The sequence below is a fragment of the Eriocheir sinensis genome, unplaced genomic scaffold (assembly GCF_024679095.1).
Source record: "Eriocheir sinensis breed Jianghai 21 unplaced genomic scaffold, ASM2467909v1 Scaffold348, whole genome shotgun sequence".
NCBI lineage: Eukaryota > Metazoa > Arthropoda > Malacostraca > Decapoda > Varunidae > Eriocheir > Eriocheir sinensis.
The window spans coordinates 264,247-408,425 of record NW_026111663.1 but is presented as its reverse complement, the minus strand read 5'-3'; the positions used below and the strand labels follow the sequence as shown (position 1 = coordinate 408,425).

Below are 144,179 nucleotides of genomic sequence, written 5' to 3'. Positions count from 1 at the left end.
GATCCTGTAGAAGGAAATTTTGAGGATGCTATTGATCCCAAACCATACTTGGGCTATGATTTTGAAAAAGAAGTAGAAGCTCTACAAGAGAAAGGCTTTTCAAAGCAGGATGAAATGGCTCTAAGAGGAAGATGTACCAAGTTCCTGACTATATTAGTGCATCAAATCAGACAGAGGCTTCCCAGTAACATCAACACTCTTGAAAAGATCTCTCTCCTATCAATAAGCAATGCATTACATGCAGTTAAAGAGCCATTGACTCCATTGCTTGAATTATTGCAGACACCCGCACAGCAGATTAGTGTTATTGAAGGCCAGTGGCAGAATATCACCCTAATCAAGTGGAATGAAAGAAAGAATACAGTTAATTTTTGGAGTGAAGTTAGCAGGTACAGAGATGCTTCTGACTGTAATCCTCTAAAGGAGCTCGCAGAATTTGCATTATCAGTCCTTGTTCTCCCACATGCAAATGCCGATGTAGAGAGAGTCTTCAGCCAAATGAACATCGTCAAGACTAAGCTGAGAAATAGAATGGAAACTAAAATGGCAAATGCCATTCTGGGGATAAGAGCTGGCCTTAGGAGGAATGACAAGTGCTGTTATAATTATGAGCTACCACCGGATGTTTTAAGAAAAATTGGAACAATGGAAGCCTACAGGGTAAAAGAAACAGAAGGTCCAGCAGCACATCCCATGGCAGTGGCTAGCACCTCTCAAGAAAATGAAGAAGTCGAAGACTCAGCACACCACTTGTTTTTTTGAGGGTAAGTACAAAAAAAAATATTGCATGTACTGACATTATAAAACTTTCATGTAGGGTAATAACAAAATGATAAATTACCCATCTTTGCTCAAAGTGCACCGGTTACAAATACTTTTACATTATTAGTGCTAATCAAAATGATATATATATATATATATATATATATATATATATATATATATATATATATATATATATATATATATATATATATATATACATACATATATATACTCGTAACACTGAAATACTTCTGGCGGGTTTCTGCCAAAATCTAGCGGGATTTTGCATCCGACTAGCGGGAAAAAATAATATGAGTTGGCAACACTGTCCATGTTACGCTCGCTTAGTTTCTGCTTTGTGGCTGGTCTGCGAACTCGGCAATCCCTGCTGTGAAGCCTGTTGCGTATGGTTTGCGTTCTGCACTGCAGACCCGGTCACGGCGAATGTCGACAGCAGGTGTGAATGGGTCATCATCGATGGCGTTATTTATGGCCTAGATATAAAACCACAAACACACAATTCTTATGGTATGGTATTTGGTGAACAGTAACACGGGATATCATTGTATTACAACATATATTACCGTATCCAGTTATAGTCCACCTGTTATTATCCACATTATCTAATATTACAGACTGTAGTATTATACTACAGACTGTAATATTCTATTACAGACTGTATTATATCACCAAAAACAAACAATTAACCTGGTCTTCGGCTGCGGTGGTGCAACGTGGGCGCCTGACTCGCGGCATGTCGTCTGTAGCACCTGTGTCTGCGTGCCGCCGAATCCACCGTGCTGCTGTGTTCCGGTGAATATGAAGCTGACGGGCAATATCATGCAGTAATGGTGACACCCCTAGCATGGAGGGCTACGACAGCCCCTCGTGTCGCCTGTGATGTTTCCATGTTGATTGGCATGACCATGATACGAAGATAACCACGTAAACTTCCTGTCAGTTTTTGAAATGTTTCTGGATCTAAGTTATGAAACACCGAAACACAGGTTTTTGAGGCTACTGACAGCAATCTCTACTCTGTTCCCTCCTACTATCTCTATCCTAATTTTCAATCCAAAGCTGGATGTTGCGCCTACGTGCGCAACGACATCACTTGCTCTCGTGCCCACGACCTTGACTCTTCTGAATTTTCCACCATCTGGCTAAGACTTCATTGTCATTCTATTACTAAATACATCTGTGATGTTTATCTCTCACCTAACTCTACTAACTATGTAAAACTCTTTAACTATTTGAACTCTAGTGGAACGCATCTTGACCCACTCTCCCGTCGCTGAAATCTCCATCTTGGGAGATTTCAATGTTCACCACCAGCTTTGGCTTTCATCCTCTTTCACTGACCAGCCTGGTGAACAAGCCTACAACTTTGCTCTCCTCAACGACCTAGAGCAGTTGGTTCAGCACCCTATTCGTATTCCCTACCGTCTTGGAGACAGGCCCAACATTCTAGACCTCTTCCTTACCTCTAATCCTTCTGCTTACTCTGTCAAACTGTTCTCTCCGTTGGGCTCCTCCGATCATAACCTTATTTCTGTATCCTGTCCTATCGCTCCTGTACATCCTCTGGACCCACCGAGGAGGCGATGCTTCTGGCATTTTGCTTCAGCTCGGTGGGACGACCTGAGGATGTACTTTTCCGATTTCCCGTGGAATGATTACTGCTTCCAGGAGAGAGACCCCTCTGTATGTGCTCTGCATCACAGAGGTGATTATCTCTGAAATGGAGGCATACATTCCACGTACTGTCTCTACTCCTCATGCTAAAAAGCCTTGGTTTAATCATGCTTGTTCTCGTGCTATTAAAGATAGAGAGGCAGCTCACAAAAGGTTCCAGAACCTTCGAACTCCCACTAACTTTGATCTATACATTTCAGCCCGGAATCGTGCCAAATCTATTCTCCGACTTACAAAAACTTCTTTCATAAATAGAAAATGTCAACACCTTGCTTCTTCTAATTCTTCCCGTGACTTCTGGCATCTAGCCAAAAATATCTCCTCCAATTTCACTTCTTCCTCTTTCCCTCCTCTCCTTAACCCTGACGGCAGCACTGCCGTCTCATCTGTCTCTAAGGCTGAACTCTTCGCTCAAACTTTCTGTAAGAACTCCACTTTGGACGATTCTGGGCATATTCCTCCTACTCATCCCCCCTCTGACTCCTTTATGCCTGTTATTAAGATTCTTCCTAATGATGTTTTCTATGCCCTCTCTGGCCTCAACTCTCAGAAGGCTTATGGACCTGATGGATTGCCTCCTATTGTCCTTAAAAACTGTACTTCTGTGCTGACACCCTGCCTGGTCAAACTCTTTCGTCTCTGCCTATCAACATCTATCTTTCCTTCCTGCTGGAAGTATGCCTTTGTACAGCCTGTGCCCAAGAAGGGTGACCGCTCCAGTCCCTCAAACTACCGCCCAATAGCTTTACTTTCATGTCTGTATAAAGCTTTTCAATCAATCCTTAACCGGAAGATTCAAAAGCACCTTTCCACTTCTAATCTTCTATCTGATCGCCAGTATGGATTCCGTAAGGGGCGTTCTACTGGCGATCTTCTTGCTCTCTTAACTGACTCTTGGTCATCCTCTCTTAGCAGTTTCGGTGAAACTTTCTCTGTTGCGCTAGACATATCGAAAGCGTTCGATAGAGTCTGGCACCAGTCTTTGCTTTCTAAACTGCCACCTTTCGGATTCTATCCCTCTCTCTGTTCCTTTATCTCCAGTTTCCTTTCTGGCCGTTCTATCTCTGCGGTGGTAGACGGTCACTGCTCTTCCCCTAAACCTATCAACAGTGGCGTTCCACAGGGCTCTGTCCTATCACCCACTCTCTTCCTGTTATTCATCAATGATCTTCTTTCCATAACAAACTGTCCTGTCCACTCATACGCCGACGACTCCACTCTGCATTAGTCAACTTCTTTCAATCGAAGACCATCAAAACAGGAAGTACACGACTCCAGATTAGAGGCTGCAGAACGCTTAACATCAGACCTTGCTATCATTTCCGATTGGGGCAGAAGGAACCTGGTGTCCTTCAATGCCTCAAAAACTCAATTTCTCCACCTATCAACTCGACACAATCTTCCAAACACCTATCCCCTATTCTTCGACAACACTCTGCTGTCACCTTCTTCAACACTAAACATCCTCGGTCGATCCTTAACTCAAAATCTCAACTGGAAACTTCATATCTCCTCTCTCGCTAAATCAGCTTCCTCGAGGTTGGGCGTTCTGTATCGTCTCCGCCAGTTCTTCTTCCCCGCGCAGTTGCTATCCATATACAGGGGCCTTGTCCGCCCTCGTATGGAGTATGTATCTCACGTGTGGGGGGCTCCACCCACACAGCTCTTCTGGACAGAGTGGAGGCTAAGGCTCTTCGTCTCATCAGCTCTCATCCTCCTACTGACAGTCTTCTACCTCTTAAATTCCGCCGCGATGTTGCCTCTCTTTCTATCTTCTATCGATATTTCCACGCTGACTGCTCTTCTGAACTTGCTAACTGCATGCCTCCCCCCCTCCCACGGCCCCGCTGCACACTACTTTCTACTCATGCTCATCCCTATACTGTCCAAACCCCTTATGCAAGAGTTAACCAACATCTTCACTCTTTCATCCCTCATACTGGTAAACTCTGGAACAATCTTCCTTCATCTGTATTTCCTCCTGCCTACGACTTGAACTCTTTCAAGAGGAGGGTATCAGGACACCTCTCCTCCCGAATTTGACCTTGCTTTTGGCCACCTCTTCTGGTTCTTTTATGGGAGCAGCGATTAGCGGGCTTTTTTATTATTGTTTTTTTTTCTGTGCCCTTGAGCTGCCTCCTTTGTTGTAAAAAAAAAAAAAAAAAAAAAAAAATCGCTGTGTGGTTCGAATCTTACGAACAAGCCACGGTCAGGCATGCCAACCCTCCCACAATATCAGCGGATGCTCGAATGTTTGCTGTAGGCATCGCACCCCCTGTGCACCGATACTTTTTTTGACGTCTGTACATATAGGTTAACTATGTGCTTAGGTAAGAAAAATAAAATACTGTCCTTATTTCCACAGAGTAACATCTTCAACTATCATAGAATGGGTGTACATGTAAATCAACTTTGCCTGGTAAAATAAAAATAGTGGCCTTATTTCCACTGAGTATCATCCTCAACTGTCATAGAACAGTCCTGCCTCAGCCTTGGTTGGGTACGGACGCTCCGCTCCTCCTGCATATCTGCAGTGTTCAGAGACTTCAAGACTGCTTACTCGGCTAACGTCTGCTGGAGTCGGGGCCTGTACAAGCAAGCCCTTGTTGCTGTGCGTGTTTGGCTTCCCATCGAGGCGCCGCCTGCCTCGATGGAGTACTCTGGGTCGGGGGCTGGTTCTTCCCTGGAGGATGACCTGGTCATGTCTGACGACGATGACTCGCCTACGGTGAACCACTGGCCCGAGCTGCAGAAGCACGACTCCCCTCTGCCGTCGTCCGCTCGTCAACCTGGGAAACTTCCCGCCCCCAAACGGCCTGCTGCTGATGATTCACTCGACCCAGCCACTGGGCTGCCTGCGTCCAGCGGCCAAAACTCCCAAGAGTGCTTCCCCGGCGGGTGACGAGACTGTTTCTGTGGCTCCTCTGCCTCCTCTCGGTGCTGCTACCTCTGCCGCCTCCCGGCCTTCCGCTAACCTCCCAGCTTTTGTCCCCAGACACACCTACGTCAAGCTCTCCTTCACCGGGAACCCGTCTATCGACACGAAGCTGCGATGGCTGTCCGAAGTTAACAAGGCCTTCCAATTTCAGCGGGATATGGCCGAGGTCAAGATGGCTGCCGTCACCTCAAGGTTCGTCTACATCTCGAGGCAGCGAACGGACATCATCGAGCGAGCCAAGGCTGGTGAGTTTCTGTCTTTGCCACTCATTCCTCAGGACTCACCCGAGAGGCCTCGTAAATACCCGAGCTACATCCTCACCCGTGTTCCGGTTGACGTGGACCCGCGTCTTGCTGAAGGTTACCTTGGCGTGTACTCTGCCAGACGCTCCTTCCAGAATGGCTCACCCATTAACCGGATTGTAGTCGTGTGGAGCCTGCCTGACTCGCCTCCACCCACTATCGCCTTCGATTTCCTTCCATGCCTTCCTCCCTATGAGGTGCGTAAACTCCACAATGACCAGCCTTGGTGTTACAGGTGCTGGGGTGTTGGTCACATCTCCAGGTATTGCTCTGCCTCACCGAAGTGTGCCTGGTGTGCTGCCGATCACGACTCAAGGATGTGCCCTGTCAGGAGTGAGTATTCTCCCAGCTGCTTCCACTTCCTCCGAGCTCCTACCTCCTAAGGACGTGTCTCGCTGGAAGTGCCCACGCTGCCTTCAGCCGGGGGTTAACGTGTGGCACGGCTGTGCTCGACGCCTGGTCCCGTCTCGTGCCTCCTCGACAGCGGCACCACTTCCTCCGCCGCCGCCATCTAACCAGTCTGTTCTTCCCACTGACTCTGCCTCTCCACAGGACCTGGCACTTGGTAAGACCGTTGCTTCCTCCTGGCGCGATGCACTGCTCTTGAGGATCGTTTCGCCGCCCTTGACGCCAGGAGTGACGGATTGGTTACCGCCCATACAGCTACTGCCTCCCAGCTCTCGACCGTGGTTGAAGTGTAGTGCCCCCAAAACGAGCAAATAACGTCTAGACATTAATTTTCCTCTACAAACCTATCGAGAACGGTTCGCACCGTCGTCGAAGGATATAGAAATAAAACCTTCCTGCATAATTATTAGTTAGGGTAACTGGCGATCAGCGGCACGCCTCCCCTCTCACTCTATCCGTTGCTCTCTCTACCCCTCCTCCTTCACGAGGTAACCCCCCGCCTCCACCGCGCTGGGCGAGGTAGTCATCTGATACCCTTCGCCCTGCTCACAGGTAGGCGCTGTTCTCCCTGGATATAACTTCCCAGTTAAAATTACAGTGTTCAGATGATTTATGAGTGTTACAAGGGTAGTCATCTGATACCCTTCGCCCTGCTCACAGCTAACAGTGGGTGTCCACTGCACCTTCGCCGTCCCAGCGAATGGAGCAGCCAGCCCAGGAGCCATGAGACATCACCTCGCCGGCAGATAAGCCATCCCTCAATGCCTGTAACCACCTCCTCCTCAGTCATAATTATTGGGAAGCACCTTTTAATTTCTTTCCCCAACACACACACTAGTTAGGATGAGTGTCAAATCGTTGTGTTTGTGAGGGCTTTAGCGATCTTCCCCTCGTTCGTGGCCTCTGTGACGCATCAAGATACGTATGGAAAAGTGCTGATGTGAGTGTCGCTAGGCGAGTTTCGTGACTGGTAGGAGGAAGGGGAGTGTTGCCGTCGCCTATATATTTATAAATGTTTTTTCCCCCCTTTTTTTGTATGTATTGCGTTATCTTGTCATACTGGTAATAACAGAATAATGACAGGGTTGTGACTATAGAGGCCTCCGTCGCCCTTGGCCCTTTTACGACTCGCTGTCCCGTCGCCGTTACAGGATAGGTTGAGAGTTAAATAGTCTTCCTTCCCCCCCCCCCTACCCCCTCTTCAAGGGGTGGCAGATTATTTATAAATACCCAGCGTCCTAATAAACCGAGACCATATAATGTAACACTGCTTGTTTCCTCCCTTCCCTAAACCATACTCCACGTTAATCACTTGTAGGAGTCACCCTTACTCCCTCCTCCTTCGTGTCATACTTAACACACTACCAAAATTCTTTTTTTTTCTCTTTTCATTAACACAGACACGAGGAGAGAGTAGGGTTGTCAGAGTAATTTAACGTTCTCTTGATTGCCTTAGACTCCATTCCACACCGCGAATTGGTTTCGCGGTTTTTAGTTTTGTTTTCTTGCGAACCCCCACACACTCAGTGGTGCCTTAAATGAAGAGCAGGAGAGCCGAGGGCACCACAGAAGCTCAGCAGGCCGTCGTCTCCGCAGTCGCCACACTCACCGAGAAAATGGACACCGTCGTCTCTCGACTCGAGAAGCTATACGAGTCGCCTCCTGCTCCTGGCCCGTCTTCCTCACGTCGTTCGTCTGCCTCCGCTCACCGGTCTCCCCGCTTAAAGGCTCAATTTCGCTCTTGATTCTCTTGAGGTAATTTCATATAATGTTTGTGGCATACTACGCCATGCTTGCACAACTCAAGGCCTATGTTTTTCGGGATTATTTTGCTCCAGGAAGCATTTCCAGGTCGGCCGTTCCCCGCTGGGCAAGCTCCTCCTCTCACAGGCTACGTTCCATACGTCCATATGGTAAGGAATGGTCTCCTAATTTATGTCCATTGTTCCTTACCACACCGCCTGCTCCGCACCTCTACGGATCCTGACATGACCTTCCAAATCTTTGAAGTCACGCTTGAGGGTGGCGTCCTTCAGATCTGTAACGTGTACTCTGCCCTTGCTCGGCTCCATCTTGCAACTCTTCCACCTCCTACGGTGCGGGGTATGGTTTATCTCGGAGACTTCAACGCCAGGCATCCCGACTTAGGTGATCGTTCTGGCTCCACAAACTATCCTGGACTACGTCTCTTGTCTTACATCCGAAGGCATCATCTGACGCGCCGGGACACAGGGGGCGCCACTCACCCCCGGGGTGGTACGCTGGATCACGTCCTCACCTCTGGCTTGGTAACATCTCGGGTCCAGTGCTCCTCTGTGCCGGCTTTGTTCTCTGACCACGTTGCCCTTCGGTTTTGTTATACTCTGCCTTCTGTGCCTACCAATTCTGCCTCTCGCTTACGAATCAATGTGCCTCCTAAGTATTGCCCAACGTTTATCTCCTATATAACCCAAATGTTGTCTACTTTTAACGTTACCTCGCCTAGTCAGTTATATTCCGATCTTGTCTCTGTCACCCATGACTTTCACAGGCTGTATGTCTCACGACCACACCTCCAGCGTCGCCCTGCCGCTCACTCCTGGACACTAGATTCGCGCATTCAAGAGACGAGGGAAGAAGCTGAACGTGCTGGTCTCTTGTTACAAGAAAACCCCTCTCCCGAGCTGCTCCGTCTGTGGTAACCCTGCGGGTAACCCTAACCCTCCTCTTGGTAACTTTGGTAACCATCCGGGTAACCCAAACGACGACATACCACGCGGAGCAGTCCCTCGTCGCCAGCCCTCCTTTATCACCAACATTAGCGCCCCACTATTACAGCGACTCGGACGTTATATCCCCGAGGACGAAGTGAGTATGAAAACATTGTTGGACCATCAAGCCGCTAGCCCTACCCCTTCTCGCTAAGACAGTTAGCGGCCCATTAGTGCGGCCATGCGTTACAAACAGTAGCGATAAGAGAAGTCATTAATCATCAGCGCCACTCTACACCGCAGCAAGAAAGATGTAGTGTGTGACACCTCTCATAACATCATTAGTCATCAGCGACACCTGACTCCGAGGCGAGGAAAATGAGAACGGACAACGCAAATCTGACCTTTCCACCTACGGCGTCGGGCATACTAATTAGCCTCCAGCCTCGCGGAAGAAACGTCAGAGTGTCACAGCTATGTCACGCTATTAGAAGCCAATCACAAGGCTCCGAAGAACCTACGAAAGCTGAGCGTACAGTAGCAACAAATCACAAGGCCCCGTGGGAACTCACTGAAGCAGAAGAGCCACCCACGAGACGCGAAAAGTACCTGAGCCCCGCCTACGCCAGGACAAACGCCAAACCAAGGGCAAACAGTGATCTAGGCCACACCTCGTAGGTCCTACGATCACCCTTCGAGCTCCTCCCTCATCCTCGTCGAAGACTGCGTATAAAATAGGGAGCACAAGCCAGAGAACAGCAGAACACCTCCAGAGCAGCTACAGAACAAGAAGAGAACAAAGCTCCACTCACTCGCGACAAGCAGAAGCGTCAAGTTACAAGAAATCAAGAAAGAAGGACTCGAGCCAGAAGTCACGAAAGAAGAAGTCAAGAAACAAGAAGTCAAGAAACAAGAAGTCAAGAAACAAGAAGTCAAGAAACAAGAAGTCACGAAACAAGAAGTCACGAAACAAGAAGTCAAGAAACAAGAAGTCAAGAAGACTAGAAGTCAAGAAGACTAGAAGTCAAGAAGACAAGAAGTCAAGAAGACAAGAAGTCAAGAAGACAAGAAGTCAAGAAGACAAGAAGTCAAGAAGACAAGAAGTCAAGAAGACAAGAAGTCACGAAACAAGAAGTCACGAAACAAGAAGTCAAGAAGACAAGAAGTCACGAAACAAGAAGTCACGAAACAAGAAGTCACGAAACAAGAAGTCACGAAACAAGAAGTCACGAAACAAGAAGTCACGAAACAAGAAGTCACGAAACAAGAAGTCACGAAACAAGAAGTCACGAAACAAGAAGTCACGAAACAAGAAGTCACGAAACAAGAAGTCAAGAAACAAGAAGTCACGAAACAAGAAGTCACGAAACAAGAAGTCACGAAACAAGAAGTCACGAAACAAGAAGTCACGAAACAAGAAGTCACGAAACAAGAAGTCAAGAAACAAGAAGTCAAGAAACAAGAAGTCAAGAAACAAGAAGTCAAGAAACAAGAAGTCAAGAAACAAGAAGTCAAGAAACAAGAAGTCAAGAAACAAGAAGTCAAGAAACAAGAAGTCAAGAAACAAGAAGTCAAGAAACAAGAAGTCAAGAAACAAGAAGTCAAGAAACAAGAAGTCAAGAAACAAGAAGTCAAGAAACAAGAAGTCAAGAAACAAGAAGTCAAGAAACAAGAAGTCAAGAAACAAGAAGTCAAGAAACAAGAAGTCACGAAACAAGAAGTCACGAAACAAGAAGTCACGAAACAAGAAGTCACGAAACAAGAAGTCACGAAACAAGAAGTCACGAAACAAGAAGTCAAGAAACAAGAAGTCAAGAAACAAGAAGTCAAGAAACAAGAAGTCAAGAAACAAGAAGTCAAGAAACAAGAAGTCAAGAAACAAGAAGTCACGAAACAAGAAGTCACGAAACAAGAAGTCAAGAAACAAGAAGTCAAGAAACAAGAAGTCAAGAAACAAGAAGTCAAGAAGTCAAGAAGTCAAGAAGTCAAGAAGACAAGAAGTCAAGAAACAAGAAGTCACGAAACAAGAAGTCACGAAACAAGAAGTCACGAAACAAGAAGTCAAGAAACAAGAAGTCAAGAAGTCACGAAACAAGAAGTCACGAAACAAGAAGTCACGAAACAAGAAGTCAAGAAGTCAAGAAGACAAGAAGTCAAGAAACAAGAAGTCACGAAACAAGAAGTCACGAAACAAGAAGTCACGAAACAAGAAGTCAAGAAACAAGAAGTCAAGAAGTCAAGAAGTCAAGAAACAAGAAGTCACGAAACAAGAAGTCACGAAACAAGAAGTCACGAAACAAGAAGTCACGAAACAAGAAGTCACGAAACAAGAAGTCACGAAACAAGAAGTCAAGAAACAAGAAGTCAAGAAGTCAAGAAGTCAAGAAACAAGAAGTCACGAAACAAGAAGTCACGAAACAAGAAGTCACGAAACAAGAAGTCACGAAACAAGAAGTCACGAAACAAGAAGTCACGAAACAAGGAGTCACGAAACAAGAAGTCACGAAACAAGAAGTCACGAAACAAGAAGTCAAGAAGACAAGAAGTCAAGAAGACAAGAAGTCAAGAAGACAAGAAGTCAAGAAGACAAGAAGTCAAGAAGACAAGAAGTCAAGAAGACAAGAAGTCAAGAAGACAAGAAGGCAAGAAGACAAGAAGGCAAGAAGACAAGAAGGCAAGAAGACAAGAAGGCAAGAAGACAAGAAGGCAAGAAGACAAGAAGGCAAGAAGACAAGAAGGCAAGAAGACAAGAAGGCAAGAAGACAAGAAGGCAAGAAGACAAGAAGGCAAGAAGACAAGAAGGCAAGAAGACAAGAAGGCAAGAAGACAAGAAGGCAAGAAGACAAGAAGGCAAGAAGACAAGAAGGCAAGAAGACAAGAAGGCAAGAAGACAAGAAGGCAAGAAGACAAGAAGGCAAGAAGACAAGAAGGCAAGAAGACAAGAAGGCAAGAAGACAAGAAGGCAAGAAGGCAAGAAGGCAAGAAGGCAAGAAGGCAAGAAGGCAAGAAGACAAGAAGGCAAGAAGACAAGAAGGCAAGAAGACAAGAAGGCAAGAAGACAAGAAGGCAAGAAGACAAGAAGGCAAGAAGACAAGAAGGCAAGAAGACAAGAAGGCAAGAAGACAAGAAGGCAAGAAGACAAGAAGGCAAGAAGACAAGAAGGCAAGAAGACAAGAAGGCAAGAAGACAAGAAGGCAAGAAGACAAGAAGGCAAGAAGACAAGAAGGCAAGAAGACAAGAAGGCAAGAAGACAAGAAGGCAAGAAGACAAGAAGGCAAGAAGACAAGAAGTCAAGAAGACAAGAAGTCAAGAAGACAAGAAGACAAGAAGTCAAGAAGACAAGAAGTCAAGAAGACAAGAAGTCAAGAAGACAAGAAGTCAAGAAGACAAGAAGTCAAGAAGACAAGAAGTCAAGAAGACAAGAAGTCAAGAAGACAAGAAGTCAAGAAGACAAGAAGTCAAGAAGACAAGAAGACAAGAAGTCAAGAAGACAAGAAGTCAAGAAGACAAGAAGTCAAGAAGACAAGAAGTCAAGAAGTCAAGAAGACAAGAAGTCAAGAAGACAAGTAGTCAAGAAGACAAGAAGTCAAGAAGACGAAGTCAAGAAGACAAGAAGTCAAGAAGACAAGAAGTCAAGAAGACAAGAAGTCAAGAAGACAAGAAGTCAAGAAGACAAGAAGCCAAGAAGACAAGAAGCCAAGAAGACAAGAAGCCAAGAAGACAAGAAGCCAAGAAGACAAGAAGCCAAGAAGACAAGAAGCCAAGAAGACAAGAAGCCAAGAAGTCAAGAAGCCAAGAAGTCAAGAAGCCAAGAAGTCAAGAAGCCAAGAAGTCAAGAAGCCAAGAAGTCAAGAAGCCAAGAAGTCAAGAAGCCAAGAAGTCAAGAAGCCAAGAAGTCAAGAAGCCAAGAAGTCAAGAAGCCAAGAAGTCAAGAAGCCAAGAAGTCAAGAAGCCAAGAAGTCAAGAAGCCAAGAAGCCAAGAAGCCAAGAAGCCAAGAAGCCAAGAAGCCAAGAAGCCAAGAAGTCAAGAAGCCAAGAAGTCAAGAAGCCAAGAAGTCAAGAAGCCAAGAAGACAAGAAGCCAAGAAGACAAGAAGTCAAGAAGCCAAGAAGTCAAGAAGCCAAGAAGACAAGAAGCCAAGAAGACAAGAAGCCAAGAAGCCAAGAAGCCAAGAAGTCAAGAAGCCAAGAAGTCAAGAAGCCAAGAAGTCAAGAAGCCAAGAAGTCAAGAAGCCAAGAAGTCAAGAAGCCAAGAAGTCAAGAAGCCAAGAAGCCAAGAAGCCAAGAAGCCAAGAAGTCACGAAGCCAAGAAGTCACGAAGCCAAGAAGTCACGAAGCCAAGAAGTCACGAAGCCAAGAAGTCACGAAGCCAAGAAGTCACGAAGCCAAGAAGTCACGAAGCCAAGAAGTCACGAAGCCAAGAAGTCACGAAGCCAAGAAGTCACGAAGCCAAGAAGTCACGAAGCCAAGAAGTCACGAAGCCAAGAAGTCACGAAGCCAAGAAGTCACGAAGCCAAGAAGTCACGAAGCCAAGAAGTCACGAAGCCAAGAAGTCACGAAGCCAAGAAGTCACGAAGCCAAGAAGTCACGAAGCCAAGAAGTCACGAAGCCAAGAAGTCACGAAGCCAAGAAGTCACGAAGCCAAGAAGTCACGAAGCCAAGAAGTCACGAAGCCAAGAAGTCACGAAGCCAAGAAGTCACGAAGCCAAGAAGTCACGAAGCCAAGAAGTCACGAAGCCAAGAAGTCACGAAGCCAAGAAGTCACGAAGCCAAGAAGTCACGAAGCCAAGAAGTCACGAAGCCAAGAAGTCACGAAGCCAAGAAGTCACGAAGCCAAGAAGTCACGAAGCCAAGAAGTCACGAAGCCAAGAAGTCACGAAGCCAAGAAGTCACGAAGCCAAGAAGTCACGAAGCCAAGAAGTCACGAAGCCAAGAAGTCACGAAGCCAAGAAGTCACGAAGCAAGTCGAAGCCAAGAAGTCACGAAGCCAAGAAGTCACGAAGCCAAGAAGTCACGAAGCCAAAGTCACAAGCCAAGAAGTCAAGCCAAGAAGTCACGAAGCCAAGAAGTCACGAAGCCAAGAAGTCACGAAGCCAAGAAGTCACGAACCCAAGAAGTCACAAGAAGTCACGACGCCATGAAGTCACGAAGCCAAGAAGTCACGAAGCCAAGAAGTCACGAAGCCAAGAAGTCACGAAGCCAAGAAGTCACGAAGCCAAGAAGTCACGAAGCCAAGAAGTCACGAAGCCAAGAAGTCACGAAGCCAAGAAGTCACGAAGCCAAGAAGTCACGAAGCCAAGAAGTCACGAAGCCAAGAAGTCACGAAGCCAAGAAGTCACGAAGCCAAGAAGTCACGAAGCCAAGAAGTCACGAAGCCAAGAAGTCACGAAGCCAAGAAGTCACGAAGCCAAGAAGTCACGAAGCCAAGAAGTCACGAAGCCAAGAAGTCACGAAGCCAAGAAGTCACGAAGCCAAGAAGTCACGAAGCCAAGAAGTCCAGAAGCCAAGAACTCACGAAGCCAAGAAGTCACGAAGCCAAGAAGTCACGAAGCCAAGAAGTCACGAAGCCAAGAGGTCTGAAGCCAAGAGGTCACGAAGCCAAGAGGTCACGAAGCCAAGAGGTCACGAAGCCAAGAAGTCACGAAGCCAAGAAGTCACGAAGCCAAGAAGTCACGAAGCCAAGAAGTCACGAAGCCAAGAAGTCACGAAGCCAAGAAGTCACGAAGCCAAGAAGTCACGAAGCCAAGAAGTCACGAAGCCAAGAAGTCACGAAGCCAAGAAGTCACGAAGCCAAGAAGTCACGAAGCCAAGAAGTCACGAAGCCAAGAAGTCACGAAGCCAAGAAGTCACGAAGCCAAGAAGTCACGAAGCCAAGAAGTCACGAAGCCAAGAAGTCACGAAGCCAAGAAGTCACGAAGCCAAGAAGTCACGAAGCCAAGAAGTCACGAAGCCAAGAAGTCACGAAGCCAAGAAGTCACGAAGCCAAGTCACGAAGCCAAGAAGTCACGAAGCCAAGAAGTCACGAAGCCAAGAAGTCACGAAGCCAAGAAGTCACGAAGCCAAGAAGTCACGAAGCCAAGAAGTCACGAAGCCAAGAAGTCACGAAGCCAAGAAGTCACGAAGCCAAGAAGTCACGAAGCCAAGAAGTCACGAAGCCAAGAAGTCACGAAGCCAAGAAGTCACGAAGCCAAGAAGTCACGAAGCCAAGAAGTCACGAAGCCAAGAAGTCACGAAGCCAAGAAGTCACGAAGCCAAGAAGTCACGAAGCCAAGAAGTCACGAAGCAAAGAAGTCACGAAGCCAAGAAGTCACGAAGCCAAGAAGTCACGAAGCCAAGAAGTCACGAAGCCAAGAAGTCACGAAGCCAAGAAGTAACGAAGCATATAAGTCACGAAGCCAAGAAGTCACGAAGCCAAGAAGTCACGAAGCCAAGAAGTCACGAAGCCAAGAAGTCACGAAGCCAAGAAGTCACAGAAGCCAAGAAGTCACGAAGCCAAGAAGTCACGAAGCCAAGAAGTCACGAAGCCAAGAAGTCACGAAGCCAAGAAGTCACGAAGCCAAGAAGTCACGAAGCCAAGAAGTCACGAAGCCAAGAAGTCACGAAGCCAAGAAGTCACGAAGCCAAGAAGTCACGAAGCCAAGAAGTCACGAAGCCAAGAAGTCACGAAGCCAAGAAGTCACGAAGCCAAGAAGTCACGAAGACAAGAAGTCACGAAGACAAGAAGTCACGAAGACAAGAAGTCACGAAGACAAGAAGTCACGAAGACAAGAAGTCACGAAACAAGAAGTGATGAAAGAAGAACTCAAGAAACATGAAGTCACGAAAGAAGAACTCAAGAAACATGAAGTCACGAAAGAAGAACTCAAGAAACATGAAGTCACGAAAGAAGAACTCAAGAAACATGAAGTCACGAAAGAAGAACTCAAGAAACATGAAGTCACGAAAGAAGAACTCAAGAAACATGAAGTCACGAACTCAAGAAACATGAAGTCACGAAAGAAGAACTCAAGAAACATGAAGTCACGAAAGAAGAACTCAAGAAACATGAAGTCACGAAAGAAGAACTCAAGAAACATGAAGTCACGAAAGAAGAACTCAAGAAACATGAAGTCACGAAAGAAGAACTCAAGAAACATGAAGTCACGAAAGAAGAACTCAAGAAACGAAGAGACTAGAAGAAACGTGTCACGTTCAAGTTCTGCTCTTCACCCCTGATGCTGTCTTCTGTATTGTTCGTGAGTACAAGTGTGAGCTGTGTAGATTAAGGTCCAGTGCGGCATAGATTAAGAATTGTTAGGAACTTGTTAGGATTTATTATTGTATACTATTGTATGTTACAGGAACAATGAGTACTGTCTCCTGTTATACTGTCTCATATTATTGTGTTTGTGTTGTAACACCGTGAGTCACTATCGTGACAATACTCGCTCCGCTATACAAGGCGAAAGTAGTACCGTGCGTCTCTGAACGTTTTCACTTTATTATTTAAATAAATAAATTAGTTTATACATCTTTAAATATCCCAGAACTCACGTGCCTTGGCACACGTTACCTTGTAACCTCATGCGAACCCATATAACAAGGGTCGGATTACAACACGTCGCTACCAAGAGTCAAGGGACGCTCTTGTGGCACTACAAGAGTGTGTCAGTACAGAGTCCTGGCGGAAATTCACAGATAACGTCCATGAGCCAAGACCTGATTTTTGGGTTATTGGTACCACTTAAAGTGGCAAATTCTAGTGATGCATTTTGGAATGGTCTATATCTGTAGATGGTATTTTGCTATGATAGCAATCCCAAAGTAGTAGCTTTGTCATAGCAACCAGGCATTGAATATGATATCCCATCCGAAAATCTGAGACTACAAATGTATGGAATAAGAATACCAACACATTTACCCTATTGATATGTGATAACTTGTTATTACAGAATATCTGAGAGAATAAAGCACAGTAAACAGTTGTAAACAGTTTAGACCGTAGGTTAATGCATACTATAGCATAACAAAGTAGTCACCTAGCAAAATTATAATTTGGCCTAAAGCAGTACTACAATACAATACTAGTATTCGTCTGTGTCCGAATCATCTGATTCTGCTTCTTCACAAGCTTTGTCATCTTCATCTTCTTCCCTCTGGTTTGTGCAGGTCTTCAGTTTGCACATATATGTGCATTTCAGCTGGTTCACCAGGCACACACAGTCTGAAAGTTTACAGGCACGGACACATTTGCACGACAGCATCTGCAACACGGCCTCAGGAGCTGGTGATCCACGCATCCACTCAATGATTAGGTTGCCTTCTTCATCCGTCATCCACCCACAGCTCTTTGGGTCTGGAACAACAGGGTGCCTCTCAAGGCAGCGCCGCCATATTGCAGCCTGGTAGTTGGCACGAAGAACATGCAAGTGCAAACAATCCTTGCATGGGGGCAGCTGGCTGGATTCCACATTTCCCCGTTTTGCAAGGAAGAGGTGGTAGCGGAGATCATTTACATCGCAAATGGTAGTGGAGGTTGCATACATGCGGCACACAAACTCCTGCATCTTGTCGAATAAGTCTGTGGAAACATTCCATTCCTCACCAAGCTGACGGAAGGCCTGTCTGTAGGTTGTGCTCTCTCTCAAGAGCTTCAGTGCACCCAGTTTTCCGCGACCTGCAAACGAACTAACTGTGTCACAGCCTGTGAAGGCGTGCAATCCAACAAGAGCCAGACAGACATCTTCGCCCAAAGAGTTTGAAAGCTTGCAAACATCGATGTACTGGGTCCCGTTCTCTGTACCTGACTTGTGGTACAGTGGGCAGGCCAGCTTCTTGCTAAGGCAGATACTAAGGATCAGCACATCTGTGTCATCAGCTGTGATGACTATGGATCTGTATCCATCCTTTGCAGCATGCCAGGCATGAAGAAGCACTCGTGTATCAGCCTCTTCTTGTGTTGTCGTCAGAGTTTGGATTTCAGCCCACTGGTCCTTGGTGAATAGATAGCATGCCTCTCCACATGTCACATAGAGTGACTTGTCCTGTATCTTCTCCTATTGACAGGCTGCTTCCACTGGTTGATCAGGAATTCAATGAGGCTCATCTTGTTCTCTGGGGTTTTGAGGAATTTCTTCCACTGCAGTATGTTATGACCAGGTGCAATATTCTTCCATTGTGTGCCAGTGTTGGAACCTCTGTTGCATCTCTCAGCATTCTTGATCGACTCATCCCTGTAGATATCAAACACTACATCAATTCTGGCGCTGTCAGTGCCTTCATGCAGAGCTCGATACAGTGCAGAATCTGCTAGCTGTGCAAATGTCTTGCCATCCCCTTTGAGTTTGTGGACCAGACTCATGCCATCAATGATACATGCTGAAGGTGTAGGAATGTCTTCTGCTGGTGACACATTTTTTTCGAGCTCTCTTGCTAATGCAGCTTTGTTCGTCTTGCGTAGAGAACCATCACTGTTTGCTAGTGACCATGGCAGTGGTCCTAATGGGTGTGCCAGTACCTCTTTAATAGGTATCTCTCTGCTCTGAGCAATGGCAATCATATGCGCAAAGAGATTTCTATCTGCCTTCAGGATGATCTGTTGCCCCTGCACTTTGCCAACCTTCTTTCTGTTGATGTTGCTGAAGGTCTTCAGGTTCTGCTTTTTCATCTTGTCATAGAATCTCGCTTTGGGTGACTCTTTCTCCAAACGATCTTTCCTGAATGAAAGGTATGCTTCTTCTCCGACTTGGTGCGCTTTTAGCAAGTCACTGGCAACATCTGGTGGGGCCAGGATTCCAGTGGACAAGTTGACCAACTCGGTTTCATCATGGCTCAGTGGATTGACCCAGGTGTTCTCCATTAGTTCCTGAAGTGCACGGACATCTGCCTCGTCTTTCTTTATCCTGGGGAAGTGCATATCTGGATGACTGAAGTGCCGGGAACTGTTTCTGCCAATCATATCTCTGAGCTTCCTCAGGTATGAGCTTCTATACTCAAATGTCAGGTAGTACCTATTGACAGCTCCTGGTTTTAGGCTGAAGCGTTTTGTTCCACCAGGGGTCTGTGTGTCCTTGTTGATTGTTTCTTCAATTGTCTGGTCGACTGGGATTCTGGCAAAGGGGTTGCTACTTCCAAGTTGCACAGAAAATCCCTGGCCCTGCATGAACTGTTCATGCACATCTTGGTGGTCAATGGCTAGGTGGGACATTTGCGCATAATAATAGGGAAGGTAGCGTGCATAATTAAGCTTGTCGTATGCGAAGCACCAGGGAATAATCTCACGAATTGATTCAAGGTGCAGCTTCCAGTCACCCTCCCTAGATGCCCGAATCAACCCCAGCATCACCTCGACCATGTCTACATACGACATCCAGAAGGCTGAGAGGGCTCCATTCTCCTTTCTCAGGTAATCTACATACGACATCCAGAAGGCTGAGAGGGCTCCATTCTCCTTTCTCAGGTAATCCAGGTAGACTTCAAACAACTTGAAGATGTGCTTGCAGGACTGATTAGCCATCATCTCACGGACAGCAGCTTGAGAGACATCTTCGCAGAGTCTGTTCACAATTCTGAGAGTTTCCTCCACGTGGACCTGGTCGTCACTGTGGTTAGTTTCGATCCAAGGGAGGAAGCCTTTCCATGCTAGCCGCATGAATGCCTCATAAAGTAACTTGTGTAGTCTAACTGCACGGTTGTACTTCCGACCGTCCATCACTCCAGCAACAGAACCATCAGCAATAACGCCTGCCTCTACACAGAGGTCCCTCAGTCCGCCATCCTGGAATCTCTTCCCGATGGTTGCCAACAGAGTGCATATGGTGTGGAAGACTCCCAGCCTAAGAATGATGCTCTTGAACTTCTCTGGGTGCTTCCATACTACTTCAGCAGCTTTGGCAAACAGGGCTTGGTCGAATACACAGACTATTGTATTCAGCTTAAGTGACTGCATGATGTTGATGGACTGATTTAGCACTTCGTTCACGGTAGACATCTGGGTTGCAGGCGCATTGATTGTAGGTAGGTAGCCCACAGTGTCTTTGACAACAGTGACTTCATCACGGCTGAGGATGTTGAAGCCAGTCCAGCTGCAGATGTTCTGGACTTCTGACATAGACATGCGGGCCAGTAGCCAGACCAGGTTCTTCTTCTTTGCCAGCTGTACCTTGTCTCTGGTGTCCTCCTCTATGCCTTGGATCTCAGGTGGGCCTACACGCGCACCAGCATTGTAGGTTGGGAGCATCAGTGGTTCAGTATTGATGCTTCTCTTTTTTTCCTTTGGAAGACAAGGCTCTGGATTCATTGCCTCAGGGCTTTGGGATTTGGGTTGGACTGCAATCCCATTCACTCTGTGAGAGGTTCCTTTCCCGCTGACAGTTTCCTCTAGTCGATCGATATTATCCCAGGCCAATGTAGTGAAGACTCCGGCATGGATATCTCTGGGCAGTGCAGGCTGGCCATCTGAGAGAGAGAGCTTCTGGAGACACAAGGCTGTATCTATTTCCTCGACTTGAGAGTATGACAAGCTGTGACCAAGCCGATTAAGTATATGCACCAACTCCACGTTTCCAGTGAGTGATTTCACAACAAAGGGCAGAGTGATGTGCTTCGTTGGCTTCACCTTACCATTGGTAATGGCATATACCAGGTCCTGGGCAAACGAGCTGCAGAGTCGCTGGACTCTGTCAGATGGGTTTGAGCAGTCTGTTGTGCCTGTTAGCAGTGTGTGCAGGAACCTGGTCACTGAAGTAGGAATGGTCATATCTTCTGACATCTGAGGTGGCCATGTCTGTCTATAGTCTTGCCTCTTGACGTCGTCTCTCATCTGCCGTGCTGCCTTGTCGATAATGTCCTCACTCCTTTCTGATTCCATGACTTGCATCTTTGTCTGGAGTACTCGATATGCCTTAACAAGCTCCGGCATAGAAAGGTTGTTGGGATACACAAGTAGTTTTCCATAGTTATCTTGAGTAATTTGCAGGGCTTCTCCAAACTGTGCTTCCAGTTTGCGTCGGATGTGTTTCTTGGTCGAGGCTTTCACGGTTTCCACTCCAAGAACTACCATACCCTGGACTAGTCTGGCTGTGAGGTTGGCCATTGGCACCACGTCAGGGTTAACAAACAGTTCTTCTCTAATGTAGGAGAAAAGGTCATTGTATGACTGTTTCTCTGCAGTTTCATACTCGGCATCGGTATCAGATGTAGCAGAACTAGTACCTTCTCTACTGTCCTGGGCGGTGATGTTTGGATCCTTTGTGTACAGGCGGTAGCAAGACCGATGGTAATGTCCTTCTGCTGCTACCAAGTCTCTGCTGACGATGGCAAGCACCCTGTTGTCCAGTTTACTTACAGCAGCCTTCCGGACTTTCTCATCGGCACGCAGTTCAGTGCACTGGACCAGAGGCTCTCTAGTCCTATCACCTTTCGAGTACTTGCTGGCTTTCTCACAGAAGATGCACTCTGCCTCATAAACCCTTGACTGAGATGGTACTGGCCTGGGTGCCCTTTTTCTTTCCCGCGAGCCTTTGCTTTCTTCTGTACGACTTTCCTTGGAAATGATAGCCTCGAGGTCCCTTTTCATAGTGAAAATGCTTCTACATTTCCGATGGTAGGCAACAGCTGGTATGGCATCATCTTGCAACCCCTTTGCTAGGTCCAGGATCGGTGCATGCTGTCTTATTTTAGCCGCTCTCAGCAGGGTTTTCCAGGAGTTGATGTCCTTTGGTGATACTAGTTCTTCAGCTGAAGATGAACAATGGATTAGGCAATCAAGGCGTGCTCGCTTGGGTGCTGTGGCACTCATCCCTGCTTCTGGAACGGAGTCCATTTTCAGTTAGGCATCAGCATGCAGACCCTAAATGACAAAGAGAATAGTAAGTTAACTTTTATAATTAATATGTAACATTTTTTTATTAAATCATTATTATTTAATTATTATTGTTTTAATTAGCTATTAAATTAATATTAAAAACTGCCCATGGTCAATTTCTAATAGCATTTTAAACAGGAAAAGGGAGAATTCAGAAATACCAGCATCTGCCCAGGGGCGTCATGATAGTTATATCTCCAAAAATGAGATACCATGTATCATGACTAAGCTACTCATTTGGAAATGCTATCATGCCTTAATATACATATATAGGTCCTACAAACAAAATGGCACCATAAAGGTTTTGCCACCTTTGGTGGTACCAATATCGAGCTTGGCTCATGGACATTTATACCACATGGAGGCGCCGAGCGCCACTTAGATCAAAACGGTACCGGTACTAGCGGCAATGCGCAGTGCCGTGTGACCATTGCTTCCGGAACCCAAGTGATCGCGAGGCTTCGCGGTACCAGGTACCGGAACCTGGTACCGCGAAGAATCGATTCCTCGCGGTACCCGGTACCGGTACCTAGTACCGCGAAGCCTCATGATCACTTGGGTTCCGGGAAGCTTAATGATCACTCGGCACTGCGCATTGCCGCTAGTACCGGTACCGTTTGGATCTTAGTGACGCTCGGCGCTCGCCCGCCTCCATGTGATATGGGCCCTGTGTGTAGACGCTAAGTCATTGCCCCGCTGACCGTCTCCCCAAGTTCCCACCATTTTGTCCTGCTTTCCGTTTCCATCACAGCTCCCGTTTCCATTATTTTATTATTTGCTTTATTTATTGGAGTTACTGGATAATTCTTCATGTCCGATTCTTTTTCCTTTTTAGGTTGCTAATAAATAGTTATTGTTATTAGACTATGATCGAGTACATCCATAATAACAATACATGCTATTTTTTTATCGAAAAAATAAATATTCACTTCATTCAGAGAGAGAGAGAGAGAGAGAGAGAGAGAGAGAGAGAGATTTACATAGATTTACATAGAAAATCAGACCACACAGACCCCGTGGTCCAGACTAGGTGGTCTGTCCTTAAACCTAAGTGATTTTACATTAATCAGAAGACTCCTAAACGTTGCATTTCTACTCTAGTTGATATTAAGTTGAAGGAGAGAGATAGTTTTCTTTACAGGAAATTTATTTGGGAATTTCATCAGAAGTCATTAAGAAAAAAAAACTCCTTCGGGTACCGGTACCGGTACTAACGGTACTTGAGTTTTCGGTACCGGTACTGGTACTCAAATTAACGGTCTTGCCCATACCTACCTATCAGGCTAGTCGTTACTACAAATGTGCAAATGTGATATTTGTTTGTTATGGTTGTGTGGTGAATAATTGATTGATTGATTGATAGTTTATTGTTGCAAGTAAACAACAAAGGAGAAGGGAGGAAGTAGTTTGTGTATGTTTGGTGGTTCGCTCCCGCTCATGTGTTTCGTTCCCTCTGGATGGCTCGTTTCGGATTCGCTTAGCACGTCTCGGTTTATTTCCCTCAAAAGGTGACGTTAGGTAGCTGATTCAGAGCTCTAAGCTTTCGCTGTCTGTCTTTTCTCTTGACACCACCTCCAACCTCTTTCCTTCCGTGTGTCAGGGTAGAAATTGCTGTATGGGTGGGTGTGTTAGTGCCCCGTCTATTACTGTGTGGGTGTGGGTGTTAGAGGTCCATCTATTACTGTGTTGGTGAGTGTGTTAGTGGCCCATCTATTACTATGTTGGTGTGTGTGTTCGTGTCCATCTATTACTGTGTTAGTGGCCCATCTATTACTGTGGGTGGGTGTGTTATTGGCCCATCTATACTGTGTGGGTGTGGTGGGCCCTGTTTTTTTTGTTTTTTTGGTGGGGCATGGGTTTTTTTTTTGGTGGGCCCTGTTTTTTTTTTTTTGGTGAGCCCTGGTGGATTTTTCTGGTGGGACCTGTTTTTTTTTGTGGGACATGGTGTTTTTTTGTAGGGCCTGGTGTTTTTTTGTGGGGCCTGGTGTTTTTTGGTGGGACCTGGTGTTTTTTGGTGGGGCCTGGTGTTTTTTTGTGGGGCCTGGTGTTTTTTGGTGGGACCTGGTGTTTTTTTTGGTGGGGCCTTGTGTTTTTTGGTGGGACCTGGTGTTTTTTTTGGTGGGGCCTTGTGTTTTGTGGTGGGACCTGGTGTTTTTTTTAGTGGGGCCTGGTGTTTTTTTTGGTGGGGCTGGTGTTTTTTTTTTTTTGGTGGGGCCTGGTGTTTTTGTGGTGGGGCCTGGTGTTTTTTTTAGTGGGGCCTGGTGTTTTTTCTGGTGGGGCCTGGTGTTTTTTTTGGTGGGACCTGGTGTTTTTTGGTGGGACCTGGTGTTTTTTTGTGGGACCTGGTGTTTTTTTGTGGGACCTGGTGTTTTTTTTGGTGGGGCCTTTGTGTTTTTGTGGTGGGGCCTTGTGTTTTTTGGTGGGCCCTGGTGTGTTTTTTGGTGGGGCCTGGTGTTTTTGTGTGGGACCTGCGTGTTTTTTTGTGGGACCTGGTTTTTTGTTTTGGTGGGGACCTGGTGTGTTGATTTGGTGGGACCTGGTGTGTTGATTTGGTGGGGACCTGGTGTGTTGATTTGGTGGGACCTGGTGTGTTGATTTGGTGGGACCTGGTGTGTTGATTTGGTGGGACCTGGTGTGTTGATTTGGTGGGACCTGGTGTGTTGATTTGGTGGGGCCTGGTGTTTTTGGTGGGGCCTGGTGGGTTTTTTGTGGGGGCTGTTGTTTTTTTTTTTGGGGGCGCGTGGTGTTTTTTTGGTGGGGCCTGGTGTTTTTTTGGTGGGGCCTGGTGTTTTTTTTGGTGGGGCCTGATGTTTTTTTTTGGTGGGGCCTGTTTTTTTTTTTTTGGTGGGGCCTGGTTTTTTTTTTGTGGGACCTGGTGTTTTTGTGGTGGGGCCTGGTGTTTTTTTGTGGGGCCTTGTGTTTTTTTGGTGGGGCCTGGTGGTGGTTTTTTTGGTGGGACCTGGTGTTTTTTTTGGTGGGGCCTGGTGCTTTTTTTGGTGGGGCCTGGTGTTTTATTTGTGGGACCTGGTGTTTTTTTTGGTAGGGCCTGGTGTTTTTTCTGTGGGGTCTGGTTTTTTTTTTGGTGGGGCCTGGTGTTTTTTCTGTGGGGCCTGGTATTTTTTTTTGGTGGGGCCTGGTGTTTTTTTGTGGGGCCTGGTGTTATTTTTGGAGGGGCCTGGTGTTTTTTTTTTGTGGGGCCTGGTTTTTTTTTTGGTGGGGCCGTTTTTTTTTGGTGGGGCCTGGTGTTTTTTGGGGGGGCCTGGTTTATTTTTGGTGGGGGGTTGTGTTTTTTTGTGGGGCCTGGTTTTTTTTTGTGGGGCCTTGTGTTTTTTTGTGGGGCCTGGTGTTTTTTTTTTGGTGGGGCCTGGTGTTTTTTTTTGGTGGGGCCTGGTTTTTTTTTGGTGGGGCCTGGTGTTTTTTTTTTGTGGGACCTGGTGTGTTTTTTGTAGGACCTGGTGTTTTTTTTTTGTGGGACCTTTTTTTTTTTTGGCGGGGCCTGGTGTGGTTAATGTTTATAATGATGCCATCTTAGTTGGCACATTCTACCTCCCCGCAGCTCATTTTTTTATCCTTATATAGAGAGAATCTGGAGTCTGGGTTGATAGGTGGTTTTTAGGACAACATGTGGGTGGTCTTTGGCCATGCGCCGATGACTTATGGTGGTGGTACGTGATAGTGATGGTGGTACATGATAGTGGTGATGGTGGTGGTGGTACGTGATAGTGATGGTGGTACATGATAGTGGTGATGGTGGAGAGCTATACGTACTGAAATTTATAAAATCAATTATACATAAAAGGAAAATCATGAATATTCATCAAGAAGTTAGTATAGGGTCAAAAGGGCTGGTTATCGACGATGCATGTCTGTATTGCTTTCTTTTATACGCTTCTTGCTTGTAGGAAGGGCTATACGCACTGAAATTTATACACGAGCAATTATACTTATATTTGTAAGTATATGTACGATGCGACATTTTAAGCGTACGTTACTGGGTTATATTTGTAAGTATATGTATGAAGCGATATATTTACATATGTTTAGGTGGTATAGTTTAAGCAAAAGGTACTGGGTTTTATATTTCTAAGTGTGTGTACTAAACTATATATTTACATGTCTACCAGTGGGAGTGGGATATATTTTAAGTACGTGCTATGGGAAAATACATATGGGGAGCGTATTAATCTGGCATAATGGTAGTATCGTAACAGCTTTGGTGCTGCTGCGATTGGCTAACAATAACAACTATGGCTTTTGAATGCCAAACCTAACTTCCTCTTCGACTATTCACATTAACCTTTTTGCTGCTGCTGCTGGTATTAACAACTATATATGGTTTCTGCATGACAATATTTGCTGCTACGGCTATTTACAATTTCTACGGATTTTGGGTATTGCAACAAACCCATACACTGTTGATCGAAACAACCCCGCAAGCTTTTGTTACAGCACAGCGCACTTTCGTTACAACCACGTATGCTTTCAAAACAATTCTGTACCCTTTTGTTACAACCCCATGTGCTTTTATAACAACGTGCACTCTTTCGTAACAATTAATTTCCTGACCAAATAAAAGAGGATTAGGCCTACGGGGGACACCTCTTGAAAAAAAAAAAAAAAAACGCACCAAGACTTTTACCTCAAATCAAGGTGGTGTGGAAATAAAGTCAACACACGAACACACACACAGTACCATACACCCCGTTATACAGTGTCTCCGCCATACGAAGACACACATATACGGTTGAGAGGGCTGATCCTTGATGATGTATGGTTGAATGTCTGCAGTAAGGGTTATACGTGATTTCTAAACGCAAGTAAATATACGTAACGAAAAATAGTTGATTAAAATGCCTTCTGTTTCCGTAGGGATGATTCTTGATGACATATGATTGTATGTCTGCAGGAAGGGTTATACGTGATGATTTCTATACACAAACTAATATATATTACAGGAAAATGAATAAGGTTAGTATATAAGGTCGAAAGGGCTGGTTCTCTGCGATGCATGTCTGTATTGCATTCTTTTATACACCCCATGCTTGCAGGAAGGGCTATACGTACTGGAATTTATACACAAGTAATTATACGCAGCAGGAAATGAAGAATGGAATGTTTGTATAAGGTCAAAAGGGCTGGTTCTTGATGATGTGTCTGTGTTGCATTCTTTCATACTCCATGCTTGCAGGAAGGGTTATACCTGATACCTACTGAAATTTATGTAAAAGCAATTATACGTAACAGGAAAATGATAAATGAGATGGTTGTATAAGGTCAAAAGGGCTGAATCTCGATGATGTGTCTGTGTTGCATTCGTTCATACACTCTATGCTTGCAGGAAGGGTTATACGTAATGACTTATATACACAAACTAATATACATAACAGGGAAATGATGAATAAGATGTTTGTATGAGGTCAAAAGGGCTGAGTCTCGATGATGTATGTCTGTATTGCATTATCCCATACACCATGGTTGCAGGAAGGGTTATACGCATAGCTGGGCACGATGACAGAAAACCTTATTCCCGATAACTGATAATGAAAAACCTTAACAAGATCAAGAAAATAGACCAGGTCTTTTCACGCATAGGTTTTGACGTCGTCAAAAGAGATAGAGGGCAGAGAGGGATAGTGAGCAGGCGGAGAATAATAAGGAAAAAGAAAGATATTTCATGGGATACTGAAACCGTTTCAGTTTTCGTGTGTGTGTGTGTGTGTGTGTGTGTGTGTGTGTGTGTGTGTGTGTGTGTGTGTGTTGTGTTCATCCTCTATTGAACAGTTCTCCTGTCCACCCTGACACCCTCTGTAACACCTTAACCTCTTCTACCCAGTCTTTTCTTACCCCTGCCCCATTAATTGTGACTGCTTTAGTTCCTTAATCCTAAATACTTAAGTCACCCATCGAAATAAAGAAAATGGAGCACACAGGATGCGTCTACACCTGTGGTCAGGTGAAGACTGGTGGTGGGTAGGTTTTAGTCGAAGCAGTCCGAGGGGCTGCTGGTGACGTTAATGCGCAGAAGAGGAGAAATCTGGTACGAGGTAGAGAAGACCTGTTATATTCTATTGATCTTGGTCACAGAAACCATTCAGCTACAGAGGCGCAGGGGCTGGGGAAGAGAAAATTCACAAAATAAGTTTTAGAACATTCCTGACAGCTGATCCATAGTGGCCCACATTGCCCATATGGGTCCCACATCAGACCCATGCTCATAAACATTTGCCCACATATAGCCCACGAAGGGCCCACATGGGCCCAACTCCACCCACTCACAAACCCATATGGGGCCCATATTTTTTGCTGTCTGGGAATGTATTAGTGCGAGGAATAGGGCTAACAGGGTATTTATTTATTAACAGGACGGTAACCAACAAAAGTGCAGAGGTCATCCTCAGACTAGCGTTAGTTAGGCCACACTTAGATTATGCTGTCCAGTTTTGGTGCCCACACTACAGAATGGACATCAACTTGCCGGAATCAGTTCAGAGGAGGATGACCAAGATGATTCAGGGGCTGAGGAACCTCCCATATCCAGATAGGCTGAAACATCTCAACTTATACACTCACTAGGAAGACGAAGAGTGCGGGGAGATCTGATAGATGTATTCAAATGGGTCAAGGGTTACAACAAAGGCGATATAAGTAAAGTGCTGAAAATTAGCCAGCAGGAATATATAACACGCAGTAATGGATTTAAATTAGAAAAGTATAGATTTAGGAGGGAAATAGGCAAGCATTGTTTTAGTAATAGGGTGGTGGGGGAATGGAACAGACTCAGCAATCACATAGTGAGTCGCTGGGACGATAGCTTGTTTTAATTAAGAGTAGACTGGATAGCTACATGGACGAGGATGACAGGTGGTAGTGGGGGTGAAATCTGAAGCTGCCTTAATTGTGTAGGCCATTAGGCCTCTTGCAGTCTCCCTATGTTCTTATGCTCTTCTTATGTTCACTCACCCGCCGTCTTTACTCCCGATCGATGGTCCCCCCCCTATAGCAATTAAGTAAAGGCTCCACGCAGTTATATTATCCTTAATTGTCATTCTATGCTCCTCTCGGCAGGATCGACCATGCAATTTGCCCCATTCACGAGTTAGGTGGGCGTCCCCTAGCTTGATGGTCTCCTCCACACAGGGTTGTCTCGCACAGAAACAACCCTATGAGCAGGATTGACGTCCGGGGTGTCGAACCTTGTCGAACCAGCGACCATTTATAGTTGACGGAAATTAATCAAGATCGAGTTACCATTTATTTCTTTAGTCCTTGCACGTGGCACGCTTCCCGGACGTCGACCTGGGACACGACAATTATCAGGACAAAAAAATAAGGATTGTTCACCGAGCATTAATAATTATTTTACCTACAGCTAGTGCAATGCTTGTCGTCTGTGACTCATGCATGGCTGAAATGTAAGCGTTGAGTGGTATCCTGCTAGTTCAAGTCACTAATTTGCATGACATAACTTGTAATTTGGTCTTCGTGCACTACCAAACGTTTTGGTACCCTTCCATCCTGTGTGGGACCGGGGTCACAGATGACGCTGCCTCGAAATCCTGCGTCTCACATCCCGTTGCTTACAGTAGTGAGCAAGCCGCTGTGTGATAATTTCACTTCTATGACTAGTAGCTGTAAGAGCTGGCTTTGACGAGTTTGGTGATAAGTTAACGGAAGTTGGCGATGGTAGTAAAAGAGGCGTACGTGAGTGAGGATCCGGCAACAATATCACTCTCGACACCTAACTCCTTAATTTGAGGACAATTTTATATCACTTCTAACGTACGATTCAATTAGAATTCTTATTATTTCTGCCAAGAATAGGAGAAAGTTTTTTTTTATGCTGGTAGGATGAGTTAGGATGAAAGTGTTCGAACGGGATCGTGCCATAAAATGAATGTGTCCTATTTATATCCTGCAATTCATACCTTTCGGAGCCTTGGCGTATTATGAATTATTTTGAGAGAAAGCTAAGAAAAGAACACAAATAATGAAAGAAAATATGCTAGGTATAACAATGGGAGACAAGAAGCGACTAAAGCGGTGTAAACTAGCATCAAACCGAGAGGTGGAAGACGTTAGGAAAGACCGTTTTTCTGCAGTGGGCAAATGGCTAAAGATAAGCTGTGACCTGCCAGGCTGTGCGAGAGGATCCATGGGAGGTTAGCGATGTGAGTGATGCCTATTACTTATAGCAAATCACTTTTTTTTTGTTGTTGTTGTTTCTTATGGGGAAAGGACGTTGAACTTTTCTTTGAACTGTCTTCCAAATTGACTCCAATGAAAGTTCAGAAAAGGACTGAATTCATATTCACTCAGTGCGATTATTGCTTTAACAGAACTGTTCAGAAGAGTTGACGCAGACGTTCGATCTTATGAGCTGCAGCTAGAAATGATGAAATAAATGGGTTTCATGACAGCATAGCCATTACTCAACACTACATATACGCCTGCTTAATATATTTGTATTTCCTGATAAGTGGATAATTACTTATTAAATTCAGCGAATCTCTTAATTGGTGGTGGGGCGCCGCCGCGAGTTTCGGCAGGAGATATTATACTTGTTGCCGTCTCAAGAAGGCACTTGATGCAATGCATTACGAGGCACTCTGGGATCTCTATCGACTCAACAGGCTTCCTGCGAGTGTGTGTGTGTGTGTATGTGTGTGTGTGTGTGTGTGTGGGGGGGGGGGGGGGGCGTGTCCAGCTACTTTCTCGTGAACGCAGTCCTTGCCCCATTACTTTTCAATACTTAAATGAATTGCTTATTAGGCAGAGTTGTGGATCAGTAGGCCTAATTGTGGAGCATCTGTTTGCAGTATCACACTTCTGTGGAGTCACTGGAGGTCTAGGTACGTGATGGCTCTCAAGGCACTCCACGAGGAGGCGAAACTCTTGAGAAGGGGCTCCTGGGCCAAGATCAAGATACAGGTGAGGAGGCTTAGTAGATGAAACTAAAGTCTGTTCATTCTTATGGTGAGGACATTGTGGTCTTGGAAAGGTTCACATACCTTGGTAGAACAGTGCAGAACTACGGCAGGTCTCGTCAAATCTTACGACGGATTCTTTGCCACGCATTGCCTCGCTCAGCACGGGTGTATGGCGTTATCGATAGTTAACTGTGCATAAGGACAAAGATCCAAATCTCTTAGTTACATGTGTCCATCAATGTCTTACTGTATGGCTGTGAGACATGGGCATTGAATAGTGACTTGAAGAGGCGGACTGATATGCTTTTGATAACAAGTGCCTATTCAGAAGCATGGGATATCGCTTGAATGACAATGTGTCGAAGCGGTGATAACTCCGTGAAACTGATTCGAAGCTTATTACCTGCATACTCCGTGAACACCAGCTCCGGCTTTACGGGCATGTAGCACCCTACCCAGAACTCGACACTGCTAAGGGGACGTCCACAGAGTTCGTGGATTGAGCAAGTCGATAGATTCTGCCCTGCATGGAGACCTATCCGGAAGAACTCCCGGTTTGGAGTAGGGGTGGGCAGGGTACCGGTACCTGGTATCGGTACCTGGTACCGCGAAGCCTCATGATCACTTGGGTTCCGGGAAGCTTAATTATCACTCAGCACTGCGCATTGCCGCTAGTACCGGTACCGTTTGGATCTTAGTGACGCTCGGCGCTCGCCCGCCTCCATGTGGTATGGGCCCTGTGTGTAGACGCTGAGTCACTGCCCCGCTGACCGTCCCCCGAAGTTCCCGCCATTTTGTCCTGCTTTCCGTTTCCATTACAGCTCCCGTTTCCATTATTTTATTATTTGATTTATTTATTGGAGTTACTGGATAATTCTTCATGTCCGATTCTTTTTCTTTTTTAGGTTGCTAATAAATATTTTTATTGTTATTAGACTATGATCGAGTAGTCGAGTACCCTTGGCACCGAGATATCCACTTACTGAGTGGTGATCTCTCTCTCTCTCTCTCTCTCTCTCTCTCTCTCTCTCTCTCCTACTACACCTCCAATATTTAATCATCTTATATAATCCATCATACAATTTGTTATAGCCAAAAACTCTCGCCAAGGGATTCAAACTCTTTTTTCGTTAATGCTTTATTGGATAAATATTCTCTCTCTCTCTCTCTCTCTCTCTCTCTCTCTCTCTCTCTCTCTCTCTCTCTCTCTCTCTCTCAAAGTTAACGAGTCATACGAATTTAACAGTGGCAAGTAAAAAGAAAACGAAGTCTTGGGTTAAAAGTTAGTGAGTCCCACGAGTCTTTAGAAAACGCTAATATATATTGTTATTGTTATTAGACTATGATCGAGTACATCCATAATAACTATACATGCTATTTTTTATCGAAAAAATAAATATTCACTTCATTCAGAGAGAGAGAGAGAGAGAGAGAGAGAGAGAGAGAGAGAGAGAGAGAGAGAGAGATTTACATAGATTTACATAGAAAATCAGACCACACAGACCCCATGGTCCAGACTAGGTGGTCTGTCCTTAAACCTAAGTGATTTTACATTAATCAGAAGGCTCCTAAACGTTGCATTTCTGCTCTAGTTGATATTAAGTTGAAGGAGAGAGAGAGAGAGTTTTCTTTACAGGAAATTTATTTGGGAATTTCATCAGAAGTCATTAAGAAAAAAAAAACTCCTTCGGGTACCGGTACCGGTACTAACGGTACTTGAGTTTTCGGTGCCGGTACTACCGGTACTCAAATTAACGGTACTTGCCCATCCCTACCATGTGGCGCCTCATCCGTCGGGTGATTAAGAAGACGCCCTCAATTGCCCGTCACCACACTCCCGCCGCCTACGCGCAGCAACTTGTCGACGCATGGTCGGAGCAGTCTACCCCTGCCAGCCTTCCCGCCCACATACAAGATGCTCTCTCCTCCCGTGCTCCTGTCCGACGGCTCCGTTTCATGTCAGCTCTACTGCAACCGGATGACGAAGAGTCCGTGCCGATTACCGCGGGTGAACTGCGCCGTGCTCTGTCTAGAGGTAAGGCTTCGTCTCCTGGTGATGATGGTATTACTTACTCTGTACTACGCCTGCTGCAACAAGTTCTCGGGAACCCACTGCTACTACTCCACAATCTTTGCCTTCGCGATGGTTGTGTACCACAAGCCTGGACCAGCAGCACCATCATACCCATCCCCAAGCCAGGTACGGCAAAGGTCAGACCCATTTCCCTCACTTCTTGTTTCTGCAAAGTTATGGAAAAAATCTTGCTTAACCGTCTTATGTATCGGCTCCAGGACCGCCTGTCGCGCCGACTATTTGGCTTCCTTCCTCAGCGCAGCACACACCACTGCCTCGTCGACTTATACTCTTGCCTCTCCCGGGACAGCGTGGTGGCTTTCGTCGACCTCAAGAGTGCCTTTGATATTGCTAACGGACATCATTTTGGATCAGCTCGTTGACTTTGGTATTAAGGGTAATCTCTTAAGGTGGATTAGGGGCTACCTTGGCACGCCTCAAGGGGGTGTTCGAAGTCCGTTTTTGTTTAATATTTTGATGCATCGGCTACTCACTTCTCTACCTGACATTCCTGGTATTACGATTACACGTTACGCTGATGATATATGTGTTCAATCCACTTCACCAAGGGATCTTCAGCTGTTTCTTGCCTCCGTGTCCTCCTCTAACTGTGGTATCATTGTATCTCCTGACAAGAGCAGGATATTCTCCTGCCGCTCTGCCAGACTTCACCGTTGGAGGGACTGTCATTCCCTTGTGCACCCAGTACTGTTACCTTGGCGCACCTGTCAAGATCTCAACAGTCTTCCCCGCCGGGCGCCAGGCCCATCCTCTCATCCGTGACTTGCTGGATCGCCTCCAGAGACGGCTTCAACCTCTCCAGTGGGTCACTAACAACTCTTCGGGCATCTCCATTCCCGTGGCCAGGACCATATATATTACTTTCATTCGCTCTGTTGTTGATTACCTCTCCCCTGCCTTGGTACAACTTCCCCGAACTACTATAGAGCCCTTAGAAAAATTTCAGAACAGAGCGATGAGAGTCATTCTTGGGTGTCCCATGTCTACCAGAATTGTAAATATGCAATGTGAGTTACGTCTCCCACCCTTGGTCGAGAGAATTTATTCTAATATCACTCGCCTCACTGTTAAGTGCCTCCATTTCCCACATCTCTCGCCCCACTACTCGCAGCTGATCAGGATGTCACTTGGACCCGCTCGACCTGTTCCTCCTATATTGCCCGCTGGTCGCGCCCTTATTCGGTCTGTCTCTTCCTTGATGCGCAGTCTTGATTTGGATATTCCTGCTGTTGACGTGCCCCCAGGCCCGCCCCCGTGGTTGTTGCCAACGCCAGAGGTAAGCCTAACTCCTGCATCCAAGTCTGACCCGCCTCCCTTACAGCTGCAGTTGGCCCTGGAACACGTAGCAACAGTGACGTCCTCCATCACAGCTCCACACTATCTCTATACTGACGGGTCACTGCAATCGGACGGTGCGGCCGGTTGCGCAGTCTTCTCGCCTGACTTGGAGCCGCCTCCTGGGGGTTGGGTTGGCCGTTGCCTCTGTGACCACTCCAGCTCCACATTGTGTGAGCTATATGCCATATTAGATGCCGTCAGCCTCGTTTGTCAAAGGGGAGTAAATGCTGCCATTATTTGTGATTCTAAGCCTGCCTTCAATCCCTGTCTGCTGTTCAGTCCACCCACCCTCAAGTCGTTCAGCAGATCCTGTCCTTTTTATCTTTAATGAATGATCGTCAGTTGCGTGTCAAATTTTTATGAGTGCCATCTCATGTGGGTCTATATCACAATGCCACAGCTGACCGCCTAGCGAAGGAAGCCTGCCGTCTGCCTCCATGTGGTGATGGACGCCCCCTCTCCCTACCCTGCCATTTCTCCAGGGTCCGCTCCGCCGCCTTCCTTCCTGCACGGCGTCGTAGGGATGCAGAGAGGCCCCACAGCGTCACCATCAACCACTACGAGTCTGTCTGCCGCCACAAATACTCCTACCGACGCCGGGGCCTCATGGTTCGGAGACATAATGTTGTCTCCGCACATCTGCGGCTGGGCTACCGTCCACCGTGGCAGGTCGCCGGGGTGGAGGGGGAGCCTGGATTAACGGAATGTCGCCTGTGCCGCTCACCGATGTCGAACACCATTGAACATTACTGCCTGGCCTGCCCCACTGTTCGTGGTTTGCTACCCCAGGGACAGTCGTTGGATGCTGTCTGCCGCCACCTCCTGAACCACGACTTTCTCGACACAATCCTGGTGCGCCACCCTCGTTTTGGTGGATTCTCCTAATGTTGTGTGCCCTACGTGGCACTAGTCCCTCTAAATTTTTTCTGACTTATCTGTATATTACATCAACTTGCTTCCTGTTTTAGTGTGTGTGAGTGAGTGTGTGTGTGTGTGTGTGTGTGTGTGTGTGTGTCCATTGTCTATAGTTAAACCAGTTGCAATTGCTAAAAAATGTTTTGTCTGACGCTATTGCGCAATAAATTTATCAAACAACAACAACTATCATAGAATGGGTGTACATTTAGATTGACTTTGCATGTTAAGAAAAAAATAAAATGCTGGCCTTATTTCCACCGAGTATCATCATCATTCATCACAGAATGGGTGTACACATAAGTTCACCCTTTGACTTGAAATGACAGTATGACATATTTTATCTGAGTAACCCTGAGCAACGACAACTTGAAAGGCATGAAAGAGGTTTGACTACTGAACTCCAAATCATGTTAGCAATTATTAAGACGAGGGGAAGTCAAAGCAGTAAAAGGGTTAGCCTACGGGAATAAAATGTTGTGTAGGAGATTCTTATATAGTAAAGTACTGTACCATTTTCACTACTGTATATTATATAGACTGGTATTGTACTATATATCAAGTTATGACTAACTGGTTCACTATTATCTGATGTGCTTCATCATCTGTTGCATTACTCTTTATATTCTTCATGAATGTAAGCAACTCTTTATGCTCATGTAAGACCAATTAATGTGCAGATTTTCCAGATTTAGCCAATCCTTCCTTTGTATGTAGTAGTCCTACAACACTCTTCAGACTATTTCTAAAATCAGTCTTAATCATCTTGAGAGCACTGAACAGTCCCTCAACTGGAGCATTGTGTTACAAGTTTTTAAGTGTTTTTACTTTTTAACGTGCTTAGTGTTACACTAAGTGTTATTTTTAATTTAAGGCGCGAACTGTTATCTCATGTCAGGTCTGGTGTACCGTTGCCTGCTTGCTCCAGTCGATTGAAGTGGTGGAGATAACACAACAGTCTTTTAGTTAAGTGATGTGTGGCCGAGCGGTAGCCGTTATAAGTTCACTTTAGTTCTCTCTCACAGGGCAAGTACAAATACAAATGTATTTGTTGCATTAAAAAAATATATATACAAGTCAGAGCCCGTCTAACGATACAACATCGGGAAATGCCAATGATAATAAAAATAATCATGGAAGTAACAAGAAATGGGGAAAGTACATACAGGGCGAGGTAAACAGGGCTAGAGTCGTGGACGTGGAAGCTCAGCACTATTCCAAGAAAACAAAATAATAGCTCGAAAAATTATTTACATGATACACCCTAGAAAAATTAAATTGACTAAACTGCCATTGGGATACATGGTAATGGAGCTATTTGAAATAGTAAAAAAGAAAACGGAAAAATCCTTGAAGAAGATCTGCTACACACTGAACCTTCAAGTCACACCTTGACACAAAACTGTCGCAGAGAAACACTCATCGGTTGCGTGACAATTAATTGTCAGTGTCGTTACCCTCGGCACGCCTTCGAGACGGGCGGGGTCTACAACAATAGATGAGGGTGTGTGAAAAGAGGTAATGTTATCCGTAGAGTCTCCTAATAGTTACAATGTGATAACAAGGACAAGTCTGGAGAACCTTAGAAGCATCGGCTGTCAGCACCACTGACTCCTGACACTACGTTTTTCAGGTCTACAGCACTATAAAAGAAAATCCCATCACCAAGTTGTGAAATCACTGTTGTAACAAATCTCACTGAAATATATAATTCCAGCATAATTGATGAAAGTAATTCCAGCATTAATAAACATCAAATTAAAAAGACAAATTTCCACCTATCCCCCGATCGTACCGAGCGTGGATGACTGACATCTGTGACGCCAAAAATAATTCCCGTAACGGGTAACAGTGGTATGTCAAGCAAAGGGTAAGACTTGTCTGCTTACTTCCAAAGCTTACAGATATTCACATGCTGGTTATAATAAAAGTTAGGGACAGCATCTGCTCAAGTTCAGTTCAGTGTCATTGCAGAGAAAAAAATATTTTTTTAAGCAGAAGTACATGAGGTTCATGGTTAAAAAGTTCCTACCCCTATGTTATTCTACTCTCGGGTATTACGGCTCCAAAAAAAAAAAAAAAAAAAAAAAATTAGGAGACTGGCTGCCTTGCATCAACTCAGCAATATAATAAAATAGTGGGTAAGAGTAAAAAGTATTACTGAAGCACTCCCCTCTCGCATGAAAAAAGATGCAGGCAAAAGCTCAGGAACCAAACATTAGTAAATGCGAGGATGCAGGTTATAGTCTTTTGGTGGAAAGATACACAAAGCAGCGTCAGGCTGAACCTCAAGCCGGCGCTAGTCTTTGGAGACGATCACTATGCACCATTCTGTATTAAAAAAAAAATAGATCGTAAAGTTCAAATTTCCGTCCACCTATTTATCTGACTATTTCTGCCGAAACCACGGGTAAAAGAACACACCAAGGATTTTTTTTTTTTTTTTTGATTACCGATGGTGACAACCAAAAAGGTTTAGGTCAGAGGGTCAAAGGCTCCCCTCCCCGACGAACGTGTTGACGGCAAAAGAAGCTTCAAAAAGGACCCAAAATTACTTTAAGTGCCATTAAAGTTGGCTAATAAAACCGTGTAGGTTGCCAGTGGGGCTGTAGTCAAGGGATACTGCACTCCTTCGAAGAGGAACTTTAAGGACAATCATGTACACAAGGAACTCTAGTAATAATCTAGCATTAGCTACAGAAATGGTTTCTCCATCTGTCCAGTTTCCTTGTTTTAAAACACGAGATCAAATCAATAGATAGCCTATAGGCGTCTACTGGCCTGTTAAAAAGGCCACTCGTTTGCACAGTGTCCACAGCAAAATTTACACCCTTTACGAGGCTGTGTTGCCCATCTTCCCCAAATGTTTCAAGAAAAAGTGACCGAAACGCATCATAATCCTTCCGTCCTGTGAACGCGCTCTTGTTTATGAGGGCCCTGCGCCCGTTCCCGGGATTGACCTGAGAGATATTTTATCTCCCGGATTTGACACGGATGAAATGTCCATGACAATCTCACTTTGAAACAAGAAGTCCCTGGCCGACTAATCTGCCTCCCTTGCTACCTGCGAAAGGCCTAACTGCTGTTGTTGTTAGCGGGCGATTAGGGGCAGAAGCCATTAATTGTGGGATTAGTAAGGTAAGTAAATACCTCTTGGTTGCTCATGCAGCGTAGAAGAAGGAGGAGGCACCCTTTGAACACTGCTACAACTCTTTTCATGACAGTTACCGTTATCCTTGACGTCACTGTTCTTTTTCCTTTACCCACTGCTAGTCCTCAGTGAGAGCTTGTAACTTCGGGGCAGGTTTCTCTGCCATTAAAAAGAGTTACTAGTAAAATGAGGAGTAAAATGGTAAAAGAAACAAAAAATATCGCTGCAAAAATAATTAAAGTAATAATCATTCACCGCTAAGTATGTGCTCACTCCTCCCCGATGCTTCTAAAATGCATAAAAAGAGGAAAAAGAATAATGAGTGAGGCTTAGCAAGACAAAACTTCTCCACTGTGCAATAAAATACACAAAAGAAAGGAGAAAATAAAATTAATGACTATAATAAAATGCGTAACAATGTTACTCAAGAAAAATATCAAACATCCACACGCCTGAAAAATCAACAGCTGAAAAATCTGATATATTAGATACGGCCCCACACGCCTAAGCACGTGAACATAATAATAGTAATTCACCTGAAATCATGTTACAAGTGGTGTAATTACTTAAACCCTATCAATGTAGTGTCAGCTAAAATGTGTTAACAACTTCGAAGACAGCAACTCAATACCCCACTACTCAGCACGCTCGCGTTCTTCGCCTCGCCGGTGGCTGGGCAGGGCTGCAGGGGTGGCAGGGTCTGCCGTTCCCCATCTGGTAGCGGGGAGGGTTTGGCGGCGGGCAGACAATATACGCCCACCAGTCACCCTCAAGGTCCGAGTTGCCTGGCGAAGATAAGTGCGCACCTACGACTAGTTGTGTCGTAGGAAGAAACAAGTGCCGAGACACCTCCGAGGAAACTTGGTTGTGCGAGGCGGGGCGCACGGGCTGTGTGGGTTGTGCGGGGCGGGGCGGGGCGTTGCCCTCGGGTGTGGCTGGGTGCTGACTTGACGCTCACGGAGCAGGAAAGGCCGCGCGCTGCGTCAGCAGAACGCTAGGTACACACTTCTCTGTCTCTGCCCTCACACACGTCACTGAAGTTACGGTTGAGAGAGAGATATAACAATTCGGAGTAGTTCGTAACCACGCTGCACACCATTTTATGTTATGGCTATTTAAGGTGTTACTTTTTTTAACGTGGTTAACGACGAGGCGGCCACCAGCCACCATTTTGTTATGTTATATTAGAGAGAGATAACACCTATATAACACTTCGGAGAGGTCCGTAAACCGCTGTTCACCACTTTTGTAATGACATCAGGCATCCAACTACACTAAGTATAGGTTTTTGTACTTAAGCTCCCCACTGTAGTTTTTTTAAGCTGAGGCGTTCGTTCCAAGTCAAAATCTTTTTGTTTACATATTATCTCGGGAGCTTCTTCGATTGCCTGTTTCCTCCATTCTACATCCACAAACTGCAGGGGAGCAACATCTTTCAAAAATTTCAATGACTCGTACACTTCAAGTACTGAGGCAGGATTGCATTTGACTGCATTTGATAGGATTAAAAACTTAAGATCACCAAGCCATTTGCTTCTTACTTCTGAAAATCTCATTCTGATTTGCTCAACTAGTTCCACCATGAATGACTGACAAGTAAGTTTAACATGCCTTACCCCCTCAGGACCGTGACATTCAGACAAAGTGGCAGTTGCAGCTACTCCTACATACACATTTTCAATATTAAGTCTGTTCTGAGGAGCATGGATGTCTAGGCTGAAGGGATCTTGATTTCTATCAACATCCATCTTGATGAAATCACATAACACTTCCTTTAGGATCTTGTTAATCTCTTCTTGTAGCCTGTGCAATAGTGGAACTGAACCTTGGAACATGGTGTTGACACCATTAATCCTATGCAGTTGAAAACTCATGAACTCAAGCTGAGCTTTGCAATATTTGTAGTTTAATGTTTGCAGGATTGTTTTCACTGTATTAGAGGGATATGTTTTATCTGCTACTTTGTCTGTGAAATAGAGCTGAAGAGGAGCCCATTGCTCAAGCACTCTATTTACAACATTTTCTAAAGCTAACCAACGAGTCTGTGATAGACTGAGGAGGTTGTGAATAGGTACTTGGCAAAATGCCTGAAATTCTTGTTGCTCTTTTTTTCTCTGACTAGACCTGCTGAAATGAGAGTAAGTGTTTCTGAGCATATCTTCAAGAGATGTGGACATTTTTGCACATGCATAAGAGGCACAAAGATGGATTAGATGACAACTGCATCTAACTGTTATTACATGGGGAAGATCCTTTTTTAAGCATTGATGCTACACTTACTTTGTCACCAAACATAACTTTTGTTGTATCAGATGAATAGGCAATTATGTTATGAAGAGGTATGCCTTTTTCCAACAAAGTTTTCTTTATGTCAGGAAACAATTCTGCAGTTGTACTGCTTTTAACAGATATCAGATCTAAGAAACATGTTGCAATATCCATTTTCTCTGAATCAAAGTACCTTACAACAATTCCAAGTTGTTTCTCTGTTGCCACATCAGTGGTTTCATCAGGGATTATGCTAAATTTTGTCTCCCTCAGTGCTGTCACTAACTCTTTTACAAAATACAAACCTAAACCTTGTCTTATAATGTTGGAACACTTTGTATCACTGACTTTAAGCTGTTGCAAGGTAGCCTGTTCACCTGAATTCTTTAGTGAACGAGACTGAATAAGGCGCACTAAAGGACTAGCCAAAGTAGAAGGGAGGTTATGCTCAGCTAAAAATGCAGCTACCTGTACTTCACTGGCTTCTTTGTAAATATTTTGCTGTGTCTGTTTCTGGAACACTTCTATTACACTCATATTTTCTGCCTTGCTTTTCATATTCTTAATGTGGGCTTCACTAGACCTATGTTTCAGCAAAGTTGAGCCATAGACTTCACAATCTCTTGACGGGAAACGGGGCGCGGGGCCGATTCGCAGGGGGCCGATTTTCAAAAATTTAAAATTTAAATATTTTCAAAACCAAAGCAGCTAGCGACCTGAAACTAAAACAGGCACCTCCCTTCGGCATATTTGATTATCCCTGAGCAGTGGTATCAACAAATTCAAAGTCTTTCCATAATAAAATCCCGATTAATTGTTTTTTATATAAGTATAACAAAACTTAAAAAGGCTATAAAATCCTCAGATTTTACGCTAGATGCACAAACATCACCAAATGCAGAGATAATCACTTATATTTTCAGAATCAATAGCAATATTTAGCATATCTTATACGTTTTTGCCCGAAATAGCTACTTATTTTTTTTTTATTTAGTGCAATTTTTTACGTAAGTTTTTAACATCTAATAAATCACTTAATTTTCACATTAGAAACTTAATACTTGAGGAAAGCATGCAGAAACATCTTAATTTTACTCAACAAAAGCAAAATATTCATTTTTCTATATACAATCACAACTTATTTTGGTTGAATTCCAATGTCACTATTGCCGCAGCACGTCTTGCCGGCTATCTGGCCCTCGTCCCTGAACAATCACTTTAGCCTTTTGGCCTATGACTTGTGGGCCCCGGTCAGTTTCCTGGACTTGTACACGTCCCTGTTCCTCGCCGTCTCCTTCCTGCCCTCCTCGATACTGCTCCTCTTCCTGCCGGTCGGCTGCTTCAAGGCCTTGTTCTTCCTCGCTTCTGAGGTCACGTCCTTGGAGAAATTAGCACCGAAACAGTTGAAGAGGGACCTGCTGATGTGCGTCAGGATGGTGTTGGCCAGGTTGTGCCCCTCCTGGCACCTGTACCCCTGCAAGGTCGGGTCTGAGGCCGCCAGGAACTCCAGGAGGTGCCTGAACCCGTCCCTGTGGCGCATGGCAAGGGAGAGGAACCTTAACCTGCGCTCCTTCTTGTCCTCCCTGCACATCAGGGAGTCCCACAGCGACATCCCGAAGGACGCCATGTGGGCCATTGGGAGAGATGGCCGCTTCAGGACCGCCCGGCCCGTCTCCAGCTCTCCCCTGTCGACCAGCTCGACCAGGGCGTCGAACATCACAGAGGGCGGGTCGCCCCTCTCGAGCTCCACGGTAATCTTCATCTCCTCCTGCTGGGCAAGCTCCTGCTTGCAGCACTCGGCCACAGAGGAGTTGGCCTGGACCTTCCTGGCCAGGTAGCCGGCGTAGTTGCCGACCGCGGCGAGGAGCAACTCGTCCGTCGGCGGGTCCGGCTGGTCGCGGCGTCCTCATATCTTGTGTCTTCTCCGTCACTTCCACTCGATCCACTGCCTTCTGTGTCTTCTTGTATCGTCCTCTGGATCCTTGCAGTTGTGGGGAAGGGTACAGAGACGATGAATAACTGTAGGTCCTTTACTTGGAGAGTAAACAGAGGCAGGACAGCGATAATCCTTAAGGGTCCTCTCCCACATTGCCGATTTCGCACTACGATGGTCCACGATGGCCCATCCCTCAAAATCGGCGTTGGCTGTCGTGGACCGTAGTGTGTCATCGTGCGATTTCAGACCGAAAATGGGTCACAACGACATGGCGAGGGAGGATCGCACGTCTACGCACGACTATATCGCATACAACGACGACTGTCGAGCGGGCATCGAGGCATGGCCGCACGACATCGCACGACATCGCATGACATCGGCCGACATGTCGGCGCATATGTCAGTACGGCAGCGTACGACGTACTCGATGACAGCCCGACATGAACGATGGCCTTTCGAATATCGCACGACTGTCGCTCGAAGGGCCCACGACACCACAACGACGTCGAGCGCACGTCGTGCACTTACCGTGGGTGGAGGTGTGTCTACCCTGTAACTTGAGATAGGTACAGGCAGGAGGAAGGACCCCTGGGCGGCTGAGGAAGGCGGTGAAGGTGGTGATGGGCGAAGCAGGTAGCGTGAGTGGACGCGAGGAGACCGGCGAGCAGACAGGGGCGATGGAGCGTAGTGTCGTCAGCCGACGGGGGCGCGGTATACTACGGGGCAGCGGGCAGCCTCGGGCATCTGTCGCTGGCAAGCGCGCGCGATTTAAACCGTCGACCGACGTCGGCCGACGTCGGCCGACTATGAGGATTATGTCGGCCGACGTCTTGGAGCCATCGCACGTCCCCCCCCCGACATCGGCCGACATCGCACGACGTCGTACGCTGCCATCGTGGGTATCGAGCTGTCGGCCAGCGTCGGCCGATTATTTTGAACATTCCAAAAAAATCGGCGGTCGTCGCCGATGCTCCGCTGTCGGCCGACGTCGGCCGACCCCCGTCGACCGACATAGGAGATTCTTCGTGCAAGCAGCGTAATCCTATGTCGATGGCTATACTTTTGACGCCGATGCTCACATTTCGGAGCATCGTAGACCATCGTAGTGTGAAATCGGCTATGTGGGAGAGGAGCTTTACAGAGGGGAAGTGCCCAGCTGACTGCGTGCCTAAGGCGAGTTAGGCGACGCGGGAACTGAGCTGAGTTGCCATGTAGGCACTAACTAAACGTACATTTCTTGTTTCCTAATACGTAAAACTGTGGACTTCACTATCCTACAGTTATCATTCATTTTACGTAAAGATTTCAACCTAAAGTTACGCAAATTTGCCATTTTTTACACAACGTTTTCAAAGTGCACGCATGGTGCTATTTTATATAAGTTACCTTGAATCCTCGACCAAATCACTCTAGAGACACTCCTGCCTGCTTGTATGCACTAAAACTTGAAGATTTCGTCCTGTTTCCACTTAAATTCGGAGTAAGAACGCGGAGTGTGTTTGAGTTGTCGCAGTGAAAGTCGCCATAACAATCGGCCCCTTACGCGAAGCCAGCGCGCCAAGACTGAAGAGATTTCCCGTCAACTAGTTGTGAAGTCTATGGTTGAGCGATGACAAGAAACACTTTTCATACATACAGAACATTTTGGGTGTTTGGAGTCTCTTGAGGGTGGCAAAAGCCAGTCTTTGAATTCTTTCTGGGTTGACCATTCCGGACGAAACTTTCGTGTATAGGTTTTTACTTTCTTTCTAGTAGACTGAGCCTCTTCTTCATCGCTGGATAAAGTCCATTGGTCAGCCATACCGCAGAACTGAGATGGTATGATCACTTTTAAATTTCTTCACACTCTCCAGGCATTGCAATAAGGATCTGTAAAAACAGTATGTACTGGATAGTAAAAAATGCGTGTCTGGACCATTCAAGTAAATGCATTTTCGAGCTGAGGACCATCTTGTGTCACTTTTAGTGAAATAAATGTTTGATATGAATACTAATTGTGAGCATTTACCTAATAGTAGGGTATAGGAAAAAATAAGACAAGCCAAAAAAAATTATCAAATATATCAAATGAAGGCAATATTTTTTTTTTTTAAATGGGTGACTAGCATAACCCACTTCAAGAGAGTTCATTCACACCAACAAAAATTTTTGTAACAGCAAATACGTAGAATAATATTATATGCAGTCTGCGTTTTCAATAATGATAAGAATCACATGAAGAAGGTCGAAAGACCGTGTATTCGTCAAAATACAACTTGGTCCCTAAAACCCGTAAGTGGTCAAAACAAGTACGTGAAATCAGAGGTTACTTCCTGTGGTCAATCACGTACAAGTATGTTCATCCCTTTCTCGCCTTCTACTTGAAAATGCCTTCTAGCTACATGAATTACTTTTCTGGAAGTGTTTAGCATAATATAAGCACAGCTTCCCGTCATTTGAACAGACGCTTGAGTCTCCCCTCCCACCCCAACCCCTCTCTCACTGCCCACGCGCTGCTGCTTACCCCGCCCCCGGCCATCACTTGTCTCTGAGTCACAATGGCAGGGAGGCGTCACAGCTCTCTAACTCTCGCTGAGATTGATGAACAATTAAGGATAGTTGTGTTAGAAAATAAAGAATAACATTATTCTGTGATAAAACTGCTTTATTTTGAAAAAAAGTAATCAATTATGTATGAAAACATGCATCTGTTTAAGTCTGTTTAAGAGAATAGGCACCCATTATACACATACGTATTGCGAATCATCATTTATAGCTATAAATAGATCGGTAAACGACAAAAAAATCGTACGTCTGGCAGCACCGCCCAGCGAGCCAAGTTTAAAGGCCCAGCGGGACTTTTAAAAATAGAGATTTTGAACTTTAAATAACTTTTTTTTTTATAGTTCTGGGATCATTTTGAGTCATAGGGAAAATATATAAAAAAAATATTTCTGGTGACCAGGATGAGTATATGGGATGTAAAGGTATGCTGACCTCTTAGGGATTAACAACCCCAAAATATGACAAGTTGACGCCATAATACTTGACTGTACCAAAGCCTTCCACAAAGTTCCCCACCAAAGGCTGTTAGCTAAATCAGAATACTATGGCATACAAGGACAACTTTCTAACTGGATTACCACGTTTTTGACTACTCACAAGCAAAGAGTTGTTCTTGATGGTAGTCAATCCTCATCTATTCCTGTAACTTCTGGGATACCTCAAGGAACCGTCTTGGGCCCCCTTCTTTTCCTTTCTTACATTAATGATCTCCCACTATCATTTACCTCTACTACTAGACTTTTTTGCAGATGACAGCTTAGTTTATCGACCCATTTTAGATAGGGATGACTGTCTTTGCTACAGGACGATTTAGCTGCACTTAAAGACTGGGAAGCCAAGTGGCAGATGACGTTTAGACCAGACAAATGCCATCACATCCGTGTCACCTGTACTAACAAACCTATTCCTTCATTTACAAACTCAATGACACAAACCTAAACAATATCTCTTCACACAAATACCTGGGCGTACACATCTCAGCAGACATGCAATGGAACACACACGTGAGCAGCATCAGGGCCAAAGCTCACAGAGCCCTGGGGTTCCTGCGTAGGAACCTTAGCAGGTGTAGCACAAACATCAAAATTCTTGCATACAAGACACTCGTTCGGCCACACATAGAACATTGTGACACCGTCTGGGACCCACACACTAACAATAATATAAATAAATTAGAGGCCTTACAAAACAAAGCTGCAAGACGGGCCAGACTTGATTACAGACTCACCACATTAGTCACTTTGCTTAAACAAGACATAAAACTTGATCCATTAGCAACACGACGACAAATACACAGACAACAAATGCTATATAAAATCACAAACATTTAGTAGACATAAACATACACTTATTTACACCCGACAACTACACGATCCACTAGTGGCAGCCACAACCTTAAATACCACACTTACCAGACTAACACTAGTATATTCAAATATTCATTCTCTCCCCGCAGCATCCAAGAGTGGAATTATCTCCCATCTAAGGTAGTTAATAGTCCCACTCTTGACACATTTATAAATAGGATCATCAATCATTATCTCCCTAATCTTGGCCCTATCACAATACCTTTCCTCATCCTAACCCTTATCCTAATCCTGTCCTGGCCCCTTGAATCCTCCGCACAACCCCCGCATATCATGCCACCCGAGTGGCCCTCGGCAGGTCGCCTAGAAATGAAATGAAATGAAATGGTGTTTTTTCATTCCTCTCATTCATCTATAATTTCCAAACACTGCAGCCTACCAGTACCTAATCATCGCCTGCTCAAGCTCATTTCACCTTGAGGCTATGATTGTAGACAAAGTAACTAAGACATACCCAAATTTGCTATCAATTAATTACTTAACTACAGCTTATCACTACCTGCCAGGGCAAGCTGAGAGGACTCCATCAGCTGTGAGTGTTGTTGTTTTGGGCCGCGGCGATCTAGTCGCTCACATGAGCCTTGGTATCGTCCTGTGACGGCTTCACAGGCGCGTCAGCTGCCCCGTCATCCTGAGGAAGTCGCAGGTGAGGCGGATGACTGAGTCCTGCCGTGAGGTGTGGACTCCTGCCGCCGCCAGGAGCGTAGGCAGGTCAAAGGTGGGCACGTCCAGGACGCAGAGTTGGTGTCGGAGCAGCACTCGCTGGGAGTGGTGGCGGGGGCAGTGCAGCAGGAGGTGCTCAATGGCCTTCTCAACGGTTCTGCACCAGGGGCAGAGAGGGTCGGGGGCCAGGCGCAGGCGGTGGAGGTGAACGCTGGTCGTGTGTCCCGCTGTGAGTGTAAGCGCTGAGTCGTGTGTCCAGCTGTGAGTGTGAGCGCTGAGTCGTGTGTCCAGCTGTGAGTGTGAGCGCTGAGTCGTGTGTCCAGCTGTGAGTGTGAGCGCTGAGTCGTGTGTCCAGCTGTGAGTGTGAGCGCTGAGTCGTGTGTCCAGCTGTGAGTGTGAGCGCTGAGTCGTGTATCCAGCTGTGAGTGTGAGCGCTGTTGTTTGTTTACATCACTCCAACTGCTCCCAGTAGATGGCGTTGGTGGTCAAAGCATTCGAGGGTTTGAAAATATTTTCTTCATCATGAAATATTATGAGTTGCAGTAGTATATATAAAATTAATGTAAAAAAATCATGGACTCCACCAATAGACTTTTTCTAATACTGAACCAATGCATGACTTAGGGAGGGGGGTGAAAATTATCATTATTATTATCATTACCATTATTATTATTATTATTATTATTATTATTATTACCATTATTATTATTATTATTATTATTACCATTATTATTATATTCATTATTATTATTATTATTATTATTATTATTATTATTATTATTATATCACTGAAAACAAATAACATTGTAATTGTTATGAAACAAATATTATTTATTAATAAAATCATTATTATTATTATTATTATTATTATTATGATTTTTTTTTTTTTACATCAGAGGACACGGCTCACGGGCAACAAAAAGAGTACAAAAAAAGCCCGCTACTCGCCGCTCCTATAAAAGGTAAAAGTAAAGAGTAGCCAAAATAGAGCTCAATTTCGGGTGGAGAGGTGTCTTGATACACTCTTCTTGAAAGAGGTCAAGTCAGAGGCAGGAGGAAATACAGACGAAGGAAGGCTTTTCCAGAGTTTACAAGTGAAGGGGATGAAAGAATGGAGATGCTGGTTAACTCTTGCATAAGGGGTTTGGACAGTATAGGGATGAGCATGAGTAGAACGTCGTGTGCAGCGGGGCCGCAGGAGGGGGGGAGGCATGCAGTTAGCATATTCAGAAGAGCATTCATCATGAAAATATCGATAGAAGATAGAAAGAGAGGCAACATGGCGGCGGAATTTAAGAGGTAGAAGACTATCAGTAAGAGGAGGAGAGCTGATGAGACGAAAAGCCTTAGCCTCCACTCTGTCTAGGAGAGCTGTGTGGGTGGAGCCCCCCCACACGTGAGTTGCATACTCCATGCGAGGGCGGACAAGGCCCCTGTAAATGGAATGCATCTGTGCGGGGGAGAAGATCTAGCGGGGACGGTACAGAACGCCTTGCCTCGAGGAAGCTGATTTAGTAAGATATACGAAGTTTCCAGTTGAGATTTTGAGTTAAGGATAGACCGAGGATGTTTAGTATTGAAGAAGGTGATATATGAGTGTTGTCGAAGAATAGGGGATAGATATGTGGAAGATTGTGTCGAGTGGATAGGTGGAGAAACTGTGTTTTTGAGGCGTTGAAGGACACCAGGTTCTTCTTGCCCCAATCGGAAATAATAGTAAGGTCTGAGGCTAAGCGTTATGCAGCCTCCAGCCTGGAATCGTTTAGTTCTTGATGAGTGGGTCTTCGGTTAAAAGAAGTTGAGTAATGCAGAGTGGAGTCATCGGCGTAAGAATGGATAGGACAGTTCGTTTTGGAAAGAAGATCATTAATGAACAACAGACAGATTCTGGAGTAAGAGGTAGGACAGAACCCTGCGGGACACCACTGTTAATAGGTTTGGGGGAAGAACAGTGACCGTCTACCACAGCAGAAATAGAACGCTCAGAGAGGAAACTGGAGGTAAAAGTACAGAGAGAAGGATATAAACCGTAGGAAGGTAGTTTCCAAAGCAAAGATTTGTGCCAGACCCTATGTCCAGCGCAATAGCAAAGGTTTCACCGAAACGGCTAACGGCCATATTCTCAATGAAGCTCTTCCCTCTTCGTCGAAGCGTCGCTTAGTGTGTTTCCGCTAAAGGGTATGCGCAGTTCCTAATTATCTTCCCCCTTCGAAGCTATCTTTCCGTGTAGCGTTGGTACTACCGTAAATCAAACAAACGTTGAAAACCGAAACCTTAATGCAATTTAGGTACATTTCTATAATGGATTATATAGTGTGGCTAATATTTATGTAAACAGTGCTTGATACAGTGACATACATTAAATATAGCAGAAATTGAAGCGATTGGCAGTCAGCCATAACCAAGACCGAGCCCCGGAGGCCGCAGCACCGCCAGGCACCAGTTTCATTCCAGAACTTCCAGCAGCAACATTAACAGCAAGCAATGATCTCCATTCAGCAGGCAGCCTCCATGCTGGTGTCTCGAAGGGCCAGCCCTTTAAACGCTCCCGAACGAGAACTATTATTATAACTCGTGAATAGTGAACCTATTATCAGTAATAGGAGCACTGCTGGGAGAGTTGTAGGGCTTAAAAAAATCGGCGTGGGAGAGGATAGCCCTCCAGCTCAATGTTGCTGGCTATGGGGAGCAGAAGACGGAGGTTAGGTCTAACTCGGACCAGTCTGAAATACCAACTCGGACCGTCATCTCAACCAACTCGGACCATTCTGAACCACCAGCTTTCGCCATTTTTATTACAAACTTAAACCATCGTTTATTCCAACTCGAACTCAAGATCCAAACCTTAGGTGAATCATCCGAATCATCTTCTCACCCTCACTCACGTCCAGCCCAGGTTTCATCTCTAGACCGTAGTAAGCACATCATGGACAAGTGTTTGGTTTGTCTAAACATAGTGCGTCCCCGACAGGTGAGATTACAGCTTCCTGTGCAGTTTTCCTGATTTATTATTATATTAAGGAAACTAAACATATAAGTGTAAATTACTGAACTCTATACAAATTGTTCTAGCGTCCGGCGATTTCATCACATAAACCTTTTGCATACCCTAGTCTATATTTAGTAGTATATACTATTCCTGAAGGCAAAGGATGCAGTACAATAAATCAAACAAAATATCAGGAAAAGTTTAAATAGTGATAAGTGGTCTAATTGCCTTTATTATAAATTAATTTAATAATTTTGCAGGAGGCATTGCTGTGTGATGGATGCAGTTTTTGGCAACATAGAGCTTGTGAGACCGAAATGAGAAATCCTGGGAGAACAATTAAAAGTTCAAGAAGTAATACTTGATTTTGAGGCAAGTGTTTGGCGGGCTATCCCAGACGTTTTTCCAGATGTGGTTATGCGTGGTTGTGTCTGTCACTCTGGAGGAAACTCCATGAACTCGGCCTTCAGTCTGCCTACACAAACGACAATGAAACATACAATTTTTTAAACATACAATTTTTTAAGACAATTGCTTTCGTTACCACATGTGCCTGCTGCTTACAGAAAAGCAAATGTGTCACAACCACTATTAAATCTTTTAGAGTACGTAAACATTACGCAGATGAGGTCTAAGGTATGGCCTCCCACCGCTTGTTGTGTGTTTGCAAGGAGTGTCAGAACAAATAATGATGATGAAGGTTGGCACTGTATACTTAATTTGAAAGCACGTAAAGGCCAACCTAATTTATATTCACTCATAACACCATTGTATAATGAGGCAAGGCTCGTAACACTACAAATGCATTTATTAAATGCTGGCAAGGTATTGCGACACCAAAAAACAAAATATGCCAAGCATCATGACAACTTATAAGACTTTGGGACCAATTTTCTAATGGCCATAGATAAGCTAAAAACTTACTAAAGGCAGTTTCTCATTACATTGCCGTGAATGTTATTGTCTTAATGTTATGCGTGAATTTTATTGTTTCAAGGTTTTTTATACTTTGTTTTTCAACTACTACATTTTAATTTTTTATTTCTTAACCTGTTGTTTTAAGTTTTTTTGTAATTTTAGGTTTGTTAATAATGAATTGCAAACACAATTCTTGGATGCGTGAGTTTTATTGTTTTAAAGTTCTTGTTTTTACCTTTTGTTCTATTTATTGATATCTAGATATGGTCCGAGCTGGTCCACTAGTGTGGTCCGGGTTGGTGCCGGTCCGGTCCGAGTTGGGGGGTGAACCGAAGACGGTGTACCAGGTGCAAAAAATTTGGGAGCGACTCAAAGCCAAGTAAGTGTATGGATGCATAGGTCTGTGTTGATGTAGCAAGACAACTTACGAGGCTAGGGTATCTTGCATTTGCAGTGGGTTTCAGTTGAATATTCTTGCTGTGTAGATTATTTCTAAGCAACCAAGACAGCCGAGTTTATTTATTTATTTATTTTTTCCTTCTCTGCCTATTGCGCCGGTAGGCTTGCTTGAGGGGCCTGGATGGTATTCGGCCCCAGCCCGTCATGGCACAGGCAAGTGTTTATAGTGGCGCAATCTTCTCATACGCCCATATATAAGAGTCAGTTGACCCACATGTAAGAGTCAATTCGCCCACATGTTCCATGTCATGTCCACATTGTTGAAGTAGTCAAGTACCATGTAAATAGAGTGTACTTCGAGAGGCTAGCACCAGAAGTCCAGAACAGTGCAGCAGGAGGCGGCTTGTTGGGGCTTTTATCGAGTGGTAAGTAGAAAATTAAAAATAAAAGCTATATGTAAGTTTATTAAATCCATGTACCGAATATTAACAGAGAATTAAAACCTTTGAAACCTACTTAAATAACCTTTACGAAAAATACGTATACATGTAAGATTCAGCTGCACACTGGGCCCTTGGGATGAGCGCAACCTTTCAGCAGTTGATATGATGACCTCTCGCCCTGTACATGTTCATCCCAGTAAGTGAATATTCTACACTGCATTATTTTCTCTCATTTATAAATAAATAAAACAACGAGAATGATCAGCTACATTTTTATTAACAGTGTTGCTCATTGTATCGCAGGGTAACTGATATCCACAAGTCCCAGAGAAACACGGGTAATTTCCGGTAACTGAAAGAATAGTTTAAGCTGTTTTGGCACAATAGCCTATTCACTGGTGACGCATGCTGAGAATGAATATACCCCATTGAAACGCGCGGTAAACAAGTGAGAGGTAAATGAACCACCGGTAACCTTGGGCGAAATGACTCCATGGTGTGGGTGAATTGACTTGTGGGCGAAATGACTCCATGGTGTGGGTGAATTGACTTGTGGGCGAAATGACTCCATGGTGTGGGCGAATTGACTTGTGGTCGAAATGACTCCATAGTGTGGGTGAATTGACTTGTGGGCGAAATGACTCCACGGTGTGGGTGAATTGACTTGTGGGCGAAATGACTCCATGGTGTGGGCGAATTGACTTTTGGGCGAAATGACTCCATATGGTGTGGCGAAATGGCATGTAGGTGAAATGACCGCATACCTGTTTGAATAATAGCAAAGACTGTAAATATACTTACATACAATATATTATTTAGGTTAGGTTAGTTGTTGTTTAAATTAGGTATAGGGAACAGGGAAGTAGGGCAAAATCTTTAAAAAATCAGTTGCGGATATCATCCAAATTCTCCAAATTATGACCTTTTGTCTCATCAACACCAGAGAGTAGTTCAGCATGCTCTCTAAAGACATTTCCTCTCTCTTTCTACACCACACTACATTCACACAACACACACACCTTCTACCAAAATTCAAAATTCAAAATGGCTAACGAAAACACCGCCTCGGAGTCCCCGCCTGGGGGGGGACCATAAATTCCCCTAGGGAGGACTCCCTTTCTGGCTGCCGACTTGAGAGGTATCCTGATAACTCCTCGAACCTCCTCCTTATCAATTTCTGCAACATTCGCGGTCTTCGTTCTAATTTTCATTCTGTGGAACACCATCTCTCCTCCTCTAAACTCCACCTTCTCTTCCTCACCGAAACACAGGTTTCTGAGGCTACTGACAGCAACCTCTACTCTGTTCCCTCCTACTATCTCAATCCTAAATTTCAATCCAAAGCTGGATGTTGCGCCTACGTGCGCAACGACATCACTTGCTCTCGTGCCCACGACCTTGACTCTTCTGAATTTTCCACTATCTGGCTGAGACTTCATTGTCATTCTGTTACTAAATATATATGTGCTGTTTATCTCTCACCTAACTCTACTAACTATGTAAAATTCTTTGACTATTTGAACTCTAAAGTGGAGCACATCTTGACTCACTCTCCCTTTGCTGAAATCTCCATCTTGGGAGATTTCAATGTTCACCACCAGCTTTGGCTTTCATCCTCTTTCACTGACCATCCTGGTGAACAAGCCTACAACTTTGCTCTCCTCAACGACCTAGAGCAGTTGCTTCAGCACCCTACTCGTATTCCCGACCGTCTTGGAGACAGGCCCAACATTCTAGACCTCTTCCTTACCTCTAATCCTTCTGCTTACTCTGTCAAACTGTTCTCTCCGTTGGGCTCCTCCGATCATAACCTTATTTCTGTATCCTGTCCTATCGCTCCTGTACATCCTCTGGACCCGCCGAAGAGGCGATGCTTCTGGCATTTTGCTTCAGCTCGGTGGGACGACCTGAGGATGTATTTTACCGATTTCCCGTGGAATGATTACTACTTCCAGGAGAGAGACCCCTCTGTGTGTGTTCAGCGCATCACAGAGGTGATTGTCTCTGGAATGGAGGCATACATTGCACGTACTTTCTCTACTCCTCATGCTAAAAAGCCTTGGTTTAATCACGCTTGTTCTCGTGCTATTAAAGATAGAGAGGCAGCTCACAAAAGGTTCCAGAGCCTTCGAACTCCCACTAACTTTGATCTTTACATTTCAGCCCGGAATCGTGCCAAATCTATTCTCCGACTTACCAAAACTTCTTTTATTAACAGAAAATGTCAACACCTTGCTTCTTCTAATTCTTCCCGTGACTTCTGGCATCTAGCCAAAAATATCTCCTCCAATTTCACTTCTTCCTCTTTCCCTCCTCTCCTTAACCCTGACGGCAGCACTGCCGTCTCGTCTGTCTCTAAGGCTGAACTCTTCGCTCAAACTTTTTGTAAGAACTCCACCCTGGACGATTCTGGGCATATTCCTCCTACTCATCCCCCCTCTGACTCCCTTATGCCTGTTATTAAGATTCTTCCAAATGATGTTTTCTATGCCCTCTCTGGTCTCAACTCTCAGAAGGCTTATGGACCTGATGGAGTGCCTCCTATTGTCCTTAAAAACTGTGCTTCTGTGCTAAACTGTGCTTCTGTGCTGACACCCTGCCTGGTCAAACTCTTTCGCGTCTGCCTATCAACATCTATCTTTCCTTCCTGCTGGAAGTATGCCTTTGTACAGCCTGTGCATAAGAAGGGTGACCGTTCCAATCCCTCAAACTACCGCCCTATAGCTTTCCTTTCCTGTCTATCTAAAGCTTTTGAATCAATCCTTAACCGGAAGATTCAAGAGCACCTTTCCACTTCTAACCTTCTATTTGATCCCCAGTATGGATTCCGCAAGCGGCGTTCTACTGGCGATCTTCTTGCTCTCTTAACTGACTCTTGGTCATCCTCTCTTAGCCGTTTCGGTGAAACTTTCTCTGTTGCGCTAGACATATCGAAAGCTTTCGATAAAGTCTGGCACCAGTCTTTGCTTTCTAAACTGCCCTCTTTCGGATTCTATCCCTCTCTCTGTTCCTTTATTTCCAGTTTCCTTTCCGGCCGTTCTGTCTCTGCGGTGGTAGACGGTCACTGCTCTTCCCCTAAACCTTTCAACAGTGGCGTTCCACAGGGCTCTGTCCTATCACCAACTCTCTTCCTGTTATTCATCAATGATCTTCTTTCCATAACAAACTGTCCTTTCCACTCATACGCCGACGACTCCACTCTGCATTATTCAGCTTCTTTCAATAGAAGACCATCACAACAGGAAGTACACGACTCCAGACTGGAGGCTGCAGAACGCTTAACCTCAGACCTTGCTATCATTTCCGATTGGGGCAGAAGGAACCTTGTGTCCTTCAATGCCTCAAAAACTCAATTTCTCCAATCAACTCGACATAATCTTCCAAACACCTATCCCCTATTCTTCGACAACACTCAGCTGTCACCTTCAACACTAAACATCCTCGGTCTATCCTTAACTCAAAATCTCAACTGGAAAATTCATATCTAATCTCTTGCTAAATCAGCTTCCTCGAGGTTGGGCGTTCTGTATCGTCTCCGCCAGTTCTTCTCCCCCGCGCAATTGCTGTCCGCCCTCGTATGGAGTATGCATGTCACGTGTTGTGGGGTCCACTCACACAGCTCTTCTGGACAGAGTGGAGTCTAAGGCTCTTCGTCTCATCAGCTCTCCTCCTCCTACTGATTGCCTTCTACCTCTTAAATTCCGCCGCGATGTTGCCTCTTTACATCTTCTATCGATATTTCCACGCTGACTGCTCTTCTGAACTTGCTAACTGCATGCCTCTCCCCCTCCCGCGGCCCCGCTGCACACGACTTTCTACTCATGCTCATTCCTACACTGTCCAAACCCCTTATGCAAGAGTTAACCAGAATCTTCACTCTTTCATCCCTCACGCTGGTAAACTCTGGAACAATCTTCCTTCATCTGTATTTCCTCCTGCCTACGACTTGAATTCTTTAAAGAGGAGGGTATCAGGACACCTCTCTTCCCGAAATTGATCTTTCTTTCGGCCACCTCTTAATTCTTTTTTGGGAGCAGCGAGTAGCGGGCTTTTTTTATTATTTTTTTTTCATTTTTTGTGCCCTTGAGCTGCCTCCTTTGTTGTAAAAAAAAAAAAAAAAAAGTACACCTTGAATAATTCGAGTCAGCCGGACTACATTGTCCGAAACTGCAGTTAAAACCCGCTCCCATAACATTAAAACTCCTTATTTATTGCAGGGCTAAGCGGGACCATGCCGTTGTGAAGAGAGAATATAGAAAAACTGGCGGTGGTGTACCTCCTCCCACCCTGGACGACAACTCCAAGAAGGTGATCAACATCATCGGAAGTGAAATAGATGACCTTGGCTGCGAGTTTGACAGCGATGCCACCAGAGGTAGGCTAAAGCTGCTTCCTTACCTGAATGACTTATTGCTTGTGGTGAATGTTATGTATATGCTTCTGTGTTCATAGGTAATATCTTTTACTGCGCTTCAGTGGAATAAACACTATGTCCGACCCTGTATTGTTATGCCTACCGAAGATTCAACAATGATCTCCACATATGTCATGAAAGTGCAAATGTCATCATTGCATACACTCGTCGCATCATTTGCACCATAGATGGGAAGAACCCATAACCATAAGTGTATCCTTATGCTACTTTTAATGTTAACTATGAACGTTTGCTTCACATGAAAAAAAATGCACTGATTGACCTGTGGTGCGGCAGTCAAGGCCAATCAAAAATCTTTGGAGGGCAAAGTTTGTTCATCCAGTTACGATACATGCACGTGAAGTTTTTCTCTCATTTACATTTTTACATGCTACAAAACAGCTTGTGCAGCCCTGTCCAGTCGTAGGCGTGGGATTGTCTTTGTAACGGCTCCCACTTATGGTCCTTATTCTTGATTGGCGTTGTTGAGTCTTTTAGTTTTGGTGAAACTTTTTGTTTCTTCTGATCCAGATTTTTCTGATATAATTTTTTCTCTCTTCACTTCCTTCCAGTGGTAATGGTTGAAACACTAGTATATTGCCTGTTTAGTATTCTCTGCTTTGGTTTTCTGTGTTCTGTATAGAGTTTTTGTTTTGTCTTATTTCTGCATATTCTTCACAGTCCAGCAGAAAATGTTCTCAAGTTTATATTTCTGCACCTCAGCACGGATTTTGTTCCCAGTGTGTTGTCTGCCCAAGTTTCTTCTTTTAGGACCTTTTTGTATAATTCATATATCATTAACGTCGATTTTCTCCGTATTTCGTTTTTCCATTTCGTTGAGTCCCATTTCCTTACTTTTTATATTAGTATTTTATTCTTTGTCAGGCTATCAAGTTGTGCCATATTTATATTTAGTTCATTCATATATTTCTTTAAGGTTTTAGTTCACTTTGTGTTAGTGTTTTCTATTTCTCTAAGGAATATATTTCTGGCCAAGTTATTTCTGTTTTCTTTCAGCAAGTTCTTAGCCAGCGACAAGAAATTTGTCGCTAACTTATCAATGTTTGTTTATTTCCGCCGACTCTCCTCTTTCAACCTGTTGTTGATATGTCATTAAGACTTTTGCACCCAGACTTGGTTACATTACTGTCACCTAAGAATACTTAAGAGGTACCTCTCCAGCTACCAATACCTTATCGACAATTTGTGTCTCATTGCAGCGGACGACATGGTCATCCTGCAGGAGGAGGAGGCGCAGCATATGGGGGCAGTACCAACTACAAGTGCCACTATCACCAAGTCATTGGAGACAATTCTACCCAAAGTCAGTGCATGAATACCTGTGTTATAACTTTACTGATAAATTGTTATTGTTTACATACATAGATAAGAGGAGTCCTGACATGAGTGCTGCAATGGATCTGTATATGGCACATTCAGTCTTAGTAGTCCTAATTTTCTTTGTTTTCCTTGTCAGAATGTAATGGAGGACTCACCAGTGCTGCTGGAGACAGCGACGCCCAAACGACATGTCTCCAATGGAGCAGAGGGTGTTGTTAGAGTAAGTCATGAGTATTAAGGTTTTTGAACCATGATTTTTTTTTTTTATTAAAATCATTGCCTTGCTTATGGTACCTACCTACTTTTACTTTTTAGATTTCTTATTTTCATTGGCAGAGTCAACCGGCAAACACAGTGGGCGCTAATGATATGTCAACACCTCAACGTCATGTCTCCAAGGGACCAGAAAGTGCTGCCACAGAAAGTTATGAGTTTAATTTTTTTATTTATAACCATGACGAAATGGGTCTTTCAAATTGTATACTTTGTGTGTACGTAGTACAAATCCTTTTGCAAATTTTAATATTGCTTTGTACAGTGAGGGATCCAGAAAAAAAGTTGCATTTTCTACTTATAGGTTTAGAGAATAGCATTTACGTTTTTTCCTAATTGTTTAAGCATTTGGACAGCCTTCATTATAATGAAACACTACCACTTTGTTATGCTATACCCATAGACACTGACATATTTTCACTAATATCCCTGTACTTAATAAGTAATGCAGTTCTTTCTATACATAGCCTAGACAAAATATGAATCAAGGTGTAACGGTCCGAATGTGAGTGAGTCGGTGAGTGACAGAGTAAGTGTGAGCGAGTGGGAGCGTGAATGAGTGAAAAAGTGAATGGGTGGCTGAGGAATGTAAGTGCGTAAAAGGTTATGAGAAGATAACACGGCGAGCGAATGAGCGAATATATGACCGAGAGTTACGGAAATCCCTCATCTCAAAGCCTCGAACCCCTCCAAGAAACCAATAACTAGTTAGTTAGATAGGTAGGGGTTTGATTGTAAAAGAATGTTCCGGAAGGGAGAGAGAGTCAGTAATGCGGGGTTAAAAGATCACGTGATGGAGGGGAGAAGCTGATGAATAAGCAAGGAGGAGGAGGAAGAGCACCAGAAGCTTGGGAGACGCGAGGAGACGAACACCCCAACAGCAAGGAAAGGCAGCGAGAAAACACAGAGAAGCGGGCTGGTCCGAGAGGTGTCCATCTCTCCACTCAGCCCCCGACCTACACACCACCCACGGCCTGCTGTGTGAGGCGGGCTAGTCAAGAGACGAGCAGCAGGAAGCAAAGAAAGGCAGCGAGTTGGAGTTGAGTGAGAGAGGTGTCCATCTCTCCACTCAGCCCCCCCCGAAAAACCACCCACGGCCTGCGGTGTGAGAAGGACTACAGGATGGGAACTTGTATGGCGGGGTAACCTGCCCCTCGACTGCCCTGGGGGCCGAACTACCACTGCCCAAGCTGCTCCCTACATCAAACGGCGCCCGCCTCTTCACACCACCCGAGCCGCTCCATCTCCACATCAAGCGGCGCCCGTCTGTCCATCACCAGGACCGCCCATTTCCATCGTCGACGTCCCCTGCCGAGCCCGACACTCACGCCAGCTCCTGCTTCTCCGCCTCCAGCAACCAGAGCTAAGCATTCTGTGTATTCCCCAAATCACCCTTGTGCCGGTAGCTAGCTAGATTAGAGGCATACAGCCTGTCAGTCATTCATTTTTTTATTTTTTTTATTAGTACTCCGCTAACCTTTGCAAAAGGAAACCAAATACATATTTATATACAACCTTACTGAGTGTTATCATTTGGAGCCTGTTTTGCTGCTCATTTGAGATTACTAAACCATACACACATCCCCAACCCATAGTACATTATCACCATCCAGTTTCTTAAGGCTGTCTCACAGGTGGTTCCCACGGAAATCCTCCCACCTTCCATAATTAATCACACAAGCAGCAGCCCTAGCAAAAAAAGGGATGTAGCGACACCTATAAACAAGAAGATAATAGAAAGAGAACGCTACATATGGTGGCTTTTGCGGTGGGATTTCCCTGTGAACCATCCCCCCCCTCCCCCCCCCTCTGTTAAAGCGGAAGTTAGGAGTGAAGTGGCTAGGTCAGTACAAGGTTAAAGAAATAATTAGGGATGGGGAGTGCCTATACATTAGAAAATGTCTTTAACGGAACTAAGATACAACAAGCGGCAGATAAAGTAACACCATATGGAGGACAAGAACAAATCCTCATAGAACAGGAGGAAGTAATAGTGCCACCGGTGGACAGTAGCGATGAAGATAGTCGAACAACGTCCAACCAGAGAGAGAAGTCCTCCACGAAGGCTAAGTGAAGAAGTTTAGGTTGGCTCCTGGAACAGATCTGTGCGGTGCAGGATAGTTGGTAAATAGACCCTCCTTTTGTTGCAGTGCAATACGGCACTGGTAAATCTCTCCCGTATCCGGGGGTGGCGAAGCCCGATGAAACGTGGAGACCCAGAAGAGCATCGTCAACCCCACCAGTAATCTCTGGGACGACCTGGGCTCCCCGCGGAAGGTGTGGGAGTGGCTAGGAAGGCCATACCACGCCACCCCGGATGCCAGGGGAGGTGGGGAAGGTACCAACCTGACACCCCGCCAGGATGCCGGGTCCCGATGAGACCCCAGGGCACTCGTGCCCATACCAGTGGATAGCCATGATATTTTTTGTTGTTGTTGGCCGCTGTTAAAGACAATGCTGTTGTAAGTTCTTGACGTAATCAAGGAATGGAGTGTTTTACATTTAGAAGTTTGATTGGTTTTTATCTAATGTTTTATATATGATGTAACTAAATGTTTTATGTGGAGTGAGTAGTAATGTGATTGTTTTTAGACATGTTACCAATGGGTTCAAGACTTTGAGAAAGGGATTTCGATCTCAGGAAGGAGGGAGCCGTGTAACGGTCCGAATGTGAGTGAGTCGGTGAGTGACAGTAAGTGTGAGCGAGTGGGAGCGTGAATGAGTGAAAGAGTGAATGGGTGGCTGAGGAATGTAAGTGCATAAAAGGTTATGAGAAGATAACACGGCGAGCGAATGAGCGAATAAATATATGACCGAGAGTTACTGAAATCCCTCATCTCAAAGCCTCGAACCCCTCCAAGAAACCAATAACTAGTTAGTTAGATAGGTAGGGGTTTGATTGTAAAAGAATGTTCCGGAAGGGAGAGAGAGTCAGTAATGCGGGGTTAAAATATCACGTGATGGAGGGGAGAAGCTGATGAGTAAGCAAGGAGGAGGAGGAAGAGCACCAGAAGCTTGGGAGACGCGAGGAGACGAACACCCCAACAGCAAGGAAAGGCAGCGAGAAAACACAGAAGCGGGCTGGTCCGAGAGGTGTCCATCTCTCCACTCAGCCCCCGACCTACACACCACCCACGGCCTGCTGTGTGAGGCAGGCTAGTCAGGAGACGAGCAGCAGGAAGCAAAGAAAGGCAGCGAGTTGGAGTTGAGTGAGAGAGGTGTCCATCTCTCCACTCAGCCCCCCCCACCGAAAAACCACCCACGGCCTGCGGTGTGAGAAGGACTACAGGATGGGAACTTGTATGGCGGGGTAACCTGCCCCTCGACTGCCCTGGGGGCCGAACTACCACTGCCCAAGCTGCTCCCTACATCAAACGGCGCCCGCCTCTTCACACCACCCGAGCCGCTCCATCTCCACATCAAGCGGCGCCCGTCTGTCCATCACCAGGACCGCCCATTCCCATCGTGGACGTCCCCTGCCGAGCCTGACACTCACGCCAGCTCCTGCTTCTCCGCCTCCAGCAACCAGAGCTAAGCATACTGTGTATTCCCCAAATCTCCCTTGTGCCGGTAGCTAGCTAGATTAGAGGCCTGCAGCTTGTCAGTCATTCATTTTTTTTTTTTTTTTTTTTAGTACTCCGCTAACCTTTGCAAAAGGAAACCAAATACATAATTATATACAACCTTACTGAGTGTTATCATTTGGAGCCTGTTTTGCTGCTCATTTGAGATTACTGAACCATACCCAAATCCCCCCCCCCCCCCCCATAGTACATTATCACCATCCAGTTTCTTAAGGCTGTCTCACAAGTGGTTCCCACGGAAATCCTCCCACCTTCCATAATTAATCACACAAGCAGCAGCCCTAGCAAAAAAAGGGATGTAGCGACACCCATAAACAAGAAGATAATAGAAAGAGAACGTTACAAAGGTATTCAAGTGCAGGGGAAAAGGACAAAATGTAGCACATTTAGTTTTACTAATTTTCATTATTTTGCTTGGCAGAGTCTCCGTCGTCACAGAAGATTTGAAACGTCATTCCCAGCCCTCACGGAGGGAACTCAGTGGCGTAAATAAGCATTTGCTAGGCAGCACGAATTACTAGAGATGCAACTGCAGACAGAGGCCATGCGGCAGGAGTTGCTGAGTTCACAACTGGCAGAAGCTCAACCTAGACCTAGAGCAAGAATTGCTCTCTTGGAGGAAGAGGTCCTCAAAAATAAGTTAGGGAAATAAAAATAAACCGGCAGTAATTTGATATTTTTGTTTTGTTTATTCACTGTACATCCATGTGTGTGTGTGTGTGTGTGTGTGTGTGTGTGTGTGTGTGTGTGTAAGCATTTTGTTTCAATGCGGGACATTGATTTCATAATTTCATGGTCTTCCAAGATAGAATGGGTCCTGCAAATCTATGTTATGAGCACATTAATGAAATGCAAGAATTTCCTTTTTACTACACGCTCTGCTGAATGGTGCTGAATTCAATCATATTTTCTGACGACACAGTGCTCCTTACAGAAAATGAAAGTGACTTACGAAATTTGGTCAGTGTTTTTAAAAGTGTATGTAAAAGGAGAAAATTTAAAGTAAATGTCAACAAAAGTAAAGTGATGGTTTGTGAGCGGAGTGGAAGTGAGTTTGTGGATATTGTATGCCCATATAGAGTGGGAACTGGATGTCAAAACAAAAATGAAAAATAATTTTGAGTAGTGAAGAAATGAAAGAGGTTAATTATAATTAGTTTAAGTACCTTGGATCAGTTATGTGTAAGCATGGTGGTACGGATGGAGAGACAAGAGAAAGACATTGCAAGGAAGAAGGGTGGTAGGGTCTTTGGGACGTATCATGAACGGCAGAAGTGGGAACATGGAGGTAAAGAGATATCCAAGCGAAACATGGGCCTGGAATGAAAGTCTAGAGTGCAGGCAGTGGAAATGAGTTATTTGAGGAGTGCATGTGGTGTGAGTAGAATGGATGAAATGAGTAATGATTTTTTTTATTTGTTTTGTCTGTTTATTTATTTTATTATTATTATTAGTATTAGTAGTATTAGTAGCAGTAGTAGTAATAGTATTATTGTTATTATTATTATCATTATAATTAGTAGGGTAGTAGTAGTGTTCACAGGAATGATGCTCCCCCAGAGAGCGCAATTTATCTCCTAAGGGAGGGGCGCCCCGCCCCCCCTGGATCCGCCACTGTGTGAGTGAGATAGAGGGAGGGAATGTTAGAGGACGACCTCCAGTGAAATGGAGAGATAGGGTGCAGGAGTACTATAGGGAGAGGGGTGAAAGATCCTTGAGAAACTTGGAGCAGGCAGGGAGGAAGTGTCTGAATAGAGATGGAAACTCTTCTGCCGTGGCCATCCCTTGGTGGGAGCTCCTAGGATCAGGTGTCGATGAGATAATGACTACACTCCCACATGATCACTACGTGTGACAAAACACACAAGAAATTAATCCAGACATGGAAAGGTTTTGTCGGCTCCAGGGATCGAACCCATGACCAGCGAGACGGGAGAGCCACTCCTTAACCAGTCGGCCAAAAAGATACCCTCTTCGTAGAGTGAGTTATGGGAGGCTCGCCCCTCAGGCAAGTCGCTGCACTACATTTTTACCTCGTACAGTCATGCTTCAATAACACCTGTAGGGGAAGGTAAATTCTATAATCAGAAGTTCTTTTCTTTATTACCATCATCTGTACAAGTTAGGTAATATATACCTATTTACAGTCAGCTATGAACCCACATTATACAGGCTTATTTTGATTTAGATTATAATCAGAGAAAAAAAATCATGATTTAAATCAAAATTAAATTTACTGTATTTTAAATTATTTAAGTGTTATATTAAGAGTAAAATATATAATGATTAAAATTACATATATATCTATATATATATATATATATATATATATATATATATATATATATATATATATATATATATATATATATATATATATATATATATAGGGAGTGGCGCAAGCCACTCCCGGTGAGGTATATATGGGAGGTGAGAAGGAAGCTGAAGCCCTCCAAAGACCCTTCCCATGTCCTCACTAACCGTTTCCCTATTGTCTCACCAACACCGGAGAGTAGTTCAGCATGCTCTCTAAATAGAGCAGGAGCCCAGAGGGTTGGGGGTAGCCGGAATACTAACCAATTTTCCTTCCTGCCAGTGTTCCATACGTGCATTGTTGCATATGAAACTGGACGACTGGCATGATATCTGTGGTGGGTGTGGCTTCAGCAGCCATTTAAATTCGACACCTCAGCTACCCTAGGTTAGCTTTTTGACCTAACCACTTATAAGTACCTAGAATGTATGAGTTGTGGGTGGAGTTGTTCCAAAAAATTGATGACAGCAATTTTTGGTGGTGGGATGGACCTGCCAGTCCCAATTATGTAAGCCACTCCAGCTACCCTAGGTCAGCCTGAGAGCTAACTTCTCAGAACCTTTGCCAAAATGTTTGTGAGGATCCCAGGAGTCATAAATGGCCAATGACAGCAGTTTCCAATGTTGGGTTACACCAGCCAGCCCCGCCCCAAGAGCCATGCCCCCAAAGTTACGCTAGGTCAGCCTGAGAGCTAACTTCTCAGAACCTTTGCCAAAATGTTTGTGAGGGCCCCAGGAGTCATAAATGGCCAATGACAGCAGTTTCCAATGGTGGGGTACCCCCGCCAGCCCCCCCCCCCCAAAGTGCCACGCCCCCAAAGCTAACCTAGGTCAACATGTGAGCTTACTTCTCAAAACCTTCAAAAATGTGTTTTAGAGCCTGTAAAATTGCTGTTATTGGAAACAAAGTGATAAAGATAATGATTTTTACTACTACATTTAATATCGTTTTATTATTTTTTCTAAAATGTTTGTCTACATTTAATTGGTTGCAACATACATGTACAACACTCTAATTGAACTTCAAGATCTGCGACAAAATCTGAAATGAAAATAGTGTAGAGCAAGATGCTTCAAAAACTTGAGAATTATAAGAAACAGTGTCCGTGATATTATCCTCTACCAGTAATGCAATCAACTTCAGTCGATCCACATATAGTCTTTGATTTCACATCCCTTGGACATTGTAAAAGCTAGTCACGTCATGGAAATGAATCTATCAATCAATGAATACATGCACAGTCAAATTTATATTTCACTATCGTCATCAGAGTCTGTATCTTCACTCCAAGCTTCTATATCAGTTTCCTCGTCGGAGCCCATCAGGTCAGATTCATCATCTGCAGCAATTTCCTGACTGTCGATTTCCTCACTGTGTAGTGAACGTGGCATTTCTTCACCTCTGAACCAAAGTGGCTCTAGGAGGTTATCTCTAAGGCACCATCCGTAATCACTGGGTGATTCGTTACACATAGGAGCAGGCGAATCAGCATTGCACCACAGAGCAGCAACATAGTTTGATCTTCGAATCTTCTCTTTTAATGCCTTGTATGAAGGTGGTAGGAGAGCACAGTCCAGCTTCTTGACATGCGAGAGTTGCTTCTCCTGAAAAGATGGGAAGGATGTTGAAAATTTTCTAAGTGATTACGATATAAAGTGTTAGACCCATTCTCCCTCCATTTCTCTGGCTACAAGATTACCTTCTCAACCTTTCCAGTCATATCGATCAGTCTCAGGTATCGGGCTTCATTGACGTCTTCAGTCTTGTCTTGACCATACATTTGGCAGGTAAATGCAGATATTGCCTCAGTGTCTAGGTTACCAATTTTCCCAAGGCCAACGAATGCTTCTATGAATCTGCCTGTTGTGTCCTTCTCTAAGATCTGGAGCGGTTTAACCTTGCCTTTTCTGAAATAGAAGTTGAAATCAAAGTCTTAGTTGATAGAGTAATGTATTTATAGCATTGACATTGAATAGAAAGGAACCTAGGAAAGTTTCTTCCTAGGCCCTATATCATTGCACCTCTCGCTATTGCAAGTTTTGAACGCAGAGGTCTCACAAACCCACCTGTAGAAAGCAGAGGTAAAGTCACATCCAGTGAATGCATGGAACCCCGGTAGCGCTTCTGGTAGACCTGTCTTCATGTCTTCTAGACCATCGGTGATGTTGCTGACGTTGATGTACCTACGGCTGTTCCCCATGCCACACTCCATAATGACAGTCTTGGCTGCACGAACCTCTGGACGTTGTCTCGCCAGCATCCCGATCAAGATCACCAGAACATCTGTATCAGAGGCTCTCACACAGATGTGGCTCGCTGAAGTGTTGGCAACGTGGAAGGATATGAGGGTATCAGCCTCCTCATGGTTTCCCTGATATTCCGCAGGTCTTGTAACGGTGATGTGGTGGCTTTCCTTGTCTGGTACGAAGCTCAAGCAATCTCCACCAAAGGATGCAATGACAGTTTTACCTTCCAGAATGTGCCAGTAATGTTCCTTCCCCCATTCCTGCAGTAGAAATCTCCCCAACTGATCTTTGAACATCCCATTTGCCAGTAACTTTTTTCCACTTTGCCTGATGGTCTGCTCTGGTCCGGTTATGTTGTAAGCCGAGTCAACTGCTCCTCGAAGTTTTCTTTCGCTTCCTTTGATCGAATCTTCTAGGTACTTATCAAGGCAGATGTGAACCTCTTTTCCCTTTGAGGCACAGATGACCGACAATATCGTCCGCGCAATTGATGCATAGGATGCTCCAATGGAGGTCTGCGATAGGATGGAGTGCAGGAGAAGTCCTCCATCATACACGTGTGTGTAGAGCTCAGGGTGGTCGAGTTCATTGATGGTTTCCATCTGTACAGCTTCCAGATGATGCAGGAGAGAAGATTTGTCGGTCTTGACCAGGGAACCATCGCAGTGGGCAAACGCTAGAGGGTATTTGATTATTGGGTATTTTAAGATGTGTCTGAGGTCCACGGCGGAGTCTTGAGAGGCGACAACGATCATTTTGACAAATGCATCCCTGAGGTTCTCGGCATTGGTCTGTGCCCTCTTTGATGCACTTGCCAACGGCCCCTTTTTCGTGTTCTCTGCGGCGAAGTTAGCGACTTTGACTTTCTTTATGGGTTGGGTGAAGCGTTTCCTGTTTTCGTCCCATTCTTCTTCGAACTTCTCTCTAGCTTCTTGGCCTCTTCGTATCGTCGAAAGAAGATAACTTTGTGTTGCTGCGTTTGCTGCACGTCCAGTGGCAATGTTCACTAAAGTTGATGGGGCCTCATCGCTGAAGGGGTTGCAGAAGGTGTCGATTGTCTTTCCAAGAGCTTTCATTTGGATATTGTCCTTATTGATTTGTGATGGATGACATTGTGCTGCAGTGCCGTTTTCCTGCTCTATCCCGACCAATGATTTCAGCTCCGAAACCGCAAGAGCCCTCTGTGTCATTGTCAACGCCCATCGGCGCAAGGCTTGGTCCGAGTTCCGGAATGCAACAATTCCTCTTGCGCTTGAACTGGCATCCTTGTTGACAGTTTGTTCAAGAGAGAGATCAACAGCCGACCTGCTAAAATTCCTCGTTGTTCTTCGGATTGAGAAGGCACCCTTTTCTAAGATGGTCATTACAGCAGGGTTTAAAGAGAAGGATTTAGCAAGAATTAGTGAGTCAAAGACAATTACTGCTAAAACGAGTAATACATGTAATACCTTTATAGCCTAAGGGTTACAAAGTATCCTGTTTCTGGATGTACTTGTGACACCTTTGCATGGGCAGTTCATACCATGTTTTTGGGAGTTATGTGTAGCCTAGCTCGCGTGGACCTAGGTTAGCATGGGGTGCGTGGCACTTTTTGGGGCTGGCGGGGTTTCCCACCATTGGAAACTGCTGTCATTGGCCATTTATGACTCCTGGGGCCCTCACAAACATTTTGGCAAAGGTTCTGAGAAGTTAGCTCTCAGGCTGACCTAGGGTAACTTTGGGGGCATGGCACTTTGGGCGGGGCTGGCGGGGGTACCCCACCATTGGAAACTGCTGTCATTGGCCATTTATGACTCCTGGGATCCTCACAAACATTTTGGCAAAGGTTCTGAGAAGTTAGCTCTCAGGCTGACCTAGGGTAGCTGGAGTGGCTTACATAATTGGGACTGGCAGGTCCATCCCACCACCAAAAATTGCTGTCATCAATTTTTTGGAACAACTCCACCCACAACTCATACATTCTAGGTACTTATAAGTGGTTAGGTCAAAAAGCTAACCTAGGGTAGCTGAGGTGTCGAATTTAAATGGCTGCTGAAGCCACATCCACCACAGATATCATGCCAGTCGTCCAGTTTCATATGCAACAATGCACGTATGGAACACTGGCAGGAAGGAAAATTGGTTAGTATTCCGGCTACCCCCAACCCTCTGGGCTCCCGGTCTAAAAGACAGACCCTCTCTTTATCCACACCACACTACATTCACACAACATATACACCTTTTCCCAAAATTAAAATTTCAAAATGGCGCACCTACACCAAGCCTCGGAGTCCCCGCCTGGGGGGGGGGACCACAAATTCCCCCAGGGAGGACTCCCCTTCTGGCTGCCGACCCGAGAGGTGTCTTGATAACTCCTCGAACCTCTTTCTTCTCAATTTCTGCAACATTCGCGGTCTTCGCTCTAATTTTCATTCTGTGGAACATCATCTCTCCTCCTCTAAACCTCACCTTCTCTTCCTTACCGAAACACAGGTTTCTGAGGCTACTGACAGCAATCTCTACTCTGTTCCCTCCTACTATCTCTATCCTAAATTTCAATCCAAAGCTGGATGTTGCGCCTACGTGCGCAACGACATCACTTGCTCTCGTGCCCACGACCTTGACTCTTCTGAATTTTCCACCATTTGGCTAAGACTTCATTGTCATTCTATTACTAAATACATCTGTGTTGTTTATCTCTCACCTAACTCTACCAACTATGTAAAATTCTTTGACTATTTGAATTCTAAAGTGGAGCACATCTTGACCCACTCTCCCTTCGCTGAAATCTCCATCCTAGGAGATTTCAATGTTCACCACCAGCTTTGGCTTTCATCCTCTTTCACTGACCATCCTGGTGAACAAGCCTACAACTTTGCTATCCTCAACGACCTAGAGCAGTTGGTCCAGCACCCTACACGTATTCCTGACCGTCTTGGAGACCGGCCCAACATTCTAGACCTCTTCCTTACCTCAAACCCTTCTGCTTATTCTGTCAAACTGTTCTCTCCGTTGGGCTCCTCCGATCACAATCTTATTTCTGCATCCTGTCCTATCGCTCCTGTACACCCTCTGGACCCACCGAAGAGGCGATGCTTCTGGCATTTTGCTTCAGCTCGGTGGGACGACCTGAGGATGTACTTTTCCGATTTCCCGTGGAATGATTATTGCTTCCAGGATAGAGACCCCTCTGTGTGTGCTCAGCGCATCACAGAGGTGATTGTCTCTGGAATGGAGGCATACATTCCTCGTTCTTTCTCTACTCCTCACGCTAAAAAGCCTTGGTTTAATCACGCTTGTTCTCGTGCTGTCAATGATAGAGAGGTAGCTCACAAAAGGTACCAGAGCCTTCAAACTAATGCTAATTATGAACTTTACATTTCTGCCCGAAATCGTGCCAAATCTATTCTCCGACTAACCAAAAATTCTTTCATTAATAAAAAATGCCAAAACCTTGCTTTCTCTAACTCTTCCCGTGACTGCTGGGAACTAGCCAAAAACATCTCCTCCAACTTCACTTCTTCATCTTTCGCTCCACTCCTCAGTCCTGACGGCAACACTGCCGTCTCATCTATCTCTAAGGCTGAACTCTTCTCTCAAACTTTTTCTAAAATCTCCACTCTGGACGATTCTGGGCATATTCCTCGTACTCATCCCCCTCTGACTCCTTTATGCCTGTTATAAAGATTCTTCAAAATGATGTTTTCTATGCTCTCTCTGGCCTCAATCCTCAGAAGGCTTATGGACCTGATGGAGTGCCTCCTATTGTCCTTAAAAACTGTGCCTCCGTGCTGTCACCCTGCCTGGTCAAACTCTTTCGCCTCTGCCTGTCAACATCTACCTTTCCTTCTTGCTGGAAGTATGCCTTCATACAGCCTGTGCCTAAGAAGGGTGACCGCTCCAATCCCTCAAACTACCGTCCTATAGCTTTACTTTCCTGTCTATCTAAAGCTTTTGAATCAATTCTTAACCGGAAGATTCAAAAGCACCTTTCCACTTCTGACCTTCTATCTGATCGCCAGTATGGGTTCCGCAAGGGGCGTTCTACTGGTGATCTCCTAGCCTTCTTAACTGACTCTTGGTCATCCTCTCTTAGCCGTTTCGGTGAAACTTTTGCTATTGCGCTGGACATATCAAAAGCTTTTGATAGGGTCTGGCACAAATCTTTGCTTTCCAAACTACCCTCCTACGGTTTCTATCCTTCTCTCTGTACCTTTATCTCCAGTTTCCTTTCTGACCGTTCTATTTCTGCCGTGGTAGACGGTCACTGTTCTTCCCCTAAATCTATTAACAGTGGTGTCCCACAGGGTTCTGTCCTATCTCCCACTCTTTTTCTGTTGTTCATTGATGATGATCTTTCCAAAACGAACTGTCCTATCCATTCCTACGCCGATGATTCCACTCTGCATTACTCAACTTCTTTTAATAGAAGACCCACCCTACAGGAACTTAATGACTCAAGGCTGGAGGCTGCAGAACGCTTAGCCTCAGACCTTACTATTATTTCCGATTGGGGCAAGAAGAACCTGGTGTCCTTCAACGCCTCAAAAACACAGTTTCTCCACCTATCCACTCGACACAATCTTCCAAACAACTATCCCCTATTCTTTGACAACACCCAGCTATCACCTTCCTCAACACTAAACATCCTCGGTCTATCCTTAACTCAAAATCTCAACTGGAAACTTCATCTCATCTCTTACTTAATCAGCTTCCTCGAGGCTGGGCGTTCTGTACCGTCTCCGCCAGTTCTTCTCCCCTGCACAGTTGCTGTCCATATACAGGGGCCTTGTCTGCCCTCGTATGGAGTATGCATCTCATGTGTGGGGGGACTCCACTCACACAGCTCTTCTGGACAGAGTGGAGGCTAAGGCTCTTCGTCTCATCAGCTCTCCTCCTCATACTGATAGTTTTCTACCTCTTAAATTCCGCCGCAATGTTGCCTTTCTTTCTATCTTCTATCGATATTTCCACGCTGACTGCTCTTCTGAACTTGCTAACTGCATGCCTCCCCCCCTCCCGCGGCCCCGCTGCACTCGACTTTCTACTCATGCTCATCCCTATACTGTCCAAACCCCTTATGCAAGAGTTAACCAGCATCTTCACTCTTTCATCCCTCACGCTGGTAAACTCTGGAACAATCTTCCTTCATCTGTATTTCCTCCTGCCTACGACTTGAACTCTTTCAAGAGGAGGGTATCAGGACACCTCTCCTCCCGTATTTGATCTTGCTTTCGGCCACCTCTTTTGTTTCTTTTTTAGGAGCAGCGAGTAGCGGGCTTTTTTTTTATTATTGTTTTCTTTTTTTGTGTGCCCTTGAGCTGCCTCCTTTGTTGTAACAAAACAAAAAAAGTTTCATTTAACATTGGCCAAGTTTAATAGAAGAAAAAGGGCTTCATAAGACACACAAATAATCAGTGGAAACAAGCAAGGATTAATACAAAAAAATCATTAACGTAAAGGAAAATCAATTTGAATAAAAAAATCGGATTTAAATCAAATACATCATTTTTTTTTCTTAGAAAAAATCATGATTTATTCCATCCATGTCACATACATGCAAACAGGTATATATACACCTAATATAGTGAGAGCTATAAAAGGGCTGAAGGTAGTGAGAGGAATCCAGGTCTAGGTAGCCTGCCACGCAAAGTTCTTAAAAGAAGTCCCTGATGATTTGCTCTCGTTTAAGAGGACCCTGCAGAGCTGCATCATTATTTTGCATAGCAGGATCATTATCAAGAGCATTATTTTCACGTTGCATGTCTGCATGTACATCCCTTACTTCCTCATCCATATCAAGTCTAGTGTGAATTGCAATATTGTGAAGGACTGCTGAGGCAACGATGATGGCTTTGGTAGTGTCCAAGTTTGTTCTCATGGTTGTGCCAAGGTAGCAAAAGCGACGCTTAAGCACCCCAAAAGCCCTCTCAATTGTGTTTCTGGTTTTGATGTGGCTTCTGTTGTATGCTTCTTCATGGGGTCCATTAGGGTTCATTAGGGGTAGCCACTGTCACCCAAGATATGACCCTGCAATTGGCCATCTTGTAACCTATCGTAAATCCTACTGTTTTCAAAAACGGCAAATATCCCAACTTCTAGACTATAACGTGTCTAGGCTGCACTAGAAAACACAAATAATAGTGTGAAACAGTCGAGAGAAGCAATCGAGCAGGGTGCTTGCTGGCAGCGCCACCTGCACACAGGCAGAGATAGGTGCCGCAAGCTCCATTCTTTCAAGGCGCATCGACGGAGGCTGGAGGAACCTTCTGTGGGGAAGGAGGGGGGGAAGTAAGGAATGTGCACTAGTCATTCCGGGTTCCCAAAATTAGGTTTTTCAGAGATCAAAACCGTCATTTTGGGAACCCTCCATGACTAGTGCACGATAGCTAACTCCCACTTGGAGCATTGGAGAAGGCGACTCCATCGAAGTGCCACAAACCTGAATCTACTTCTGCGTCCCAAGTCGGTATGCGTAGAGACGGTCCGAGTCACCCGAACTTAGTAAAGTGTACAATTTTGAAGAATCCTCTCCGTGACCCAACACGAGGAAAACCAGTTCAACAAATCTAAAGGAGCACTGGGCCAAATCATTTAAGCCTAAATGTAATCACAATAGGAAAGGACCACGACAGATAAGGCAGCATTCTTCCCGCAGAAGTCCTCCTTTTATGGGCAAAGAGAAGGAAAATCTAAATTGGAGTGCCCCTAGCCTCCTCCACCTGCTTTCGCGGCTGACGTAATGTCAACACACTTTCCTGATGTATCTTCCTCGACGCAGGAAGTCCCAGTGCAACGCAGGGGCGTCGTCCGTGGAGAAGGAGAGATAGTTGGCCATAAAAAAGGAAGCTGTGCTCTACTGGCCGTTCTCCATGACGCGGCACAGAGAATGGGTTAGAGCGAGGGCCAGGGATGCAGCGGCACCCCGGACATCGTGAGCACGGGGTGCGTGGCGCAGACATCCTTCCGCAGTCATTATCCTCAGAAGGTCTGCAGTCCAGTCACCAGGAGGTGGACAAAGGTATTGCAGATGTGGAGTCACAGAACAAGCGATACTGATCGCGACCCCGTAGAGGATGCTATGCGTATCCTCATGGCCGACACAGGGCAGAGTGGATAAGCGACTCGGTTGGACGTACGATGAGTACCGGCGCTTCGTTCGACTCCGTCCTGAGCTGCACGAGTCGAGACTCGCTGAATCCAGGGATTCTTGGGGCAGGGCGCTGACATAAGAACATAAGAACGCAGGAGTCTACAAGAGGCCGGTAGGCCTGTACGAGGCAGCTCCTTTGACCCTAAGCTCCCGTGTATCTAACCCCACCTAATATCGCTGTCCATGAATTTATCTAATCTATTTTTGAATGTGACAATTGTATTGGCACTCACCACATGACTGCTAAGCCTATTCCACTCATCCACCACCCTGTTAGTAAACCAATTTTTGCCTATGTCCCTGTTGAATCTGAATTTATCCAGTTTAAACCCATTACTTCGTGTCCTACCCGGTTCTCTTACCAATAAAACCTTATGAATGTCTCCCTTATTAAAGCCCTTCATCCATTTATAAGCCTCGATCATGTCTCCACGCACCCTTCGCCTTTCTAGAGAATGCAAGTTTAACTGTTTGAGTCTTTCCTCGTATGGCAAGTTTCTCAACCCCTGAATCATCTTAGTCATCCTCCTCTGCACCGATTCTAACATTTTGATATCCATTCTATAGTAAGGTGACCAGAACTGAACAGCATAGTCAAGATGAGGTCTAACTAATGCTAAATATAGTTTGAGGAAGACTTCGGGGCTTCTGTTGCTTACGCTCCTTGAAATAAATCCCAGTACCCTATTAGCACGATTTCTAGCTTGACTGCATTGTGCCCTTGGACGGAGATCAGAGCTCACTAAGACCCCTAAATCCCTCTCGCACCCAGACCTGCTTATGAGAGTGTCATTTAAGCAATAGTTATGTGAGGGGTTGTTCCTACCTACACTCAGAATACTGCACTTCCCTACATTGAACTCCAGCTGCCATTTATCCGCCCAGTCATACAATCTGTTGAGTTCACCTTGGAGAATACTAGCGTCCCGATCCGACTCAATTACTCTACCGATCTTGGTATCATCTGCAAATTTACTAACATCACTACTAATTCCTGTATCTAAGTCATTGATATAAATAATAAACAAAAGTGGACCTAATACCGAACCTTGTGGGACCCCACTCGTAACACATCCCCAGTCAGATCTTTTACCATTAATTTGCACTCTTTGCTTCCTATTGGTAAGCCACGCCTTGACCCAGTTCAAAACTTTACCCTCTACTCCGTGAGCCTGTAATTTAAGCAACAGTCGTTGGTGAGGAACTTTGTCAAACGCTTTACTAAAATCAAGATAGATTACATCATAACTTTCATCTCTGTCAACCGCCTCAAATACTTTATTATAGAAGGACAAGAGATTGGTGAGGCATGACCTACCTTTTGTGAACCCATGCTGCGAGTCGTGAATTAAGCTATGTTTCTCTAAATGCTCCCGAATGTTCCTGGCTATTATGGACTCCAGCATCTTGCCTATAACCGATGTTAAGCTAATTGGGCGATAGTTTGAAGCAACTGACCTGTCCCCCTTTTTAAAAATCGGCGTCACATTAGCTACTTTCCATAGGCTCGGCACATAGCCAGTATTTACCGACATCTTAAAGATGTCGGTTAGTGGGTCACTGAGTACATCACCTAATTCCTTTAATACCCTCGGAAATATCCCGTCAGGACCTGGCGACTTCTTCTTCTTAAGCTTATTTATCTCATCCTGAACTACTTGCCTGGTAATGATTATATCCCTCAATTTGTCGCCATCCCCGCCCTCGTACACCTGATCTCTTTCCGGTATAGTCGTTCGATCCTCCTGTGTGAATACTGAAAGGAAGTAGTCGTTCAACAATGTGCTCATATTTTCGTAATTTTCTACTAGCTCCCCTGTGTTTGTTTTCAGCGGTCCAATTTTCTCCCGTGTTTTTGTTCTATACATCTGAAAAAAGCCCTTAGGATTACTTTTCGCCTCATTTGCTACTTTGATCTCATAGTTCCTTTTTGCTGTCCTGGTGTTTTTCTTAACTAATCTAGATAGTTCGACGTACCGGCCCCTGAGATGTGTTTCACCATTCTTTATTTTCTGATAAATTCCCTTCTTTAACCCAATCTCGTGTTTTAGTCCACGAGTCATCCACTTAGGATCATTGTTTTCTTTTCTAAGTGTTCGCTGTGGTATATGCTGTCCTTGCCCCTCTACTATTACTCTAACTAAGTTATTGTAAGACATTTCTACCTGGTTCTCCTGGCTCTCCAATCCGCAGTTCTGGCCCTCATGAATCCCTAAATTATCCCAGTTTACCCCTTCAAGATGTCTTCGAAGCCCCTCGAAATTTGCTCTTCTGAAATCTGGCACTAACACTGGGTTTGGTTCGCGGGTTACCGCCCAGTCTAAGCTAAAACGAACCGTTCTGTGGTCACTATTTCCTAACTCTCCGCCCACCTAGCAAGTTCCCATTATTGGTTAGGACTAAGTCTAATATGTTATCTCCTCTGGTAGGCTCAGTAACTACCTGCTTAAGGAAATTATCTTGTATAACTTCAAGAAAGTCCTCGGCTTCCAGGTCACCCACTAGGTCTTCCCAGTCTATATTCCTATAATTAAAGTCCCCCATTACGCAGACATTTCTACTCATACTCGCCCTGCCAATCTCCTGTAGTAATATACTCGTGTCCTGCCTGTTAAGGTTGGGTGGCCTGTACATAACTCAAGAGTTAGTTTTTCTTTCCCTTTGTAAACGTCCACCCAAACTGATTCTGAATCCATGTTAGTTTTACTGAATTGTTAGCTAAACATTTAAGTGAGTCTTTAACATATAGCGCAACTCCACCTCCCTTTCTGCCCCTTCTGTCTTTGTGAAACATCTGATAACCCGTTATTTCAAATTCTGATCTAAAATTTCTATTAGCAGTGTCTATCCATGTCTCAGTGATCGCTATTATGTCAAAATTTTCTGAACAAGCTTCACCCCTTAGTAAGTCTATCTTGTTTCTGAGGCTCCTGCTGTTAGTATAGAAGATTCTTAGCCCGTCCTCTGTTACTCCCCTAGAATTACTTCTAAGCTGCCTGGTTATATTATGAGCTAGATGTCCCCTCCCATTACTCCTCCCGGTACTCCCATTACTGGCTGACCGTCTGTCACGCCGACCCCAAGAATTTCTGGAACAGGCTCAAATGCCTCTCCGGCAGGGCCTCGGGTCTCTGACTTAGTCGATGGCGCTGGCATCAGACACAGCACAGCCGAAGAAAAGGTCCGACTTCACACGTCCAACTGGGAGCGAGTCTTCCGGAAGGACGACGTGGGTGACGCCGCAGACATAGACGTAGACATAGAAGAAACACAACGACGACATTGTACGGAACTACTTCGCCGAACACGCTCAAAGGACCCTCCCGTTTGATGCCGCTGACCCGAACAGGCTTGACGGCGCCTCCCACTTGAGCTGCCGTATCTCCCTCCAGGAGCTGCGGCAGGCCAGCAGGGGTAGCAAGTCATCCTGTCCGGGGGCAAGCGGCATCAACAAGACCATACTCTCCCACCTTCCTGATAGCGCCCTGGCCCGACTGAGGGACATTTTGAACGCGGCACGCTCGGTTGGGTATTTCCCGGATCGCTTCAAGGAGGCAGAGATGAGGATGATAGTGAAGCCTGGGATGGCCCCGACCCGCCCAGACAGCTATCGCCCTATCTCCCTTCTGGAGGTCCCGGGGAAGCTCTCCGAGATGGTTCTCACGAGACGTCTCCGTGACCACCTGGAATGGGAGGGCCACTACAATGCGGCCCAGTACGGGTTCCGCAGGGGGAGGGGCACCGTCCACGCCATCGCCTTGGCGACGGAAACAGTTGCCATCAACCTAGCATCCGGATCTCGCTGCAACCTCGTCCTCCGAGAGGTTAGCAAGGCGTTCGACAAAGTGTGGCATCTTGGACTTCAGCACAAGATGCTACATCTGGGGCTTCCGCCCCCGGTCGAGCGCATCTTGTGTGACTTCTTGATGGATAGGACGGCACGGATCCGGGTCGGCGGCCACGTCGGCCCCGCATTCCCTCTGGAGACCGGCGTCCCGCAGGGGAGTGTACTCTCCCCAACGCTGTACTGTATCTTCACCAGCGACTGCCCAAATTCCATCACTGGACTCAACGTACAGTATGCGGACGACGTGTCCCAAGTGGTGCCCTACCCAGGACGATCTCGTGAGATGCTTAATGCCCGCAGGACGAGTGAGATCACCAGGGTCGGAGCCTTCGAGAAGGCTTGGCAGATAAGAACGAACATGGCGAAGTTTACCGTCATACCTTTGGCGTCCATAAACCCCGCCCCGCTCATTGTCGACGACGAACTCGTTGACTTCCGCGCTCAGGGACGTCTTCTCGGTCTTAAGATCTCCTGGCGTGGGTTCAACCCCCACGTCACCGAGAGGGCGGCGCGGGCGAGGGCAGCGCTGACCACGTTGTATCGCTTCCGGGATCTCGAACTCAGGATAAAACTGCATCTCGTGAAGGCCTTGGTGACCCCTGTCCTCACTTACCCGCCCATTCCCATCCATGGGCTGAGTGCGACGGCCCTCGGTCGGCTCCAGAAGGTGCAGAACGCGGCACTACGCTTTGCCCTCAGCGTAAGGTGGGACGATTTCAGGACCACGCGTTCCCTTTACGAGGAGGCTGGCATTCCTCCCCTAAACATCCTGCTCCATCGGATGGCAGTAAATATATGGACCCGGATGGAGGCGGAGGGCTGGGAGCAGTTCCAGGCCCTTCGGGACCTCCACAGAGAAGCCCCGGGCAGGAGTCATTCGTGGTTTCCGCGGAGTCTCCTCGCCTTGGAGGGCCCCGAGATTTAGCTGAAACGCTCACGCTCCCTTCCTCACATGCACATTTTGACATCCCGAGCTCACGTATTCGCTTTCTCGTACGTCCGCACGCCACCGCCCCTTGCCAGTATATGATGTATTAATCCTTTACTCACCACATCGCATTCCTCACCAACCTTCCAATATATATCTCGTCCGCCTCAACGCCGACGCCTCTCATGTTTCTTCCCCGTATCAGTGTATTTTCCCTTGTGTCCATATTTTTTTTTCTCATCCCTCCCTTACATGTCTCCTGTAAACCCTATTATGTCCCCATATCCTCCTGCATGATCTTATCCTCCTTAGCTAAGTTTATCGTGTACATGTATCTTGCGAAGCTAATTTTAACAACTTTTTGTATTCTTTTTATGTAAATCACTACAAATGTATGTAACCCACGTGTAAGTTTATGTATGTATGTCAGACTGGTAAGCCATTGTAGTCGCATCTCCCATTTATTTTGCTATATGTTACCTCATACCCTCAACTTCCAAAACTATAAACGAAAAATAGCAATGCCGTTCCCGCTCGGCAACCTTCTACCTCCTCCTTTACCTCTGTTTTTTCCCCTAGCTTTTCCTCCTTGTATGTACTAGGCTGTTGTAACGGTCCGAATGTGAGTGAACGAGAATGTGAGTAAGTCAGTGAGTAACAGAGTGAGTAAGTGTAAGCGAGTGCATGAATGAACGAGAGAATGTGAGTAAGTCGGTGAGTGACAGTGAGTAAGTGTGAGCGAGTGGGAGCGTGAGTGAGTGAGTGAATGAGTGAAAGAGTGAATGGGTAGCTGAGGAATGTAAGTGCGTAAAAGGTTATGAGAAGATAACACGGCGAGCGAATGAGCGAATATATGAACGAGTTACTGAAATCCCTCATCTCAAAGCCTCGAACCCCTCCAAGAAACCAATAACTAGTTAGTTAGATAGGTAGGGGTTTGATTGTAAAAGAATGTTCCGGAAGGGAGAGAGAGTAAGTAATGCGGAAGTGATGGAGGAGAGAAGCTGATGAGTAAGCGAGGGGGAGGAGGAAGAGCACCAGAAGCTTGAGAGAAGTGAGGAGATAAGCATCACTGCAGCAAGCCAGAAGCGGGAGAGAAGAGAGAAGACGAGCACCACGGCAGCAAGCCAGAAGCTTGGAGGACGCACACACCACCTGCTGTGTGAGGCGGGCTAGCAGGAGACGAGCAGCAGCCCTAGCAAGGAAAGGCAGCGAGTTGGAGTGGAGTGAGAGCGGTGTCCATCTCTCCACTCAGCCCCCCCCCCCCCTCCCCGAAAAACCACCCACGGCCTGCGGGGTGAGACGGACTACAGGATGGGAACTTGTATGGCGGGGTAACCTGCCCCTCGACTGTCCTGGGGGCCGAAATACCACTGCCCCAAGCTGCTCCCTACATCAAAGGGCGCCCGCCTCTTCACACCACCCGAGCCGCTCCATCTCCACATCAAGCGGCGCCCGTCTATCCAGCACCAGGACCGCCCATTCCCATCGTGGACGTCCTCTGCCGAGCCCGACACTCACGCCAGCTCCTCCTCCTCCGCATCCAGCAACTAGAGCTAAGCATTCTGTGTATTCCCCAAATCCCCCTTGTGCCCGGTAGCTAGCTAGCTTAGAGGCCTACAGCCTGTCGGTCATGCATTTTTTTTCATATTTTTATTAGTACTCCGCTAACCTTTGCAAATAAACCAAATACATATTTATATATAACCTTACTGAGTTTTCATTTGGAGCCTGTTTTGCTGCTCATTGGAAATTACTGAACCATACACACATCCCCTCCATAGTACATTATCACCATCCAGTTTCTTAATGCTGTCTCAAAATGTGGTTCCCACGGAAATCCTCCCACCTTCCATAATTAACCACACAAGTAACGCCCTTCTGGTCACAAACTTCGGAACGAGTGTTCACTTGTCCTGAGGCCTTAACATCCGGGACCAGCGCTCGACAACTACCACGCTACCACATACCATCATAACCCTAGTGGTTGTCATGAAAAGGGATGTAGCTTTAATTATTTATTTATTTAATTTAAATTAAATATTTTCTCTATTTTCCACGCTACATATGGTGGCAGCGGTGGGATTTCCCTGTGAACCATTCCCCCGTGTTGAAGCAGAGTTAACTAGACAGTATAATTAATTTTTTTTTTCTGTTGACTGATTATTGGTTGCCCTATTGCTTTGCAGTCTTAACATATTTTTTGGTGTGTTTGCATTTCCTTTTTTTTTTCTGTGTTCATAACACCAGAGAACATGTTTAGAGTAGCACTTGTAGGGAATAGTCATATTCAAAGGGAATTGGAGGTAGAGGAGCAGGACATTCAGGTAGATATTTTTCGTGCCCCGGGAGGAAAAGCCGGGAATTTCTTTGAGGATGACTGCCTTCAGGCAGTATATGAGGAGGAAAGGGAGGAGGTGGAAGGAGCGAGCGCGTGGTAAGAGTCTCTCGCAGAGTAATGGAAAGTGGTAGTCTGCAATGGCGCGGTAATTATCACGATCAAACAAGTGCTTAACCTCCCTTGCTCATGTGTTCGAAGGTGGTTTCGTTTGAGTTTATGGGTTTTATATATTTGTTTTATTAGTTTGCTTTGATTGTTCTCTTCTCTTTAGTAGAGTAAACTGTAAATATTGATACTGAGGGAACTTAGGAAACTTTGACACAATGGAGAAAACTGTAAAGGAAGAGATAGCTGACTTGCTGGGTCCATGGGAAAGTGAACACTGCCCAGACCAACAGCGTACTGACACTGACCAGGAAGACCCTAGGGCACAAACACAGTCAAAGAAAGAGCCACAAGCGGGTGACACCGTGAAAATGGAGGAACTCGAGGAAGAAGTAGATTTTCTAAAAACATCAATGTTAGAATTAGTGGACCGATTACGTAGAAGCCAAGAAGACGCCTACCAAACCACTACTTAAACCAAGGGACATACCCATCCTTGAGAGAAGACACTTGAAGGGAGTAGAAGGAGGAGGCAGATTAGAGGTATTCCTTTCCCAGATAGAACAATGCACCCCACGGGGGGAAGATCGAAAAAGAATAGCTTTGAGTCGAATAGACGCCGAATTAGCAGTTTACATTCAAAGCACTCTGAAGCATGGCCCCGTGGTGGACTGGGAAGAATTGAAGACATCACTGATCAAAGAACTAACAGATCAGAGTAAAGGAAAGGTATTCGACGCCTTAAATGCTCTAAAATATTCATACGAGGACGATGCGACCGAATTTGTCACCCAACTTAAATGCAAATTCGCACTCCTGGAGGTAAAATCAAATCCAGGCGAAGTGCCAAAGAGGGAAAAGTTGATAAAAACAAAGTTGCTAAAGGGAATGCCTCGAGATAGTAGAGACAGGCTAGAAATATATATGGATAATCATGTGCCACTCGACACCTTTATGGAAAAACTAGAGGTGGAACGACTAGTAGCCCTAGCAAGGAAAAAAGACTGTGTCTTTATGGTGACGGACGACGCTCCACCAGCTGGTGCATCAGGCACGGGAGCATCACCAGTAACATCCCCGAAGGCTGAATCCTTGGCCGAACCTACCGCCTTAGCCTCCTATCTCGATCGAATCGAGCGCAGACTAGAGCGGTGGGAAGAGCAAAAGAAACAACCTCGAGAGAGGACATCCGTGTACTGCCCGTATTGTAGGTCCACAACACACGACGTGCAGTCATGTTTTAAGAATCCGCTTCCCGGTTCGTGTTTTGATTGTTTGAGGATGAACTGCCGAAGAGGGTACCCTGGTTGTCCAGGAAGGAAGACCTTTCAGACACGGTGACTGGCGCAAGCTAGGTCCCCAATAATCACAGTCAACATCAAAAGCCATATGCTAGAGGCCCTGCTCGACACTGGTAGCGAAATGTCACTAATCAAAGAGAGTGTGGTGCAACAACTCAATCTCAAGGTAGTTACAGGAAAAACCATCCCGCAATTACAGGGTATCACAGGGAAGAAACTCAGAATCCTAGGGCAAACCACTACCTCCATCATAGTTGGTGACAACCAACCTTTAGAGGTACCCCTAGCCATCGTACCCGATAATTACTTAGAACCAGCCTTGTTGTTGGGCATGAATGCCCTGGGAAGAATAACCCTAACCCTTGACCACCGAAACAAGAGAATTACCTGGAATAATGTCACCTACCCACTTAAATATCATGAACATCGCTACGGGAAGGTGACGCACATAAAGATCCAATCCATTGCCACCCACAAATCTTCCCCGGCCAAAGCTTTCGTGAGACTAAGAGCAAAATTAAAATTACCACCTTTCAGTGCTGCTATGAGGGAAATCAAAGTGGATGAAGCACCTGGTACTACCCTGGTGGTTGACCCGGAACATAAGAACGTGCAAGGAGGGTTGCCTCTCATTACGGAGGTAACCGAGGAAAAAACCATCTTCCTCCCAATGATCAATAATAGTAAATTAGACCTAACACTACATCAGGGGGTATTCCTGGCACGTTATGAAATAATAAACAGTAACCTGGAAGAGTTTCCGGAGGCAAAATGCTTAAAAACCACGATCAGCGAGTCGATGGGGCCCGAAAATGACGCGGTCCCAGGGAAAATGTCCAGAGGAGACAAATTAAACACCATATTAAGCGAAAGAGATTGGACTCACTTAGATGAAGAGCAGAAACATAAATTATTCCAAATAATACGGCGCCACGAGTTGTTATTTATGGTAGACAAAAATGAGTTAGGCTTGATAACAGCGCCCCCAGCCCACATTAATGTCGAGAATCCCGTACCATGCAGGGCCCCCATTTATAGATACCCAGAAAAAGCAAAGGAGCTAATAGGAGAGATTATAGAGGACCTAGCGCAGAGAGACATAATAGAACCCTCTACCGCCGCCTGGTTGTCACCAATAGTTCTGGTTAGTAAACCGTCCGGCGAGAAAAGAATGTGCCTAGATTACCGCAAGGTTAACACTCATTTAGCAGTAGACATACACCCTCTACCAAAACTTGAGGAACTAGTAGAGAGAGTGTCGGGACAGCAATACTATGCCACGTTAGATATGAAAGATGCATACTATCAAGTGCTTTTAGATGAACCAAGCCGGGATTTAACCACATTTACTGAGGGGATTAATCTATACCGATTTAAAAGGTTACCCTTTGGCTTGTCTTGTTCCCCAGCTATTTTTAGTAGACAGTTACAAACCGCCCTTGCACCCCTCTTAAAGGCGGAATGGATAAAGACTTACTTAGACGACGTGATCATAAGTGCACCTGACTTTAATACCCTTCTCAGTAGACTCCATGAGACCTTCGAGCACATGGGAGGGGTAGGAATCAAGTTGAACCTATCAAAATGTAACATTGGGCAAAAGGAAGTCAAATTCTTAGGGCATGTAGTCTCTCGGGAAGGATATCGACCGGACCCTAAAAACATCGAAGCAATTGAGAAAATGAAAGCCCCAACAACCGTTAAAGAAACCCGCAGATTCCTGGGAATGTGTTCATTTTACAGACGACACATTGGGCAATTCTCGAAACTAGCCGCTCCCTTAACTAACTTAACCCAAAAGGGATTACAATTCGAATGGTCAGCAGAGTGTCAGCAGGCTTTCGAGACCCTGAAAGGGAAATTAATAGCAGCCCCCATCCTAGGACGGGCAGATATGTCAAGAAGCTTCATCCTAGAAACAGATGCCAGCCTCACCCATGTGGGTGCTGTGCTAATGCAAATCGATGATAATAATTTACCCAGGGTCATCGGTTATTTTTCCAAAAAACTTCGTCCGGCAGAAATGAGGTATTCAACCACCGACAGGGAAGCTTTAGCTATAGTATTGGCATGTCGCCAGTTCCACCATTTCCTGTGGGGCACGAAAGTATTTGTGCGGACAGATCACCAACCGCTAGTCTCCATCTTTAGGCAAAAAACTAAATCACCCCGCATGAATCGGTGGATTTTAGAAATGAGGGATTACCATTTTTCAATTGATTACATATCAGGGAAAAAGAACGTGGTGGCTGACCAATTAAGTCGCCCAGTAAGACCCATAAGACCTTAGGGCGGCCAAAGTGAGTTATTTCTGGGGAAAACAAGAGAAGAGTTTAGCCAGCTGCAAATGCAGGAACCAAGGTGGAGGGAGATGAGACAGTATTTAGAGGGAGGATGTATCCCACGCTCAAAATACCCTAGGGCAACCCTCGCACAATTTAACATCGAGGATGAAATATTATACTCCACCCGCAGGAAGAAAGACAACACCATATTGTACACCCTGGTAATACCAAATGAATTAAGGCGGCAGGCTCTAAGTTTTGCACATGAGAGAGAGTCGGGTCATTTAGGTTTTCTCAAATCTGCCCTCAAGGCAGAAGACTATTTTTGCTGGCCCAACTTGAGAGCAGATATGATAAAACATATTAAAGAATGTATAACTTGTCAGCAACTCAAAACTGCTAGGGGCCTTCAAATGCAATGGCAAGAGCTTCCACCATGTAATAAACCCCATGAGAGAATTAGTATGGACATCACAGATATGCACACGAGCAACAGCGGACATCGATATGTCCTGACGCTTATAGATCACTACTCTAGGTATGTAAAATTTATAAAGATGAGATCAAGGTTAGCGGAGGAGGTAGTGAAGGGTTTGCAAACGTACATGGGAGATTTTGGGGTACCGACAGTGCTCTTAACGGACAATGCGCGCGAGTTCCACGCAACCATTGTCAAAGACCTATGTACCAGAATGGGCACCCAGTTGGTGTTCAGCACTCCTTACCATCCCCAAGGCAACTCTATCTCAGAACGGATGCACAGAACAATGAAATCAGTCCTAGCTACGTTGTGCCGAGGACACCCCCACCGGTGGCCAAACTATCTCGGGCAGTGCCAGACAGTCCTAAACGCGGCAGTGCACGAAACCACCGGGGAGCAACCGTTCTACCTAATGTTCTCTCGTTACGCGCCACGAAGTGTAAGTGCGCCCTTACCACAAGACGATGACGACGCGGACATAAAAATCGCGCATGAGGTGGTTAAAGAAACTAATAGGGAGAGAGCACAAAAGTGGCGAGACAAGGCTAATCGAGGGAGAACTAATCAGAGGGTAGAACTTAACAGTTTGGTGTGGGTGAAAAAGGAACAAGGCGAGTCCTTGGTACAGCGGAAGTTGGGAGTGAAGTGGTTACGTCCGTACAAAGTTAAAGAAATACTTAGGGATGGAAGTGCATATGTGCTAGAGAATGTTTTCAATGGAACACAAATACAACGTGCGGCCGAAAAAATAAAACCATATGTAGGAAAAGAACAAATCCTCATCGAACAGGAGGAAGTGCTCGTACCACCGGTGGACGACAGTGATGAGGACGAAGTTGAACAACGTCCCACGAGGGAAAGAAGGCCGCCCCGAAGGCTAATAGAGGAAGTTTAGGTAGGCTCCTGGGACAGAGTTGTGCGGTGCAGGACAGTAATGAACCCTCTTTGTTGCAGTGCAGAGCGGCACTGGGAAATCTCTCCCGCATCCAGGGTCAGCGAAACCCGAGGAAGCATGGGGACCCAGAAGAACCTCGTCAACCCCACCAGGAATATCTGGGACGACCTGGGCTCCCTGCAGAATGTGTGGAGAAGGGGCTGGAAAGGCCCTACCACGCAACCCCGGATGCCAGGAGGAGGTGGGAGGTACACACCTGACACCCTACCAGGATGCCGGGTCCTGATGAGACCCCAAGGCACTCGTGCCTATATTATGGAATAATGTAGTACTATATGGTTGGCCGCGATTGAAAACCAAATTTTTTTTGTGACCCTTAAATAATCTAGTAATGTATTTTTTTTTAATGTTTAGTAGGATGTTTTATATATGATGTAACTATGTTTTATTTGGAGAGAGAAGAAATGTGAATGTTTTTAGACATGTTACCCATGGGTTAGAGACTTTGAGAAAGGGATTTCAGTCTCAGGAAGGAGGGAGCCGTGTAACGGTCCGAATGTGAGTGAACGAGAATGTGAGTAAGTCAGTGAGTAACAGAGTAAGTGTAAGCGAGTGCATGAATGAACGAGAGAATGTAAGTCGGTGAGTGACAGTGAGTAAGTGTGAGCGAGTGGGAGCGTGAGTGAGTGAGTGAATGAGTGAAAGAGTGAATGGGTAGCTGAGGAATGTAAGTGCGTAAAAGGTTATGAGAAGATAACACGGCGAGCGAATGAGCGAATATATGAACGAGTTACTGAAATCCCTCATCTCAAAGCCTCGAACCCCTCCAAGAAACCAATAACTAGTTAGTTAGATAGGTAGGGGTGAGTCAGTAATGCGGGGTTAAAAGATCACGTGATGGAGGAGAGAAGCTGATGAGTAAGCGAGGGGGAGGAGGAAGAGCACCAGAAGCTTGAGAGAAGTGAGGAGATAAGCATCACTGCAGCAAGCCAGAAGCGGGAGAGAAGAGAGAAGACGAGCACCACGGCAGCAAGCCAGAAGCTTGGAGGACGCACACACCACCCACGGCCTGCTGTGTGAGGCGGGCTAGCAGGAGACGAGCAGCAGCCCTAGCAAGGAAAGGCAGCGAGTTGGAGTGGAGTGAGAGCGGTGTCCATCTCTCCACTCAGCCCCCCCCCCCGGAAAACCACCCACGGCCTGCGGGGTGAGACGGACTACAGGATGGGAACTTGTATGGCGGGGTAACCTGCCCCTCGACTGTCCTGGGGGCCGAAATACCACTGCCCCAAGCTGCTCCCTACATCAAAGGGCGCCCGCCTCTTCACACCACCCGAGCCGCTCCATCTCCACATCAAGCGGCGCCCGTCTATCCAGCACCAGGACCGCCCATTCCCATCGTGGACGTCCTCTGCCGAGCCCGACACTCACGCCAGCTCCTCCTCCTCCGCATCCAGCAACTAGAGCTAAGCATTCTGTGTATTCCCCAAATCTCCCTTGTGCCCGGTAGCTAGCTAGCTTAGAGGCCTACAGCCTGTCGGTCATGCATTTTTTTTCATATTTTTATTAGTACTCCGCTAACCTTTGCAAATAAACCAAATACATATTTATATATAACCTTACTGAGTTTTCATTTGGAGCCTGTTTTGCTGCTCATTGGAAATTACTGAACCATACACACATCCCCTCCATAGTACATTATCACCATCCAGTTTCTTAATGCTGTCTCAAAATGTGGTTCCCACGGAAATCCTCCCACCTTCCATAATTAACCACACAAGTAACGCCCTTCTGGTCACAAACTTCGGAACGAGTGTTCACTTGTTCTGAGGCCTTAACATCCGGGACCAGCGCTCGACAACTACCACGCTACCACATACCATCATAACCCTAGTGGTTGTCATGAAAAGGGATGTAGCTTTAATTATTTATTTAATTTAATTTAATATTTTCTCTATTTTCCACGCTACTGTAATGCCCCGCGAGCTTATTTTTTCTATCCTTCCTATTTCTCAACACGGCCTCTGCGTGTATCGAAATAACACGAGAAATTAATCAAGAGTGAGGGTATTCCCCGGCTGCCTGGGATTGAACCCGCGACCAGCGTGACGGGAGAGCCACTCCTTACCGAGTCGGCCAAAGAGGTACCCCACTGGCTAAGTGGGTTATGGGAGGCTCGTTCATCAGGCCGTCGCCGCACTACACTGTGTATAGATATTTATATTTATATCTTTAAATTTACATTGTATGTACAGTCGGCTATAGAGAGTAGTGACACACTGTCCAGTAAGTTTCGTTCAGAAAGCGACATCTGGCAACCTCTCCACGCGACATGAAAATTATTATATCCTATCGAAATCGTACTGTTGTGGTGATTGGTGGTCACAGGTGCACTCTACATAATTTTAAGATGGATATTTATCAAAAGTGCCCGTCGCTAACGCTTAATATTTTTTTCTTTAGGCTCTGTCGCTACATTTTGACACGAGCTTTTAGTTTCATTCAAATTTAGTCAAGAGCAACTCTAAGTTGTTTATCAAACTATGATACATTTAAAAATATACTGCACTTATAGGGAAGATTGTTATGCCTTTAAACCAAAAAACAAAAAATTCCTGACAGCCGAGATCTTGTTCTTTATAAAAAAAAAATTATACGTAATAATAGGCTATAAACGTTCACATGATGGCGCCGTCGACCGCGGGCCTTGGCTGGAGCAGCGGTATTCTATCAAAGCCCTTATGTCCGCAGGCACTGCCGTTGAGCTGTCACGTCAGTGGCTGTGGAAACGTATAATTTTCAATACCTAAAAAGAGAGAGAGAGAGAGAGAGAGAGAGAGAGAGAGAGAGAGAGAGAGAGAGAGAGAGAGAGAGAGAGAGAGAGAGGCTGGGTGGGGACGGGAGACATGTCCATCAGCGACAAGGGGTCAACTAGTCAACGACACACACACACACACACACACACACACACACACACACACGTATTTATACTTAGATATTACGTAATCTTCACGGAGAAATAATTTTAGATTTTTGATGATCTGAATTGTCTTTGAGGCTTTATAGTGACGGGAATTAAGGCTGCGAGTTAAGCAGACCCTCAAGCCTGTTTGCTGTTTGACGGTAAGGACTCAGGAGCATTAGTCACTGCCTGCCTCTGTGAAGGACAGCATTGCACACGGTATTTTCAAAGTTTAATAAGAAAAAGTGTTTCAGACTGTTCGTGACCTCGCCATCATCATCATCATCATCATCATCATGTAGAAGACATTCATTATCGCATTTCTAAATTGAATTAATGTAATCTGGTATATTTATAACTACATTATATTATAATATAATATAATATTATACAGTATTATAATTTCACGGTCACACACACACGGTACACACTGAAACGCGTCACTAACATCACCGGTGAATGAGTCACCGTGGTATAGTTGCCAGATACCGCCACCAGGCTAAACATTCTGAAAACCGTGACACTACTCTCTATCGTCGACTGTACGCCCACCCCCCCTCTCTGTACCTTCCCCCAACCTGTTCTAATAAATATTTGAATTTGATAAGCTTCCCTTTGTAGGTACCAAGCTGGTAAGACCAATGGTTTGGGGACGGTGAACGAAGCGCTCATTCTTAGCTAGAGGCTTTTAAGAGGCAGAGTTTAGGAAACTGCGGAGCCAACTGCCGTGGATGCAATGAACCCGGGGAACGTATTCGCGCCCTGAGCTGCGAGGACCTGAAGCCGGAGGTGAGCGTTACGAAGAACACGCTTAAGAAGCTGAGCTGAGAGAGGATCTCGAACATGTCCCCAACCATGCTTAAGGGGACGGCAAGGTGAGTTGCAATTGTAGATGACGTTTTCCCTTAATGTGGCAAAGACAAGCAAGAAATTCCAAGACTGTGGCCTCGGTGATTCTTTCTGTATGTCATACCCTCACGAAGGATCGGAAACCCTTCAATGAGATTCGTAATGTCTTGGGAGAAGAGAAAGGCCGAAAAGAGGAAAGCATGTCCTATACGGCCTTGAACGAGGCGTGCTAGACAGGCCATGGTTGTGCTGGCCACCACGACGCTATCAATAACAGCTACCCCGCCCCTGAAGGATTTCGGGCTATGCAACACTTTCTATTTTAGGCTGGTGCCTAGAGGAGGGGACAAATAATATAAGTCCCAAATGTTCCATTGTTCGGTAAAAGCGTCTGGACCGCCCTCCGCTCTCCGAACCCCTCTGACGAGGAACTTCGGAAGCCTGGCCGATGTCTTGCAGGCAAAGAGATCGATCTGCGGTGTCCCCCACCTAATGCATAGTTTCTCGAAATATTTCCATTTTAAGGTCCGTACCACTGAGGACCTCTTGAAGCGGGAAAGAGCATCTGCCCACTCGTTGTTTTCCCCTGGGACCTGTTGGGTTGACAGTGAAATGCGACGTAATGCCACCAGGGCAGATATTTGTTCCGACATTGACAGCAGGTTTTCCTGAACAGGAGGTGCCATGCTTAGCGCGGCCTTGTACCGCTGTCATGTTATAGCTGTCGAAGCAGATAGTCTTGCCCTCCAGGTTGGGGTACTCCTAAAGAAAGAAGGGAGAAACCTGGAATCGAAGAAGCCGAACAGGGATTCCCATTGTCTGCGAGACATGGTGAGGAACTGAAGCACTAAAGAGTTTGAAGCCAAGGTTTATAACCTCAGATAGCCTTACCGTGCCCAACCTCGAGTCCCAGTGGAAACCTGGTAAACTGACAGTTACCTCTCCAACCTGGAAAGCGAGAAACCAACGGGACGAGGGTGGATGGGACTGTGCCAGTAAGTGTCCTGCGGATCAAGTGCTGCCAACCAATAATGTTGTCGGAGCCGCAATCTCACTTGTTGGAACGATACCAGTTGAGATTTGAAGGTGTTGATATATGACTTCAATTAACTTAGGTCTTTCTTTGGCAAAGTGAAAACACGAGAAAAACCTTCCCAACCGTTCTCTTTACGCCCCTTTGTAAGGAAAACGTTCATGGGAGCCTTCGTAAACTTAGGTGGAAACTCACCTCGTGATCAGAGGTTCAAGGCCAGGTCAGTCCTTGTCTGACGACCGCGGGTGCCCATCCTTTCCCCTGCGTCTTGCCTGGGAACGGAGAGTCACTGAGTTGTCTCCTCCATTCTGGCTTTCCCCCTGTGGTGGTGCTCTTGCATGGAATCCTGCTTCCTGCGAGAGACGCAAACGGGGGCTGTTGACTCCCTCCCCTACGATAGGCGGATTGTTAGCACGGTTGGCTGACCGCTGCTGGTGAGGAGCTGATGCTTGGGGTACCAGTAGCTTGATTGGTGGTGTATCAGCTGCCAGGCATCTTAGCACAGGGTCCTGAAAGTGGGGAAAGGGTTTGGAGCGGTAGCGAAACGCCTCACGGCGTAAGTTGAGGTGCTCCCCCACTCAGTCGACCAGAGCTAAGGACGTCGACAGAAGGAGGGAGAGGCCAAATCCTTTCTCTGTAGTCGCCAGAGCCTCAAAGGGTAGCGAACGACAAGTGTGACAAAGAGGAACATGAGAGGTAGAGGGCTCCGACACTCCCGTCGCCTTGAAAGTGGGGCGTCGATATGTATGGACTCCTAGAGCGGCGTCAGCGGACGCTCTAAATCCTCCTTGGTAGGATCTGGAGGAGGGCTGTAAAGGGCCGACACAGAGCTGTGTCTCCTGACGGCCGAATAAAACTTTAGAAAGGACTGGAACATGTCCGCCAGCTCCTGCCTTCAACTCAAACGTTTAAGAACAGACCACCCAGTCTGGACCATAGGGTTTGTGCGGTCTTAATATCTATATATATCAAAGTACCTGGCCCAACGAATTCTGTTTCGTAGGCTGCCGCAAATGAACATTGCTGGCCACAAATATATGCTGGCCTCCGGAAATATCCGTAGACGGCCGCAAATGGGATATGCCATTGAAAAACAAAAATGATAGCAGCCGCATATAATGGTGACCCGCTGCAAAAATACGTAGCTGGCCGCAAAAACACGTAGGCGTCAACAAATATACGAAGCTGTCCACACAGATGCGTAGTGGACCGCAAATATGCAAAGACAGCAAAAAATACATAACTGGTCGCCCATAAACGTAGGCGACAGGAAAAATACGTAGCTGGCCGCCCATAAACGTAGGCGACAGCAAATACGCGTAGCTGGCCGCACATACACGTAGGCGACAGGAAAAATACGTAGCTGGCCACTCATAAACGTAGGCGACAGGAAAAATACGTAGCTGGCCACTCATAAACGTAGGCGACAGGAAAAATACGTAGCTGGCCACTCATAAACGTAGGCGACAGGAAAAATACGTAGCTGGCAGCACATAAACGTAGGTGACAGGAAAAATACGTAGCTGGCCACCCATAAACGTAGGTGACAGGAAAAATACGTAGCTGGCAGCACATAAACGTAGGTGACAGGAAAAATACGTAGCTGGCCACCCATAAACGTAGGTGACAGGAAAAATACGTAGCTGGCCGCATATAACGTAGCTACAGCAAATATGCGTAGCTGGCCGCACATACACGTAGGCGACAGCAAAGATGCGTAGCTGGCCGCATATAACGTAGCTACAGCAAACATGCGTAGCTGGCCGCACATACCGAGGTGACAGCAAACATGCGTAGCTGGCCGCACATACCGAGGTGACAGCAAACATGCGTAGCTGGCCGCACATACCGAGGTGACAGCAAACATGCGTAGCTGGCCGCACATACCGAGGTGACAGCAAACATGCGTAGCTGGCCGCACATACCGAGGTGACAGCAAACATGCGTAGCTGGCCGCACATACCGAGGTGACAGCAAACATGCGTAGCTGGCCGCACATACCGAGGTGACAGCAAACATGCGTAGCTGGCCGCACATACCGAGGTGACAGCAAAGATGCGTAGCTGGCCGCACATACCGAGGTGACAGCAAAGATGCATAGCTGGCCGCACATACCGAGGTGACAGCAAAGATGCGTAGCTGGCCGCACATACCGAGGTGACAGCAAAGATGCGTAGCTGGCCGCACATACCGAGGTGACAGCAAAGATGCGTAGCTGGCCGCACATACCGAGGTGACAGTAAAGATGCGTAGCTGGCCGCACATACCGAGGTGACAGCAAAGATGCGTAGCTGGTCGCACATACCGAGGTGACAGCAAAGATGCGTAGCTGGTCGCACATAGAGGTGACAGCAAAGATGCGTAGCTGGTCGCACATACCGAGGTGACAGCAAAGATGCGTAGCTGGTCGCACATAGAGGTGACAGCAAAGATGCGTAGCTGGTCGCACATAACTAGGCGACAGCAAAGATGCGTAGCTGGCCGCACATACCGAGGTGACGGCAAAGATGCGTAGCTGGTCGCACATAACTAGGCGACAGCAAAGATGCGTAGCTGGCCGCACATACCGAGGTGACAGCAAAGATGCGTAGCTGGTCGCACATAGAGGTGACAGCAAAGATGCGTAGCTGGTCGCACATAACTAGGCGACAGCAAAGATGCGTAGCTGGCCGCACATACCGAGGTGACAGCAAAGATGCGTAGCTGGTCGCACATAACTAGGCGACAGCAAAGATGCGTAGCTGGCCGCACATACCGAGGTGACAGCAAACATGCGTAGCTGGCCGCACATACCGAGGTGACAGCAAACATGCGTAGCTGGCCGCACATACCGAGGTGACAGCAAACATGCGTAGCTGGCCGCACATACCGAGGTGACAGCAAACATGCGTAGCTGGCCGCACATACCGAGGTGACAGCAAACATGCGTAGCTGGCCGCACATACCGAGGTGACAGCAAACATGCGTAGCTGGCCGCACATACCGAGGTGACAGCAAACATGCGTAGCTGGCCGCACATACCGAGGTGACAGCAAAGATGCGTAGCTGGCCGCACATACCGAGGTGACAGCAAAGATGCATAGCTGGCCGCACATACCGAGGTGACAGCAAAGATGCGTAGCTGGCCGCACATACCGAGGTGACAGCAAAGATGCGTAGCTGGCCGCACATACCGAGGTGACAGCAAAGATGCGTAGCTGGCCGCACATACCGAGGTGACAGTAAAGATGCGTAGCTGGCCGCACATACCGAGGTGACAGCAAAGATGCGTAGCTGGCCGCACATACCGAGGTGACAGCAAAGATGCGTAGCTGGTCGCACATACCGAGGTGACAGCAAAGATGCGTAGCTGGTCGCACATAGAGGTGACAGCAAAGATGCGTAGCTGGTCGCACATACCGAGGTGACAGCAAAGATGCGTAGCTGGTCGCACATAGAGGTGACAGCAAAGATGCGTAGCTGGTCGCACATAACTAGGCGACAGCAAAGATGCGTAGCTGGCCGCACATACCGAGGTGACGGCAAAGATGCGTAGCTGGTCGCACATAGAGGTGACAGCAAAGATGCGTAGCTGGTCGCACATAACTAGGCGACAGCAAAGATGCGTAGCTGGTCGCACATAACTAGGCGACAGCAAAGATGCGTAGCTGGTCGCACATAACTAGGCGACAGCAAAGATGCGTAGCTGGTCGCACATAACTAGGTGACAGCAAAGATGCGTAGCTGGTCGCACATAACTCAGGCGACAGCAAAAATGCGCAGTTGGTCGCACATAACTAGGCGACAGCAAAGATGCCTAGCTGGCCGCACATGACGTGGCGACAGCAAAGATGCGTAGCTGGCCGCACATAACTCAGGCGACAGCAAAGATGCGTAGCTGGCCGCACATGACGTGGCGACAGCAAAGATGCGTAGCTGGCCGCACATAACTCAGGCGACAGCAAAGATGCGTAGCTGGCCGCACATAACTAGGCGACAGCAAAGATGCGTAGCTGGCCGCACATACCGAGGTGACAGCAAAGATGCGTAGCTGGCCGCACATACCGAGGTGACAGCAAAGATGCGTAGCTGGCCGCACATACCGAGGTGACAGCAAAGATGCGTAGCTGGCCGCACATACCGAGGTGACAGCAAAGATGCGTAGCTGGCCGCACATACCGAGGTGACAGCAAAGATGCGTAGCTGGTCGCACATACCGAGGTGACAGCAAAGATGCGTAGCTGGTCGCACATAGAGGTGACAGCAAAGATGCGTAGCTGGTCGCACATACCGAGGTGACAGCAAAGATGCGTAGCTGGTCGCACATAGAGGTGACAGCAAAGATGCGTAGCTGGTCGCACATAACTAGGCGACAGCAAAGATGCGTAGCTGGCCGCACATACCGAGGTGACGGCAAAGATGCGTAGCTGGTCGCACATAACTAGGCGACAGCAAAGATGCGTAGCTGGCCGCACATGCCGTGGCGACAGCAAAGATGCGTAGCTGGTCGCACATAACTAGGTGACAGCAAAGATGCGTAGCTGGTCGCACATAACTAGGCGACAGCAAAGATGCGTAGCTGGTCGCACATAACTAGGCGACAGCAAAGATGCGTAGCTGGCCGCACATAACTAGGCGACAGCAAAGATGTAAGCTGGCCGTTCATAACTAGGCGACAGCAAAGATGCGTAGCTGGCCGCACATAACTAGGCGACAGCAAAGATGCGTAGCTGGCCGCACATAACTAGGCGACAGCAAAGATGTAAGCTGGCCGTGCATAACTAGGCGACAGCAAAGATGCGTAGCTGGCCGCACATAACGTGGCGACAGCAATAATAAGTAGCCGGCCGCCCATAAACGTAGGCGACAGCAATAATAAGAAGCCGGCCGCCCATAAACGTAGGCGACAGCAATAATAAGTAGCCGGCCGCCCATAAACGTAGGCGACAGCAAATATGTGTAGCTGGCCGCCCATAAACGTAGGCGACAGCAAATATGTGTAGCCGGCCGCCCATAAACGTAGGCGACAGCAAGTATGTGTAGCTGGCCGCACAGAAACGTAGGCGACATCAAATATACGTATCTGGCCGTACATAAGCGGAGGCGATTAAACGTAGCTGGCGGCACATATACGTATAATTATATGAGCGGCCGCAAAGATGCGTAGGCCGGAAAGATACGTAGGCGACAGCAAAGAAACGTAACTGGCCGCACCTATACGTATAAGACGTAGCGGCCCCAAGACTACGTAGGCCACCGCAAATATACGTAGCTAGCTAAGTGTCTGATGGTAAGGCTTGAGTCGACGCACGTCTCGAAGACGGCAGTTAGCCACGCCCGCGGTCCGAGCGGGGGTATGATACGGGGAGCGGGGTCACAAACCCGCTACCTCCAAGGTCAAAAGTGAGTCAAGGGGCCTTCGACACTCGTCATAACACAGCCGTTCAACACACCCGTAACACGGGGAGAGAGCCGTGCCTCCAGGGAGAGACGAAACAGAAGGACGCCCCACGACCACGACCTCACCGCAGCTGCGTACTTTGTTATCGTCTTAACGCGCCTAATTGTTTCCGTCTTGCCTCGCCCATATCTTCACCATGACGTCCCTCAAGCGTTGTTCTGGGTGTGGCCTTCGCATGGCCAAGCAGTACTTTCTTTCCAAGGACGTTTGTAGGTTCTGCATTAAGACTCAGAAGGATGATCAGAGGATCATAGAGTTAGATAATAGGGTTACGACTCTCGCCGCCCAAGTGCACTTACTGGTTAGTGCAGCAGCAACAAGCCCCGCCTCCTCCTCCTCCCCTTCCTCTTCCTCTTCTTCCTCGTCCTCCTCCCCTCTAGTATTGTCTTCACCCACACAACAGCCCCTCCCATCCTCCTCCTCCTCCTCCTCCTCCTCGACCATCTCCGATCTCCCCGCTTCCCACCCCTCCTTCTCCTCTTTTTCCTCCTCTTCCTCCTCCTCCTCCTCGCCTTCCTCTTCCAACCCCCCTCTCCCCTCTCCCCGCCCACCCTCCTCCTCCTCCTCCTCTCCCTCTTTCTCCTCCTTGTCCTCCGCCTCTTCGCTCGTCCCTCCCTCCCACACCTGTCCTTCACCTTCCCCTTCCCCCTCTTCCTCCTCCCTCTCCTCGTCCGTCCCTCCCTCCCCCACCTCACTCTCCCTTTCACCTACTCCTCCTTCCTCCTCCTCCTCCTCCTCCTCCTCCTCCCCCTCCTCCTCCTCCGCCTCCAATTCCTCGCCTTCCTCTTCCGTCCCCCCTCTCCCCTCTTCCCGCCCACTCTCCTCCTCCTCCTCCTCTCGCTCTTTCTCCTCCTTGTCCTCCGCCTCCTCGCTCGTCCCTCCCTCCAACACCTGTCCCTTACCTTCCCTTTCCCCCTCTTCCTCCTCCCTCTCCTCGTCCGTTCCTCCCTCCACCTCCCTCCCTTTCTCCTTCTTCCTCTTCCTCCACCACCTCCTCCACCTGTCCACCTTCAACCTCTTACACAATTTCTCCTCGTTCTTAACAGCAGGTGCCGCCCCTTCCTTCCCGCTCTCCCTCCCCTTCACCCACCCCACCAGACCCCCCATCCGACCGTCGGGTTCTTGTTGTTGGTGATAGTCAGGTTCGTTATGTTGACAGGTATTTTTGCTCCAAGGATAAGAACAGGACGAGGGTGTGTTTCCCAGGGGCAGGGGTGGGCCATATATCAGACAGGATTGAGGCGTGTATGGCAAGCGAGGGATCGAACCCCATTGTCTTTCTCAGCTGTGGCGGAAACGACGTTTCTCGTGTGCCAAGCGAGGACCTTCTCAGGCGTTTTAGAGAATTGTTAGGCAGGATACGTGACGCTGGTGGGTCGCCAGTAGTGTGTGGCGTCCTGCCAAGGAGGGGCGTTGGCGATGGATGGCTCTCCAGGGCGATAGCAGTGAACAGCAGACATGCTGAGCACTGCGAGCGCAATGGGTGGCTGTTCGTCGACAACTGGGACCTCTTCTTTGGCAACGACGCCCTCTACGCCCGTGACGGGATACACTTGACGTTCAAGGGTGTTGAGGCTCTCTCAGACTCCCTTGAGCGAGCACTTGGTACCCTGAGGGATTTTTTAGTATAGGCGAGGGGGGGAGGAGTAATGGGAGCAATGGGAGGAGTAATGGGAGGGGACATCTAGCTCATAATATAACCAGGCAGCTTAGAAGTAATTCTAGAGGAGTAACAGAGGACGGGCTAAGAATCTTCTATACTAACAGCAGGAGCCTCAGAAACAAGATAGACTTACTAAGGGGTGAAGCTTGTTCAGAAAATTTTGACATAATAGCGATCACTGAGACATGGATAGACACTGCTAATAGAAATTTTAGATCAGAATTTGAAATAACGGGTTATCAGATGTTTCACAAAGACAGAAGGGGCAGAAAGGGAGGTGGAGTTGCGCTATATGTTAAAGACTCACTTAAATGTTTAGTTAACAACTCAGTCAAAACTAAGATAGATTCAGAATCAGTTTGGGTGGACGTTTACGAAGGGAAAGAAAAACTAACTCTAGGAGTTATATACAGGCCACCCAACCTTAACAGGCAGAACACGAGTATATTACTACAGGAGATTGGCAGGGCGAGTATGAGTAGAAATGTCTGCGTAATGGGGGACTTTAATTATAGGAATATAGACTGGGAAGATCTAGTGGGTGACCTGGAAGCCGAGGACTTTCTTGAAGTTATACATGATAATTTCCTTAAGCAGGTAGTTACTGAGCCTACCAGAGGAGATAACATATTAGACTTAGTCCTAACCAATAATGGGAACTTGCTACGTGAGTTGGAGGTGGGCGGAGAGTTAGGAAATAGTGATCACAGAACGGTTCGTTTTAGCTTAGACTGGGCGGTAACCCGCGAACCAAACCCAGTGTTAGTGCCAGATTTTAGAAGAGCAAACTACGGGGGCTTCGAAGACATCTTGAAGGGGTAAACTGGGATAATTTAGGGATTCATGAGGGCCAGAACTGCGGATTGGAGAGCCAGGAGAACCAGGTAGAAATGTCTTACAATAATTTAGTTAGAGTAATAGTAGAGGGGCAAGAACAGCATATACCACAGCGAACACTTAGAAAAGAAAACAATGATCCTAAGTGGATGACTCGTGGACTAAAACACGAGATTGGATTAAAGAAGGGAATTTATCAGAAAATAAAGAATGGGGAAACACATCTCAGGGGCCGGTACGTCGAACTATCTAGATTAGTTAAGAAAAACACCAGGATAGCAAAAAAGAACTATGAGATCAAAGTAGCAAATGAGGCGAAAAGTAATCCTAAGGGCTTCTTTCAGATGTATAGAACAAAAACACGGGAGAAAATTGGACCGCTGAAAACAAACACAGGGGAGCTAGTAGAAAATTACGAAAATATGAGCACATTGTTGAACGACTACTTCCTTTCAGTATTCACACAGGAGGATCGAACGACTATACCGGAAAGAGTTCAGGTGTACGAGGGCGAGGGATGGCGATAAATTGAGGGATATAATCATTACCAGGCAAGTAGTTCAGGATGAGATAGATAAGCTGAAGAAGAACAAGTCGCCAGGTCCTGACGGGATATTTCCGAGGGTATTAAAGGAGTTAGGTGATATAATCAGTGACCCACTAACCGACATCTTTAAGATGTCGGTAAATACTGGCTATGTGCCGAGCCTATGGAAAGTAGCTAATGTGACGCCGATTTTTAAAAAGGGGGACAGGTCAGTTGCTTCAAACTATCGCCCAATTAGCTTAACATCGGTTATAGGGAAGATGCTGGAGTCCATAATAGCCAGGAACATTCGGGAGCATTTAGAGAAACATAGCTTAATTCACGACTCGCAGCATGGGTTCACAAAAGGTAGGTCATGCCTCACCAATCTCTTGTCCTTCTACAATAAAGTATTTGAGGCGGTTGACAGAGATGAAAATTATGATGTAATCTATCTTGATTTTAGTAAAGCGTTTGACAAAGTTCCTCACCAACGACTGTTGCTTAAATTACAGGCTCACGGAGTAGAGGGTAAAGTTTTGAACTGGGTCAAGGCGTGGCTTAGCAATAGGAAGCAAAGAGTGCAAATCAATGGTAAAAGATCTGACTGGGGATGTGTTACGAGTGGGGTCCCACAAGGTTCGGTATTAGGTCCACTTTTGTTTATTATTTATATCAATGACTTAGACACAGGAATTAGTAGTGATGTTAGTAAATTTGCAGATGATACCAAGATCGGTAGAGTAATTGAGTCGGATCAGGACGCTAGTATTCTCAAGGTGAACTCAACAGATTATATGACTGGGCGGATAAATGGCAGATGGAGTTCAATGTAGGGAAGTGCAGTATTCTGAGTGTAGGTAGGAACAACCCCTCACATAACTATTGCTTAAATGACACTCTCATAAGTAGGTCTGGGTGCGAGAGGGATTTAGGGTCTTAGTGAGCTCTGATCTCCGTCCAAGGGCACAATGCATTCAAGCTAGAAATCGAGCTAATAGGGTACTGGGATTTATTTCAAGGAGCGTAAGCAACAGAAGCCCCGAAGTCTTCCTCAAACTATATTTAGCATTAGTTAGACCTCATCTTGACTATGCGGTTCAGTTCTGGTCACCCTACTATAGAATGGATATCAAAATGTTAGAATCGATGCAGAGGAGGATGACTAAGATGATTCAGGGGTTGAGAAACTTGCCATACGAGGAAAGACTCAAACAGTTAAACTTGCATTCTCTAGAAAGGCGAAGGGTGCGTGGAGACATGATCGAGGTTTATAAATGGATGAAGGGCTTTAATAAGAGAGACATTCATAAGGTTTTGTTGGTAAGAGAACCGGGTAGGACACGAAGTAACGGGTTTAAACTGGATAAATTCAGATTCAACAGGGACATAGGCAAAAATTGGTTTACTAACAGGGTGGTGGATGAGTGGAATAGGCTTAACAGTCATGTGGTGAGTGCCAATACAATTGTCACATTCAAAAATAGACTAGATAAATTCATGGACAGCGATATTAGGTGGGGTTAGATACACGGGAGCTTAGGGTCAAAGGAGCTGCCTCGTACAGGCCTACCGGCCTCTTGCAGACTCCTGCGTTCTTATGTTCTTAAGTCATTCGTCACGAAAGCAGCTGCTCCCCCCGCCAGTGACATGGGTGGGAGGACGCCGGTCCGTGAGGGGGTCGTGCACCCGTGCCTCCGGAGACGAAAGCAAACCAAATGGACGCAGGTCAAGCGAACCATATGGACGAAGGTCATTCGTCACAAACACGGCCGCTCTTCTCGTCCGTAACACGGAGAGAGAACGCCGGTCCGGGAGGGGATAGAGATCCTCGCCTCCAAGGACGAAAGCGAACCAAATGGACGCAAGTCAAGCAAACCAAATGGACGCAAGTCAAGCGAACCAAATGGACGCAAGTCAAGCAAACCAAATGGACGCAGATCATTCATCACCAACACGGCAGCTCCTCTCGTCCGTAACAAGGAGAGAGAGAACGCCGGTCCGGGAGGAGATAGAGATCCGCACCTCCAGGGACACAAGCGAACCAAATGGACGCAGGTCAAGCGAACCATATGGACGCAGGTCATTCGTCACAAACACGGCCGCTCTTCTCGTCCGTAACACGGAGAGTGAACTCCGGTCCGGTAGGGGATAGAGATCCGCACCTCCAGGGACGGAAGCGAACCAAATGGACGCAGGTCAAGCGAGCAATATGGGCGCTAATCACTTGTCACACACACGACCGCTCTACTCGCCCAGCGGTGGCACGGGGAGACAGAGCGCGGGTGCGGGAAGGGGGTCAGAAAACCGCCGCTCCAAGGGACGAGGAACTTAAGCAAGGCACAGGGAAACAAGGCCAAACAAAAGTGGTCACACAGTTTACTGTGGCAGCAGAGCTGAGGAGAGCGTCTTGACGGAGTGAGGCGGCTTGAAAGAATGGAGCTTGCGGCATCTCTCTGCCTGTGTCCAGGTGGCGCTGCCAGCACCCTGCTCGATTGCTTCTCTCGACTGTTTCACACGTTATTATTTTTTTTTTCTAGTGCAGCCTAGACTCGTTATAGTCTAGAAGTTGGGATATTTGCCGTTTTTCTCTAGGCTCTATCGCGAGAGCGAATATCCCTCTCACATTATAGCTATCGTGCACTAGTCATGGAGGGTTCCCAAAATGTTAACTGTAGGGGAGACCGGGGCTGGTTGTCACAATTTTCACATTTTATTTATTTTTGTCTAAGATTCAACATAATGGCAAGTGTTACGGTGATCAAATATAAATTTGGCCTTTAAGCTATCCACTGGTGTATTTGTGATCCTCAGCTTTTGTACCTTTTTGGAGTATTTTTCAAAACAAAATATTTTTTATAATGTGACAGCCATCCCCATCATGGGGATGGCTGTCACAGTATATGGGGTTGGTTGTCACAAAGTCACAAAACATCGAAAAAATGTTTTTATAATGGCATTAAAATCCACTGTGATGCCAGATAAATAATTATTTAGAGCAGGAAAGTCTTTTTCTTTAGAAATATTGTGATTTTACCCACTTTTCCTTATTTTTATTGCCTTTTCAAACTTGCAGAACCTTTGATAGTTGAAGATAGGTTGTGAAAGCAGAACAATGGTGGTTGAATTGCTTTGCCAAAGTGTGAATGGATTTGAAAGAAATGTGAGCTCTAATTACTGTAGGAATTTTATTGTTCCCTGATTTACAGTAGCATGACATAAAAATTAAACCAGATTGTTTCATGTAAAATTGATAACTAAAGGAATTGCATTATTCACTTTAACCATCTTTATAAACACTGAACCATTGCCTTTCATTGATTTAACTATGAAAACAGTAACAAGGAATTTATGTATTCCGAAAAGAAACTTCTAATAACAGAAAAACAATAAATTATTGTGGTTCATTCTGATTCCGAATCACGATTTTGGCAAATATAGTAGGATCCTCCTGGAGTGCAGTCATCATGTGGCCACAGTTTGCAGCTGGGGCACTGCACCCACTTTTCCCCAGGCCTGCTGTTGGAATGAGGCTCCATACAAACAAGACAGAGCCATTCTTCATCTTCTGAGGATTCAGGTGTGCTTGCTTGAGACTTTCCCTTGCCTCTACTATTTCTCCTTGTTCCTTTCTTTGATTTCTTCTGAAAGAGTTTCTTGCCTGTGTTGTTCCTTGCTTTAGAAGCCATCTTCATGTCTTTCAAAGACTCATTGACAGGAGTATCAGTCAGGACAGCTGTTTGACGCTTACGACTGTTTCCTGTACTTTCTTTCTGTCTTGGTCCTGCTTTGCAGAATGGTCTGATGTTCTCAGGAGTTGTCAAACCTAGACTTTGAGTTTCTGAAGTTGTTTCATTATTGTCTTCATTTGATGTGCTTGTTCCTGGCTCTTTTGTTGTAGACCTATTAGGGATTATATTACTAGATCCTGGCTCGGCCTCTTTATCTGTCACAGGCTGGTGTTCAACATCCCTGTCAGACTGTTGGTCTTTATCAGTCACAGGCTGAGGCTCTCTATCAGTTTTAGGTTGATCATCAACCTCATTGTTGCCTGCAATACTAGGATCTGCAACAGTGGCATTATTGATCATCGGACGATCAGTCGTATAACCTGGAGCAAAGTCTGCATCACTGAATATGTCTCGATTGAAAGGACTGATACCAGTTGATCTAAATCCAGCTGTGATATTGTTTGGTGTTGCAGCAAGATAATATGCTGTCTTGATGATTCCAGGGATATCGTAAATAGTCATTGTCTGGCCTGGGTGATTAACCATCCAGGCATCACAAGAATTGTTGACAAATTTTTTGAATGGCCCAAACACTGATTTGTCAAGAGGTTGTAGACGGTGAGAGGTGTGAGGTGGAAAGGACAACATTATTAATCCATTATCTTTTGCATAATCCAGACCATCAATGGAAAGGTGTGAGTCATGATTATCTAATATCAGAAGGCATGGATGCTCCTTTGAGCATCTGACATTTTCAACAAAATGCTTCAAAAATATGCAGAAGCTTTCTTCTTTCATCCATCCCGAAGGATTGGCTGCACCTTTACTGCCTGGAGGTGCATCGTTCAGGAAATAATCTTTGAAGTAGAGCCTTGGAAAAATAAAAAAAGGAGGGACACTATTTCCTGTAGCTGAGACAGCACAGGCAATGGTGACAAGTGTTCCTCTTTCTCCTGAAGTTAGAAATCCTACTTGCTTGTAACCCCGGCGTGCCATTACCCTCTCAGGCTTCTGAACTGTAGTGACACCAGTTTTATCCATGTTCCATATATCTTTGGCTTGCAGATTATAACGACTAAGTACATCAAAAAGTTTGTCAAAAAATAAACTCACATTGCTGGGGTTCTGATCGACAGTGTGGGATGACGCTTTAGAGAACCAGTAAACCAGTCTGCTCCAGCTTGCTGTGTTTCAGACCACTTCAATGGCATTGATAAAGCATTTGCTTTACCCAGCTGAAAAGCCAACTTGCGAATTTCTTTTGGTGACAAACCTTGGTATATCGCAGATGCCTTCAAGATATAATCCACCAAGAGATTTTCCATTTCTGCAGTGAATATTAACCTATTTCTTATGTAGCCAACAGAGGTTTGAGGTACAGGGTTGTTTCCGGTAATTTCTTCATGACTAATTTTTTCACAGTATCGAGACAGTGTTCTGTAGTTTATATCAAAATCTCTTGCTGTAGATCTGATTGATTTGTGCTGCAACTTCACTTGGCGGACAGCCTCAAGCATTACATCAGGGGACACTTGCCCTCTGTCACTCTTCCTCTTAAAGTTACGAACCATCACTGCCACAAGTAGCCTACCTGAAATGACAAAAATAAGAGTAATAAAGTTTGGAAAAGTGTTTTAGTTATTTCTACTTATTTCATCACAAAATAAAGTATACCATCGTGTTTAGCATGTTCTAAATACCCAGTGAAACATGTCCAATTAAATTTATTTCTTTTCTTTTTACACACACAAAAAAAAAAACTATAGCTACTCGTTCATTGGGCTAAGTCAAGATCAAAGATATCAGGGATCCCTACCCAACGTATCCTAGAATGCCTCATTCTTCTTAGTAGGGGGCAAACACCGTAGTATGACACATCCTACTAAGTTGTGAACTACACCCTCTAAGGAACAACTGATGGCTACCTGGATGGGCAGATAGAAGCTCATTCAGGTAGCCAAGCTATTACCAAGTTAAGCTAGGTCTAGTGCTAGCATTTTGTACATTAGCCTAACCCATAGACCTACATCCTTACCTAACACATCCTTGTTGAAAATGAAAAGAAAAATTCATATTGGTATTTAGAATAGGCTACGCTGAACATGTTTTTTTTATGATAAAATGCCAGGAGATAACTAAAACGAACCCATACACTTTTCCAAACATACCAAAATGGGCGAAATCTAAGATTACATTTCATATCATGAATAGTATGATGCTATTCTGTTATTGGGGTTGATTGTCACATGTGACAACCCCACATGCTCTGTGTCAACCAGCCCCAACAGAGTTTTGTACAGTTATTGATGTAAACAGATCAAACATGCTGTTAAGCAAAAATCAATTATATGCTATTTTGAAGCAACAATGTATATCTATTCAACACAGTAGTTACAGCTTCTTTGTCTATAGGCAGTTACTTATAGTGACAAATATAGTGGCATGTCAGAAATTAACTTACCAGGGCAAAAAGTAGAAAAACTTGCGAAAATTCACAGAAAGCACTTGTTATAGTAGGATATCAATGTATTATTATTATTTAATATCACCACGAATTAGGCATACAGAATCACGGACTACTGATGGAGCTCAGGACATGTGGCAGACTGCATATAAATGGCAACAGTGGTTACACTGCTGATGCCCTCTATTGACCGAAAATACAACACTTGTGACAACCAACCCGTGTGACAACCGGCCCCGGTCTACTGTTACTACTACTATTACTACTACTACTACTACTAGTAATACTACTACTACTACTACTAATAGTAATAATAATACTAATAATAATTGTAATAATAAAAATAATAATAGTAATAATAATAATAATAATAATAATAATGATAAAAATAAAAATAATAACAGTAATAATAATAATAATAATAATAATAATAATAATAATAATAATAATAATAATAATAATAATTTTGGAAATGAGCAGTTTGCAACAGCAGTTGCTTCTACACATGGCTTCGATGCGTTAAACATGCACAATGTATTTTGGGAAATCACTAGAAGGGATATCAAGGTCATGGACAATGGACAGTGGAGAAGAGGTACGAAACTTCGCCCTGATTTCACCGTTGCACAGTAGTTCCACTAACTCCATCTGTAGTAGGGCAGGGGGATCCTCCGCAGGGAAGTGAAAGGGTGTGGTGAACAGCTTGAAGTCCGGAGCCGGCGGCCTGACTCCTGCGAAATGAAATGCGAATTTCTCGAGCAGGGAAGCGACAACATTATCACAAGTCTCCTGGTTTACGTCGCCAGGGGTACAAGCAGAAAGGCAAGGAAAATACGCAAACATAACTTCAGATAACTGAGCGCGATGCTGTGTGCGAGCATGTCTGTCACGAGAATGTCTTTGCCTTGTAGCTTTGCAATGAAGGCGTCCAGAGCAGCCATTGCGGGTCAAATTGAAGGGCGTGAGGAATATTCTTCTGATGGAGGAAAGTGGCGCTCCAGCTTCATGTCGCACACAAGAGACAGCATGGCCCTATGTTAAGAAAGTTACAGCCTCCACTTTTTGCTTAATTTAAAAAGGACAACCAGATCTCAAAAGGACAGATTGTCTTCAAAAGGACCGACCTGGCAAATCTTGCGAAGTGAGGCGAGGAATAAATGGTTGCCAAACAGCCTTTGTCAGCATATGCTGTTTAGCAGGATTTTTGTTGTTGGGTTTCGCGGGCCCGATTGCAATGTTAATGCCTAGCAGGGTGGCGAGCCGGACGCTAGGCATTCGTGGGCCGGATATGGCCGGAGGTTGCCCTCACCTGGCCTTGACGGTCAAACTCTTTTGAGACCTGGCTTACTAAAGTCTGTTCAGAGCAAGAAGGCGGTTCAGGGTGGAGCTGGTATCGTCGTTTACCTCTACCCTTGCTGCCAAATCAGCCTTCGTACATGCGTCTCTCTCTTATTTCCCATCCATGTGCTATTTGAAAGCGATATTTTATATATTCTGTAAATAGTAAAGGAAGCTACATAGTACAATGAGTGTCGATGTTTAGGATTATAACAAGGATTTGTATAAATTCTATGACATGTGGCAGAGATTTTTTCCCATGTTGCCACGTTGCGGTGTTGGTAGTGGTGGTGGTGGTCGGTTGTCCCCCTAGGTCCCTCCCCCGGGTCGAGAGGGAGAGAGAGGGAGAGAGAGAGAGAGAGATAAACAGGTGGGTTGTGGGTGGGTAGGCCGGGAGAGAGTGCTAAGCTGATAATTGGCGGTCGAACTGGCAGAGCTGCACTCATGGGAATTCTGGAATCTGCCACACCTTGAACCGCCTTCATGCTCCGAACAGACTATAGAGCCCTTTTTGTTAAGAGTTGTTTCTAGAATAATGCTGGGCTCCCTCTTTGGCGATTTCGGGCTGCGGTGCTCTGCGATGGGCTAAATTTCCCAAATCGCCATAAAAAATGTTGGAATCGGCATACTCGCACTGTCTGCTCGATCAATCACCTACATCGCTAGACGGCATCGCACAACATCACCGTGGAGAAAGACATCGCAGAACACCTGCGATTGCTTTGGCAGGTTCAAAGGAATCGGGGAACTTTGCGCGATGTCCTATATCGCACGACAGCGCTGCGGCTCGTGGGTAGTACAAGGATTGTGGTGCGATGTCAAGCGATGGAAATCGTGATAATCGCCCTTGACCGAGCGACGCTGAGCGTCGTGGGCTTGGCAGCGATGCTGCCGGGACGTAGCATACCGAACGATGTAAATTTGAGCGCGGCAAGGGGGTACTCGCCATTGTTCGCTCGACTACCACGACGTGTACTCCAGCTCACAGACGCCCATTGTACGCCCTTCTTCACAGACGCCCATTGGCCACCCTTCTTCACAGATGCCCATTGGACACCCTTCTTCACAGACGCCCATTGGACACCCTTCTTCACATGGTGTTCAGATGGTGTTGGGTGCAACACGGAAACCGTAGCCCAAGTTCTTGTAGCTGTTGCCAGTAGCCAGGTACCTCAGGGTAATTGCAACGCGCAGGCCAACGTCCAGGGGGTCCCTCATAAAGGTCTTCTCTTTTTGGATATGTGGCTGGCTGCACCCACTCCACGATCTCCTTGAACATTTCCTTGTCCACCCGGAGGAAGTTCCTAAACAGCTTTGGGTCTTCTTGTCCCAACTCCCTCATGAGGTTGTCATAGTGTCCATGGGTGCTATGCCTTCTCAGGTATGACCGAATCCACACACTGCGTTCCTTCGGCCGCTTCTTACCATGCTTCCTCATCCTCTTCACAAGGGTGTATATAGTGACTGTATGTGTGTATTCAAAGTCCATGATGTATCTCACTGGTTCTGGATCCCTCCTGATGAGTGTGGGTGTAATGTATTACAGAAAACTCGTGGTGGTTGCGACGCTCTGGAGGCTGTAGACTTACAGTAAGTGCAGGGCAGGTGGGATGGCCTCATTTTATATGCTGGCACTCCTACCTGCGTCGTCCCAACGACGCTCCCTCGACGTCGTTGTGGTGTCGTTCGTTCAACGATCGACGGTCGATCTCTGGTCGTCAGGCCATCGTTCATGGCGAGCAGCCATCGTGTATGTGGTGCGATAGTCGTACGATTTTAATCCCATGAACGCGCATTGTCTCTCGTAATCGTCAAACAGTCGTGCGCCACCCGCTCGACGCCCCCTTGTCAGTCGCCTTCGTCTGCGGTGTCGGCGAGCGTAGGCGTGCGACCCTCCCTCGCTATGTCGTTGTGGGTCGTTATGTAGTGGTTGTCGCTCAGGGTCGCTCCACTTCATGCTCATCTCGCTCGATTCGGGAAGTTTCACCCATCGCAGAGCATCGCAGCCCGAAATTGCCAAAGTGGGAGCCCAGCATGATGCTGGCGTCACACATCCGCGATTTCGCTCTGCGACGGTTGGCGATTTTGAAAATTTCCGAAATCGACATATACGCTCGTCATTGTAGCGACGTCCCCGCGATTAGTAGCAGTAGTCGCGCGATAAAGTTCGCGCTACTCGCGGGTGCCGGTCCGTCGCGCGAACATTTTGGAATGTTCAAAAAGTCCGCAGAAGTCTGCGATATTGGCCAAAATCGCATGATTATTCGCACGGCTAGGCAAGAGACCATCGCAATATGCGCTCGCATACCCTAGTCAAACGCAAAGGGTCGCGGTGTATGCTCGCTTATATGAGAGCGACTTTGTACATCATGGGTATGGCAGCGACGGTGCCTCGGAAAGCGAGGTGGCAGCGAGCGAGCTGGAGGGTTTAAAATCCGTGGGCGCGCGACCCATCAGTCAGCCGTGTTTCCGTTTTTGTTACGAACTTACCAAATTTGGTAATTTTGGGTGTAGAAATACGACTTCCACTAGATCTGGTACTAAATAGATATGGTATTTATGTTCTATACATTGTGGAAATAATACGAATAGTGTCGTAAGTCGTTACATTGATGTCCTGTCATGCACTTCGTTAGTGTTCAACACCAGCAACCCTTGAGGGGATAGATTTACATTTCTATAGGTATGTAGACCAGTATATATTTTTATTATTACATAATCTGGTACGTTTTGTTCTCATTTGGTAATCTTTACTGGTGCAGACTGGTACTACTTCTTAGTGGCAACACTGCCAGTCAGTACGCTCGCACTCACATCCGATTATATCTTTGACGAGTTGTGGATCCCATAGGGTTTTCTTGTTGATGAACTTGTACAGGCTATTCAGGGCGCGTGACTGACTTCCTTGCGGGACAGGTGGGCACTATACGGCTAGGTTGAGGGGCCCTCCCATTTGCCTATGAGGGGTCGTACAGCGACGTGCCCTCGACGTTTTCTCGACCATGGGTGCGTCGTCCAGCGGCTACACGAGGGGCGGTCGCGCAATAATCGCCAGGCACTGCGTTCATCGCGAACGGTCGCAAGGGTTTTTTGGGTTCCTCTGCGTACAGTCGCGCGCATTCACACACGATTTACCTCGACGTCCCCTCGCCTGCCGCCCTCGTGTGCGAATAGGGGAATGACCCTTCCTTGCCATGTTTTTGTGAGCTGAAATGGAGGCAAATGCTGGGATCACACATCCGCGATTTCGCTCTGCGACGGTTGGCGATTTTAAAAATTTCCGAAATCGCCATATACGCTCGACATCGTTGCGACGTCCCTGCGATTAGTCGCAATAGTCGCGCGATAAAGTTCGCGCGACTTCCAGGTGCCGGCCCGTCGCGCGAACATTTTGAAATGTTAAAAAAGTTCGCAGAAAATCTGCGATATTGGCCAAATCGCACGATTATATTATTTGCACGGTAAAGCGAGAGACCGTCGCAGTAAGCACTCGCATACCCTCGTCAAACGCAAGGGGTCGCGGTGTATGCGGGCGTATATGCGAGCGACTTTATACATCGTGTGTATGGCAGCGACGCTGCTTCGGAAAGCGAGATGGTAGCGAGGGAGCGGGAGGGTGTGAAAAACCTCGCACTCACACTGTCCTGCCACACGCCGCTACCCTGCCCGCCTGCAAAATAATAGCCTATTATTCATGAATTTATAATAATAGCATATTATTTCTAACTGCTAAATAATAGCCTAGTATTTAATGAATGGAAAATAATAGAATAGTATTCCTAAATGCAAAATAATAGCCTGGTTTAACAAAACGCAAAATTATAAGCTAGTGTACACAGTAAAATTATTAGCTAGAGTACACAGTAAAATTATAAAGTATTTCTCTTGACCACTTCATTAGCTTGTTAGCAAGTTATTACATATTGTAAAACTCTTTCCACTTACAATTTATTACAGAAGTTGTAGATACGGTATAACATACAGGAAACCTTACACCATACGAATAAAATCCAAGATTCCTCAAAAAACTTACTTCGTTCCCAGGAGATCACGACCCCCAGGTTAATTAAGAACTGCTGAATTAGAAGCAAGAAACAATAAAGCAATATCAGCGACAGCAAGGGAGGGTAGCAAGGGCTACTACTTACTTGAAGCACTGGGAGTTCGTTACTAACCGACTATCAAATTTGAATCGACACAAGCAACGGGCGTTGCCAGATGGGGATTACTTTACCATACTGAAAACCTATAAGGGTGATCAGCCGAAATAATAACCTTAGCGTTAGAGCGTCGGGATATGCAGGGCGCCAAGATTAATTTCTGGTTAGTGTGTGTGTGTGTGTGTGTGTGTGTGTGTGTATATATATATATATATATATATATATATATATATATATATATATATATATATATATATATATATATATATATATATATATTTATTTGTTTATTTATTTATTTATTTAATTGCTGCCAGTCGCGCCGGTCGGCTCTCTTGAGAGGCCTCTTGGATGACCCCACAGTAAAAAAATAAATGTAACTGGGAGAGGCAATGGAGGGGAGAGAGATTAGGTGGTGTGGATGTGAGGAGAAAAATGGTGTAAATGATGTTTAAAAAAAAAAAAGAGGTGAGAAAATATATGAGCAAAAAAGAGAGAAGATGGAGAGAGGGCAGACGTATTGTTTCTAAGGCATCGGAGATTGCAAATTGGTGAAGCAAGAGCATGAAGTAAATAGTGTGATAAGTAGTGAAGAAAAGTGTATAGGCCTATTGAAGTGGATAAAATATGCGTAGGAGAAAGATGTGTGGGTGGTGCGAGCAGAGGAGAGGTGAGGGAAGTGAAGGAGAAAGGAAGGAGAGGCTATAAATATGGAAGGGAAGACACTATTCCTTATTCGTATCACATCTCTGTCCTCCGCGGCGCCATTCCTGTAGCCGTAAAGGCCTTTACTGCGTGTATGCGACCATTATTCTTCCCTTCTCTATCTGGATTACGGTGGTCGTTTTTGCTCCCTCGTTTTTTCCTGCACATGTTCCCTTTCCTTCCATTTCTTCTTGTTTCTTTTCTTTCATCCTCCCTTACATTTCCTCCCATTCCCTTAGATTCGTTGCTTTGTTTCCGTTTTTTTTTATCTTCTTGTTTCTTTTTTACACCTTCCATCCATTTCTTTTTATTCGTTTTTATTTATTTCCCTTCCATCCATCTTATTTTCTTCTCGTATCATTCTTTTTTTCTTCTTTTCCTCAATACTGATATTTTTCTTTTCCTTTATTTTTCTCGCCCCTACATATTTCTTTCTCTCAGTCCTTTCTCGTATATTTCTGCCTCATTACAATGATTTTATTCCCCTCTTAGTGAATGTTCTTTCCTATTCCAGTTTTTCTAAAACCCTCTCTCAGTTTCATTATATTTCTTCTTATACATTTCCCATCATTCCTGTATTTCTCTCTCGTTTCAAAGGGTTTTCTTTTGTATTTATTTGGCTTATATTTGTGGTTTTGTCAAAAGTATTTTGATCTTTCATTTATTCTTTCATTTATTCATTTATTATCTTATGGCTACTTTATTACTAACTAATGGGGAGCATATGCCCGAAGGCGCGTTGCTTCACTCACTTGCCGGCCATACTCCCGGCAGCTCTCCCGAGCAAGCTCCCGTGCAGCTGAACAGTCCATTCCAAGTTCCTCCCGGGAGGATCGGCTGACTTGCCCCAGTCATGAGTTACGTGGGCAATTGACGTGGACATTGATCTCTTCCACTCAGGGTTGTCTCGTACAAAAAGAACCCTGTGAACAGGATCGACGTACGGGATGCCTGACACGTGCCCATGCAGCCGGAGTTGGCGTTCACGGACTAAACTGGTAACAGGCCTCGATTCACTTTCATGAGTAGTCGCTGGTTCGACACAAAGTCATCCCAGTGATACCTCATGATCCTGCGAAGGCACTTGGTACCAAAGACATCGACACGCCCCTCCGAGTCGCTATTCAGTGTAAATGTCTCACAGCCATGCAGTGAGGCAGGGATCACTAGTAACTTAAAGTTTCGAATCTTTCTCCGTCACCACGGATATCGATAACGCCATATACTCGTAATGAGCGAGTCCATAACACCGTGGGCCAGCCCGATCCGTCGAGTGACTTCCTAGTGAAACCCACTATTGCTATGCACTATGCTACCAAGGTATATGAAGCTTTTTGGTGACATCGACATCATCACCACTTGCATGGACAGACTGAACTGTCATCCAGCAAGCCTCTAAACGACTGGACCTTTGTTTTGGCCCGGGAGGCCTTCAGTCCCAGAGGCTTAACCTTCTCATGCAGCACTTCGAGAGCCATCACCAGGACCTCCAGCGATTCCGCGAGGGGTAGAGCATCGTCAGCAAATACAAGTGACCCTGATGTTTCCAACAGGTGCTCTGCAACGACTTTGATCAGCAACTAATACCTAATACCTAAAACCCAGTCCATGCAAGTGTTGAAAAAATATGAAACAAGAACGCACCCCTGCCTCACTACTGAATTAATAAGGAAGAAGCCGGAAACGCCTTCCCCTCACGTCATAGCACTCTCAGTTCCAGAGTAAAGGTCAGTCATCAGGTCAGTGATTCTTGCAGGAATCCCACGGATCCGTAGAGTATCAGAGAGTGCCTCACGATGCACCAAGTGTCCAAGTCAAAAGCCTGCTTGAGATCAAAATGGACTGCGAGCAGCCCCTGTCGAAACTCACGTCGGCGTTCCACAAGGACACGAAGTCCTAGGATCTGGTCAATTGTTGACTTGCCGCGGGCATGAACCCGGATTGCTCAGGTCTCTGAAACTTTAGCAGATGAGATCGAATTCGCATCAGCAGCAGATACGCGAGCACCTTGCTCGGTACACTGAGCAGTGTAATACCACGGTAATTGTTGCAGTCCTTTCCCTTTCCAGATAGGGACAACTAGCCCCCTTATCCGGTCAAGAAGAATGACACCGGACTGCCACACGGCAGACAGCATCGCATGCAACCAACGGATTCAGCTCCACCTTTCAACATCTCTGCGATATTATATTACAGATCCTAGCTGCCTTTCTACCCTTCAGCTTCCTCACAGTCACTCTCACTTCCGTTTCATCTATGGGTGAATAAGCAGCCGTCAGCGGAGAGTTGTCCGTTTGAGGTCTCTGCCGTGTACAACTGACCAAAGTACTCGGCCCTTCGAGTCGGGTACCCATCCACATCTTACAGTTATAGTCCTTCCTGACAGAGTCCTGTATCGCTCCGCGTCCCCAGCCAGTCTGGCAGCACGATTCTCCTCTGTATTCTCCAGTGTCTCCCTCGAGGCAACGCCACTCCTAGATTTCGGGCGCTCTTCAATGCACTCATCAGCGACTCTGAAAATTTCACGTTCACAGGTATCCCACAACTCTCCAGGGGCCTCCAAAGTACCAAGCACTTCAAACCAACTTCAGACTGTAACTGCATACTCCTGAGCGCACGCCTGGTCCAGGTCTCTGCCTCAAAGAGCCCCACTATGTCCACCCTTAGCCTCCTGAACTCAGCTGATAGATAGGGTAGTTGCTGATCATCCGAGAAGATCTGGACATTCTAGGCACCCACACGGAGAGCCCGCCGGAGATTTCCACCGAACCTGGCTCGACAAGCTCTTGTCTCGTCTGCACAACTCTGGCGGTCCCCAGGAGAAGGGGGTGGGTGTGTTCCGAGCAGGGAAGCTCTCGTGCCCCGACCAGACCTGTCGTGAGTACTGGATGACATAAATATTCATATTGGGAGATTCGCTCCCCTTCGCCCCCACCCACCACGGAGCCCTACAAGGGAAGACTGAGCGTTGGGCTTATAAGCCCAGCACCCCCAGGGGTACCAATAGAGTATACACGGTCACCATTAGACACTGGTTTTCTTCCATTTTCCTCATTCTTAGTTATGTCATAGACTTCACAATCTCTTGACGGGAAACGGGGCGCGGGGCCGATTCGCAGGGGGCCGATTTTCAAAAATTTAAAATTTAAATATTTTCAAAACCAAAGCAGCTAGCGACCTGAAACTAAAACAGGCACCTCCCTTAGGCATATATGAGTCTCCATGAGCAGCGGTATCAAAAAATTCAAAGTCGTTCCCTAATAAAATCCCGATTAATTGTTTTTTATATAAGTATAACAAAACTTAAAAAGGCTATAAAATCCTCAGATTTTACGCTAGATGCACAAACATCACCAAATGCAGAGATAATCACTTATATTTTCAGAATCAATAGCAATATTTAGCATATCTTATAAGTTTTTGCCCGAAATAGCTACTTATTTTTTTTTTATTTAGTGCAATTTTTTACGTAAGTTTTTAACATCTAATAAATCACTTAATTTTCACATTAGAAACTTAATACTTGAGGAAAGCATGCAGAAACATCTTAATTTTACTCAACAAAAGCAAAATATTCATTTTTCTATATACAATCACAACTTATTTTGGTTGAATTCATATGAAAATATTGCCGCAGCAAGTCATGACGGCTATCTGGCCCTAGTCCCTGAAAAATCACTTTAGTTTTTGGCCTATGACTTGTGGGCCCCGGTCAGTTTCCTGGACTTGTACACGTCCCTGTTCCTCGCCGTCTCCTTCCTGCCCTCCTCGATACTGCTCCTCTTCCTGCCGGTCGGCTGCTTCAAGGCCTTGTTCTTCCTCGCTTCTGAGGTCACGTCCTTGGAGAAATTAGCACCGAAACAGTTGAAGAGGGACCTGCTGATGTGCGGCAAGATGGTGTTGGCCAGGTTGTGCCCTCCCTGGCACCTGTACCCCTGCAAGGTCGGGTCTGAGGCCGCCAGGAACTCCAGGAGGTGCCTGAACCCGTCCCTGTGGCGCATGGCAAGGGAGGAACCTCAACCTGCGCTCCTTCTTGTCCTCCCTGCACATCAGGGAGTCCCACAGCGACATCCCGAAGGACGCCATGTGGGCCATTGGGAGAGATGGCCGCTTCAGGACCGCCCGGCCCGTCTCCAGCTCTCCCCTGTCGACCAGCTCGACCAGGGCGTCGAACATCACAGAGGGCGGGTCGCCCCTCTCGAGCTCCACGGTAATCTTCATCTCCTCCTGCTGGGCAAGCTCCTGCATGCAGCACTCGGCCACAGAGGAGTTGGCCTGGACCTTCCTGGCCAGGTAGCCGGCGTAGTTGCCGACCGCGGCGAGGAGCAACTCGTCCGTCGGCGGGTCCGGCTGGTCGTCGGCCAGCTCCCTGGCAAGCTGGGCCAAGATCACCTCGTCGTCCTCCTTCTCCTCTGCCTTGGCCCGGTCCAGGTCGGCCTGCACGTCCCCGGGGAAGAACCCGGCGAGCTTCAGCAAATGCAGGCGCTGGGCCAACCTGTTGCTCACCATGAAGTTCTGCACGCTCGTCCAGTAGTTGGCGCCGCACATGGTGCGGCGCTTGCCGAAAGAGTGCTCAGTCGGGTCAGAGTTGGCCTTCCCCATGCACACATACTCGACCCCGTAGGACGTAGTGAACAGCCCCCTCACTACCACACTGCACTGAACACACCACTGCACTGCACACAACACTGAGTCACTGCACTGATGGCGTAGTACGGCTCCTCCACAGTTTACTCCACGGGGTCGCGGCGTCCTCATATCTTGTGTCTCCTCCGTCACTTCCACTCGATCCACTGCCTTCTGTGTCTTCTTGTATCGTCCTCTGGATCCTTGCAGTTGTGGGGAAGGGTACAGAGACGATGAATAGCTGTAGGTCCTTTACTTGGAGAGTAAACAGAGGCAGGACAGCGATAATCCTTTACAGAGGGAAGTGCCAGCTGACTGCGTGCCTAAGGCGAGTTAGGCGACGCGGGAACTGAGCTGAGTTGCCATGTAGGCACTAACTAAACGTACATTTCTTGTTTCCTAATACGTAAAACTGTGGACTTCACTATCCTACAGTTATCATTCATTTTACGTAAAGATTTCAACCTAAAGTTACGCAAATTTGCCATTTTTTACACAACGTTTTCAAAGTGCACGCATGGTGCTATTTTATATAAGTTACCTTGAATCCTCGACCAAATCACTCTAGAGACACTCCTGCCTGCTTGTATGCACTAAAACTTGAAGATTTCGTCCTGTTTCCACTTAAATTCGGAGTAAGAACGCAAAGTGTGTTTGAGTTGTCGCAGTGAAAGTCGCCATAACAATCGGCCCCTTACGCGAAGCCAGCGCGCCAAGACTGAAGAGATTTCCCGTCAACTAGTTGTGAAGTCTATGGTTATGTCCTTTGATTTTTTTGTCGTCTTTCCTCTCTCTCACTATTTTATTTAGTCAAATCCTTTCCGTTCCCCTTCATTGATACATGTCCCTTCCTATTATGTATTTGGTTTGCATTTCTTATTATGTATTTGGTTGGTCCTTTTTCTCTCAATGTTTTTCTTTGTTTTAAACTCTCTCCCTTCTATCCCCTCTCTATCAAAATTATGCTTTCCTTTGGCCTCTTGTTAGTCTTTTATCTCTATATACTTTTTCTTGTATCTTTTCCCCCCCAATAAGCTTTACAGGATAACAGCTTCTATGAACTAATGAAACAATAATAGATTATTAGTTTCAATTTTTATTTGGAGAGGTTGGAAGGAAAAATAAAGTAAGAGTGTGATGGAAGTCGGCGATGGAGAAGTGGAAAATGAAGGAGAGAAGAAATGAAGATATAAGAAAGTATTTTTCTATCGGAAAGTGAAATGGAAAAAGTAATAGAGGCGAATTGCGAGTAAAAGGAGAAAAAAACGAAAGAAAATGATGGAACTACGAGTAGAACCTTAAAGGGAAGGGAAGGGAGACAAGTAAAATATAAGCAAACAAAAGACAAAGAAATGGATAAAAAAATGTAACATACAGGGAAGCGCAAAATGGAAGTCAACGAGTAGGCGGTGGATGAAGAATTCAATTTTCAAGACATAGGAAAGGCGAGGGGATGGTCAAGGCCCTCCCTGTTCTCGGAATGATCCTTTGTGAGTGCCTAATGCTTTATTAACTTGTCAAAAAAATGAAAAGGTTCATTAACTCTTACAATAAATTTTAAACCGTAAGTAATCATCTAAAGTAACATTTTCTTATCCTTTATATTCTTTTTCCTATTTTTCTTTGTGTCGGCAAATGACAGTTCGTGCGCTCTGCACTTGCTTTTCCATGTTACTTTTTTGATGGTGTTGTTTTGAAGGGTTATAAAGCTCCATCATGATGTCCCTCTTAACCGCTGGTTCACAAAACTTCCCCGTACTAGTGCCGATAGCATGTTTTTTTTTTTTACGTTCCTCTTATGGAACCAGAGGGCTTCCTTGGTGGAGCGTGGCTGTCGGCCCCAGACCTTTATGGCACAGGCATGTGATTATAGCGGCACCATCTTGTTTGGCTCAGGTTCTCACCCAGAGCTCATCTTTGATTGTCTTTCTTAGAGATAATCTAGAGTATGAGATGATAGGTGGTCTTCAGGGCAGCATGTGGTTAGTTTTACGCTACACGGCGATGAATGAAAATTGTCAGCTTCTAGTTGAGGTCGAGCCGCGATGATAGCAGGTCCTAATGAAGGTCGCGCACGCACGGTGATCTTACATTTTCCTCTTTTTTTCTTTTTCGAAATGATAAGTCCCATGTAAAATGTAATTAAATCTGATACAATTTTGCGTTCTCTTACTATCTCTATTTCACTTCTTGCACTCTCTCTCTCTCTCTCTCTCTCTCTCTCTCTCTCTCTCCATTATCTTTGTATTTCGTTATGCTGTGTCGTATCTGGTCTTAACGCCTTTTCATTTCAACTTTTGCCTTTCTTATTTCTTGTCATTTGACTTTTTATATCATCTTCCAATCCTCTTACCTCGAGCTTCATCTTCTTACCTACGTATTTGATGTGTTCTAATCTTCCTTTCTTTTTCTCATGTTTTCTTCTTTCTCTTTCATCTCCTCTGCGTCCTTGTTTTCATTTTGGTTTATGGTTTTATCCTTCTTCTCTGCTTCCTTGTCCCTTTCTTCTTTCCTAGCTGTTAAATTTCTTTCTTCCTCTCCCCATTTTTTTCTCCCAACAGCTGTATCCCTATTTTTCTTGCGTTTTTTTTTGTGGGAAGCTTACCATTCCACTGAACCTGATTTGTTTGAATTTTCTAGTTGGTGTCAAAGGTGTACTACTAAGTTGAATGCTATGGCAACTGAAAGCATAATTATCAGTGCCTCGTTTTCTAGAACCTTATCATGGACACGTTACGTGTGCATGGTTTTGCAGTAACTGCACCTAAGGAAATAGCGATCATCCGCGTGATCTTCGTTTCAAAGTTAATCTATGAATGTCATATTCCTTCATTATAGTCGGTTCCACCAGACCTGTCGGACCGAAGCCTTCAAGGATGGACTCGCGGACTTGGCATCATTGCTTGGGTGATGGTGCTGCGCGCTCATTGGTCAATTCTTAACTTGTTCTAACGCGCATAAATTTGACTTTGTATTCCTACCTAAACCCTTTTTTGAGTTGTAAGGTGGCAACGACGCCCCCTACGCCCGTGACGGGATACACTTGACGTTCAAGGGTGTTGAGGCTCTCTCAGACTCCCTTGAGCGAGCACTTGGTACCCTGAGGGATTTTTTAGTATAGGCGAGGGGAGGAGGAGTAATGGGAGCAATGGGAGGAGTAATGGGAGGGGACATCTAGCTCATAATATAACCAGGCACCTTAGAAGTAATTCTAGGGGAGTAACAGAGGACGGGCTAAGAATCTTCTATACTAACAGCAGGAGCCTCAGAAACAAGATAGACTTACTAAGGGGTGAAGCTTGTTCAGAAAATTTTGACATAGTAGCGATCACTGAGACTTGGATAGACACTGCTAATAGAAATTTTAGATCAGAATTTGAAATAACGGGTTATCAGATGTTTCACAAAGACAGAAGGGGCAGGAAAGGAGGTGGAGTTGCGCTATATGTTAAAGACTCACTTAAATTTTTAGTTAACAATTCAGTCAAAACTAACATGGATTCAGAATCAGTTTGGGTGGACGTTTACAAAGGGAAAGAAAAATTAACTCTAGGAGTTATGTACAGGCCACCCAACCTTAACAGGCAGGACACGAGTATATTACTACAGGAGATTGGCAGGGCGAGTATGAGTAGAAATGTCTGCATAATGGGGGATTTTAATTATAGGAATATAGACTGGGAAGACCTAGTGGGTGACCTGGAAGCCGAAGACTTTCTTGAAGTTATACAAGATAATTTCCTTAAGCAGGTAGTTACTGAGCCTACCAGAGGAGATAACATATTAGACTTAGTCCTAACCAATAATGGGAACTTGCTACGTGAGTTGGAGGTGGGCGGAGAGTTAGGAAATAGTGACCACAGAACGGTTCGTTTTAGCCTAGACTGGGCGGTAACCCGCGAACCAAACCCAGTGTTAGTGCCAGATTTCAGAAGAGCAAATTACGAGGGGCTTCGAAGACATCTTGAAGGGGTAAACTGGGATAATTTAGGGATTCATGAGGGCCAGAACTGCGGATTGGAGAGCCAGGAGAACCAGGTAGAAATGTCTTACAATAATTTAGTTAGAGTAATAGTAGAGGGGCAAGGACAGCATATACCACAGCGAACACTTAGAAAAGAAAACAATGATCCTAAATGGATGACTCGTGGACTAAAACACGAGATTGGGTTAAAGAAGGGAATTTATCAGAAAATAAAGAATGGTGAAACACATCTCAGGGGCCGGTACGTCGAACTATCTAGATTAGCTAAGAAAAACACCAGGATAGCAAAAAGGAACTATGAGATCAAAGTAGCAAATGAGGCGAAAAGTAATCCTAAGGGCTTCTTTCAGATGTATAGAGCAAAAACACGGGAGAAAATTGGACCGCTGAAAACAAACACAGGGGAGCTAGTAGAAAATTACGAAAATATGAGCACATTGCTGAACGACTACTCCCTTTCAGTATTCACACAGGAGGATCGAAGAGTTCAGGTGTACGAGGGCGGGGATGGCGACAAATTGAGGGATATAATCATTACCAGGCAAGTAGTTCAGGATGAGATAGATAAGCTTAAGATGAACAAGTCGCCAGGTCCTGACGGGATATTTCCACAAAGGAAGGGTATTAAAGGAATTAGGTGATGTACTCAGTGACCCACTTACCGACATATTTAAGATGTCGGGAAATACTGGCTATGTGCCGAGCCTATGGAAAGTAGCTAATGTGACGCCGATTTTTAAAAAGGGGGACACGTCAGTTGGTTCAAACTATCGCCCAATTAGCTTAACATCGGTTATAGGCAAGATGCTGGAGTCCATAATAGCCAGGAACATTCGGAAGCATTTAGAGAAACATTGCTTAATTCACGACTCGCAGTATGGGTTCACAAAAGGTAGGTCATGCCTCACCAATCTCTTGTCCTTCTACAATAAAGTATTTGAGGCGGTTGACAGAGATGAAAATTATGATGTAATCTATCTTGAGTTTAGTAAAGCGTTTGACAAAGTTCCTCACCAACGACTGTTGCTTAAATTACAGGCTCACGGAGTAGAGGGTAAAGTTTTGAACTGGGTCAAGGCGTGGCTTAGCAATAGGAAGCAGAGTGCAAATCAATGGTAAAAGATCTGACTGGGGATGTGTTACGAGTGGGGTTCCACAAGGTTCGGTATTAGGTCCACTTTTGTTTATTATTTATATCAATGACTTAGATACAGGAATTAGTAGTGATGTTAGTAAATTTGCAGATGATACCAAGATTGGTAGAGTAATTGAGTCGGATCGGGACGCTAGTATTCTCCAAGGTGAACTCAACAGATTGTATGACTGGGCGGATAAATGGCAGATGGAGTTCAATGTAGGGAAGTGCAGTATTCTGAGTGTAGGTAGGAACAACCCCTCACATAACTATTGCTTAAATGACACTCTCATAAGCAGGTCTGGGTGCGAGAGGGATTTAGGGGTCTTAGTGAGCTCTGATCTCCGTCCAAGGGCACAATGCATTCAAGCCAGAAATCGAGCTAATAGGGTACTGGGATTTATTTCAAGGAGCGTAAACAGAAGCCCCGAAGTCTTCCTCAAACTATATTTAGCATTAGTTAGACCTCATCTTGACTATGCGGTTCAGTTCTGGTCACCTTACTATAGAATGGATATCAAAATGTTAGAATCGGTGCAGAGGAGGATGACTAAGATGATTCAGGGGTTGAGAAACTTGCCATACGAGGAAAGACTCAAACAGTTAAAGTTACATTCTCTAGAAAGGCGAAAGGTACGTGGAGACATAATCGAGGTTTATAAATGGATGAAGGGCTTTAATAAAGGAGACATTCATAAGGTTTTGTTGGTAAGAGAACCGGGTAGGACACGAAGTAACGGGTTTAAACTGGATAAATTCAGATTCAACAGGGACATAGGCAAAAATTGGTTTACTAACAGGGTGGTGGATGAGTGGAATAGGCTTAGCAGTCATGTGGTGAGTGTCAGTACAATTGTCACATTCAAAATAGACTAGATAAATTCATAGACAGCGATATTAGGTGGGGTTAGATACACGGGAGCTTAGAGTCAAAGGAGCTGCCTCGTACAGGCCTACCGGCCTCTTGTAGACTCCTGCGTTCTTATGTTCTTATGTTCTTATGTAACAGATTGCAACGAAAAAAAAAAAAAACTAATGAAATAATATCGTTATTGATAAATATGTCTTTTGAACTATTATAAATACATATGAAACGACATTCATAACAAAACTAAGTCGGAGCTGCACGTAAACGGACAATGCCCAGCGGCTGAAGCGACTTTTAAAGCTAGACTTTATTTTTAATACTATTTACCACTACAAAATGAAAAGCGATTATAAGAAAAACTACATTTATATACCAATAGTGTTGATTTTAAGAGGCAGGAGAGAGCGAGAGATAGTAGGCTATGTCATGACAAACGATATTGCCGCAGCTTAGATCTAGTAAACAACGCGGAGACCGTCACTCAAGCAACGATGCCAAGCCTGCGAGTCCACCCACCCCTGAAGGAAAATCTCCCCCAGCTCTCGTGGAACCAACTATAGTGTCTCCTGCCGAGCAGAGGTCTGGATTCGACAGTATGATCTGTGATATACCCCAATGTTATAGAGACACTGTAATCAGACTCAACTATGAAGTCCGATTGTGCGGGGCCCGTTCGGTGAGTCCCTTAACAAGAGCGTTGCTAAACCTAGCCTTTAGGGTGGTATTGTTAAATGAGTGTTCTTTTAGGTTCACGGTACAGAAGAAGGCTCAGACTACCACCAGGGTCATAAAAGTACCCCTGGAAATGCCCTAAACTCCCACGAAAGACTAGTAAATTACGTGTTCTTGGGCGCAGAAATGTTTAAAAATATGGCCCTTAGAGTAAAGACAGTCATTGAAGTAGATGCCATCGCGCGTGGAAGTGATGAAGGAAGTGACATGGTGTTCTTGGTCGCAGACTAAGTATAAGAAAGTAACAATGTCACATATTAATGATTTTATATAATTCATTGTTCTTATTCTAAAATGCGATACAGTCGTAGCACTATACACTATAGTAGTTACCCGGCATACAAGAAAGTGACGTATTTGGGGGGAAAGGGAGTGATGCGGCAGCGCTGTGGAGAGGCTCAGACCCCGCCCAAACGGTCCATATTTGTGTCTGACTATAGTTGATGAACTTTTTTTTTCCCAGTAGGCAACAAATTTCTGTGCAGTGGAAATATAATGTAAGATATTGAATATTTCAGTACTATTAGTACTCCTTGCGATCCGATTGTACCTAGAGACTGTTGGTGGCCACCTTCTCTTCCTCTGGAACAGATCTGAGTACTGACGTGACCACTTCCTCCAACGCTTAGGTTAGAGGTGTCTGATATGCTGGGGTAATATATGGCAATGACAAACAAGGAGATAAAATTCGGGCAATCAAAGAACCAGTCGAAGAGACGAAATTAGAGCATTTGCTGGAAAAAAAATGTAGTGCAGTAGAAAAGATAGCGATATACCGAAGGTGTTGGGAAAAGCCTTTCTCCATCAGTGGGCATGCAAAGCCTGAATATAATTTTCATTATTAATATTATATTTATTATTATTATTATTATTATTATTATTATTATTATTATTATTATTATTATTATTACTATTATTATTATTAGAATGATAATTATTACTATCATAATTATTATTATTATTATTATTATTATTATTATTATTATTATTATTATTATTATTATTAGAATGATAATTATTACTATCATAATTATTATTATTATTATTATTATTATTATTATTATCATTATTATTATCATCATTAGATTATTATTATCATTATTATTTTCATATAAATTAATACCAATATTAATGATATTATCATCATCCCCATCCTCCTGTTTTATTGTTCTTCTTTTTTCTTCTATCCTCCGCCTTTTCCATCTTTCCTCCTCCCTCTCCTCGGGTTCATAACGGGGAGTTAAAGTGAAAGGCGTTGGGAGTAATGTTTTATACATTTAATTTGATTGCAAAACTTCACCTTGAATATGCAGTGCAATTCTGGTTCATAAATTAGAGAAAGACAATGAATTTCTGAACAAAGTACAGAGACACGCTACGAAGATGATACCATACTAAAGGGTTCAACCATATGAAGAACGACTAAAGGCACTCAACTTCCTTACGCTGAAAAAGAGACTCTTATGAAGTGATTCGGTACACGTCCACAAGTGCATGGAGAATTTCAGTTACGTCGAGCACTTCAAAATTTATAGCAGCTCCACTGGCAATATTTTTTCTGGTTTTCAAACCGAGTCATCCGCCAATGAAAAAGCTTCCTGTAGAAGTAGTAAATGCGTAAACCATTAACTCTTTTAAAAATAGCAATGATCGTTACTTTGAAGTTTCAGAAGTAAGCTGATAGTCAACACAGAAGTGTTCATATCTGGTCTGCAGTCATTAAATCACTCGTAATGAGCTAATAGGCTGTCTGTCGACTGCCTTTCAATGTTTCCATATTTCCTCCTCCTCCTCCTCCTCCTCGTCATCCTCGTCCTTCTCCTTGTTCTCTTAGTCCACCTCCTTAACTTGCTCCTCCTCCTCCTCCTCCAGTACTTTATTTCCTCTTCCTTCTCCTTGTTCTCCTTGTCAACCTCATTGTCTTGCTATCTCTCCTACTCCTCCTCCTCATCATCATCCTCATCCTCCTTCGCTCTTCATTCAGCTCACTCCTTTTATTTCTATGTCTTCAAGTGTATTATTGGCTGGAGTAGGTAGGAAGACACCTACCGAACGGGCGCAAGCCACTCCCGGTGAGGTATATATGGGAGGTGAGAAGGGAGCTGAAGCCCTCCAAAGACCCTTCCCATGTCCTCACTAACCGTTTCCCTATTGTCTCACCAACACCGGAGAGTAGTTCAACATGGTCTCTTAAGACAGATCCTCTCTTTATCCACACCACACTACATTCACACAACATATACACCTTTTCCCAAAATTAAAATTTCAAAATGGCGCACCTACACCAAGCCTCGGAGTCCCCGCCTGGGGGACCAAATTCCCCCATGGAGGACTCCCCTTCTGGCTGCCGACCCGAAAGGTGTCTTGATAACTCCTCGAACCTCTTTCTTCTCAATTTCTGCAACATTCGCGGTCTTCGCTCTAATTTTCATTCTGTGGAACATCATCTCTCCTCCTCTAAACCTCACCTTCTCTTCCTTACCGAAACACAGGTTTCTGAGGCTACTGACAGCAATCTCTACTCTGTTCCCTCTTACTATCTCTATCCTAAATTTCAATCCAAAGCTGGATGTTGCGCCTACGTGCGCAACGACATCACTTGCTCTCGTGCCCACGACCTTGACTCTTCTGAATTTTCCACCATCTGGCTAAGACTTCATTGTCATTCTATTACTAAATACATCTGTGCTGTTTATCTCTCACCTAACTCTACCAACTATGTAAAATTCTTTGACTATTTGAATTCTAAAGTGGAGCACATCTTGACCCACTCTTCTCCATCTCCATCCTAGGAGATTTCAATGTTCACCACCAGCTTTGGCTTTCATCCTCTTTCACTAACCATCCTGGTGAACAAGCCTACAACTTTGCTATCCTCAACGACCTAGAGCAGTTGGTCCAGCACCCTACACGTATTCCCGACCGTCTTGGAGACCGGCCCAACATTCTAGACCTCTTCCTTACCTCAAACCCTTCTGCTTATTCTGTCAAACTGTTCTCTCCGTTGGGCTCCTCCGATCACAATCTTATTTCTGCATCCCGTCCTATCGCTCCTGTACACCCTCTGGACCCACCGAAGAGGCGATGCTTCTGGCATTTTGCTTCAGCTCGGTGGGACGACCTGAGGATGTACTTTTCCGATTTCCCGTGGAATGATTATTGCTTCCAGGATAGAGACCCTCTGTGTGCTCAGCGAATTACTGAGGTGATTATCTCTGCAATTGAGGCACACATTCCACATTCTTTCTCTACTCCTCAGGCTAACAAGCCTTGGTCCAATCACGCTTGTTCTCGTGCTGTCAATGATAGAGAGGCAGATCACAAAGTGTACCAGAGCCTTCAAACTAATGCTAATTATGAACTTTACATTTCTGCCCGAAATCGTGCCAAATCTATTCTCCGACTAACCAAAAATTCTTTCATTAATAGAAAATGCCAAAACCTTGCTTTCTCTAACTCTTCCCGTGACTTCTGGCATCTAGCCAAAAACATCTCCTCCAACTTCACTTCTTCATCTTTCCCTCCACTCCTCAGTCCTGACGGCAACACTGCCGTCTCATCTATCTCTAAGGCTGAACTCTTCTCTCAAACTTTTTCTAAAAACTCCACTCTGGACGATTCTGGGCATATTCCTCCTACTCATCCCCCCTCTGACTCCTTTATGCCTGTTATAAAGATTCTTCAAAATGATGTTTTCTATGCTCTCTCTGGTCTCAATCCTCAGAAGGCTTATGAACCTGATGGAGTGCCTCCTATTGTCCTTAAAAACTGTGCCTCCGTGCTGTCACCCTGCCTGGTCAAACTCTTTCGCCTCTGCCTGTCAACATCTACCTTTCTTTCTTGCTGGAAGTATGCCTTCATACAGCCTGTGCCTGAGAAGGGTGACCGCTCCAATCCCTCAAACTACCGTCCTATAGCTTTACTTTCTTGTCTCTGTACCTTTATCTCCAGTCTCCTTTCTGACCGTTCTATTTCTGCCGTGGTAGACGGTCACTGTTCTTCCCCTAAATCTATTAACAGTGGTGTCCCACAGGGTTCTGTCCTATCTCCCACTCTTTTTCTGTTGTTCATTGATGATCTTCTTTCCAAAACGAACTGTCCTATCCATTCCTACGCCGATGATTCCACTCTGCATTACTCAACTTCTTTTAATAGAAGACCCACCCTACAGGAACTTAACGACTCAAGGCTGGAGGCTGCAGAACGCTTAGCCTCAGACCTTACTATTATTTCCGATTGGGGCAAGAAGAACCTGGTGCCCTTCAACGCCTCAAAAACACAGTTTCTCCACCTATCCACTCGACACAATCTTCCAAACAACTATCCCCTGTTCTTTGAAAACACCCAGCTATCACCTTCCTCAACACTAAACATCCTCGGTCTATCCTTAACTCAAAATCTCAACTGGAAACTTCATATCTCATCTCTTACTAAATCAGCTTCCTCGAGGCTGGGCGTTCTGTACCGTCTCCGCCAGTTCTTCTCCCCTGCACAGTTGCTGTCCATATACAGGGGCCTTGTCCGCCCTCGTATGGAGTATGCATCTCATGTGTGGGGGGGCTCCACTCACACAGCTCTTCTGGACAGAGTGGAAGCTAAGGCTCTTCGTCTTACAGCTCTCCTCCTCATACTGATAGTCTTCTACCTCTTAAATTCCGCCGCAATGTTGCTTCTCTTTCTATCTTCTATCGATATTTCCACGCTGACTGCTCTTCTGAACTTGCTCGGCCCCGTTGCACTCGACTTTCTACTCATGCTCATCCCTATACTGTCCAAACCCCTTATGCAAGAGTTAACCAGCATCTTCACTCTTTCATCCCTCACGCTGGTAAACTCTGGAAAAATCTTCCTTCATCTGTATTTCCTCCTGCCTACGACTTGAACTCTTTCAAGAGGAGGGTATCAGGACATCTCTCGTTCCGTATTTGATCTTGCTTTCGGCCACCTCTTTTGTTTCTTTTTTGGGGGCAGCGAGTAGCGGGCTTTTTTTTATTATTGTTTTCTTTTTTTGTGTGTGCCCTTGAGCTGCCTCTTTTGTTGTAAAAAAAAAAAAAAAAATCTGTGGTGAGTCTCCGTCTGGGGGAGGGGGGGGGGGTCAACCAACGCCCCCAGATCGGACTCTACTTTTGGCTATGGACCGGAGAGGTTTCTTCATATCTCTTCCTACTTTCCTTTATCAATTTCTGAAACATATGCGATGGTCTTTCTAATTTCCATTCCGTGGAACACCATCTCTCCTCCTCCAAACCCCACGTTATGTTCCTAATCACAACCCAGGTCTCTGTGGCTCCTGACAATAGTCTCTTCTCAATTCCCTCGTACTATCTATATCCTAACATAAAATCCAAATCTGGATGTTGTGTCTATGTACGGAACGATAACTTGCTCTCGGGCCGACGACCTTGATTCTTCAAAAATTTCCACCATCTGACTAATGCCATTTAACAATTTTACTCCATCGTTTCTACCTCTCCTTAGCCCTGATGGCAACACCGTTATCACAACTATATCGCTAAAACAGAACTATTTGCTCAAACTTTCTCAAAAAAATCCACTATGGACGGTTCAAGGCATATTCCTCCTACTCATCTAACTTTACCGGGCATATTATTAAAGTTTCTAGGAATTATATTTTCTATACCTTATTTGACCTCAATCCTCAGAAGGCTTAAGGTCCTGATGGAGTGCCTCATATTGTCCTAAATATCTGTGTTTCCGTGTTGACACCCTGCATGGTAAGACTCATTCTTCTCTGCCTTTCAACATCTACCTTTCCTTCCTGCATGAATGTACGCTTACTTACAGCTAGTGTAGTTAATTAAGTGAGGTGACCACTCTACTCCTTCAAACTACTGTCCAATACCTTCACTTTCTTGTCTTTCTATTTTCTTAAAACAAATCATAACATGAAAGCTTTTAAGCATCTATCAATTTCTGACCTTCATTCTGATTGTCATTATGGGTTTTGCAAGGGGCGTTCTACGGGTGATCATGCTTTCTTAAATGATTCCTGGTCATCCTCTTTTAGGCGTTTCGATGAAACGTTTGCTGTTGCCTTAGACATCTCGAAAGCTTTTGACAGTCTGTCACAAATCTCTGCTTTCTAAAATACAACCCTACGAATTCCTTGTCTCTATCTGTACTGGTATATCGGGTTTCCTTTCCAACGGACATGTCTCTGTTATCGTATACGGTCACTGTTCTTCCCCGAAACCAATCAACAGTTGCGTCCTGCAGAGCTCTGTCCTATCTCGCATTCTCTTTCAGCTGTTCATTCATGATCTTCATTCCAAAACAAACTGTATTATCCACTTGTACACCAATTATTCCACTCAATATTGCTCAACGTCTATTTACGGAAGAATCTCACAACAGGAATTACAATATTCTAGGCTGGAAGCTGCCGAACATTAACCTCAGACATCGATGTAATTTCTGGATGGAGGAGAGGAACTTGATATCCTTCAATGACTCAAGAACTCAATTTTCTCCCCTTGTCAACTCGACACAGTCTTCCAAACACCTCTCCCCTACCCTTCAAAAACTTTCAGCTGTCACCTTTATCTACACTAGAGGTTCTTAAACTTTTTACCACCACCCCCCTCTAGAAATAGGTCCTTCCTTCCATGCCCCCCTTGCATATACAGATAAAATTTGCTCTCAAATTTATTAATAAAGCTAAATCTAAGTAGACTATATAAAACTAAAAGATAATATTGTCGATAATTTTCCAGTTCTTTTTTCATGAACTTCTCAATATTAACCCATGTTCTTGTTAGGATATCAACAGTGGTGTCCCACAGGGCTCTGTCCTATCTCCCACTATCTTTGTGTTATTCATTAATAATTTCCTTTCAATAACAAACTGTCCTATCCACTCCTATGCTGATGACTCTACTCTGCATGACTCAACATCATTTAACAGAAGACCATCCCCACAGGAATTACATGATTCCAGGCTGGAGGCCGCAGAACGCTTGACCTCAGATCTTACTCTTATTTCCGATTGGGGCAATATATCCACCTATCAACTCGACATCATCTTCCAAACACCTATCCCCTATTCTTCGACAACACTCAGCTATCACCTTCTTCTACACTAAACATCCTCGGTCTATCCTTAACTCAAAATCTTAACTGGAAACTTCACATCTCTTCTCTCGCTAAATCAGCTTCCTCGAGGTTGAGCGTTCTCTATCGTCTCCGCCAGCTCTTCTTCCCCGCACAGATGCTGTCCATATACAGGGGCCTTGCCCGTCGTCGTATGGAGTATGCATCTCATGTGTGGGGGGGCTCCACACACACAGCTCTACTAGACAGAGTGGAGTCAAAGGCTATTCGGCTCATCAACTCGCCTCATCTTACTAACAGTTTTCTACCTCTTAAATTCCGCATGCATCTCTGCCTATCTTCTATCGATATTTTCATGCTGACTGCTCTTCCGCGGCCCCGCTGCACTCGACCATCTACTCTGGCTCATCCCTATACTGTCCAAACTCCTTATGCAAGAGTTAACCTGCATCTTCATTCTTTCATCCCCTTCAATGGTAAACACTGGAACAGCCTTCCTTCATCTGTATTTCCTTCTGCCTATGACTTGACCTCTTTCAAGAGGAGAGTATCAAGCCACCTCTCCACCCGAATTTGACCTCTCTTTTGGCCACTTTTAACTTTTATATTTTTCAAGGAGCAGCTTATAGCGGACTTTCTTTCTACATTTTTTGTGCCCTTGTGCTGTTTCCTTTCCTGTAAAAAAAAAAAAAAAAAACTCCAACAACAGAAACTCAACATTTTCCTCCGGGGTTCGCATTCCCCTTGCCAATAGTATGCGCCAAAATATAAGGCTCGGGAGTACCAACTTCGGTCACTGGTATGGGAACCCATTTTTCCTTCGTATTTTCCCCGCCGCGTGTCATATGACATTGTGAGTTATCATTCATCAGGCACGACAACCAGCTGGCTCAACCGCCATAGATCACTAGTTGCCAAGTGCCTGTCAGTCATTTTTTTTAACCCTTAAAGACCCGCGCTCCGCTAAGTGCTCGCTGCTTTTTTCGCCGACTTGGTGGACGCTCTCAGTGACTCCTTCCCAGACCAGGATGTCAAGGAGGCAGACTACTAAAGAAAATGTTAGAGCAGTCATTGCTCTCTTCAACAAGGGCCACATCATGAAAGAAATCTCAACATAAACAGGGTTTTTCCTCCGTAGTGTGCAGCGCCTCACCCAGCAGTACCGTGACACAGGATGCAAGTCTCTGCCGGCTGCCAAACCCAAGATTGGTAGACGCAAATTGATAAATCCAAGGACCATCAACGTTCTCAAGAGACAAGTTGATATCCACCCCTCAATAACAGCAAGGGCAATGAAGGAAACGAACAGCAACTTGCTAGGGCAAGTATCTCTAAGAACAGTGCAGCGTTGCATCCATGACGACATTGGGTGCTGCAGGTTTCGTGCGCGTAGAAAACCAGACCTCACACAGAGACACAAGAAGCTCAGGGTTAATTTTTGCAAGGCATATCAACACTGGGACCAGGACCATCCATCATGGTGTGGGCCTGCTTCTCCTTCCATGAAGTGGGGGAGTTGGTAGTGCTACCTAAAGGTGTGAGAATGAACAAGGACTAGTACTTAGAACTTTTGTGCAACTATTTGCTCAGCTCATTTGAAAAATGCACGGCAGATTTTTTTTATGCAGGACGGAGCGCCGTGCCACACTGCTCGTGATGTGAAACAGTGGCTACGTGACAATCAAGTTTCGTTTTTTGAGGAGTGGCCAAGCTCAGAAGATCTCAACCCCATAGAAAACCTGTGGTCGATTATGAAACGAAAAGTACGAGGAATATAGACTACAACAATAGCTAAGCTCGAGGCTGCTGTGCTTCACCTGTGGACAACTTTGCCCCAGGAGTTGCTACAGACACTAGCAAACAGTGTTCCCAAGAGGCTCCAGGAATGTTTACGGCGAAAGGGAAACCTAACAAAGTACTAGAAGTAGATGACCGAAAGAATGGAAGGTAAATTAAAAAGATTGCAATTATATTTTATATGTTTCATTCATTCACTTCAATCATGAGTGTCATGCACTCTCGCGCGCCTTATATTCTGGCGCATGGTATAACGTCCACAAGGGGTGGCGCTCCTCCTTGTTTAAGAACCACTAACCTACGAAAAACATAATAGCTGGAGTCCATAATAGCCAGGAACATTCGGGAGCATTTAGAGAAACAGCTTAATTCACGACTCGCAGCATGGGTTCACGAAAGGTAGGTCATGCCTCACCAATCTCTTGTCCTTCTACAATAAAGTATTTGAGGCGGTAGACAGTGATGAAAATTATGATGTAATCTATCTTGATTTTAGTAAAGCGTTTGACAAAGTTCCTCACCAACGACTATTGCTTAAATTACAGGCTCACGGAGTAGAGGGTAAAGTTTTGAACTTTGTCACGGCGTGGCTTAGCAATAGGAACCAAAGAGTGCAAATCAATGGTAAAAGATCTGACTGGGGATGTGTTACGAGTGGGGTCCCACAAGGTTCGGTATTAGGTCCACTTTTGTTTATTATTTATATCAATGACTTAGATACAGGAATTAGTAGTGATGTCAGTAAGTTTGCAGATGATACCAAGATAGATAGAGTAATTGAGTCGGATCAGGACGCTAGTATTCTCCAGGATGAACTAAACAGATTGTATGACTGGGCGGATAAATGGCAAATGGAGTTCAATGTAGGGAAGTGCAGTATTCTGAGTGTAGGTAGGAACAACCCCTCACATAACTATTGCTTAAATGACGCTCCCATAAGCAAGTCTGGATGCGAGAGGGATTTAGGGGTCTTAGTGAGCTCTGATCTCCGCCCAAGGGCACAATGCATTCAAGCTAGAAATCGAGCAAATAGGGTACTGGGATTTATTTCAAGGAGCGTAAGCAACAGAAGCGCCGAGGTCTTCCTCAAACTATATTTAGCATTAGTTAGACCTCATCTTGTCTATGCGGTTCAGTTCTGGTCACCTCACTATAGAATGGATATAAAAATGTTAGAATCGGTGCAGAGGAGGATGAATAAGATGATTCAGGGGTTGAGAAACTTGCCATACGAGGAAAGACTCAAACAGTTAAACTTGCATTCTCTAGGCGAAGGGTGCGTGGAGACATGATCGAGGTTTATAAATGGATGAAGGGCTTTAATAAGGGGGATATTCATAAGTTTTTTTTGGAAAGAGAACCGGGTAGGACACGAAGTAATGGGTTTAAACTGGATAAATTCAGATTCAACAGGGACATAGGCAAAAATTGGTTTACTAACAGAGTGGTGGGTGAGTGGAATAGGCTTAGCAGTCACGTGGTGAGTGCCAATACAATTGTCACATTCAAAAATAGATTAGATAAATTCATGGACAGCGATATTAGGTGGGGTTAGATACACGGGAGCTTAGGTTCAAAGGAGCTGCCTTGTACAGGCCTACCGGCCTCTTGCAGACTCCTACGTTCTTATGTTCTTATGTTCAATCCTTAACTAAAAATTTTAACTGGAAATCTCATATCTCCTCTATTATTAAATCAGCTTCCCCGAAGTTAAGCGTTCTTTATCGTCTTCACCTGTTATTTTCCCCTTCACAGATGCTGTCCATATACAAGGACCTTGTCCGACCTCGTATTGAACATGCATCTCATCATATTTGTGGGGACTTCACACAAACAGCCGTTATGGACAGAGTAGAGTCAAAGGCTCTTTGTCTCATCAATTCCCCTTCTCTTACTGACAGTCTCCCACTTCTGAATTACGGCGCAATGTTGCCTGTCTTTCTATCTTCTAGCGACATTTTCATCCTGATTACTCTTCTGAACTTGTTAACTACATTCCTGCCCAACTTCTTCGGTCGCGCTGCGCACGACTTTCTACTCTAGCACATCACTATACTGTCCAATTCCCTTTTGCAAGAGTTAACCAGTATCTTCATTTTTTCTTCACTTTCACTGATAAACTCTGGAACAGCCTTACTTCGTCTGTATTTCCTCCTGCCTACGACTTGACCTCTTTCAAGAAAGGAGTGTCAAGATAACTCTCCACCTGTGGGAAATAACTGAGCGTTTGGAGTTGATGTATAATAGCTACCACCTTATAATCAAAGGAAGTAAATTCCTTGGATACTCCCGTACTCCCATCTCAAGTTCAGACAAATAAAACTGGCCAACCCTAATCTATTTACTTAGCTGCAGGTTCCGGAGGTCCGGGATAACGTTGTGGAGGTATCAGTAGAATCCAAATGATGGCAGAACGGCTGAGTTTGGTCCACGAGATTCCAAAGGCGTCAGATTTGATACGGGGCCGGACTCGGTCTGGGAATCTGGCGCTTAACAACCTTTTTTCTTCGGTGTATTTCTCAAATTATGAGAATTTAACAGTACGGGTGAAGATGTATTTCGTACAAAGTTTAGTATCGGAGTTCAGGCGTGGCGTCAGCAGACGCCACGCCATCAATTCAACCCTCATGACGTTCGAAACATTCTTCACACCGCTTCCAAATATTTTGTGGTATTAAACTGCAACCACTTGTTTCCTAATTATGGGTGAATTGCTTTAGATTAATAATGATAAAGATATACTATATATACAGACGGAATGATTTCCAAACCACCCAATTGATCTCTCTTTTGTCCACTCGTCTCTACTTACTTTAAAAGCAGTGCTTAGTAGGCTTTTTTTTCATTTGTTTTGCCCATGAGCTGCTTTCTTTACTGGAAAAAACGGGCACCACTTCTCCAGGGTAAATAAATAATACCTTTAGGCACCGTCCGCTTACTGTCCCCTAAAAGCTCGCCTGGCACGATCCTTGACTTACCCACTCATGTAACGCACGCTTCTCGTCTTTTGATTCTCCTCACAGCCTTATTGATTTTTTTTATTATCCCTTTTATTATATGCCTCCTTACTAACACTTATCGTTGTCTTTCTCCTTACTTCCTTTTTTTTTGGGCCCTCTCCACATTTCTTCTCTTGTATGCCTCATCAATCCCTTTTATATCACGGGTTATATTTTTTCTTTTAGCCTCTCCTACTCTTCTTTTTTCTTTCATATGTTTTCTTTTCTTCTTTGATAACTGTTTTTAGACCCTTCATATAACGTTTCCTTTCTGTTCTTTTATTTCTACCTCTCAGTTGTTTTTACAAAGACCTTTTTTTATTAATTTTATATTTTTCATGACTCAGTTTCTTTTAACTTCCTTTCATTATCCTTTTCTTCATTGTCTCATTCTTTTTTTTCGCCTTTTAGTTATTTCTCCTTTAAAGTTTCAGGATTCCTTTTTCTGACGATTTATTTCCCTCATCTCACTCTCTTTCATTGAAGTCCTCTTGAACCCATGTTACTCAAGTGCTTTCTCTTCAATTACCTTCACACCTTTCAGGCTTTGACTAAGACTTGGCCTGTCGATTTTTTTTTTTTTTTTTTTTGCTCGAGACGCCGACCGTAACGATTTCGTAACGTTTGAAAGTGGTTCGCTGCGTTGAAAATACCGTAGAATTGGAGCAACTGCCGAGTGTAACTATTTCGATACGTTCCACTCAGCATAATAAAGCCGGTGGCAACACTCTCTCTTAGTGATATCTGGGGCCGGATCCAAAGAGAAGGCTGCTTACCGACATCGCTATCGTTACCAAGCGTTTGCCCGGACGACGTCGCTTAATTCAGATCCAAAGAGGAGACTTAACGATATCGCTCGGGCTTCGCTACTGTAGAAAGCCAACTGATTGGGTAAGCGCCACGATGATGTCATCAGACTCGACAGCCAATCACAGCAAGTCTGAAAAAATTTCAGCCAATCATACGCGGCCAGCTGTGTTTACAAACTGTGGCGCTCACCTTACTCACGGCAGGAAAGAAGAACTTTTACCCAAAAAATGGCTGAACCACCAAGGAAAATGCGGCGCCCGAGGTTCAGTGAGGCTGAGCTGCTGACAATGGTCGAGGCGGTGAAGAGAGTGGCAGTGATCATGGGGAAACACGACTACAGCGCCGGGGTGACGGTCGAGAAGAAGCAGCTAGCTTGGCAGCAAGTCTGCCAAGCTGTCAATTTTGTTTCCCGGGTGCCGCGGACGGTCGAGGAAGTGCGGCGAAAATTTGCTGATATGAATTCCAACTTGAAAATGAAGGCTGGTTGGGAACTGAGACATATGGAAGGTACATTTAAGTTGAATACTTTGTTTATTACATTTTTATTTCCTATCATACCTTAACATTTAAGCTGGAGCTGCTGGACGCTATGGGCTATTCTGGGTTAATATTAGCAGGAATAGGCATCCTTTCTCAGGCACACAGGCTATCTGTTACATATGGTATATGCCTCAGTGTCAAGGTTAGTCTACTGAGCTTCACAAATATTGTAAAAAATTATGTTCTGGGAAAGGGAGGGGTGCTTCAGCCTCCTCATTGGGTTATGTTACAATAATGTCAGGGTTGAGGATGGTCACAGCCCCTGCATTAGGTTAGGTTAGATTGGGTCAGGTTAGATTAAGTTAGTGTAATTATCTTACAGTGGGTTTTCTATTAGTGCAGCCTGGTTGGGGAACCTCTGTTAATAGACGCATCTGTTTACATAAGTAGAAAACAGGAAAACCTCAGCAAGGTGGGGCAGGTTGTGCATTCAATGAGTAATATTCCTGACATTACTACTCCTAAAAAGTAAGATTTTACTGGTTTGCGCAGGTAAAATATATATCCACAGAAAAATTCTGTTTCGTGAGTACATAGTTTGTGTCTCTAAAATAATACGCCTACTTCTGTTTCATACTTACCTCGGTTAATATGTAGCAGGAAAGAAAAAGTATATGGTCCATGAGTACATAGTCTGTGTCTCTAAAATAATACGCCTACTTCTGCTACATACTTACCTCGGTTAATATGTAGCAGGAAAGAAAAAGTATATGGTCCATGAGTACATAGTCTGTGTCTCTAAAATAATACGCCTACTTCTGCTACATACTTACCTCGGTTAATATGTAGCAGGAAAGGAAAAGTATACGGTCCATGAGTACATAGTCTGTGTCTCTAAAATAATACGCCTACTTCTGCTACATTTTACCCTACTCTGCTACCCATGGCCATGTGGATTCCCCCACACATCTCATAGCTATTTTCATAATTGTTTCTATTCTTACATTATTCCCAACGGTTTTCAGGGAAGTTTAAAGGACATATTTTATGCATGCATGACAATAGAGCAGCCGGTTAATTGGGAAACAATTAACCAACATTAACAATTAAACACGCCTCCGTGGTCCAACATTCATTAGTAATTTCTTTCCCGTTTCAACAATACTGCTTCCTATTTCAGGTGTCTCTTCTTGCCACACACATCCTTCCAGAGGTGCAGCAATGGGACAGCCCATACCCTCCACCTCCATTGGAATGGGAAGCCCTCTCCCTTCCACAATTGCTGCTGTGCAGGAACCACAAGAGACAGCAGTACTGGTAGTTGAGGAGACGGAGCTCTCCATCCCAATTATCCTTCAATCTACCCAAGGAAGTGGCAGCACAAGGTAAAGCAGTTGGGAATATTAACTTATTAGCACAGCGATATGTAGCTCATTTCACAGTAAAGATTGATGTAGATAGTCATTACATATGCTTTCTATTGAGATACATATCTCACAATCTTCCTTATATCTTTAAAGATATTAAGTGTTTATAACGATGAAACTTTTCTTGACATTTTTTCCAGCCCTCTGTTACCATCTGGGGCATCAGCTCAGGCCCCATCTGGTGCTTCAGCTCAGCACCCATCTAGGACCACATCTGATGCATCAACGCAGCCCCCCACCTCGGACCACATCTGGTGCATCAGCGCAGCGAACCCCATCTGATCCAGCATCCCATCCCCGCCGCAGGAGTGGCAGTGGGGCATCAGCTCACTCAACAGGTTGTCAATATATTTTATTTATAACCAAACATTTCATGTAATTACATAAACTATCATGTTCGGATAAGATGATTAGATACACAACATCCTAAACGTTTGAACACGTGTACGGTAGTCAGGATGTGCTAATTTATTGTATTTTTATTCATCAGATCTTTGGGATGAGTCCCAAATGGTACAGCGTTTCCTGACTAGCCGGCAGGAAATCCGAGCTCTGCTGTCTGAGCTGGTGCAAGCTCAGAGGGATGCTGCAGCAGCACAAGCAGAGGCTGTTGATGTAGCCAGGGAAGTTGTGGCAACCCTTCAAAACGTTTCTGATAGTCAGAGACAAAACACAGAGGCAATTTTATCAATTGTCCAAATTATAGCCACAATTATTAGAAACTAGAATTTTTTTTTTTTTATTGGTGTGTGTGTGTGGGGGGGGGGGGAAACTTTGATGTATTTACTTAGACCAAGTGCCATTTTTTTTCTTTAATGTTTTGGTGCTGCAATATTAGAGGAATTAACCTTTCTCTTTAGTTTACATTCTCTGATGATTTCCCAGTCTTCTTATTTTTTAAGTGTTATCATTCATGAATTTTATTTCTTAAAATGTGATACTTCTATATTGTTAGAGTGTATATTATTTAACTTGAAGTTGGAGGGCAATCTCTATAATTTTACCTGTCTGAGGGCTTTAATTATTTATTTATGTATTTATTATTATTATTTTTGCTACCTACAGTTTTGAAATTATGCATTCCATCTGAAATCAGCCTGCCTTCTTTCCTGATGAACATTCAGAATGAGGAAGTTTCATAATTTTGTGGAGGATTATCTCCTAGATAACCGATGCATCATTTATAGATTATCTAGGAGATAATCCTCCACAAAATTATGAAACCTCCCTCGCACAGCCACATTCTCTACGAGGGCTATTTCTCCTCATCATGGCAGTTTTCTGCCCGGTAAGTCCAGGTTCTGGTGCCTTGCCTTTGAAGTGTTCATCAAGAGAGGTCTTCGGGACATTGTAGTGTTCAGTTTCTTGCCTTACAGTTAAAGCCCCATTTACAGAGGTCAAGTAATAGTGTTATTCAAAATAGCACACCTTGCTGCAGTGAGAGAACAAAACAAATGTGTGAACAGTATTTTGGAAGGAGAGTTGAAGAAAGTTGATTGCAGGGAACAGTTTCAGATGGAACGCATATTCATACATGCAATTTCAAAGCTGTAGGCAGCAAAAAAAAAAAAAATAAATAAATAAATAAATAATAAAAAAAAAAAAATCCCTGACAGGTGGAACTGTAAATGATCTTCCTCCTGTTAAACATCTCTCAATAATGGTAACATTTATTTTTTGCGAAGGAAAATGGAACAATTATATTTCTTTGAAGGACAATAATTATTCCAGTTGTAGTTTTACTTTTTTTCATACTATTCATTATATTTATGGATTTTAGAATTTTAATTTTCTATAAAGTAAAGTACAGTAAATACATTTCTGGTGTAATTTCATTTTCATCTTGGTCCTTTAAAATAATGGCACAGTAATTCCAATATGATATCCTGAGTTTATGAGGTTCATGAGTTGTAAAAAAGAACTTTATATACCAAAATATTAACAAGAAGTAATATTACCAAATTTATACCATCTTAGTCAAAAAGAAAGCCACACATTCATTGTGTAGGCAGCAGTATCTCATTGTGCCAGAACTTAACTAACCTCCTCTTTTCATGCAAAGAAATTTTGAATGATTTCATCACGGACAGCTCTGCCTGTCCCACTGTCACCAGCATTCAAAAGAGCTAAGTCAATGACTTAGTCTTCTTCCATCTGTGGAGCAAAAAAACATCATCATTTCATCGACGCCTGCTCCTAGGAGCTACCACCAGGGGATGGCCACGGCAGAAGAGTCTCCATTTCCCTCTTTCTAGAGCTAGACACTCCCTCCTTGCCTCCTCAAAGTTTGTCAAGGATATTTCCCCCCTCTCCCTAACGCCCCTAACGCACTCTAATCTATATCATTTCACTGGATGTCGTCCTCCAACATCCCCTCCCTCTATCTCACTCACACACATCCTCCTGGTCATCTTACTCTCCTCCATTCGCTCCATATGACCAAACCACTTTTAATGTCTGTCACTTCACTTCTTCCACCACTCCACACTTCTTCACTTCACCCCCGTGATACATTCCAAATCGCTCATACACATTTTCACTACTCATTCCATCACTCACACCACAAGCACTCCTCAAGTAACTCATCTCTACTGCCTGTACTCTAGACCTCTGACTTTCATTCCAGGGGCCCATTACTTGCATATGTGAGGGTTGGTACTATTATTGTATTTCTCAAATCCCTCTTTACCTCCATGCTCACACTTCTGCCATTCATGATACGTCCCGAAAACGCTACCACCCTTCTTCCTTGCAATGCCCTTTCTCTTGTCTCTCCTTCTGTAGCACCATGCTTACACATAACTGATCCAAGGTACTTAAACTCATTAACCTCCTCCATTCCTTCACCATTCAAAATTATTATGCATTCTTTTTCAAATTCCATTCCCACCCTATATGGGCATACAAAATCCACAACCTCACTTCTACTCCACTCACAAACCATCACTGTACTTTTCTTGACATTTACTTGCAGCTTTCTCCTTTTACATATACTGTCAAAAACACTGACCAAATTTTATAAACCACTTTCATTTTCTGCAATGGGCACTGTGTCATCAGCAAATAAGATTGACTTCAGCACCCACTTCCTTCCCTCAGCGTACATTTTTACTCCAACTTCCCCAACTTTGTTCTGCATTTATCTCATAACACCATCCAATAAATATTGAACAACCATGGTCACATGACACACCCCTGCCTTAAGCCCACTTTTATCTCAAAATGTTCACTTGTTTCTCCACTAATTTGACACATGCATCCTCATAGAAAGACTTTATTGCACTAAGCAGTTTTCCTCTCACACCAGACATCTTTAAAACATCCCACAATGCCATCCAATCGACTCTGTCATAATTTTTTTTTTCTAAATCCATGAAGGCAGCGTATAGTTTCCTTCCTTTTGCTATTTTTTTCTACTTACATCCTGAGGGAAAATATCTGATCCACACATCCCCTTCCCTTCCTGAAGCCTCCTTTTTCTCCATTTTCATTCTTTCCAGGTATCCCCCATTTTCCCACCACATCCATCACATATTCACCACCCACTTTAGCATTCATATCTCCCATCATAATAAGTTTCCTTTCTTTCTCAAAACTCTTCAGACGTGCCTTCACTTCCTCCCCCAAAACTTTCCTTTCCTTCAGTCCTTTTTTTACTTTTCACATTTACTGGTGCATAAATACACACCCATGCATACTTTACTAAACCTACTTTTCCTTTCACCCACACACTTCTTGATCCCTTCCAATCATAGTCAGTCACACCATTCCACACTCTTTCAGACATCACAATAGCACATCCTTCCTTACTCCTGCCTCTATATACACTTCTCATCCATCCCTGTCCATGCAACCCCCCCAGGCACACCCTCCCACGTTCCCTCTCTACCATCTAATATGCGTTTCACTCACTCCCAACATATCCACTCTACCAATCACAAAATTTTCAATCATCACTATCCTCCTAAAAGAACTTGTACAATATTGTTCATGAATGAATGAGCTAACATTGATCTATCTTAAAAATAAATAATTGCTTGCCCGACATTAAAATAAACATTACAATCTGAATGAAAGAAAATTAAAGTACTCTAGCTTTAACAGACACATAAATAAGTACCTGTTGAGGAGCTGGAATTCCACGCCTGACACAGCGGTTGTGGAGCAAAAGACAAGATGTTATATAATTTGCAGACACTTTAGGGGTTTGTACTGCAGGGCACCCCCAGACTTGTGGAGACACCTTCAAATAATGTGAGTTTTAGAAACAAGAATTAAATATAATTCGATAAAAGTTTATTTAATTACCCTTGCATATTGTGATGGGTATGACAGTTTTTGAGTACATAAGCTAATAGTATTATCAACCAAAGTCATGTGCACCCATGACAGGGGCATGATGTGTAGCAAAGACATTATGGGTACCTCCGTGCTGTTGAAGGTAACTATGTGTCAGGGTAGGATGGATAAATAAATACATGACACAATGCCTTCACCACGGAAACTGAAAAAGTAATAAACTCATAATGAGTTCCATTATATGAACAACTTATGTGAACACTGTGAACACATTGTAAGAAAGATGCATAATTTGTCAACTGAACCGGCTTTTAAGAATTCCAAATGTCTGTTCCACAACGACACGTGTCCATGTGAGAGCTCTGTTGTATCGCTCCTCTGCGGCTGTTGTTGGGTACCGGACTGGTGTCATCAAAAATGGCTCCAGAAGATAGCCACTGTCACCTGTAATATTATAGTTACATAATGCTCTTTTCTGAATGTGATTATGTACCTAGGGAAGCTATAGCAACACACTGACTACAGGCATAAACCATGTGTTATGCACCCTTCCATCGTAATGCTGGGATCACACATCCGCGATTTCGCTCTGGGACGGTTGGCGATTTTGAAAATTTCCGAAATCGGCATATACGCGCCACTTGCGGGTGCCTGCCCGTCGCGCGAAGATTTTGAAATGTTCAAAAAGTTCCCAGAAAGCCTGCGATATTGGCCAAATCGCACGATTATTCGCACGGTTAAGCGAGAGACCATCACAGTAAGCGCTCGCATACCCTCGTCAGACGCAAGAGGTCGCGGTGTATGCGAGCGTATATACGAGAGACTTTGTACATCGTGTGTATAGCAGCAACGCTGCTTTGGAAAGCGAGATAGCAGCGAACGAGCGGGAGAGTGTGAAAAACCGTTGGCGAGTGACCACTCGCTCGCACTCACACTGTCCTGCCACACTCCGCTACCCTGCCCTCCTGCAAAATAATAGCCTAGTATTCATGAATTTATAATAATAACATATTACTCCTAACTGCTAAATAATAGCCTAGTATTCATGAATGGAAAATAATAGAATAATATTCCTAAATGCAAAATAATACCCTAGTGTTCATGAATGCAAAATAATAGAATAGTATTCCTAACTGCTAAATAATAGTCTAGTGTTCATGAATGCAAAATAATAGAATAGTATTCCTAACTGCTAAATAATAGCCTAGTATTCATGAATACAAAATAATAGAATAGTATTCCTAACTGCTAAATAATAGCCTAGTGTTCATGAATGCAAAATAATAGAATAGTATTCCTAACTGCTAAATAATAGCCAAGTGTTCATGAATACAAAATAATAGAATAGTATTCCTAAATGCAAAATAATAGCCTGGTTTAACAAAACGCAAAATTATAAGCTAGTGTACACAGTAAAATTATTAGCTAGAGTACACAGTAAAATTATAATGTATTTCTCTTGACCACTTCATTAGCTTGTTAGCAAGTTATTACATATTGTAAAACTCTTTCTACTTACAATTTATTACAGAAGTTGTAGATACGGTATAACATGCAGGAAACCTTACACCATACGAATAAAATCCAATATTCCTCAAAACAACTTACTTCGTTCCCAGGAGATCACGACCCCCAGGTTAATTAAGAACTGCTGAATTAGAAGCAAGAAACAATAAATCAATATCAGCGACAGCAAGGGAGGGTAGCAAGGGCTACTTCACTTACTTGAAAGCACTGGGTGTTCGTTACTAACCGACTATCAAATTTGAGTCGACACAAGCAACTGGAGTTGCCAGATGGGGATTATTTTACCATATTGAAAACCTATAAGGTTGATCTGCCGAAATAATAACCTTAGCGTTAGAGCGTCGGGATATGCAGGGTGCCAAGATTCATTTCAGGTTAGTGTGTGTGTGTGTGTGTGTGTATATATATATATATATATATATATATATATATATATATATATATATATATATATATATATATATATATATATATATATATATATATTATGTGTGTGGGAGATAGATGGTAGAGAGAGCGCGATAGCGTTGCCCGCCTATATCGACGTTTAATCGACCATGCGTGCGACGTCGAACGTCGTCGAGCGGCTAAACGAGGGGCGGTCGCGCATAGTCGCCAGGCCCTGCGTTCATCGCGAACCGTCGCAACGGGTTTTATTTTCAAAATTGGGCTCCTCTGCGTACAGTCGCGCGCATTCACGCACGATTCACCTCGACGTCCCCTCGCCTGTCGCCTTCGTGTGCGTATAGGCGAGCGACCCTCCCTCGCTATGTTGCTGTGAGTTGAAACAGAGGCAAACTCGCAGAAACAATGGCGATGCTCCCACGATTTCGTGCATTTTCAAAATCGCCAACCGTCGCAGAGCGAAATGGCAAATGTGTGATCCCAGCATAAGGAATAACCCCTTCACATACATACCAAGAGGCAGATAGTTCCCGAATGCGCCAGTGCCAAATAGTTCTTGCAAGTCACTGTTGTTCCAGATGTAGGAATCATGTGTAGACCCTTTAAAAATATGCTGACTATAGAATATTACACATTTCTATTGTAATTATGACATTTTGCACATTTTTGTATTGCAAGACTAATAATTGTTGTATACTTCCTACTAATATTAGCTGAATATTAATATATAATCAAAGTCTAACATACTTGTTAATGCATTTTCAGCTTTGAAAGTTTTAAAGAAAAATGTAATTATGAAAATACTTTATATATGTTATTAATCCCTTTCAGCGTGATTTTTTTTCGTCCGCACCTGCGTGCTAGGCTATTATTTGTAATTTCCACATTATTTATGTACAATATCCTGCTCAGGTTGATGAATTTCTCCTGAATTTTTTCATTTTACATGTATTATCAGCAATAATTCATGTTCTATATTTCCAACGCGGTAAAGTTTGAAAGTTTGGTAAGAAAATAGGCGGCCTACTGCCAGATGTACGATGCATGCCCTATTTGTGCAGGGCGATGCCAGATATTCGATGTACATACAACCACATACCTATACAGCTGCACACCTACTTGTACAGTGCGCACTCAACTTGAAATATATAAATTACATAAAACAAATATGTATGTACTCGCATTTACTGAAACGCAAAGACGAGCAAACACACACACACACACACACACAC

The 144,179-nt window shown here is 45.1% G+C and overlaps 2 protein-coding genes across 2 annotated transcripts; both read right to left on the bottom strand.

Annotated features, from left to right (window-relative positions):
• Positions 1-41,130: 41,130 nt before the first annotated feature.
• LOC126991823 (uncharacterized) lies at positions 41,131-115,704 on the bottom strand. Its single transcript, XM_050850491.1, has 2 exons — positions 114,802-115,704; positions 41,131-41,891 (listed from the first exon to the last, which is right to left on the bottom strand). The coding sequence occupies exons 1-2, from the start codon at positions 115,542-115,544 to the stop codon at positions 41,567-41,569; spliced, it is 1,068 nt and encodes a 355-aa protein (XP_050706448.1). The 5' UTR covers positions 115,545-115,704; the 3' UTR covers positions 41,131-41,566.
• LOC126991822 (uncharacterized) lies at positions 64,869-67,342 on the bottom strand. Its single transcript, XM_050850490.1, has 2 exons — positions 65,220-67,342; positions 64,869-65,124 (listed from the first exon to the last, which is right to left on the bottom strand). The coding sequence occupies exon 1, from the start codon at positions 67,128-67,130 to the stop codon at positions 65,505-65,507; it is 1,626 nt and encodes a 541-aa protein (XP_050706447.1). The 5' UTR covers positions 67,131-67,342; the 3' UTR covers positions 64,869-65,124; positions 65,220-65,504.
• Positions 115,705-144,179: the final 28,475 nt, after the last annotated feature.

Excerpts from the sequence above, each read along its gene's own strand:
- LOC126991822 (XM_050850490.1), bottom strand. The coding sequence starts at position 67,130 with ATGACCATCTTAGAAAAGGGTGCCTTCTCAATCCGAAGAACAACGAGG.
- LOC126991823 (XM_050850491.1), bottom strand. The coding sequence starts at position 115,544 with ATGAGGACGCCGCGACCCCGTGGAGTAAACTGTGGAGGAGCCGTACTA. Across the intron at positions 41,892-114,801 it reads AAGAAGGAGCGCAGGTTGAG|GTTCCTCTCCCTTGCCATGC; the intron begins GTTCCTCCCTTG and ends GCGCAGGTTAAG.